The sequence below is a fragment of the Haliotis cracherodii genome, unplaced genomic scaffold (assembly GCF_022045235.1).
Source record: "Haliotis cracherodii isolate W230 unplaced genomic scaffold, xgHalCrac1.p SCAF_3, whole genome shotgun sequence".
In the NCBI taxonomy this organism is placed as follows: domain Eukaryota; kingdom Metazoa; phylum Mollusca; class Gastropoda; order Lepetellida; family Haliotidae; genus Haliotis; species Haliotis cracherodii.
Genome location: NW_027266286.1, coordinates 65,982,290 through 66,110,717, shown reverse-complemented (window position 1 = coordinate 66,110,717; position 128,428 = coordinate 65,982,290). Strand labels below are relative to the sequence as shown.

At 42.0% G+C, this 128,428-nt stretch overlaps 5 protein-coding genes across 7 annotated transcripts; 1 reads left to right on the top strand and 4 right to left on the bottom strand.

Moving 5' to 3' along the window:
• Positions 1-11,489: 11,489 nt before the first annotated feature.
• On the bottom strand, positions 11,490-18,726 carry LOC139474219 (uncharacterized). The gene is made up of 3 exons (XM_071257125.1): positions 17,252-18,726; positions 13,627-13,776; positions 11,490-12,808 (listed from the first exon to the last, which is right to left on the bottom strand). Exons 1-3 carry the CDS (start codon positions 18,651-18,653, stop codon positions 12,066-12,068), a joined length of 2,295 nt encoding a protein of 764 aa, XP_071113226.1. The 5' UTR covers positions 18,654-18,726; the 3' UTR covers positions 11,490-12,065.
• A 2,833-nt stretch (positions 18,727-21,559) lies between these two features.
• On the bottom strand, positions 21,560-25,854 carry LOC139475023 (uncharacterized). The gene is made up of 3 exons (XM_071258239.1): positions 24,474-25,854; positions 23,841-23,972; positions 21,560-22,883 (listed from the first exon to the last, which is right to left on the bottom strand). Exons 1-3 carry the CDS (start codon positions 25,852-25,854, stop codon positions 22,216-22,218), a joined length of 2,181 nt encoding a protein of 726 aa, XP_071114340.1. The 3' UTR covers positions 21,560-22,215.
• Positions 25,855-27,745: 1,891 nt separating this feature from the next.
• LOC139473567 (microtubule-associated protein futsch-like) lies at positions 27,746-47,038 on the bottom strand. Its single transcript, XM_071256225.1, has 11 exons — positions 46,951-47,038; positions 45,038-45,197; positions 43,726-43,823; positions 40,759-42,974; positions 39,519-40,066; positions 37,991-38,123; positions 36,353-36,529; positions 35,595-35,780; positions 35,036-35,113; positions 33,926-34,126; positions 27,746-32,115 (listed from the first exon to the last, which is right to left on the bottom strand). The coding sequence occupies exons 2-10, from the start codon at positions 45,187-45,189 to the stop codon at positions 33,926-33,928; spliced, it is 3,789 nt and encodes a 1,262-aa protein (XP_071112326.1). The 5' UTR covers positions 45,190-45,197; positions 46,951-47,038; the 3' UTR covers positions 27,746-32,115.
• A 4,235-nt stretch (positions 47,039-51,273) lies between these two features.
• LOC139474406 (metabotropic glutamate receptor 1-like) lies at positions 51,274-116,678 on the top strand. Of its 3 annotated transcripts, none has more exons than XM_071257416.1 (9): positions 51,274-51,514; positions 66,597-67,405; positions 67,596-67,842; positions 68,999-69,231; positions 78,038-78,284; positions 79,172-79,370; positions 81,015-81,129; positions 81,560-82,445; positions 111,567-116,678. In XM_071257416.1, exons 2-9 carry the CDS (start codon positions 66,724-66,726, stop codon positions 112,621-112,623), a joined length of 3,666 nt encoding a protein of 1,221 aa, XP_071113517.1. In that variant the 5' UTR covers positions 51,274-51,514; positions 66,597-66,723; the 3' UTR covers positions 112,624-116,678. The 3 variants fall into 3 exon arrangements, with proteins under 3 accessions (XP_071113517.1, XP_071113520.1, XP_071113519.1); XM_071257419.1 differs by lacking the exon at positions 51,274-51,514 and adding an exon at positions 58,036-58,065; XM_071257418.1 differs by lacking the exon at positions 51,274-51,514 and adding an exon at positions 58,189-58,203.
• A 6,917-nt stretch (positions 116,679-123,595) lies between these two features.
• Positions 123,596-124,264, bottom strand: LOC139473749 (uncharacterized). The gene has a single exon (XM_071256482.1). The coding sequence runs from the start codon at positions 124,262-124,264 to the stop codon at positions 123,596-123,598; it is 669 nt and encodes a 222-aa protein (XP_071112583.1).
• Between the last annotated feature and the right edge of the window lie 4,164 nt (positions 124,265-128,428).

Sequence of the window (128,428 nt, the reverse complement as noted above, 5' to 3'; positions counted from 1 at the left end):
ATCTCATCCTACCGGGTACCCATTCACTGCCAGGTGAAAAGAGGCATATTACGAACAAAGCCACTTGTTTAAGGTGACACCACATGTGCTTCGGCGTGTGTCCAGCTGACATGCACGGTTACTAATGCAACTACTCTCCGCAACCAGTGTTACTTAGCTTTACCCGACTTGTGACCTGTGTGCTGTGCACAGGACCACGCCACGATAAAAAGTCATGACAAGTCATGACAACTTGTACCCATGTAGGGAATCAAACCCAGAATGTTTGAATGACAAGTGAATGCTCAAACCACTGGACACATAGCCTGACACAAAATTTATTTGTTTGTTGTTTAACGCCCACTCAGCAATATTCCAGCTACATGACCACGGTCTGTAAATGAACGAGTCTTGACCAGACAATCCAGTGATCGACATCATGAGCATACGGCAAGCATGGGTTGCTGAAGACCTATTCTATCCCGGCTCTTCACGGTTCCTGACACAAAGGTGAAAGAAACACTAAACAATGAACCCATTACTACCAAAACCAACAATTCTTTATTTTTTGTGCTGAACAATAAACATCTTGGGTATATGGCAAGATATCTATTACCCTCTCCCAGTAATTTAATCTGCTGTGTTTATAAAAAAAAGATGTTTTTTTTAGTTCAATATATGTCCATAACCGGTAGCTGTGATATACAAAATGTACATATACAATAACAACAACACTTTATAAACAAGTCATGTACCTTGTCAGAACAAATAAGTTCACAGATCTACTGATGACAAAACATAACATTTTTTTAAAGACACATATGCAAAGCTATCTTTGTGACCATTAGGAGGAATTATCACACTGTTCACAACACCAAGTGTTTGAAGAAAAAACATGGAAAAGAGATTTCAGACAAAACATAGCAACACTTTTGGTGAACTTAGATATTCTTAAAAATCATTGTACAGTTGACGATATATCAAAGAAGCAGTACATCACTATCATCAGTGAGATACTGTTTAGCTTCTCACAACCATACTAAGGACTGAGAATAAATATGACACTATCAATGTCAAGTTTGAAATAACATCCGGGCACACTACACGTGTGCTTCGCAAATTGTACTCAGTATGTACAGAAACCACCGCCTCTTATCGTATAAGCAATATCTCACTGACGATTCAGATCAACTGCTTATTGTTATCAACTACATAACAGCCACCAATAATAATAATAATAATAATAACAATAATATCTAATATCAGTTTTAGCATCGTATGTCACTGGTGACTTGCTGTAAGTCAGATATGTATCATATAGCATAAACAAAATTATCTGCTAACAAGCCAAGTACCAAATTAAGCAAAGCAAATATGACAGCCGCATAAACAACACATTTTTCATTGTTAACCAAAATACTTGAAAAGCAGTCAATATCATTTTGAAGACCTTTATCAAACCGAAATAAACAACCTAAAAACTTTCAACTTTAACAAATGAGATCCTATTAAACAACACTACTGAAAAAAAGAAAGTTAAGGACCACTCGATTCTTTCATATTACTATACATGATGTAGTTACCGGTAATTTGTCATGCCATTAACTACAGTATTAGGAAGAAATTGGTGGTCCTTAACATTGTTTTAGTAGTATCAATGGCAGACTTTCTGCTCTGGATGGAATATCAATCCCTCCTTACATCCCTCAATACATCCATGATCATTCAATCCTCGCCGTAGATAAACATCCTGGACCCACTGGCTACAAAGTTGTTTTGAACTGAATTTAAAAGATGCTGCTAAAAATAGCCGACCAGCCGATATACTCATGAAAAATGAGGTGAGGTGTCGCATCCAAGATTATTGCACTTATATAGCGACGTAGATGCACGTGTGTGTGTGTGTGTGTGTGTGTGTGTGTGTGTGTGTGTGTGTGTGTGGCTGCTTGTACTAGTCCGGACTGATGCCAATTTAAAGTGCTAGCCCACAGAGGTAGCATACCACAGTTTAACATTGATACCCCGATTTAGACACCGCATACTGACTCTGAGCCAACCAGTCCTTGTTTCAGTCCCTTAATGCCAAGTGCCAGACAGGGTAACAACAAGTACCATATTTTAACGTCTTTTGGTATGACGCAGCCGGGGTTCGAACCCCGGACCTTCCGCTCTCCGGGCGGACGCTCTACCACTAGACCACAGAGGCAGTCGTAAGGTGATAAGTGAGATGGCAATGTGTCATTTCCAAAACAAAGCTTTGTGGTAAATGGGTCCAGGGGTTTTAGCACAACAGAATGGAGATTTAATAACATGGATTAGGGAGGATCCCCTCGATGGTAACATGTTGCCCGTCTGGTTTAGTTCTTGATGCAGAATTGTCCTCTCAAGTAGGTAGTTTGAACAGTGTCTTTGGCTTTATTAAGTAACTTGCGCCCTCCATAATGTAATCATATTCTAACAGACCGTCATGGAAGCTATACTATAAAACTATTTAACGAACACAGGTATATATGTGAACTAATGGATACTACAACCTTTAGTCATGACAGACAAAAGAATATAGCATCACTGTTATTAAGTAAATTGATACAACAGATCACTGATGTAATAGAATATTTTCTGTGTTTCTTTAGATCTTGTTATAAACTTTAGTACCTATGATAATGGCTCAAAGAAAACTAGAATGAGTAATTAAGTTGATGTTTAAATGCTGCTTTGAAGAATATATTAGTCAGTTTGACGTGGAAGGAAAGCCCAAAGTGGTGCAGGTCTCAGACATATTCCACCTCAGTCCAACCTACCACCACTGGCATGGTGCTGAGAAACCAAGAAACATGATAAGGATGAATCTAGGGATTTGAACCCATGATTCCTGGGCCTCAAGGGACACAACTCTGCACAGTAAATTGCTGTGCCTGAGATGACGGGGCTAAAGGAAACTAGAGTTTCCAATCAAACCTCTAAGTAGTAGGTGCCTTAACATTTTTACAAATTTGTAATTAAGAAAATGTTAATGCCACAAGAAAAATCAGAACCCTATTGTGGTGCTTCACATTTCAGCAGTCTGCTATTTGGTCTCTGATAAGAAACATTTTTTCACAATTAAAATAAATTTTCTACTTAAAAACACAAACCATATACTTTTCATCTCAGCAACATCAACGAATCTAGATCCATTCATAATTTTTATGGTGCTTAACACCCTGCAACTGTTGGGAGTTTCATCCCTGTTGCAAAATGTGACTAAATGGAGGCCAGGGGACCAGAGAGGGTGGACAGAGGGAAATGCCACAAGCACACTTGGACCTTTAGGTCATGGCATGCTAAATGTTATTTAGAACATGATTTCTTTCACATAACAGTGATTGAGGAATTGTTCCACATGACAAAGCTGAAAGATTTCTGAAAATAACAATACAGACAATTAATTAGCTGGAAAGTAAACATCCATTCAATTACAGTCAAATCCTGTTAATCCCACATAGTTGGTTGCATATGATTATGTTGGATTAACGAGTATGTCAGATAAATGAAATTAAGTAGTATCAATGTTCGTTAAAAGCATGGTCTGGAATGGAAGTTTGAAGTTTGAAACTGGTACCGCAAAGCTTAAGACATGTCTCGCATCAAAACACGGGCTGTGTACTCGCGGGCAGATGACGTACGCTGATCACTGTGTCGGATTAACGAGACTGATTAATGAGTGATTTCGGTAATTCGTTGCAAATTAGGTGTGTCGGAGTCAGAGTGCGAGACTGTCGGATTAACAGGTCTAAATAGCACTGATTTAATTGGTTCCAATCATTAGTGTCGGCTAAAGCTGATTGTCAAATTAACGAGATTTGACTGTATTTGTGACATTCAGTAAAGATAACGTCACAACAACATAATTTTCTGACTGAGACTTCTCAACAGGCCATTGCAGGCGTGGCCAACTTGCACATATTGATCTTAACGTTACAAGAATCTTACTTCTTTACACAGACCTACAGAAGCCGCTGTGTGCAAGCTGCCCTGTGTCAGGGACCGGTCATTTATTATACTGGGGGTTAGTCACAATGAGAGGGTTATGAAAAATATTACACATATGTGGGAGGATCATGAAAGAAATGTACAAGGACATGGGGAGGGTCATCCAAAAATATGACAAGCATCAGGGGAAGGTCATTATTTTCAGTACATTAGTACATAAAAAAAACCCTGCAATAAATGAACTGTCCCTTATTACTCTAAAGTAACATAGCACTAGACTACTTAGTATCATAAAGCACTGGTACCAGGGTCAAACAGTTCATGTTACTATGAGGTATTAAACAGTAATCAAATAGGTTTCAAGTAAGCACCAAAAACTGACTAGAATGTAAAACATGGCAACAAGGCTTGAATGTAAGTTGGAGAGAATCACCCAAATGACATTAAGTAGGTGAGGCGATGAACCTATACAGGGACATATTTCAAAAGAAATGTTTGCATAACATACAAAAACTGAAGCAGCCCCACAACCTGCTTATATTTTGAATGGCCTAAATTTCAGTTGTTCACCATACATACTGTATCAAATTTCAAAGCAATTGTTGAAATAACCTTGAATGACCTTGACCTTTTAAAGGTCAAGGTCACATTCAAGGTTATGTCAATACATGATATGATACATCGAGTAAATTCTTTTCAGAAAAGGGTCGAAACAAATATTTGGTATGTAATTAAACTTTGAAATCCATTGCAAACTAAGGGCATAGCGGCAAAATAATTTGTATGACAAGTTTGGTCAAATGAATATAATCACATAACCATTAAATACAAGAGACCACCTAAACTACACAGCAAAAGTCAGAGCCACTTAATTTGACTTACTGATGACCCTGACCTTAAACCTTAGTTTGAGACGGTGCCCCACGGAAGACAAAGTTGCATTCATCTTCAGTGAATACATCGTGAATTATTGTGTAAAGTGTTTGGAGTACCAGGAGAGTATATCAGTTCTTTGATGTCAGAAATGAGTATGCACACAATTATCAACAGCTTTTTAGGACATTCAGCAAATACAACATCACTGAGGTGTTCAGCGTTATAATCAATATGGCACATGCCAATTAAAATAGGTCACGGTGACCTAAAGCACTGTCGGCAATGCTAAAAAAATGCTTTTCTGGCTTCATTGAATTCATACAAATCACAGGGCTATGAAAATAGCATATATCAAATAACACAAACCTACCTAATCTAGCCTATTCTAACTGACACTGATTAGCCTAAATGGTACTTTTTCAGGTAAAATGATTATAAACTTATTTTTGTGTTGTCATGCATGTATGAAACAGCCTATAGTCAGAGGTAATTACCTAACACCTGTCCAGAGGTGACGACCTCACACCGGCATGTGCATTCACAAAGACAACATTATCATGCACATATTTCTACAGTTCGCTTCAGACTTGCTATTTTCGTTCAAATTCTTCTGTAAAATTGTTGATAGGACTTTTTGTGGCTGACATACTTCAAACCTCAGGTAGGGAGATCAGTAGTTACTCGAAATTTTAATAGCAACAGTCTGTGAAACATTCTATCTTGTTTAAATAGGCAAAAAGCATTTTTCTAGCATTTCTGACACTACTAGAAAACTTGAATTATGTATATCTAACAAAATATCTTCAGACTAAAGTCAAGTAATAAAACAAGCACACCTCCTTTACAAATGACCTTCAAAGGAAACTTTGATAAGTATGTCAATTGTATTCCAAAGGTTGGTGGGAGATACACAGATACTGATATCCTTTACGGGGCCTCATTTTATCCCTGTTAGGGCCTCTGCTCCTGAAATAATTCAGCGATGAAATTTGGATTAAAAAAATCCTTAAATCTTAGGCAGCCCTGTAGGGATGGGGTTTCCTGCAACAGGTAACCAGTGCAAAAATGGAGGTTGTCAGAATGTTACATTTCGTTAGTCCCTACCACAACAATAACAGACATGAAATCAACCTCTTAACGATGGTTGAATTCACTGCTGTATCCCTTCATCACAATAATGCATGACATGGTTGGCTATATATTTCGAAACAAACATTAGGAACTCAACCATCTTGTCTGCATTAACATCAACCCATGGAGGTGAAAATCCCCAGTTACAAAAAAAATACAATGATTCTTCTTTGAAGAACATAATATGAACAAAAAATGGAATTCTGTGAAATACCAGAAAAACTTGTGTCTGAATTGGGAAGTTGATACTATAAAAGGAATCACTGTACTCCTGACAGGATTTCCACCTGAGCTAAAATGGAAAGAATTATCATAAATGGCCTGAAAATTATCAGGCAAAGTGTGGCCCACAAACTTGACAATGCCCTTATGTTGCCTAATGATGGCCATTATCAATAACACTGTCGGAATGACCTTCACAGCTTATCTGCATACTAACGTAAACAAATATGGTGTCGGTATCGGAACAGTTCTGTGCCTCACGTGACTGACTGAGCGCCTCACAGGTCAACTAATCATATATGGGTCAATGAGGTCCCATGCAAATATTTTGGAGGAAACAGTAGCAACCTTGATGGGTAAACACTAGCCAGAATGCCAGTGGAGGGTAAAGCGAACACTTCTGTGAAGTACCGCGTTCACTCATTATTCTGATACTCTAAACTTCCTTGCAGATGACAGTATCAATCATTGCACTGTCAATCATTCCCACATTAATTCCAAACTCCATCAAACACTGAAAATTTATTTTCGATTAGCTTACCAAACTGTTCACTGATGTAGGTGGAATCGAAGGCCAAAGTCGAATGACGTCATGTGACTTACTTATAAAAATAGAGATGTAATGCAGTGTTGAGGCATGATGTTGGTTTGGGATTATCAACATGGGGACAAATTCTTTCCATTTTAGCTATAATATCAGTAACACTAATGTCTAGGGCCTTGTCATTAGCATGACTGTTAACAACCCCCTTGTGGCAACCCGTTATCAAGCTCTCTTTCAAAACATCACTGTATCAGGTGACACAACATGATCTAGGGGAGATAATTCAGCATAGCTTATGAACAAAATATGACCTGTTAATTCAAGACCATGCTATCTACAGTAGCAGATAGAGTTTCTAGACTAATAATTAGTCCCAGAAATAAAGTTATCTTAATTAAAAAAATATATCTACAAAATAAAAAAATACAATCGAAATGGAGCCCAGAAAAAAGCTTAATTTCTGAGGCAATCTAGACTTGCCAAATATTCTAGACTTGGGTTGGATTCATTTTCTAATTTATTCTCTAGGCGACAGACTAACAGATTCCATGATAAAGGACAACAGTGCTTGCTTGAATAACAAGAATCTATGAAATCAAGAATATATTTTAGACTATTTTTTTTACAAAAATATATACTTTTAAGGCATCTGCCCATTAATATTCATTTCAAAGCTGACAAACTGTTAGACACATATATAAGCTACAGTAGTCTTAGTTCTCAGGTTAGTCTGCATCAAGCAAACATCATTCTATGAGGACTCTGATACTTATGGCATATTTGGTGTCACAACAATAACAGAAAAATGCCTGTGTCAACTTACTTAGGGGTATGTGTATCAATTTGGAATCCTTTTCAGTTTTTTTAGAAGATACTGTATACAGTAAACTACGGCTATAACGAACTCGCTTATAACGAACTGACCGATATAATGAACTTACTCGTTAGCCCCGGCCATGTGATGCATATATGCTGTATATATGCTTATAACGAACTACGGTTATTATCAACTAAAATGGGTGGTCCATTTGAGTTCGTTATAACCGTAGTTTACTGTAGTATCACCCAATGGCAAATTGAAATACACAGATGAAAACATAACCTGGCCATTAGTTTTGATAACCATTATGACGTGGTGATCTGTATGAAAAACAGATTTGCGGGATCCTTGCAAAATTTCACAGTCAAACTCCTGATGTAATTTCTTCAACATAGTGTGTGGGTGGTTGAGAGTCCATTTAATCAAATCTTACTTCAAATTTAAATTTGGCAGGAATTGGAAAATTATGTTCAGTTTTTATTGACTCTTCCACAGCATTCCTAGTGCAGCCATCATTTATAGTGATTAACATGACAATCATCAGCTCTAACGTCCTTCTGTATATACTAGTCAAAAGAAGTTAAAGAACACCATTTTTTAATATGACCGTAGTTAATCTTTCATGGCTAGTGAAAGGCCAGCTCACTAGTCACTGCATTAATCTAGGTGGGTGGTCAGATCATGACAATGTTTCAGTAGTTGACAGTGAACGTTTCAGGCTCTAAAGGCGTTAACACTGAAACAATAAGTACAGTTGTACAACTGTTTGTATCAATAAAATATATAGCAATAAACCAGATCTCAGTCAAACTTTGTTAATCATGTGACATTAAGCTACCCAGACACCAGACGTGATGGGAAAAAATTGTGAAATTTGTGAAGCAATGAAGAGACAATTCACAGGACGAGATATAGTTTAGTAAACAAAATATAATAAAAGTAGCTTAGTTGATGACAACTGATAAAGATGCCATTTGTCTGCCATCATTACAGAGTGATGAAACACTGCTTCACAGACTTGTCAGTCATAAATACAGATGCAAGAATACAGGTTTGTCCACAACAAGTGTGTACCATAAATTATATTTGAGTAGCAACAGACAATGTGTTTAGCAACCAAAATGCTGATTTGAAAACACAAAAGTACAAACATGTCATATATCTAAATAAATACAATTTGGGAAATATTCTGATTAAATTTGTAGAAAAATATTCTTAGGAGTACACACATATCCATGATATGAATCTTTATGTTTTTTCTTCTGATATAGGAATTTATGAAACGTTTTGCCATATTTTCAAATTCTTTCATGTAATACCATAAAGCCTTGTCAAATAGGCTTTTCAAAATGGTATTTTCTTGTGTCTTGTACTGATACAAAAATGTCATCACATGATTTTCAAATTATAAACATGTATCACAACATCATAAGGAAAGACTTTACAAGAATTGCCTTAAGGGTTCCACCTATGTTTTGAATACTGTATTCAACGTAATAAGCGTCCCGCTCTAATAAGCGTCCACGGCGATATTTGCTAATATATTCACTAGTGAACAATCCCAATTAGCACCCCTTCCAATTGATCAATGTACACAAGACTTATTTATTCACACTATAATACACACTTGTGTGTTATATGCACCCTTAATTATGGGGAATTTAATTCCAGAAAAATATATCTGTCGTACATAAACATTTCAGCAATAAACCACAAAATTTATCTTTCAACTCTATTTTTTTCACCAAAATAATATTCTAATAAGAGCCCCCTATTCCTAATTGCGCCCTGGGCGCTTATTACGTCAAATACATATAATTGGGTCATGGCACTGTAGCTCGCCTGGTCAAGTTTCATTGTCAACAAAGACAGCCACTTATTAGTAGTCAGCACTGATATTCATATAAACACCGAAAAAAAACCCCTAAAATCTAATGATTTGAACAAATTCTGAGTCACACATCTTCCCGAGGCAAGGGAGGTAACTGACTGTTAAAGTCATGTTTCCACCCTTGCTGAACAAGGCTGCAATTATGGAGTTATATTTTGGCTGGATTAATGATTCTATGTATAGTCCAATCAAAATCGTGTTACGAACTCAACATCTGGTTTCATAAACATGGATTTCAACATGCAGATTTTGGTCGACTGCAGGATTTGCAAAAGATATATACTGTCACCGGGCGTCAATGGATATTTTCCAAATCTTTTCATGGTTTTTTAATTAAGGTCCTCAAGTGATTTGATGCTCTTTGCGAGGTAGGACCTGTTCTATTACAATATATATCTTGATCATCGGTCATAACGTCTTAACTGGGCGCCGCCATTTTGTTTGAAGCAAATGCAAGTGATATGAGATAAGGAATCTGATTGGCCAAAAGGAGGGGCACAGAAGGAACATATCTCATCATATCCACTGGTGGCACTCAATCGAGCCCAGGAATTCCAGTCTTGTTCTGGTGAAAACTGGTCTTTTAGAGTCAGTTAACTCCCTTTGCCTCGGGAAGATGGAGTAAGGCAGTGAGTAAGTATGGTTTAACGCCGCTTTTAGCAATATTCCAGCAATATCACGGCGCGGGACACCACAAATGGGCTTCACACATTGTACCCATGTCGGGAATCAAACCCGGGTCTTAGGCGAGTGAACGCTTTAACCACTAGGCTACCCGACCGCCCCTCGGGAAGATGGAAGTCACAGGGGCAGCTCTGTCAGTCTGGCAATTTCAGAGATGTGTAAAAAGCCAAATATGCATTTTGAGAGAATATAGGAGTGCAAAGGTCAAATAAAGCTCAAAATTCATAATCATAAAGAATATATATTTGAGCCCCACCAAGATAGGCGGAGTAATAGACATGAGATTTTTCAACTTTCAGTATGGTCAAAGTGCAAAGATCAAATTAAGGTAAAAAATTAAATACTGAAAAAAGCAGAACATATATTTGAGCCCCACTACTATTTCTACCTACACATGTAGCAAATTTCGACACATTATGATCAAAATGGCTGAGTAATGGCCTAAAATACTTTTTTATATATGGCCGTCCCATTGAAAATCAGATTCGAACCTCTTGCATAAATTGGTGCGTCATCATTGGTGGGAACAAGTGCGTGCAGCTTAAGCTATGGCCTAGTGGTTGAGGGGATGTTCACGATGCACGATGGACAAACAGGCCACTATCTAGGCTCACTTGACTTTCAGCCAGGTGAGCTAAAAATATACTGAAATATTTTCCTTAGTTCTTTTTTCCCCCACAGTACCAACCCAGATTTTTTACAAACACAGCAGTGTAGAAGTGGTATCTAACTGGCAAGTAGCTATTATCATAATAGGTTTCGTTTCATCAATGTTTGAGAACTGCTTGATGTCTGACAGCAAATTTTACTCAGTGTTCCCGTTGGCTTTTGAAACTGCCAGTCCTTGTGGACTGTCAACTCTAAAAATTACCAGTCCCCCCTAATTTTTACCAGTCCCAACTTTCAACAAATAAAGTAACGTAGGAAAATTATTTGTTTTTAATTCTCTCAACATCATGTTCAGTGCAAAGATGTCATCTCTGAAGTAACTTAGATCTGTACGTCATTCACACAAACTTCAGTCACTATTTTCTCTTCTTTTTTTTTAATATTTCGAGACGAAGTCGCTACAAATGGATATTTAACCTAGAAATAGACAAGGGGGAACCCTGATGGTAACAAACAGAATGTACTTGTATGAATATCACCGTTGTTTTGTTCAACAACAAAGATTTATATGGTATTTTATTTACTGGCCCACAGGGACTGGCAGTCCCATGAATTACCAGTCCAAGCCTAATTTTAAAGGGTTTTAAACTGGTAATTACCGGTATACGGGAACGCTGTTACTTGATAAGCACCCCTGTTTAGTCAGTCTTTGTAAGTGCCAAGAGCACTTATTTTGGTAGTTGTACAAAGTGACCTATCAGCATACATTTGGTTTAGATATAGCTTCATCTACTGTGCACCTTAAGTGGAATGACATGTGAGCAATCAAATACATTTACAAATCATTTGACCCCAAGCAGTAACTCAACAAATGTTCTTCAATCTGCGTGATGTACTCAACTAACATGATTCTTATCACAGAACAGATAAACGTTTAATATTGTAAGATTCATAAGCCGCATGAAATGAACAACACCCATCTCCATCCTCATCATCATAAACAAACTAACTGCAGATCTAAGTATGTGTCCGTATAGTCCCTGTATACAGAATAAATGCATTATGGACAAGATCACTTCCACCAACGCTAATATTTACCCATCCAGCAAGATCCACCCACCCTACAAGATCCACCCACCCTACAAGATCCACCACAGCTACTGCCCTACATCATGTGTACATGTATATCACTGGGTCAACAATAATATCTTTATATAAATATGAAAAAATCGTTGGGTGTTAACTCTTCAAATGGTTCTTTTGGTTACAGATGAGCAAATGACGAATATTTATGAGTAGGTGGCATTAGGACTAGACATGATAGTTGTGACTTTCGTTCAAACAGGTTCGGGCTTGGGGAAGACTGGTCCCGAACCTGCTTCTGGTATAATAGCTGAATGCCCATTGGTGAGGCTACTGCTGGTAGGATGGTGATACATGGATCTAGACAAGTAATGAGAGAAATCTGCCTTGGCTGCGGGGCGAAGGGTTTGCTGCAGCACTGTCTTGACTATGGAAGGTTCAGATCTGTGCGAGAGTGTGGAGTGGTGGGTGGAGGTGGCTGGGCGGCCAGAGTTACTGGACACAGCGGTCCCGTGTCCAGAAGTCAACTGTCTCAGGTAACTCGATCCTCCCCGTGCTGCGATGCTGCTGTAAGAATATAGTCCTTCTCTTTTGGTCACACCTGGTGAAAGACGTGAATATTTCGTTGTACTGCTTTCAGATGTGGCGTTGGGGATGATGTGAATAGGATACACTGACTTGGCTATCCCAGATGGAGTGCTGGATTTTGTGGGTGGCATTTTGTCTTGATTCTTGTTCTGGGTTGGGCCATCGTCAGGGATGTCTGTGACCGGTGGCGCCCTGGAAGTGTGGGCGGTGACTGTGACTGGTCCCCCACCCAGGAGAGCCTGTGGGGTGAGGGAGATGTTGAGGGTGATATTGGTTGACTCTTGCAGACTTTCTAACTTGGTCTTGTCTGGGCTGAGGTCAAGGACATCAGAATCATGACTTCTCTTGCGGGACAGCAGTTGACTGACACTCTGCATCCCTCGTCCATCCTCTCGGCAGACTATCTCACCTGTAAATACAAGATTAGCTGTTGATTAGGGCTGTGTATTGGCAAAGCAATTGTATTGCAATATACTGTGATCGATCTGACACCGATCGTACACGCAGATCCTATTTTGTACCTTCTAAAATTAATATTACAATGTCAAAAGTCAGCATGGTCAGGCGCAACCATTTTGTAGTCATAGATACAGGGGAGATAAGAATGTGAGGGAAAATCACTCCCGCGTTTCCTCCGTTTTGTCACTTCATGTCAAAGGGAAACATAATTTGAGAATGAACTTCTGTTTAGAATTTAGGTTAAACGATACAAATAATACAGGAGTTGTAATAATTTTTTTACCCAATATACCGGAACACAGAAAAAATAATGCAATATGTATTGTTTGAACGTGTTGAAAAGCTTTTTTGAAAAGGGGGATTGCACAATTAAGATCTATTTATTGTCTTTGGTGGTAAGATTTTTTCGAAATAAAAAGAGGGGGTGTGCACCCCCGCTGCATCCGTCCATGACTACTGATGGTAGATATTAGCCATGAAAACTTCACAAGGTATGTGTATTACACACAGCTATAAAAACTAACATATTTAGTCCACTAGTCCTTATAATAATGTATAGCAAAACCCTTAAAAATGGCAAATTTCTACTTGTCCTTATGATAACGTAACTATTGGGTAGTTTGACAGGAACTATAGGACTAGTGCCAATTTCTATCGCTGACATATAATCAGAATGCAGGGTTGTGAGAATAATATGCACATGAACTTGCCTTGAGTCAAGCAGCCTGTGAAGATATACTAGATTGATGACATAAAACCAAACAGTACCTGTTGCAGTGTCACGACCAATCTTCATTTTCTTTAACCACTGGTCAAACGCTACCAGATCCAAAATATCCATCCTTTGCAAAATCCCAGAGAGCTGGTGTTTAGCTGTAGCTAAATCAATATCATCAGTGTGCTCTGAATGGTGAGGTTCTGAAAGAAAAGAAAACATATCCAGTGTTAAAAAGTATGGTAAGAATAAACATCAAGGTGTCCTTTCCATTACAATAACCATCCTACGATGATTACAGGGTACTGTAATGTCAAAAATAAAGTCTCAGATGGTCCTTAGATTCTTCAATGGTCTAACAACAAACCCAGGGAAGGATCCCTATATAAATTCTAACACTGCCAATTATAACATCACATCATTATCATGATTATTTTAAACAGAGCAAACAATCAGATGACCTGTACAAAGTCGCTATTTTGACCATTTTTATGACAGACTTGAACCTTACAACTTACAACAATGTACAAGAACAACCTTAGAATCTGCATGTTTTATTTTATGTCCTCACTGACGAATATCTATAGGATAGCACTGGCTCTATACACTGCTATAGCTCATATAATTGTATATTGTTAGTATTTTTAGGCAAGAAAAACAAAACTGGTATACAGATTCCATGGATACAAAAATAGTTAAAAGCAGAAAATAATTCTGAAAAAGCAAATTTATGTGTTTATCGCAAACAAACTGTGAGTGAGTGAGTGAGTGAGTGAGTGAGTGAGTGAGTGAGTGAGTGAGTATTGTTTTACGCCACTTTTAGTAATATTCCGGAAATATCACGGTTTCACACATTGTACCCACGTCGGGCAAACAAACTGTGCATATCACAGATCAGACTGCAAGACTTATATGGCTAGCAGAAACTAACGCTGTTCACATGGCAACACACATGAAATGTCCAGAATTCTTTTATGTCCTTTTAGATTCCTTTCATCTCTACCTACCAACCATGATTGATAAAAATAAAGACTCAAAAAGGATTAAAATAAAAGCTGGCACTAATCATCCATTCGTTTCAAATTTTCAACATTTTCTGAAATATGTATATTTGTTTATTTTACAGGCATGATGATCTGTATCCCCATGTTCAAACACCCAATCTTTCATAAACAAAACCAAAACACTAGGATTCAAAGGTAAAGCATGCAGCACATTTGCATCTATGACATCGTATTTCAAAGAAAAAGATCAATAGGATTGGTAATTATATGTTGTATTTCAAAGAAAACAAGACAAAAAGTGATTAGGGCTCACTAATCATGCTAATACCCCTGACTTCCAAGTCCAACATATTTCTAGGTTCAAAACATAAAAAAGGCAAAAAAGATTTCTCAGAAAATCAACTTATTGAAATCAAACTTTGCACTGGCCTTCTCCTTCGGTATAGAAATTGTATCCCAAATTGGGAAAGAATCCATGAAGTTGTTTTCAAGTAAGAGGCCACACAAATGTTTACGTAAAATAATATACTATGTTCAAATCATGAAAAAATCATACTTTTTCAGCAAATACACATATCAAAATTAAACTATGCACTGCACCTCTTATATCGGTATAGACACATTCTATTTTTAGTAGTGAACTTCAAATGCTAATTACAACACATTTTGCAATATCTGACTGACAAAAATGTTTCATCACATGAAAACTCATGATGCACCAGTGGACCGACGTATCGTTTCACCCCTACTATATAACCCCACCCTTTTAGGTTGGGGGTATAAAAATCAATGCATCTGTGTCAGAACAGATGTATAAAAGTTTATTGATGATTTGTGTTACTTTCAATTAAAACAGAGAGAAACCAAGGTAACATACAGCTTTGAACCATTTGAACCTCATCAACTAGATGACCCATACCCCAAAAAGTGAATCCGTACTCAATGAAAAAATATATGATTTAAAACATGAAACATTAATCATTTTTTCAGCTACTAAGACATTGATTGTTTGGGTTTCATAACAAGAACACATGAGGACTCCAATCAGCAGCTGTATAAACTTCTTGTTACAGCGGCCGCCTTCCAAGACCTTGATAGTTTAAATACCAAATCAACAACATGCCACCACAGCCAACTGAGTTAACTCAAATCTATTTAATCCTAATGTTACTAGTACATGTATATTAAAGAGGTAAAATGATTGTTTACAAATGGTTTAGAAGTCATTCATTGTCAATTTGCATTGAATTAATTGACTGATCGTTCATTCACCAACTAATGAATGAAAAACTAATGAATGAACATGATGAATGTTTGAAATGTATAATGAATAAATGTTGGAATGGAAATGTGAAATCAATGAATATTTGAAATGTAAAAAGATTGAATTTTGGAAATGTTATAGAGCTATGAATAAATTGCTATGAACATGATGAACGTGCAGATCAGAATATATGAGAATTTACTGCAGAAAAAACAATTACAAACATATTTTTTTGTCGTTTTTTAGAGTCTATTTTTTTATAGTTAACAATGGTTAAGGCAATCCCGTTTTGGAAACATTGGTTCAAAAGGTAAATGGGTATGAGTCATCCAAAATTTGGTAAGGGTCTACCAAATTTGGGTATGAGTCAGCCAAATAAACATGATAAAGTACAAATGCTCCAATACATGTACAAATCTGACGAAAATATTAGGTAGGGGTTAGCCATTTCGAATTATTTTTGCTTGGTACGATTCTCCATGGGTACGGAAAGTTGGGTATCCATGCAGACAAACAAGTTATGCTAGCTGCATAAGATCACACAGATTACAACCACTAGTCCAAAAGTCAGAGACTTGTAACAATCTATACGGACTGGTTGTCTTATCCAAAAGGAAATTTATTTTTCTGTACATATTGCATGTACTGTATTCGACGTAATAAGTGCCCCGCTCTAATAAGCACCCATGGTGATATTTGCTAATATATTGGCTATCAATCCCAATTAGCACCCCTTCCGATAGATCTATGTACACAAGACTTATTTATTTGCGTATAATATGCACTCATGTGTTATATGCACCTTTAATTATGGGCAATTTAATTCTGGAATAATATATCTGTCGTATATAATTTAAACATTTCAGGCTGTCAGCATAAACCATGAAATTTATGATCTTTCAACTCTGTTTTTTTCACCAAAATAATATTCTAATAAGAGCCCACTATATCTAATTTTGAGCGCGCCCTGGGCGCTTATTACGTCGAATACGGAAACTACTATTCTGAGCTGTGACCTAATGGGATACCCCTGGATCACTTGAGATTATCGTCCATGTTTATGCGGCAATAATTCAACTTGGAACAGTCTGAACTGTGTTCATCAATGTAGGCTACTAACATGTTTAGATAATTTCTTAAAACGCTCACCATTATCATGTTTATGTGTTCCCAATATTTACCTAATTCTGAAAAATATTTTGAAAGTATGCAAACCCTCTTAGCATTGGTTACCATGGTTTGCATGCAAACAGTAACCTAATGTACTTACCATAATAACATAGCCTAAAGTTGAAAGTAATTACTAGTGTTAATGTATTTGTGCCTGATACTATCTAAAACAATGCAAAATATTACAACAAACATGAGTGGTTACATCACATGTACATGGAAGAAGAGAAAATAAATTACCGTTAGCAATGTTATCATCAGTGGAGTATCCTGACACAGTTCCATGGCAGTTGTCCTGTTGGTCAGCAACATCATCTACTATTTCTTCATTAAATGAGAGGGACTGATGGGATAGGCTATCACTAGAGTCCAGTTCAGAATCTGGTTGTGCAATCACATGGTATGCCAGAACATCAGACACTTTACTGTCTGGTCGACTGTAGCTGTCATTCTGGCTTGTGTTCAATTCTCCCTCGTCATTATCAACTGATGAGGCATTTGTAGAGTCACAGTTTGAGTCTCCATCACCTGTTACAACAGCAGTACCCTCTGACGGGGCAACTTGGGCAGCCATTCCTGTTAGGTCACGAATCTGTCTCACCATCTCATTAAGCTTGTTCATACCTAGAGCACAAGGGCGATACCATGACTGAGCAGGGGCAGGTTGATTCACATTTACACCCAGGTAAAATGGAGAGTATCTGTGATTGGCAGCAATAGGTCTTTTTTCTGCATATAATTTGTACAAAGCTACAGGATCCTGTTCTGGTATCTCCGGCTTGCTCCATATCATCTGCCGGGCTTGACGCAAGTGACTGTTTGCTGTTCTGTGCAGCATTTGTGGAGAAAATGCAAGATATTCCCTCCCAGACTCCTCTTCTACTCCTAACATTATGTCTCCCCACAACAATTTCTTGTGTTCTGTTGCTTTTCTCATTTTTAAATTCACAACAAAAACAAAGCACAGAGAAAATAGCACTGACACAGGGGTGTAAGGTCCAAATTCTTGAGATTTGCATAACTGTGACAACCTCTGTTCCATGACATGTGATGTTGATGATATCTGTGACTTCACACCTTTACCCATTTGTTTCAACATTTGTTGCTTGAGCTTCAAGGCAGCTCTTGTCTTTGCAAAGTGAATATCTCTGGTCAAAGATGTTGGGTAACATTTTAGTTTCAGGTACCGCTCAATGCTAGCCAGCATTGCCCTTAAGCTGCAGGGCTCATACTCCGCTCCATCAAACTTTCTTACAACCATGAAGAAGGAGGACAGGTATTTATCAAGTTCTATAGGTGGGATGCATTCTGGTGGGCGCTTTTCATTCAAAGATTTTAAGTAGCTAACAAGAATTTTCATATCTGCACCAGTTTTCCTGTTTGTATTTTTATTTTCCATGAGAAAATTAGATTCTTCGGGTGTTGGTATGCGTAACATGCTTGAATGCATGGTTTCGGACCCTCCGTTTCCCGAACTCGAGCCCGGTACCATGTAAATATCATCACGATCTTCGTTATCAATATCAGCGTCTTCCACGTTCTCTTCGCCGATTCCTGCCTCATGGTGCACATCTGAACCCGCGACCGCTGACTTCTTCTCATCATTAGTTGATTCTTCACTTTCCTTGCTGGTGGGGTCCATTTCTTAAACATGAAAACACAACATCACTACTAAAGTCATAATCAACACAATCTTATTCAATGATTGACAGCCATGATACCGGAAGCCACCTGGTGTCGGTAAACATGGGAAGAAAGACAACTCTACAACGCAAGAGTTTGCTCACCGAGAAAAAAGAATTTGTTTCTTTAGCTCCAGAATCTATTGTTTTAACAAAAAGGACATCGCTTGAATCCAATAAAGAGTTAGGGAACGATGGATATTCCTGCGCCTGTTATGATAAACTGGTCTCGTGTCGACTACTTCAGAGAATTTATCAGTCGAATACTGCCTTATCGGAATGTTCCACGATATATGAGAACAAGAGGTTTGATATACAGCTGTTACTAAAGTTAACCAACAGCCGCAAAGGGAATTATCAGGAGTGTGATACGACTAGTTATCTACCGAATTCAGTTATTTTGGGAAACGACCGTGAGAGTGAAATATCCGTTTCCTTATGCTCTCGGTCTTGTCACATCTGGGTTACCTCTCGCCAATTCTACTGCGTACTTTGAAATGAAGCTAGTTATTAATCAGTAACAAATAACCAACATCTTTGTCCTATGTGTCTAGGAAGTCAATCAGAAGGTATCTCACACATTTATCCGAAAGGTACAAAAGAAATCCAGTACGTGAAAAAAACATTATTTAATAAAGAAATCTATATGTATTTACGTTTTATCAAATTGCGTGATAACCTATAAAAAGTTAAGGTTTTACTAACTATTTTTACCTTTGAAAAGTAAGAATTTAAAAACTGTTTTTGTTTATTAGCTGGCGTATCGGAAAACGAAAATACATTGGATGTCATTTTGGGATAAGATTGTCCTACGTTCATCCTTTAGCCTATAACATCTTGCCTACGTGCACATATTATCTAACTGTAACACGCTTTTCACTGTTTTCGTTTCTTGACATTGACCAGTTCTAGATATTACATACATCTGTTGAGTTCTCGTCCTTTACTCCACACACGGGGCTGAATGGTCATCTATATCACGTCTACATCACTAGAGGTTAAAGTGGTAGTCTTATTTTGAGACAAAGGGAAACATGTCAAACATTATGCGCTAGTGAAGGATATACTGACCACTGCATAGGTTTAAGGGCACAACAGACGTTGTGCTATCTTTGGGACCGGACATTTTGGATGGAGTGAGGAACGCAAGATCACCAGTAATGAAACACCCATATTAATTAAGGGGAGGATCTTAGAAAATTAGGAAATAATTTCGTTGATATATTTAAAGCAAAGAAACAAAAGGTTTGCATTGTTAGACGGGAGATGCTGGCACTGCTAGAGGGGGTGGGGTTGGGCGGTGTTAAGCTGCGGGGTTATGAATTCAGATTCCTAAATTAACACCTTCCAACAATAAATAATCGATCCCATTTTACCTTTACATCCGGAGTACAAAGCTGCAGACTGCCAAGCATATGCTCCTGGTTCGATAGACTGTAGTACAAATAACATTCACCCACATGATAATGGCGCAAGCAGTATACAAGCAATATATATAATCAGTTATTTTTACAAACAGTCTTTCAAATATATTGACAAAATAACAGCAGTGTTAACTAACCGCCCCTAGTGTGTGATAGTGATTGCGCAATAGCACCGTTTAGCCTTGTGTCATGTGGCTTGGTCAGTAAAAGGTATATCAAACGCTATCTGTCATTACAGGTGTGCCTGTGTACAATTGTCAACATTGTGATTATGTTGTGTTGAGTAAAATAAACAACGCTAACAGACCACGATGATGCACAGGATGGCGTCACATAGACAAAATACGTGCACAACTCAAGAGATAAGCAGATCCACACTATAGCACGTTTATAGCACACATACGTAAACTGAATGATCAACGCTTACATTTGTTTGTTTGTTTGTTTGTTGTTTAACGCCGCACTCAGCAATATTCCAGCTATATGAAGGCGGTCTGTAAATAATCGAGTCTGATCCAGACATTCCAGTGACTGACATCATGAGCATCGATCCACGCAATTGGGATCGATGACATGCATTAACCAAGCAAGCGAACCTGACCACCCGATCCCGTTAGTCACGGTGACCAAACGTGGTCCGATCTGGATACAAAGGGAATGCGTTCTTTATGGTCTCTTCATCTATATTTGTTTGCATATCCCGAAATTCCACTTACACGTTGTTTAAATTAGTAAACAACCACTAAATACCCCCATTGTTGTCTTGTTTTCATTGGTGATGGGTGGCCCAAATCCAATTTTGCAGATAAAATTCCTACGATTTCAACCGTGGGATTTATCAAAAAAAAGGGATGTCAGAACACAGTATGTTCTTGGATACGTTATAAAAACATGTCTTTTTTAGCGTCTTTAATTTTTTTTACAAGAAATTGCTGGCGCGTTCTCTTTTCTTTTCCCCATATGTGTAACACCAACAGGAATTCATTTCAGTAGAGACATCCCCGATGTTTGTTTTTGTTATTGTTTTATATAATGCACCACACTCAATAATATTTTATCTTTATGGCGGCGGTCAGTATAATAATCGATTCTGGACCTGACATTCCAGTGATTGACATCATGAGCATCGGTTCACGCAATTGAGATACGATGACAGGTTATCAACCAAGTCACCGAGCCAGACCACCTGATACACTTACGAACAGCTTGCGTGCTGGGGACCAATATTCTTACCCAGAATCCCCATGTGTTAGTCAATTGCCTTTTCTAATAACCAAAGTGTATAACACCACAATGACAATAATAATTCTATAATGCATTAATGACACGTAGTGCAAATACAGTAATTGATTTTATTTCAAAATGCAATAAAACAACTTTGCAGTACTACCAAAAAGGAAGCGACGGGAGCAACTGCAATAAACAAACAAGCAAACCCGAAAAGGGACACAACCGCAGGTGAAAATGAAAAACCAACCACGTATCTACACACTCCGATGGGATCGGATTACACTGATACTTAACCCTTCGGATAGTTTATTATATATTTTGTTCAAGAAAATGCTAATGATACGTTCAAGTCAGACTGTTAAAAAACAGGCGGACTAAAGACTAGACTACATAACAGTTAATCATTTGTCACCATCGGCTATAGTTACTGTCGCTATATGGCTGGAACAATGCCGATGCGATGTTTAATTTTAACTCACTCACTCACATCTACTGTTGTAGAACGTAGATTATGTAGAACTAGTTTCGTGAGTCAATCTATTAATATAAATCATATTCTAGAGTATTTTGTGCTGCCTTCGTGCGTCTGTAATTCAACTGTATTAATTTGACATGATTTTAATTTGGACACCGTTCATAGAAAGTTGGAATTCTCAGTTCAATACTTGAAATGCACATGATCTCAATTGGAATGAGTCAGTAAGGTAAATATTGAAACAACGTCAATGAATCCTCAAGTATAAAGTCAATATGTTTGACCAAAAAGCCGACTATATGCCATGATGCATATTTCTGGATAAAGTCTGAATATGGCAGTCTTTTCTTCGCTGTGGACTACATTTCTTCAAGTTGAACTCGGATGAAAGTTTTACAAAATCTTCCAAACTTTACTTTCACCTGTGACATTGGAAATTTTAAGTTTCTTCTGAGGCGATGATACCGCTGTGGTGTAGTCACTAGAATCCACGTTGCTCTGCAGTTGACGACCCAATAGAACGCAGTTTCTTGCTTGGGCTACAAGACTGTAGGGTGTGGCAGAAGAGCTGTCGTCTGCTGTCGCGGGCTGTGCACCCTGGGTAAAAGAGTGACTGGGTGTGGCTGCCGGGATGGCACGTCTTGGAGCAATGGCGAGCTGCTTGTCATTCGTGGCACTTTTGAACGCATTCGCAGACGACCCTGTTTGATACTGAAAGTGTTCCTCGCACGTGGGTCTGGGTGTAATAGGGGCATTCACCAATGGTGTAGCATGTCTTGGCAGAGAGGACTCGTGTGATGCCAGGCTTATGGTAGTCTGGTTCTGAGACGCGAGAGGGAATTGAGGAAAGAAGATGGCTGCAGGTCGAGATGCGCCAGTAGTGGCCGTGTTGATAGCGTTGTTCATGTAGTACTGTGACAGTGAGAGAGGAGATGGCAGGATGTAGGGGTTGAGGGCCGACTGCGATGGCTGGGTGGAATGTACTTGTTGTGGGGTGAACTTGCGGGCTCTCGGTGGCTGTTCCATTATCCTTAGACAGTTTTCACGACAAAAGACTATCCCTGCAATGACAAATGATATTGAAGAATATTATACCGGCATTCATCATAGTCAAGTGGGTGTTCAGTGACCCAAAGATCACACTAATCAATGACCGCTTCATACATGGTACTGTTACCTCAAAACAGGACGACCCAGATGAACCCAGTGGTTGACATCATGAGCATCGATCCACGCACCTTTCACGTTACAAGCCACAACACACCCAATTTCACCCCACCTACTAATAAAGACCTTAAAATACGTACTTTTAATTAAGTGTTTATTTTCTTACACTGGTTTTCCCCATTGTGTTGCACGGGTGGCCCAGTCGTCTAAGGTGCCGCGATTCGCTGGCAGAGTTGCGTCCCTTTGGCACGCCAGAAACCTATGATTGTGGGTTCGAATCCTGGTTCGCCCCGATTATGTTTCTAGGTTTGTCAGCACTATACCCGTGCGCGTGGGTTTCCCCGAGGTGGTAAACGTCTGAGACCTGCATCACTTCGGGCTTTCCTCCTACATGAAGCTGACACGCCGCGATACAACTAATACTGTTAAAAGCGGCGTTAAACCGAACTCACTCATGCACTCATCGTATTGTACACCATACTGGCTACATAATGATATAAGAAAGATCTATTACTGTATATCATGGTACTTGCACTTTAGCTTTTACTGAGCGGCATTCATAACATATCCGGCGGTGGGTAGCCTGGTGGTTTAAGCTTCGCTCGTCACGTGGAAGACCCTGGTTCGATTCCCGACATGGGTACAAAGTGTGAAACCCATTTCTGGTGTCCCCCGCCGTGATATTGCTGGAATATTGCTTAAATCGGCGTAAAACCATACTCACTCACTCATAACATTCTAAAAGTCAGCATAAACTCTTTTGGTTGATAATACACACAAACGTAATAAATTCATCTTACAAATTCCTCTATTTAATGACATGGCAGTGCCTGAAGTTCGTGCTGGCTTACCTGAAGTATCTTTGAGAACATCAATTCTCTTGAGCCAGTCAACCACAGTGACAAGGTCCGAGTACACAAGGCGCTGGAACACTCGCTTTATCTTGGCTTTAGCTGTGTTCACATCTAAGGGGTCAGGGCCTCCTGAAAATTTGATATTGTGCCAGTAAGTGAATACACCTATCTGAAAAATATGTAAGTGGCAACTAGCATAATGTGGTACCAGGATTTTAGCAGGGACGACAATTAACTAGCCTCCTCTCTCTCCCCCCACTACCCACACACACACACACGCGCATTTTTAAAAAATAATAAATAAATAAATAATAATAAAAAAAAAAAAAAAAAAATAAAAAAATATAAGAAATCTCTACGCAGTTTCGTCCACTGAACACCCAGAAACCTATGACCATGGGTTCGAATCCCGGTTCGCCCTGACTATGATTCTAGGTTTGACAGCACACCATACCCATGGGTTTCACCAAAGTTGAAAACGTCTTGACCTGCATCTCTTTGGGCTTTCCTCCCACACCAAGCTGACACGCCGTGATAGAACTGGAATACTGTTCAAGGCAGCATTAAACCAAACCCATTCACTCTCTGTGATAGTATTACCTGATATATATAATATGGAGTGGTATTTACCCATAATATGCTGACCTTTCCTGTCTGATTTCGTCTGTGATTTCCGTCTAACGTATGGACGGAATGCTCCCCTCTCTTCCTCTGTGTTGCATCCAACTGACTTGGCTGGGGGTAGGGATCTATCAGCTGGGAGTACGGCTGAGGGTAGGGATCTATCAGCTGGGAGTATGGCTGGGGGTAGGGATCTATCAGCTGGAACAAAGCTTGATCCACCTGTAGATGACGTGTCGTAAGAAACTACAGCTTGAACTTGTGCGTTTTGTACAGATCTGACTTGATACCTATGTTGAAAAACAAGTTCCTCTAACGACCAGGGTGCTAGTTTCTTCATTGAAACATTTGTGTACTTCGTATCAAGCTCGGCTAGTTTGGTTATCTTCCCCATCATCTGAGAAGTGAAGTTTCTGCCGATCCGCTCGGGGTGATACCATGCACCTTTTCTGTCGGGAATGGACAGTCGAGGACGCTGAAATAGAAACTGACAGTTGGGGTCGATTCTCGTCAGAAGCCTCTCCAGGGATAAAACGGGGCACATCTCATCACCTTTCTTCTCATACATCCGACATCGGTCACGTTCCTCGTCTCTAAGTGCCCCGGTTGCATAACGACGTCCGTCGCTGTCAACGTCAAAGATGAAGTCTGACGTTTTGGTCTCCCGTTGCACTTTGGATCTTTTCCTAGAAAAGTACACGCTGATTTCAAACCACACTTTGAGCAGAAGGGTCAGTGGGGTATTGGGGCTTATTGCATCACTATTGTAAATTTTCCTCAGGTCTTCAGTCGTCATTCGGGGGCTTGTTCTGTCTGGGTTTTCTCTTGCGGCACTTTTAACAACACGTTTGAACACTGCATTGGAATACCTGAATGTTTTTTCTTCAATAATGTCCATCTTTCTTGGAGGTACCATGTTTGCGAAATACCGATTTAGACCATATCTTATTGCAACGATAGTATTTCTCGAGTAGCGTTGACCGACCTTACTCCGAACTTCAACATAAAATCGACACAGAATTTGATCCAGAGCGGCAGGTTTTATAGTTTTTAGATCGACGTTAACGTTGTTTTTCTGACACCAGTCAAGTAGGAGTTTGACGGTAAACTTCAATGGGCGATCAGGAGTTGTGAATTCGGTTGTGTCCATGGGGTTCGGTTCGGGCTCGGATTCCGACTCCGATTCCCCAGCCTCCTCCGCGTCATCATAATACATTTCTGGTTCATACACTTCTCCTATAACAGATTCGGAGGAAATGCTGTCCATATGTCTTCCATTGTCACTGTCACCAGCAACTGACTCAACTTCTAAAATGAGTTCAGGACTAGATCTATATTCTGTTACTTGAGAGAACGGCTTAGGTTGAACAGGTTTCAACTGTTTCGCCATTTTGTCGTCAGTGATGTTGTTACGTTCATCTCCGACAAACACACATATTCCGTCAAACCATTTCACGTTACCTCTTCAGTACTTTCAACGTACTCACGATATGCAGCTTTTCAAGCAGGGATGTTTTCAGAAGTTGTTCGTGAACAATGTGCATAAAACTAAAAACACGCCCGCCTAAGTACATTTCTCTGACCTTGACCTTCTGTAGGGAGACGTTATTGCATCAAATGGCACGTTGTTGCTTAGACTGGTCCCCTCCCTCTGTTGCGCGCGATACTCTGCCAGCTAGCTGAGGAAAAGCATGAGGGCATGAGGTTGCGGGTTGGCTATCTGCTTCCGACATTTAGTACCGCAGCCAGCTTTGTCCAGCCAGGATCCCAGTCGAGGAATAGACACTTTGTATCCCGTCGACATTATGCAGGGATGTATGGGCCTATTTCGTTCCCCAAACCAGGGACGATTATCTCTTGAAACATGTTTAGTAGTGTAGCCTGCATTAGTGATGCCTTTAGCCATAATATGATCAGTCATATTTTTTTTATTTTGTGCATTGTGTAAAGGTTATACTTTCTGTACATAGTTAAGTTCCTCCGTGGAAACTCTTCAAAATATCTGGTAACATGTATAGCAAGCATACCGTATTTCCTCTATTAGACGCCCTGGCTTCTATTTATTTCGGACAAGCCTTTGACCCGGCGTCTATTGGAGGTCCGGCTTCTATCAATACCCCCATTTCACTATGACCACTAATGTCCCGAATCGTCACGAAATGGAAATATTTATTTATAAGAGGCCCGGCTTCTATTTTTTTCACTGAAAAATTGACCCGGCTTCTATTAGAGGCACGCGCCCCGGCGTCTACTAGAGGAAATACGGTATTCCCATCTTCCCGAGGCAAGAGCGTCCACTAGCCTGGGCCTTGATATAGGCTGGTGGACGCCTGCTTCAGGAAGATGGCACATGCCTTGTGATAGCTCTCTTGGATTTGGAATATTCCATTTTCGAATAACTTTTCATAATACATCATAGGAACTTATTGTGTTGATCAAAAGGTATGCAATTTATCATGTATTCAGTGGTTTTGGCGTTGCATGGCCCTTTAACATACTTGAGACATTTAAGTCACGAGTTCCATCATGAATCAGGTTGGAAATTCAGTAACTGGTGGTGTTTTACGAAGAGCTATTGCCACTAATAGGCTCATTATAAGTGAGTGAGTGAGTTGTGTTTAACGCCGCTTTTAACAGTATTCCAGTCATATCACGGCGTGTCAGCTTAATGTGGGAGGAAGGCCCCACGAGATGCAGGTCTTAGACGTTTACCACTTCGGTGATGGGGTATGGTGCTGACAAACCTAGAAACATAATCGGGGCGAACTGGGATTCGAACCCACAATCATAGGTTTCTGGCGTGCCGAAGGGACGCAACCCTGCACAGCGAATTGCGGCGCCTTAGACGACTGGCTCACCCGTGCCCCCGCTCATTAAAAGTTAACTTCAGTGGTGAAGGTATGATTTGGTGTAAACCATAAACAAGTAAGAGACCGTTGAAGCGTCTAACGCCTCACACGGCAGCTTGGTTTGTAATATCCCCAGGGAAGAGTAAAACCTGAAGGTACGTCCGTGTTTGGAGAAATCCATGACCATGTGTACAATAGAGGAATCTTGAATACGAAGTCACCACCACAGGATCCTGGCGCAACTGCCGAGCCAATTGTTGTCACTACGTCACTTGTCTGAATGAGTTAAATTGGGTTTAGTAAACGCCATTTTGAACAGAGAATCACAATGACAAGTGAACAGTTTCTAAAGAGTAATGCTTTATTCAGATTAAATGAGATACAGAATTCATTTCCTGAATTATACAAATCAGTTATTTACAATATTTGTTTTGTAATGAATGACGTAACATGGATTTATAAAGAACAATGGTGCGCTAAAATACATATTAAAAAAAAAATTCTTTAACCTGTGAAATACTATAAAATGTTATAACAACAATACATAAAATACCAAACCTGCAATTTGCTCACGACACGATGGCATTGTATGATTTGACATTGATGGATGAACTCTCTCTGCCCCTGGGCCATATATAACCCTCAGGGCATGTGTCCTTGTGTGGATAGCACTGCAGCCTATGTGATGGCGGTAGATGGAGACAGTGTGTGAATGAGTGAGGCTGGGTAGCCTTTGGTACAGCAGCGACAGAGGAGTAATCAGCAAGAGACGCCAATATCTTGATTGCTTGTAAAGAATGAGGCGCCAGAAGAAGGCAAGCCAGCGTTTGAAAGTGTGGGCATCAGTTTGTGTTGAGGTAATGCCTCACAAATTTGGCAAAGTTTTGGTCTTCAAATAGTTTTCAAAGGTAATAGTATTCACACTTGGTGGCCATGGGTGTCACAAATCCCTGTTTTATTAATCTCTTAAGACAATGATAGCCTGCTGAGGACATAGTCAGCCAAAGAATACCCAATGGGTAGTGGATACGCAGCTGATAGTCAACTGATTAGTAAGAGTAGGTAAAACTTTTTATATAAAAGCATAGGATGGGATAGTGAACGTGTGAATCTGCACATAACATAACAGCTTCGAGGAAATAACCTGCCTATTCCAACCTTTAACTGTACCAGACAACCAAGCAGAAACTATTAATGCAGAGTCTTTGTGATAAAGGAAGACAATTCTGCTTGGTAAGAAACGTATGTTATCGATACCAACTTCTGGTTAATTGCATTAGGGACATTTTACGATGTAGATTCTTAGTTATTAAATATCGCTATTGCATGAACCAGAAACTTATCCATACAGTTGTACATGTTTTTATTCACGCACCTACTTCTAGAATGCCAATTAAACAGTTAATTCTTCTGGGAATACACAGTGTTCAAGCCTATTTAAGGTAATAAGGTGCATTTTGCTCGGGCAAGCATTGGGCTCTAATTCAAAGTGGGCAATAGGTACTGGATACAAGCAGTTAAAAATAAGGCAATATATTATATAGTTTGTCAAGCTGTTTGCACCATATGCCTGTAGGTATAAACGGTGTTTTAAAAAAATAAGACGGGATGTTTCCCATGCCCGCACGAACAAGATACCAACAACTCGAATTATTCCAGTACAAGTTTTTCACAATTTGTTTCGCACCAATATTGGAAGTTTACATCCCTGCACTCAAATACCTACATACAAGCAATGTCTTTGTCTAGATATAACAAACCGTTTTGTGAGGAGTGCCATGGAAGCCAGATTTATTTCTAAAACAGTTTCGTCTAAAATGAAATTGATATAAACCAACATTTCTACCTTTTACAACACTTTTTAACAACTTCATAAAATAATGAGAAATGTTAAGAATAAATTGCTAATGTAGCTAAAATATTCAACGATTACAGAATGAGGGCATGTGTGATACAAAACCATGTTGGCATGTAACCTGTAATCGTATCTATCCTGACTAAGCACATGTAATAGCAAAGTGTTGAACCAGCGACTGTTGCTGAAAACCCTTTACATATTCAAATGCAGTAGGTAAAAGTCTGAACAGCACAACTACTGGTTCTCTGGCAATGGAATTGGTGCTAGTGCAGGGGCCGGTATCCACAAAGCAGTCTCAGCACTATGGTGATCGTAACTCCCATACTTTAACACAGGCTTATGACAGCAGTTGCGCTACGATCGCTCTGTGGAACAAGCCCCAGGGTTTAATGCTAAGAGTAAAAAAGAAAAACTACCTGGGAATTAAGTGTGACGTTTGAGCGTCTAAAAGAATGTTGCTGATGCAGACTCAAGCAGCCAACACTCTTTCCAGCCAAGTAACACCAGTAATTCCACTGGGAACACTTGCATTGTGTCTTTGCTGTGTGATTGAATACAAGATGACATCTCATGGGAGAGGTGGGAGGATGCAGATTGTAACAACTTCATAATATTTCATGGTATGATATAACAAGAATATTTCCCATATATTTCTGTGTAAGACTTGACATGGAGTTTAATCATGCTGCTTGTCAATGCGGAGACGATTTTGCCCTTCAAAAATAAATTAGCTACCTATTTCCAGTTGAGATGGTTTCGAACACTGCACTGACATATCATGTGACTCTACTGTGGCCAGCCATATCAAGTGGTTGTGTTTCACAGCTGGACTTCAATTTTCACCCCAACACATGCTTATTCTGTATCAAATGGGACAAGTTATACTGCAGTCCACAAGATGAGGTGGTGTATTGATAAAGCCTCCTTAGGAGCCATATAGTGTCAGCATGCAAAAGTTTGTAGGGAAATGTGTCACTTACTGCTCCTGTGTTTTTGTGATGTCTCGGTGAAACCAGGTGACTTCAAAATGGCAACGCACACACTATTCCATAGTATTTACAATACTAATTTCATAATAAAGAAATGAACAAACAAACAGTAATCTGGTAACAAAAATAGGTTGTCATACGAGTCATTGTTTGGCTTCAGGGAAGATAACCGGGTGTACAAGATGTTGATGCTAAATTTTAATTCAGTCAGTAGATGTACAGAACTATAGTTCGTACTGAGAGCACTCCTGGGCATACAGACTATAGTTTGTACTGAGAGTACTGCTGGGCATACAGACTATAGTTTGTACTGAGAGCACCGCTGGGCATACAGACTATAGTTTGTACTGAGAGTACTGCTGGGCGTACAGACTATAGTTTGTACTGAGAGTACTGCTGGGCATACAAACTATAGTTTGTACTGAGAGCACCGCTTGGCATACAGATTATAGTTTGTACTGAGAGTACTGCTGGGTATACAGACTATAGTTTGTACTGAGAGTAATGCTGGGCGTACAGACTTTAGTTTGTACTGAGAGCACTGCTGGGCATACAGACTATAGTTTATACTGAGAGCACCGCTGGCCATACAGACTATAGTTTGTACTGAGAGTACTGCTGGGCGTACAGAGTATCGTTCGTACTCAGAGCACTGCTGGGCATACAGTTTATAGCTTGTGTGAGAGTATCTGCTGGACATAAATACTACAGTCAGTAATGCGAACATCTTAACATACAGAATACAGTTTGTAGTCATAGTATGTCCCAGCATCTACAGGTGTAACAACTTAGGGGACGTGCCATGCAATACACGACCATATTGAAACATAACAGGCTTATAAGATGCATTCCTGACAGTAAACAATTCCTAACAAGCAAAACTTGGGTGTGTAAACTACACACAGTGTAATGCAATATCCAAGTTCAATTTATAATGCAACATGTAAGAGTAGGACAATGAAGGTATTGATATATGAGTATCTTCAACTGCTTCTGTAACCTAACACGTCCTGATATCAGTCTCGTGCAAAATGGAGTCGAAATGTAACATGCCTTCATTTTGCTAAGCACTAATAATTTGCAATATTTACAAAGCAGCACATGTTCTAATTCAAATTTAACCAACACCTGCAAGTTACTACCGTTCTTTACATTCCAGTAAAGATAGAGAGCAGTTTGATAAAAGTTAGTGTAATATCTATATATCTGTATTAGATACTGCATTTTGGTCTATGCATTAATTCCTTTCACATTCACATCACGACTGCAACATGTAAAAAAATACTGCAATATTCATGAAACGTGAAAACACCCCATAGTTGTTACACCTGATCAGTGTGTGATGTCTCAAGATTGTGTTGATCGTCACCTTCAAACAAATGCTAAATAAAATTAACAAACTAACAAGTCCAGGAATACCGCTAAATACTTTTCAGGTAGTTCATTTAACAACTAACGATAATGACAAACTGTGAACATTCAACCTGAAACAGTGAACTTGCTACAGAGAGCAGGTCCAATCTAAGGACTTCTATATTTCACGTCATACTTCGCTTTATTTTAGACTAGATCATTTTCCCATTCAACTAGCTGCTAGATCGATCTGTAGGTTCTGCCCTAACTGCATACTGTGTTCGAACCCGAGAAGAAATATGGAATACCCAACGAGACAGCTGCAAATGGCTGCTCATATAAAGAATCATTGACACTTGCTCAGCACTCGTCCAGCTCCTGGGAAGCCTAACTATAATATAGTTACACACAAAGCTGACATGTTAATTCAGCCAATTCATTTTACCATGATCTGGATATTTCCTTGACAAATACTTCAATATTTCAGAAAATATAAATAATCTGTTCCCTGTCTTTGTAGAAGCAATGTAGTCCTTTCTTTGAGAGGAAGCCAGGGTGATGCTAATTCTGTGATGTAGCTGGACTGTCAGTATTGCCTGTACCTGCAACAGAGACAAGTCATGGTTACTAGCTGGTCATAGATAATGCCAGTCAGACTGGGATCCTTCTGCTCACTAACAATGATGGTCTCACCAAAAGTTAATTATCTGCAACTTGGTGGAAGATTTAGCAAGTATGAAATATGAGTTTCGTGATGGTTAGGTGAAATGGGGATTAATGTCACATTCAAGATTATCGCACTTATATATGTGTGAGCGTGTGTATGCACTTGAACAAGTCCCAAATAATGCCGAGTTTATAGTGCTAGCCCACTGAGATACCGTGTTGCAGTTTAACAAGAATACCCCCCTCAGACACAGTGTACTGACTCTGAGCCAACCAGTCCTTGTTTTGTCTCCTTATTGTCAAGCGCCAGGCAGTTTAACAACAAATACCATCTTTTAACATCTTTTGGTATGACGCGGTCGAGGATCGAAACCAGGGCGGACGCTCTACCACAAGACAACGTAGGCAGTCTCACTGGAAAAGAAATCTGTAGAAGGCAGATAATACCAAGGTTACTGCGGGACATCCATGTCCGAGAGACTGCCTCCGTGGTCTAATGGTAGAGCGTCCGCCCGGAGAGCGGAAGGTCCGGGGTTCGATCCCCGGCTGCGTCATACCAAAAGACGTTAAAAGATGGTACTTGTTGTTACCCTATCTGGTGCTCGGCATTAAGGGGCTAAAACAAGGACTGGTTGGCTCGGAGTCAGTATACTGTGTCTGAGTGGGGTATTCATGTTAAACTGCGGCATGGTATCTGAGTGTGCTAGCACTATAAATCGGCATCAGTACGGACTAGTACAAGCAGCCACTTACACGTTGCTATATAAGTGCAATTATCTTGAACGTTAAACCCAATTTCACCTCACCTCACCATGTCCGAGATACCCTTACAGCGGTAGTGTCACCTATTTAAAGTAGAGGGTTGACTTGAGTGAGAGATGGTCTGATGGGACGTTACCTATTTAAAGTAGAGGGTTGACTTGAGTGAGAGATGGTCTGATGGGATGTTACCTATTTAAAGTAGAGGGTTGGCTTGAGTGAGAGATGGTCTGATGGGAAGTTACCTATTTAAAGTAGAGGGTTGACTTGAGTGAGAGATGGTCTGATGGGATGTTACCTATTTAAAGTAGAGGGTTGGCTTGAGTGAGAGATGGTCTGATGGGATGTTACCTATTTAAAGTAGAGGGTTGACTTGAGTGAGAGATGGTCTGATGGGACGTTACCTATTTAAAGTAGAAGGTTGACTTGAGTGAGAGATGGTCTGATGGGATGTTACCTATTTAAAGTAGAAGGTTGACTTGAGTGAGAGATGGTCTGATGGGACATTACCTATTTAAAGTAGAAGGTTGACTTGAGTGAGAGATGGTCTGATGGGATGTTACCTATTTAAAGTAGAGGGTTGACTTGAGTGAGAGATGGTCTGATGGGATGTTACCTATTTAAAGTAGAGGGTTGACTTGAGTGAGAGATGGTCTGATGGGAAGTTACCTATAAAAAGTAGAGGGTTGGCTTGAGTGAGAGAAGGTCTGATGGGAAGTTACCTATTTAAAGTAGAGGGTTGACTTGAGTGAGAGAAGGTCTGATGGGAAGTTACCTATAAAAAGTAGAGGGTTGGCTTGAGTGAGAGAAGGTCTGATGGGAAGTTACCTATTTAAAGTAGAGGGTTGACTTGAGTGAGAGATGGTCTGATGGGAAGTTACCTATTTAAAGTAGAGGGTTGACTTGAGTGAGAGAAGGTCTGATGGGAAGTTACCTATTTAAAGTAGAGGGTTGACTTGAGTGAGAGATGGTCTGATGGGAAGTTACCTATTTAAAGTAGAGGGTTGACTTGAGTGAGAGATGGTCTGATGGGAAGTCCTGGTTGGGTATCCCACCCGTTTCCTCCAAAACTGCGCTGTCCACGACCCTGAGGATGTCGGCCGCACCCAGTCCATCGCTGCCATAGAAAATATAATCCACTCCCTCCAACATGTTACTTGTGTAGGTTGTAAATTCTGGCTCCCCGTCCTGAAACATAGCAGACTTCACGTTAAACATGGACACGTGATAAGTGTAAATAGCATTTGAATATACAGTTCCAACATTCCAGTAACACTCTTGTTAAATGTTCCCATAACACTAAAATACAAATTGGCCATGCAGCATTAAGCCATGTTGGTTAATGAGGCACAACACAGAGCCTGACAACCCGATCCATTTGGTTGCCTCTCGTGACCTGCATAGGTTTCTGGGGAGTACAGGAAAGTATATGTCAAGTATGGGAGTTATGATCGTGGAACAAGGCCCTGACCCATATGCTGTTCCCAGTAGCTGCTGTCTAACTCAACCTCTCCATCTCTACATAGATTCCCTTCTGTTATACACTAAAGTGAAGACTTGTCACAACCAATATCAGAAAACTTCCATAAGTTTCCACTACATTGAAACAACAAGTTCATATTGAATGTTTATTAATAGAAATAACCGACTTCATAAAGATTGTATGTGCAGCAGTCCAAACATCACTTCTTGCGCACCATTGTATTGTGTGTATTGTTTCAGTCACTTGAACAGCATTGGCATCATTTGAATCATATTGTGATGAACAGTTGGAATGACATCACACTAAAAATGACATCATAGCTGAAAATTATTGACGTAATTCGACAAATTGTGGTTTTCTAGGACAGAGGTGGTGATCTGTGCATTTTTCTAAAGGGGAGCTCAAAAGGATTAAGAAATAATGGGTATAAGAGAAAGCATCACACTCACATGTGTGTCATACGGATTTTACAAAATTCATGGGAAATACAAGAACTCTGACACTCATTTCCTAAAATCAGTATGACACACAAGTGAGTAAAATCGTCTCTATTTCTGACCTTAGCTAACATTATACATCAAAGTTTCCAATGTATATCTGGAACTACAGTTTACCTGACATGTGTTGTATGCACTGTTCAGATTGGAGGAGGTGTGCTGGAAGGCCCCCCACAAGTGATTGATCAAAGCCTTCTGAAAAAACAAAAGACAACCATCAAAGCCAGTCCTTATAAACATGGCAAACAATTGCAAAAACTGAAAGCGTCTATCCAATGTTCATACCACACAAAGCAAAACGCTCTACCTACTGACTGAATGCATGTATGTGAACACTACTGCAGCTATAATGCATAAAAATGGCTCTCCATCTTGCATGTTGTTAAATTAGACTTGTATATCGCTGTTGTGAGTTTATGTGACATGTTACATATTGGTGAAAGAATACAAACAAATACAAAATAGAAGTCACATGAAAGCACATTTTAACCAGAATTATTTCAAAAAACGTTGGAATAAAAATACCCAATAGACTGGAACCAAGGGAGTAAAAAATTTCAAAATATCCAAAGAAAACAATTAAAGTGATTGATAACTTGAGAGTAAATGCTTAATGGCTCAAAACAATCTGCGGGCCTACTCTAAGCCAGAATCACAACAGGGGTTGTATACTCACAGATCCAGACTCCAACTTCAGATTCTCCACAGCCTGCAAGGAGGCGATGTTTGAGTCGGAGAGGTATCCGTCCCGGGCCAACTGGTAGCCAACGCTTGTGGCTGTGGAGTTGAAGTCCCCACACAGGAAGTGGGGGCTGCTGTCACTGCCCGCCTGACTCACCAGCTCCTTCACAGCCGACGCTATCTGTAACACAAGCACATGGTTCTACATCACGGTGAAGCAAGCAGATATCGAACATAACCTGCATCATGTGTGAGTGAATGGTGAGTTGTTTTTTTAAGACAGAGGGGAAGAGGGAGAGGGAAGAGGGAGAGGGAAGAGGGAGAGGGAAGAGGGAAGAGGGTGAGGGAGAGGGAAGAGGGAAGGGGAGGGAGAGGGAGGGGTAGGGGGAGAGGGAGAGGGAGGGAGGGAGAGGGAGAGGAAGGGGAGGGGGAGAGGGAGAAGGAGAGGGAGGGGGAGAGGGAGGGAGGGAGAGGGAGAGGGAAGGGGAGGGGGAGAGGGAGAAGGAGAGAGAGGGAGAGGGAAGAGGGAGAGGGAAGAGGAAGAGGGAGAGGGAAGAGGGAGAGGGAAGAGGAAGAGGGAGAGGAAGAGGGAGAGGGAGAGAAGTCTGATCCTCAAATCTGAAAACACACAGTGTCCAAAGTCAAACCTCGGACTTTAGCATGGGACGCATGTACCACTCACTGTCATGTCAAACCTCTTACAAATCACAGGCAACTGAGTATTTATTACAACCATCATCCAACAACACATACCTGAATACTCTGGACATCTGGACTGCTGAAGTTATCCCAAACAACATGAATATTTCCAACAGTGACGACTTTGTTTGTTTGTTTACATCGAAGTCGACTAACGTTGACGACATCAGCTCGATCCAAATACTCCTCCACAGCTTGCTGTACCTCCTTGTTCAGACTCTCGTTGATGTTCTGTAACACGAACACACCTCAATGTGACACCACATGTGATTGCTTGTTTGCTTGTTTGTTTGTTGTTTAACGCTGCACTCAGCAATATTCCATCCATATGATGGTGGTCTGTAAATAACTTCTTTCAGTGGCATTTAGAAGTTGGAGTGATGAAGTGAGACGAGTTCTATGGATGAACAACTTCTTTATTACAATTAGAGCGACGTTTCGGTGTAGATCCTAACACCTTTATCAAGCAATAGATGGATAGGGCTAAACAGCATAGGTATATATACACTTTTTGACATCTAAGTTGTTACAGTGACTAGTTGATGGACAAAGAGAGGTGATTAAGCTAATTGGAAGCCAGTGGATGACTAATGAGCACAGAGTAAACAAATCCTAATGGGTAAAAGAACACAAGACCTCAGTACAAAAAAATGACTCAAAATCAGCCATCTCCGACCACACCCAAACCCACCCCGATCACAACATCCAGTGGAACAACATCAAGATCCTGGCCAACAACCAATCAGACTACAAAATCAGGAAACTCCTAGAAGCCATCTACATCAAAAGGATCCAGCCAGCAATGAACAGAGACCAAGGCTATTACATCCCGTCTGCTTACCATCACCTAATTGCTAAATCCTTTTGTCCATCCAATTAATACAGTGGCTTCCATCATCTCCATCTATTGCTTGATAAAGGTGTTAGGATCTACACCGAAACGTCGCTCTAATTGTAATAAAGAAGTTGTTCATCCATAGAACTCGTCTTACTTGGTCTGTAAATAATCGAGTCTGGACCAGACAATCCAGTGACTGACATCATGAGCATCGAGATACGATGACATGCATCAACCAAGTCAGAGAGCCTGACCACCCTGATCCTGTAAGTCGCCTTTTACGACAAGCATAGTCGCCTTTTACGGCAAGCATGGGTAGCTGAAGACCTATTCTACACCAGATCATCACAGGTCGACACCAGATGTGACAGCCATGATGAAAAATATATGCAAAAACACATCAAGGCAACCAGTAAGATTAGCAATGCCATTACTTCACAGTAGAAACAATTTAACAGTGCCATCACATGCATCTAATGTATAACAGCTGTATGCTTTAGAAATCACTGCCACTTTAAAACAATATACAACCGTGGTGTCATCATGATAAGTCGCCAATTCAGTGTAATTATCAATGGGCTTTTGTTTGTTTTTGTATTTGCTTGACGTTTGACACTGCAAAATTCCAGCTGTATGATGGTGGCCTGTAAATAATTGATTCTGAACCAGACAATCCAGTCCTTGATATTATGGGCAACAATTAATTCCATTAGGATATGATGACACGCAATCGACAAATCACCGAGACTGATCACCGAATCCATTAAGTCACCTCTTACATCAAGCATAGGTTATTGGGGTCCAAGTCTAACCGGAGTCCCCACATAGGGTTATTAATTACTATGACCTATTACCTTTTTGGACAGATCTGCCAGGGAGACTCCTTTACTTGACTCTATACTGAAGCGGCTTGTCTTGACAAAAGTTGCCTCCCCTTCATCGAACGCCTCCTTTGTTCGCTTCATAAGATTGCCCTCATATCCACTCCTGGAATATACACAACACTGCCGATTAACAATGGGATGTGATAGAGATCCAGCAGTCAGTTTATTGGGACTTTCATTGGTACTTGACACACAAGAGTCTTACCACATTTCTTGATTCAAAGACCACATAACGGAGTAGTCCTTAAACCTTTAGTTTGTTTGTTTGTTGTTTAATGCTGCACTTAGCAATATTCCAGCTATATGATGGCGGTCTGTAAATAATCGAGTCTGGACCAGACAATCCAGTGATTGACAGCATGAGCATCATTCTATGCAATTGTGATACGATGGCATGCATCTACTAAGTCAGTGAGCCTGACCACCCGATCCCATTGGTACAAGCATGGGTTGCTGAAGACAAATTCTACTCCGGATCTTCACGAGTTCCTTCCACCGACACATGTCACTTACAACATGCATAGGCTACAGTGATGGTCATATTAGTCTTTGGGGTCATGAGATACATATAAGTGGAGTATACTGGATTTTCACCCAAAAATAAACCTTGTAATTTGTGAACTTGTACTGATGATATTTGTTGCATGTGTTACAAGCAGGGTGTACAGGATCCTGTGAGCTGAACTCATTGAGCACAAGCCCACTCTTAAAGTGCTGTGGGGCGGTTGGGTAGTCTAGTGGTTAAAGCGTTCGCTCGTCACTCCAAAGACCCGGGTTCGAATCCCGACATGGGTACAATGTGTGAAGCCCATTTCTGGTGTCCCCCGCCGTGATATTGCTAAAAGCTGCGTAAAACCAAACCCACTCACTCACTTAGAGTGCTGTACACCAAGCTACTAACACATGCAACACATACTGTGTCAACCAATGAAAAAGAAACCAATTATCTTTACAAGTTCACAAGTTACAAGCAATGATTCTGTTACAATAAGCATGATTAGATCTGTCTTGTACCAGATTTGGTCTGCCTTGTTTATAGCTTGAAGCCGCACTCAGCAATATTCCACCTACATGACGATGACCTGAAAACAATCAACTCTGGACACGAAAATCCAGTGATTGATATTGTGAGCAACTATCCATGCCGTTGGGGGATGATGACATGCAATCAGTCAGTGAGTCTGACCACCTGATCCATTAGGTCGCCCCTTACGACCAGCATAGGCTGCTGGGGACCACAATGACTAACCTGAGATACCACAATGTTGTTGAAGAGGACTCACGACTTCAAGTGCAAACAGTCAATTGTGATGTGACAAGTGACAACATGAAACATCACGCCATAATATCCATACAGGCCATCCAGACAGCTTGCATGGCTTTTTACAAGAAAGGGACAGACCAAAAGCTGTATTTAGTGACAAGTAACAATGAACATTCTCAAAAGCTATTTTCTGTACATCTCCTGAGTTCTAATTCATCAATAACCATGACTTACTTTTGAAGAGCAGGTTGTAAAAGTGTGGCATAGTACTTCGGGTTGACTTCCTGTAAACACAAAATGTCAGCATCCAAATACTCCAGTTCTCGAAGCAGCAGCTGATGGCGGAACTCCTGCTCGAGATACTTGTCATCAGTGTAGCTATAGTCGCCCTTGAGCCGATGGCACTCGGCCAGAATGTTGTAGCTTGCAACACTGAACTTGTTGGAACTGGTGATGGAACTTAAGTCAATGTTTGGATTACGTACACAAGTACGGTGAAAAATGTCTGGACTAGGATCAAAGGTACGAAGAGGCTTCGGAATAACTGGTTCTGATTTGGTCAACTCCTTAGCATTATCAATGGGCTGAGATGTGACTGGTGTAGAATCTGCTGATGGGTGACAATCAGACTTGGAACTTTGTTGAGATGTGCCATTTGCAATATCGGACGTGACTGCTGGAGCTGCTGGAGCTGCAGGAGCAGGAACCTTAGATTGTTCAGGGACAGCTGGAACCCCATCCACCTCCATACTCTCCTCTTCAGACCTACTGTCCGGGACTTTCTGCAAGACACAAGAAATGATTTCATGAACAGCCATGCAGAATTCACGGGACAATGTGCTCCTATTTCCCCTGTCATACTTCCAGAACTAGTCAATTTTTCTTATTTCATCTTCATGATATGTTTATAATTACAAACAGTGAAATCTATTTACCCTAAAATGATATAGATTTGCCTCTTAATGTAACTGTGTAAACATATTACAGTCAATCACGACTCGATTTAGCTATATAAAACATGCACCAGTACAACCTAATATTGAAAATGCAACCTAATATTAATTACCAAGTGCATGTCAAAACACTTAAATTGGCGTCTAACCTTCCACAACATGGATCATTGAACACTGTCAGTACGGCAAAACCTTATTTACCCACATTAATAATCCCTGTTATGTGTATTTTGTCATGCTTTGGGGGGCTTGACATCATTAAACTTCAGGAACTTCAAGATTATTTGATAAATTTCTGGGACCAGCGGGCAACCTGGTTTTGTCTGGTGCAAAAAGGTTTTAATGACAACATGCACTTGGTGCTAGTTACATCAAGTTCCTTAAACCGAGGCCTGGTTGGATAGGGAGTAAAATGTAGGTATGGTTAGGTAACTGGAACCAAGCATATTTTTTAGATACACCAATATCATATTTATAGAATTACTCAAAAGAGAGAATTCCGAAAAAGTCATCCTACTTACTACTTCAGTTTGGTTTGTGTGATTAGGAAGTGCCTCCTTCACCATTGCACTATCAGTGGGGGGTACATCGTCCATGCTGATGATAACATAGCCAGATGTCAAGTCCTCATCTGCTGACTTAGGCTGCTCTTCCTTTGTCACCCCTTCAGTAGCCTTATGACTTGTCTCCCCTGAAACAGCCTCTTTACTCTCGACAGCAGGCTCTTTGTTAATCTCAACAGAAGGTTCTTTGCTTATCTCAACAGAAGGCTCTTTGCTTATCTCAACAGAAGGCTCTTTGCTTTTCTCAACTGAAGGTTCTTTGCTTATCTCAATAGGAGATTCTTTGCACTCTGCAACAGGTGGCGCTTTGCTCTCAACGGGAGGCTCTAGGCTCTTTTCTGCCAGAACAGGCTCCTGGATGGAAACCCGTGGAGCAGGTGTAGATTCTTCCTCTGCACTGGACACATCAGATATTGGCTCAATGATTGGCTGCTGTGATGTACGGGACTCAACTTCCTCAATTGCTTTATCATCTGGTTGTGAGACCTCCATGTCACCAGCTTCAGTGTCTTGTTTAACTGGGCTCTCAACACACACACGTTTGCTCTCATTTTCTTCAAAGGACTCATCATGTTCTAATTTTCTTTTCTGACCGTGAGATGCAGTAACTGTAATATTTTGTTTTTCCGGACTTTGTTCGGGGTCTGCCGGGACTTCTGGGATTGGCATAGTGCCGTTGCATGGTGCTGACTCTTTCTTTGCTGGACTCTCTTCGACTTCATCGGTTTCCATTGCCTCAACAATGCTTTCTTCTTTCTTCTCATCTTTTTCTTCAACGATATCTTCTGATATTTTAGATTTGTCGGTCTCAATTGGTTCTGGTTCAGTCTCTGGCAGTGTTGTTTTCTGGCTAGGCAGCTCAGCTGCTGCTAAATCACCATCTACTTTATCAATCTCCTTGTCTTCAGGGACAGGTAGCTTTTCTTTAGTTACTACAGCCTCCTTAATGTCAGCTGTTACTTTTTCTTTGGGTTCAACAGGTTTTTCCTCAATTTTTTCAGGTTTAGATACTTCTGTTTCATCCTTTGTTTCTGCCTTATCCTTCTCCTCTCCCATTGGCTCATCTGGTACTTTATCCTCTGATGTACTTTCTTCCTCTGGGACGCTTTCGATTTCCTCTTTCTCTTCCGATACGGCTTCCTCCTTGGTATCTCGAACGACTTTCCCACTGACAGCTTCTTTGTCCACAGGTTCCTCATCCATGGCCTCTTCATCAGCAGCTTTGACTGGTGATTTATTTTCCGCTTCAACTTCATCATCTCTCAGTTTTGTCAACTGAACAACAGCTTGTTTGTCAGTTTGATCCATGGGCGCCTCGCTGTCATTATCTGGAGTGCTGCTCTTCCTTCCACTCTGTCGCTTCTTCGTAGTAACAGTCTGATCAACTTCAGTTTTGACTTGTTTTCTTCCACTGCGTCTACCAGGAGGAGTCATCTCTGTGTCTTCAGTTGGCACAGCATCTTCAACCTTACCTGAAGATCTTCTCCTGCTGCCCCTTGTGCTCCCATTAGCCTGAGATTTGCCCCTGCCCTTGTCTTCCACAACTGCTGGTTCAACAACATCCTCTGCAGCAGGCTTGGGAGTTCGACTCCTACTGGACGATCTACTTGATCCTACAGACTCACTGACGGAACTCTCAACAGGCTTGCCCCTGCTCCTTCTGCCTGTGTCAGCCTCCACTTCTGGAGATTTACTTTCAGCAGCTTTACCTCTGCTTCTGCTTCTGCTCTTGGGTTGGCTTGTCTCGGCAGCTTCCTCAGGGGTGTTGTCAACTTGTTTAGCACCTTTTCTGCTTCTACTATTGGTTGGAGTAGACTCTTCCGCCTTTTCATTATTGCTGGACCTGCTTCTACTGCCCCGCCCTGTTTCTGCTGGTTTTTCTTCCGGTGTCTTTGCAGGTCCTTTCACTCTACTTCTGCCGGCCCTTCCTGATTCTGCAACAGCTTTATCTTTATTGCTTTCTTCAGCCTTTGCTTTACCACGACTTCGACTGCTAGTATTATTAGCTGCCTCTTTTTGTGTGTCAGTGTCAGCTTCAACAGGCTTGCCTCGACTCCGACTCCGCCCACTGGCCCGTGCAGGTTCAGCTGCTACCTCTTCCGTTTCTTCTTCAACTTTAGCTTTTGCTCGGCTACGACTGCGACCCTTCTCTACGACATTATCATCTCCTTCACCTGCATGAGTTAAATTGAAGATGACATATAATTGATCAACTTTCAAATTAAGAATTCTGCACAGTAGATTCTAACAAGCTTGTACCATTTAAACATTTAAGAAAGATCTCTGATACATATTTTAGTGAAAAACAATAACATACAAAAGAGGCTATATTCAAACCAGATGAACCAGTCAGTATTTTCAATAGAGACAAAAACGCCAATAACAGCGTTAGAAATTGGCACTAGTCCCGTCGTCCTTGCCAAACTGGATAATAGTTAAGGTATCACAAGGACTAGTAGAAATTTGCAAATTTTAAGGGTTTTGCTATATGTTATCATTATAAGGAGTAGTGGACTAAAACTTTTAGTTTCTACCGCTGCAATAATCACGCAAAAGTGTTGAGAGTTCCTCTGAAATGTTACCAAACATGGAATGCAAGGGAGACTGTAGAAAACTGTAAAACAAAGTTACCATTCTCTGCTCTTCTAGGATCAGGGATTTATCTAGGAATCCAAACTGAGTGCCCTTGGCATGCTTGGCGGGTAAATTAGGAAATAATTATGATATTGTTTAAAATTTGATTTTTTAAACATCTTATTTGTGTTCATTCTGAGAAATTGGGAAGTTGTACCGTCATTTGCTGCAGACCTCTGAGCAGGTCTGGATAATCCCTTGAACATTTAATTTCTCATCTAATTTTCGTTTTTAAGTTTGAGTCTCCTTCATGATATTTACAAGCCCAATAGATGACAGTCATGTTCTCACCTTGTTTCTGTTGCCGTCCTCTTGTTGGCTTTGTCACTACATCTACTACTTCAGGCTCTGACCGGATCTCAGCACCTCTACTTCTGGATGATCGAGATCTGAAATATTTTCACATTATGTAAAATCTGGCTCGCTGATCTAACTGTGTCTGTGCATTTCACTGTTTTCAAAAGTACTGCTATTTGTAGGTACCAGCAGCCAAAATTTTAACTTTAAAATTAGTAATTGTCGTGTTTGTTGTTTAACATGTTTAATGCAAACATTCTCACTAATAATCAAGTCTGGAACAGACAAAACTGTCACCAATCCACACTATTGGGGTACAATGGCATGAATAATCAGGTCACTGATTCTGACCACCCCATCCATGATGCAAGAAAAGAATGCTGGGGGACTGTTCTTAACAGGAATTCCAAAAGAGACATAATAAGGACGTGGCAGAAACTTAAACATGAAAGTTAATTATGCCATTCAAATACCTCTTCCCGAGGCAAGGGAGTTAACTGACAAAGAAAGACCAGTTTCAACCCTTGCCGTAACTTTTGGGTTCGGTTATAGCGCCACCAGTGGCTATTATGAGTTATGTCCCTTCTATGTCCCTCCTACTGACCAGTCAGATTCCACCTCTCTTATCACTTGCATTTGTTTCAAACAAAATGGCGTCGCCCAGAGAAGGCGATCCGATCGATAATCAATACACATATTGTAATGAAACGGGCCTTAACGGTAATCTATGAATAGGCATTTTAGGAATCTTGGTCCAATACTTGATAATTCTAATATGTTGAAATATGTAAAGTGGTACAAGTCCACATTCAGCATATACCATAACACTCGATGTACAGTTTGACAGCAATTGACATGTATAACAGATAAATAAATAGAATTAGGTTGTCAGACATGGTGATATGTGTCATTGTACCCCAATGACATTAGACATGCTCATAATATGGAACAGGTTTGTCTGGCCCACACTCAGTTATTCACAGGTCACTATGACATTTCGGACTAAGGAGTAAGACATTAAAAAAAGCAACCTAAGTGATTTAAGTTTCATCCAGAAACAAGCATAAACACCAACTGCAAAATTACTCATGATCCATCTAACATCACTACATGTCAACAGTATTTTTCAATAATATATGTAGATATGAAATACAAATCACAACACTGACTTGCCAATCAAAATATCTAAGAGGTATTCCACAAATTATGTCCCTTTTTCAGAAAATGTAATTAAAATATTTTTAAACATGTTGATGTCTAGTCCCAAATGAAAACAGGACACAAACCGGTTTAGAGTGCAACTCACCTGGAAGTAGATGTGCCTGGTGAGGGAGAAGGGGAATCTGCGGTGGATCGAGAAGCCCGGGAACTTGTAGTTGATGCTTTTGTGGTAGCCCGTGGACTCATCCGAGATGGGGTTGGACTGTCAGTCAGTGTTTTCCGTGTCACCCTTGGCATTGTGAAGCCTATCAAATAGATGAATGACAATTTCAATTAGTGGCATACTACAAATAGAGTAGTTTAACTCTTGCAGGGTACAATAAGTAATATAACTGAAGCAGATTATAGGTGAACAGTGTGGGAAATAAGCACCTGCTGCTACATTCTTTGATGAACATTGCTATGTATGTTGTCTTCTTTCTGTACTTACAAAACACACCACAGATATGGTCCTACCAAACATTCATGCTTCATCATGTTGTTTGTAGTTGAACGCCACACTCAACAATATTTCAGCTATATGATGACGGTCTGTAAATAATCTAGTCTGGATCAGACAATCCAGTGGTTGACATCATGAGCATTGATCAACGCAATTGGCATACGACGACATGCATCAACCAAGTCAGCAAGTCTGACCACCCGATCCTGTTAGTCGCCTGTTATGACAAGCATAGTCGCTTTTTACGGCAAGCATGGGTTGCTGAAGACCTATTCTACCCCGGATCTTCACGGGTTCAACAGTTAATGTATACAGGTGCCTTGAACAATTACACTGTGTTGGGCACACTTTTTAGGAACACATTTAGTACCGTGTTGGTAGATATTATAATAGGATATAATAAGATAGGATAATTTATTGACATCACTAATAGAATGCCATGACCACTTTTTCTTGCAAACCTCAAAACCTGAGCTAACCATAACTCACAACTACTGTATAAGATTGGAAAAGGGTGCGTAACCCTAAAGATTCTATAGGGCTATGGCTTGCAAAGGGGTGCTGAATTGGAAAGGGCATTTAAGGGTTAAAGACCTTGTTGGGGCTAACCAGACTAATATCTAGTCTCTGAAATGAACATGTTTTACGGATAAAAACAGTTGTAAATTACAGGTATAAAACATAACAAAAATGAGCACTGCAGTATCTAGGCTTGCCATATATTACAGTCTTGTATGGGCTGTTTTGGATATATTTGCTTCAGGGTCTGTATGACTTACCATTACACTAACACAACTAACCCTGGATTACAAAGGAACAATGTGTGACTTGTAAGTATAATTTTTACATACGGCACCCCCACCCCCCCAATATAAGGTTAAATTGAACCTTTCTCCTTATCCGATGCAAATCCTTTTTTAAGAGTTAGTTAAATAAATTAAAGTCTAGAATTCCATGTCAAGTGGGTATGTATAAGTAGATTCTGGGGTATGAACAAAATGTAGTTTGATACTGACTGAATGAACATGATCCAAAATTTTGCACAAATTGGTCAACACATTCAACGACTTTCACTTCATTGAAAAGCGTGCAGTTCGTAATATTTATACATACGTACCTGAAAATCATCAAGTAGAAAATTCGAACGTATAAATGTTTACTCTAACGTAGTCTTTCGAGCCTCCTCTTCAGTTATTGTTTAAGGCATGAGTAAAAGAAGCCATAACCATAACACCCCAGCCTTCTTTTGTCGTGAAAACAGGCAACTCTGCTTGTATACAAACGATAATGTACGTTATTTTAGGGAAATTGCTTTACTCGAAGAAGAACACATATTGAACTGATTCTATGCGAAATCTGGAATATTGTCGCACGTAAATGCGGAACCAGTAATTCTATCATACCACTCGGTCACTGTTATCAGTTTTCGCGGTTTAAATCTCCTATCATGTGGACATCTTACTTGTCTAAATAGCTAGTTGCAGATCATAAAACACAAATAAATATTACATGCATTGACTAACACATAAAATGAAAAGCTAATTTGGTTACATTACCTGCAAGTTACACGTTTTTAGCTTGTTTATTTTACTTAAATAACAGTGTCGTATGCAAACTTTGCAACAAGGATGCCGCCATTAAGTCTGCACTGCAGCAAATATATTCGCTGCGTTGCATTGGTCTAATTTATACATAAATAAAACGAGTGATTACAACTATCAAATTTACCATTGTGTGTTTTTGTTATGGTTCCTTTAATACAAATATGTTTATCAAATAAAAGTTACGGCTAAAAAACATCCGTGATATTATACTCCAACTAGCTTTATTGGTCAGGGACGCGTGCGCTAATAAGAACGCACACAGTCGTATGCATTCCAAACGCTCTTTGTCCGTATAACCATAAACGCGAAAGCAAATATTCAGATCCTAATACAAACAGAAGTGTTTACTAGTGTGACGATTCTCGGTAGTTGGGCCTACTTTTTTTAAGCAGTTATGAAGCATTTGAGTACAAAATACTGCAGTGAGACGCCGACAACTAAACATAAGGAGCCTTTCCGTGAGTGGTTCAGTAAGGGTGATGCATTTGAGTGTTTTCTTTGTAATTATACAAGCCCCTCCGGGGTTGGTTCTTTTTAATGGTAGAAAAGGTTATTTTGTTTTACATTAGGCAGGACAATAAGAAAAATATCATTATTTAACTGTTGATAATAATCGTTTATTATTATGCGTGTCTTAAGAGGAGGCTTTCGCATTTATAGGGTTAGCCCACTGAGATACCATGCTGAAGATGTACATGGATACACCACTTGGACATAGTATACTGACTCCGAGCAGACCAGCCCTTGTTTCATCCCTTTCATGCGAGTTCCTGATAACAACAAACATCTTTTGTTGTTCCAACTTTATGACGGCGGTCTGTAAATAATCGAGCCTGGAGCAGACAACCCAGTGATTGATGTCATGAGAATCGAGTCACGCATTTGGGACATTCATCAGCCAAGTCAACGGGCTTGACCAGCTGATCCCGTTAGTCGCCTCTTACGACAAGCATAGTCGCCTCTTACGGCAAGCATAGACAGACACCTCTTACGGAAAGCATCGGTTGCTGAAGACCTATTCTACCCCGGATCATCTACTTCTTGCACAAAGCGATCTTAGCGCTAAGATGATCTTAACTCCCATACTTTAACATAGGCTTACAATAGTCTTAGCGCTAAGATGATCTTAACTCCCATACTATAACATAGGCTTACAATAGTCTTAGCGCTAAGGTCGCTTTGTGCAAGTGGGCGCAGGGTGCCGTTGTACAAAACAACCTTAGCGCTACGACTGTCGTAAGTCTATGTTAAGGTACGGGAGTTACGATCACCTTAGCACTAAGATCTCTTTTGGTATGACGCAGCCAGGGATCAGAGAACCGACTACCCACTCTCCAGACTAACGCTCTATCCACTAGGCCACGGAGGCGGTCGACTTTTCGCGGATATTTCGGATGATAATGGGAATGAAAAGTCATCAGTAAAGTAATTCCGTTTAGCGTTTGACAAAAAATAATTTGACAGTTGTGACATTTACATGCTTCTTTAATTGTTTGTTTGTTTGTTTAACGTCACAATCAGCAATATTCCCGCTATATGACGGCAGTCTGTAATTAACCTAGTCTGCACCAGAAACTTCAGTGATTGTTACCATGAGCATCGATCTATGGTATGACATGCATCAACCAAGTCAACGAGCCTGATCACCAGATCCCGTTAGCCACCTCTTACGATTAGAATGGGTTGCTGTAACCCGGTTCTTCACGGGGAAAAACACGTGGGTTGCTGAAGACCAATTGCAACCCAGATCTTCACTGGGCATAAAGCTTATATGTGTTCCAAACTATACACTCTCACGTTAATTTAATAATAATGATAATAATAACAACAGCAATAATAATAATAACAAAAAAAACACAAACAAACATCAGTGAAAGGAGTACTTGTGTACTCACCCATGTTACTTCTGATTAAAACATTAATTCAGCGACGAGAAGGGAATATCTTGAATATTTTGAAGTATCTGTCAAAATGGCTCCCAGCAAATTTGATTCGACCAGGGCGCCTAGAAAAGACATGTAAAACATTTTTAGAAAAGTGTTTTAATCCCCAAAGTAATGAAAGTTTATGTGTTTAGGTCTAAAAATGACCAGTATCGCCCGACTAAACACAGACTCCCAATAATCTAAACATGTTCAGATTCCAAACACAATGCTAAACATCTTTACAATTTCAACATGTTTTCACCTCTAATCGCGTTATGGAACGTGCTAATAGGTTTCTATTAAGATTCTAAACACATTATTAACAGTACAGGTGTTTCAAATATCTCTTTGTCTGTCAATTCCATTTTCACATATAACACAGTAAATTATTGCAGACATTACACACCAACAATGTGGTGTCAGTGGTGACCCATTCGCCTAAAGCGCGGCAATTCGATGTGCAGAGTTGCGTCCCTTGGGCGTGCCGGACACATATGATCTAGGGTTAGAATCCTGGTTCGCACCGATTAGGTTTCTAGGTTTGTCAGGTTTGTTTGTGTGTTTCACCAAATCGGTAACCGTCTTAGACCTGCATCACTTCCGGCTTTCCTCCCTCATTCAGTTGGCAGGCCGTGAATTACTGGAATACTGTTCAAATCCAACTCACTCGCAAACAATGTTTCACTGTCACATCTCCCTTGATTAATACCTCAGCGGCATGTCTAACCAGTAATTATAATCGGGTCGCCATGGTATTATTATTTATAACTGAACCACTCCTTGTAAAATTGCGCTTAGAATGTAAACACAAAGTTGGTTGGTTTGTTGTTTACGCCGCACCCAGCAATATTCCAGCTATCTGACGGCGGTCTGTAAATATTCGAGTCTGGACCAGACAATCCAGTGATCGAATAACGCAAGTTGGATACGTTGACATGCTTCAACCAAGTCAGCGAGCCTGACCACCCGATCCCGTAAGTCGCCTCTTACGACAAGCATAGTTGCCTTTTATGACAAGCATGAGTGGCTGAAGACATATTCTAACCCGGATCTTCACGGGTCACAAAGACATCTAAAAGGAATATACACATTTAGTGTTTTTTTCAATGTAAACACGTTTATAGGGTCTAGCTAATGTAATGGGCTATATAGTCTCACAGCATACACACTCCTTAAACACATAATCCAAGTGTTTAGAATTTAAACATGTTTTGTGTTGAAACAAGAATTTTAACACGTTTAAACATGTTAACGACAAAATGCACATCATTGTGTATTACCCTCATTATCTAAGCGTGTTTAGAATTTTAACATGTTTAAGTAATTTGCATATCATTGGGCATTAAGTCAAGTATCGATAAGATGTACATGTATCAGATAGTGAAATTAGATGTGCTAATCAGATTCACAGACACTTGCATAGCACATGTACCACCAGGGCTTACTACGAACTTGGTACAATATTAACTTAGAAAAATATACAGATAAACTAAGGTAATGGTGACTAGGAAAATTGATTTGTGTGATAACAGTTTCGATCCGTAGCGCAGGTGGTAGCGTGGAGGACCACAAATCAGGAGGTTGCAGGTTCGTACCGAGTTTTAAAAGGTCGTGTGTTCATTAAAGTGCCGTACGACTAATAGTGCTTCTCCCATACAGGAAACGGAAGCTGACAGTGAAAATACAACTGATTACTACGATAGAACCCCCCCCCCCCCCCCCCGCCCCACCCACCCACACCCACACCAACACCCACACCCACTTCTGTAATCTAATTAAATGCTAACAAAAATCCAGAAACCGCCCAGTTTAAATTACCACAATGAATTTTAAGGGGGTATACGGGCCTTTCAGCTTTTAGAACCTAAACACGTTTAGCCGTGACACTTGTCTGTCTTACAGCCCATGATACAAATATATATCAAATACAGCCCATGCGAGTCTATAATTTTTGGCAAGTCTAGATTACTTCAGTATCAAGAGAGTCTCTGGGCTCCCTTTTATTATATTTTTATTAAGATAATTGAACAACTGTTATTTTTCTTTACGATATGTTCATTTCAGAGACTAGATGTTAGTCTACCGTGACACACAATCCCGATCATACCAAAACACGGGGCAATAATCGTTTGTATAGGTTCGTGTTTACGATCTATTTGTTACAGTGTGGTAACTTCATCGATTATGAAAATGTGACCTTATAATATTCACGTTCAGGGGACAACATATAACCACACACCGCACCTACAATTCCCACACACATACCAACCCGTACTCTTATTTAGTTCAGGATTCAGACAGGTCCTGGTCCGTGAACATCCTGCTGTAACTGCATTGACGCTATGATTAACCCACTTCACGAGACACAGCTATTATTGTTTCACATCAGAAACTTGTTAGAAACCTTTGATATTCTCACGCGGATGCAAATATTCAACATTGTCATTCATAGCTGCTACAATTTAAGTTGTGTATATCGCGGAAATCGCTACTTGCGTAATGGAAGGTAATGCTTTATGACATCCATTGCATGTGCGCATTGTCCAGCCCAGAGCGCTCTCCGTCACATGTGATCACTCTTCTCCTATAAGGTAAGAAAAGTTTACTGCTGGCGTTCTTGTGTTTACTTATTCTCTGGTGTAGAGTAAGTCGTTGTCGAGATCGTTTAAGCATTTCTTATTAGGCCAGTAGATGTAATATTGACTTTTGAATTTCAGTGATTTCTCCCCTAATTATGTTTAGCTCCTAAGCGCGTTCTTTGTCCCCTAATTTTGACCCGTTTAGAGTCTAAACATGTTTGAGATTGTGTTTTTCACGTGCGTGCGTGCGTGCGTGCGTGCGTGCGTGTGTGCGTTCGTGTGTGTGTGTGTGTGTGTGTGTGTTAGTTAAGGGTTTATCGTAGTAACCAGAAATGTCACAAACACATTTAGGAACACAAAACTTTAATAACCCCGGTGGGATACGAACCTGCAATCTTGATTTTGAAGTCCTTTTCGCAACCTCCCGTGCTATGGAAGTTGTTGATGTCACAATTGTCGTTTTTTCGGTCACCATTATCTCAGCTTGGTTTATTTGTACATTAAATTGTTAATATTGTACCAAGATCGTTTTATGTACTGGTGGTATATGTGTTAATATTGTACCAAGATCGTTTTATTTACTGGTGGTATATGTGTTAATATTGTACCAAGATCGTTGTATGTACTGGTGGTATATGTGTTAATATTGTGCCAAGATCGTTGTATGTACTGGTGGTATATGAGTTAATATTGTACCAAGATCGTTGTATGTACTGGTGGTATATGAGTTAATATTGTACCAAGATCGTTGTATGTACTGGTGGTATATGTGTTATGCATGCGCCTGTGAATCTGACTGTACATTTAATTTCAACATATATTATACATCTTATCCGTATTTGACTTAATACTCAATGATATACACTTTATTAAAACTTGTTTAGATTATTACAATAATACGTAATGGTATACACTTTGTCGTAAACGTGTTTAAATTCTAAACATCTTCTAAACATGTTTAGATTATGGGGTGTGTTTGGGTGGTGTTTAGGCTGTAAGAAGATATCTTTCATGTGTTTAGAAACTAAACGTGTTTTGATAGAAGAAGGGAGTCATACATGTGTATTTTGTTTCGAATTTAGACATTTTCCTCAACAAGTTTAGATCTGAACTTAACGCCGGCATTAAAGGGACATAATCTGTAATAGACACTGGTGGCGCAACGATCGAGAACAGAAATTCCAGTCTAGTTTAAAAAAAAAAAATTGTCCCCGAAAGTTCTTGAATTTTTTTGTAGAAACTACATTTTCAGTTATTCCTTCCTGAAGGGACATAACTCGTAATAGACACTGGTGGCGCTACGATCGAACCTAGAAATTCCAACCTAGTTGAAAAAAATAAATTGTTCCCGATAGTTCTTGAAAAAATAATGTAGAAACTACGTTTTCACTTATTACTTCCTTAATTATGCTCCAGACTGTTGGAGAGAAACATTGTTGTAAGGTTTTCTTAAAAATAAAAATAAGGCTCATATAAAAACAATTTGTCTGGTTTTGTAGCTGTAGCTGATAAAATATCTAATCTCTATACAAAATCATAGGCCCACTTTGTGGTGCAGACAAACGGCTCCCTCTTTTAGCATATTCTACCTGATATAGTTTGCTTTTGGGGGTTTATATAATTGTCATTATGTAATGCTAGCTACAACCATCTGACTCACAGTGCAAAGTACTATGGCAAAGGGCCAAACAGCCAATCATCAAAGAATCAAAGTTTGTTCCTGGTGCGTTTCCTTCCATTGTGCATTTGATTTGCACGCCACCCTAAACCCCGTCATCCGAACACACAGACATCAGAGGTATTGATAAACATCACAGTTGCCATGTGTTTTTTGTGCTTAATGTTTGCTAGCACTAATTACATCTTTATTAAAGTCATAAACTGAGCATCCTGTGCAGTGGCAAATCCGGGTCCTTATCCCCACACACTTCCCTGGATCTGTCAGTGATGCGAATGACGACACATACAGATGTAGGTTATATCCGTGAAACTATATATTAAAAAGGAAGTAAGCACTTCGCGAATTTTCGCAAGACCGTATTTAATCTGTATGGGCAGTCAACACAATATGCAGCTGTTTTACAACTGAAGGGAACGACTATCAGTGACCCTTAGACTCGATTATTTACAGACCGACGTCATATAACTGGAATATTGCTGAGTGCGGCGTTAACCCCCCCAAAAACAACAACAACAAACAACAAAAACAAAAACAATCAAAAACAAAACAACAACAACAACAACAACAACAACAACAACAACAACAAACCAACAAAAAACCAAAATTAAAAAACAAAACAAACAAAAACACAACAAAACACTGGATACGTTTAAACAAGAAATCGATACAGTATGAGAACACCAACAGCATGTGACCAGACAGTGACATCAAGGTATATTATATTGCAAGGCAGTACCAGTACTGCCTACCCTGTCGACTAAACAGTAAACTTGAATTTGCCCGACAGTACTATAGACTATATTTACTGCTTTAAACTGTATTTGCCCGACAGTGCCAGTACTATGGACTATATTTAACGCTTTATACTATATTTACCCGACAGTGCCATTACTATGGACTATATTTACCGCTTTAAACTGTATTTACCGAACAGTGCTAGTACTATAGACTATATTTACCTCTTTAAACTGTATTTGCCCGACAGTGCCATTAATATGGACTATATTTACCGCTTTAATCTGTATTTGCCAAGCACTGCGAGTACTATAGATCATTTTTATCGTTTTAAACTGTATTTGCCCAAGAGTGCCAGTACTATAGCCAATATTTACTGCTTTAACTGTATTTGCCCGACAGGATCAGTACTATGGACTATATTTACCGTTTTCAACTGTATTTGCCCGAGAAAGCCAGAACTAAAGACTATATTTACCGCTTTAATCTTATTTGCCCGAGAGTGCCAGTACTATAGACTATATTTACCGCTTTAAACTGTATTTACCGAACAGTGCTAGTACTATAGACTATATTTACCGCTTTCCACTGTATTTGCCGGACAGTGCCAATACTATGGACTATATTTAACGCTATATATTATATATGCCCGACAGTGCCAGTACTATGGACTATATTTACCTCTTTAATCTGTATTTGCCAAGCACTGCGAGTACTACAGATTATATTTACAGCTTTAAACTGTATTTGCCCGACAGTGCCAGTACTATAGACTATATTTACCGCTTTCAACTGTATTTGCCCAAGAGGGCCAGTACTATAGGTGATATTTACTGCGTTAACTGTATTTGCCCGACAGTGCCAGTACTATGGACTATATTTACCGCTTTAAACTGTATTTGCCCGACAGGGCCAGTTCTATGGTTTATTTAAACTGTATTTACCGAACAGTGCCAGTACTATGGACAATATTTACCGTTTAAACTGTATTTGCCCGACAGTGCCAGTACTATGGACTATATTTCCCGCGTTAAATTGTATTTGCAAGACAGTGCGAGTACTATAGACTATATTTACCGCATTAAACTGTATTTGCCCGAGATTGCCAGCACTATGGACTATATTTACCGCTTTAAACTGTATTTGCCCGACAGGGCCAGTTCTATGGTTTATTTAAACTGTATTTACCGAACAGTGCCAGTACTATGGACAATATTTACCGTTTAAACTGTATTTGCCCGACAGTGCCAGTACTATGGACTATATTTCCCGCGTTAAATTGTATTTGCAAGACAGTGCGAGTACTATAGACTATATTTACCGCTTTAAACTGTATTTACCGAACAGTGCTAGTACTATAGACTATATTTACCGCTTTCCACTGTATTTGCCGGACAGTGCCAATACTATGGACTATATTTAACGCTATATATTATATATGCCCGACAGTGCCAGTACTATGGACTATATTTACCTCTTTAATCTGTATTTGCCAAGCACTGCGAGTACTACAGATTATATTTACAGCTTTAAACTGTATTTGCCCGACAGTGCCAGTACTATAGACTATATTTACCGCTTTCAACTGTATTTGCCCAAGAGGGCCAGTACTATAGGTGATATTTACTGCGTTAACTGTATTTGCCCGACAGTGCCAGTACTATGGACTATATTTACCGCTTTAAACTGTATTTGCCCGACAGGGCCAGTTCTATGGTTTATTTAAACTGTATTTACCGAACAGTGCCAGTACTATGGACAATATTTACCGTTTAAACTGTATTTGCCCGACAGTGCCAGTACTATGGACTATATTTCCCGCGTTAAATTGTATTTGCAAGACAGTGCGAGTACTATAGACTATATTTACCGCATTAAACTGTATTTGCCCGAGATTGCCAGCACTATAGACTTTATTTACCGCCTTAAACTGTATTTGCCGGACAGTGCCAGTGTTATGGACTATATTTACCGCCTTAAACTGTATTTGCCCGACAGTGCCAGTATCATAGACTATATTTACAGCCTTAAACTGTATTTGCCCGACAGTGCCAGTATTATGTACTATATTTACCACGTAAAACTGTATTTTCCCGAGATTGACAGTAATATAAACTTTATTTACCGCTTTAAACTGTATTTGCCCGACAGTGCCAGTATCATAGACTATATTTACCGATTTAAACTGTATTGTCCCGACAGTGTCAGTATTATTGACTATATTTTCCGTGTTAAACTGTATTTGCAAGACAGTGCCAGTGCTATAAATTATATTTACCGCTTTAAACTGTATTTGCCCAAGATTGACAGTACTATAGACTTTATTTACCGCTTTAAACTGTATTTGCCCGACAGTGCCAGTATTATAGACTATATTTACCGCTCTAAACTGTATTTGCCGGACAGTGTCAGTATTATTGACTATATCTACCGCGTTAAACTGTATTTGCCGGACAGTGCCAGTATTATTGACTATATTTACCGCGTTAAACTGTATTTGCCGGACAGTGGTGCCAGTATTATTGACTATATTTTCCGTGTTAAACTGTATTTGCAAGACAGTGCCAGTGCTATAAATTATATTTACCGCTTTAAACTGTATTTGCTCGACAGTGCCAATGCTATAGACTATATTTACCGCGTTAAACAGTATTTGCCCGACAGTGTCAGTATTATAGACTATATTTACCGCGTTAAACTGTATTTGCCGGACAGTGTCAGTATTATAGACTATATTTACCGCGTTAAACTGTATTTGCCGGACAGTGTCAGTATTATAGACTATATTTACCGCGTTAAACAGTATTTGCCGGACAGTGCCAGTATTATAGACTATATTTACCGCTTTAAACTGTATTTGCCGGACACTGCCAGTATCATAGACTATATTTACAGAGGTAAACTGTATTTGCTAGACAGTGCCAGTGCTATAGACTATATTTACCGCGTTAAACTGTATTTGCCGGACAGTGCTAGTATTATTGACTATATTTACAGCGGTAAACTGTATTTGCTAGACACTGCCAGTGCTGTAGACTATATTTACCTCTTTAAACAGCATTTGCTAGACAGTGCCAGTGCTATAGACTATATTTACCGCTTTAAACTGTATTTGCCGGACACTGCCAGTATCATAGACTATATTTACAGCGGTAAACTGTATTTGCTAGACAGTGCCAGTGCTATAGACTATATTTACCGCTTTAAACTGTATTTGCCGGACATTGCTAGTATTATTGACTATATTTTCCGTGTTAAACTGTATTTGCCGGAAAGTGCCAGTGCTATAGACTATATTTACCGCTTTAAACTGTAGTTGCCCGACAGTACCAACACTCACGCTCACAGGCAGTGCAGGCTCTGGTAAGCTGTGGGTCAGTTGTACGGAGTTTGACCAGCTTTCGGTAATCCCAGCCTGAGCCCTACTGATTACGGATGGCTTCAGTGCCGCTCTCCGCATCACAATGAAGACGAAGTCATACTATTAGCCATTGATAGGAGGTTCGCTTCATAATTTATGACATCCCTGTCATTTTACTTAGTTTCCTCACACACGCACGGCTGTTCTGTGTTCCTCCCCCTGCTAGATCGTCGCAGCTGATAGCAGTAGGCAGACAATCATCGCACAGTGACCGCTCGTCCCTGGGGTCTCATGTATTCAGCTGTACACAACGCCGGCTTTACTCCTCGTCTTTCATTGACTGACTTCACTTCTCACTCGTCATCTACCCGGAAATGCTTGTACCCGAGTCTCATGTGCAGGTTGACCAACTAGTGACTCTCGACAGAGAGCTATTGTAAAGGGCAGTGTTTCATTTGATAGCGATTGTGCGTCTGTGTTCGAATCCGTGTCACTGGATGGCCGCTACTCAGTGACGATAACATATCGTTTTAAAACAGGGCGCCTCTTCCTCGCTGTTACGTGAGGCCCCATACATATTTGATCAGCATTCTATCTAGCTGGTAGGTGAGCATCGGAACCACTCGTCAAACGCCGGCGCCCACCTGGCTCAGGTAGAAGCAGACGACATTCAGCGCAGACGACACAATGCTTGGTTTGACACTTGTGGCCTCCACGCCGAAGAAAGCCTGTGACACGGGTAGCTGGCTCCAACCCCACTTGGAGTAGATAAAGGATGGGTTGACGGTAAGATCAAAGCTTGTACTCGAGAAAACTCTTTTCCGTCAGTTAAACAAGCAGTGATGTTGAAGTATTATTGATCCGGATTTGTGGAAAATTCAATATACTGGAAAGTTCGCCTATGGTGACATTTAACCGTATTTGGTAAGTATGTGTGTGTACATATCAGTACTGCAAATGGTCGTGCGTCTTCAATGGTTCGATCCCTGGATCTTACATGTGATGGAAACCAGGATGTTTTCACTCCGGCGAGGTGATCTCGCGACCCCCCTTTTCAGGTATTTGTGTATATTGTGTTGTATTAAAGACGTATGAAAAATGGCAGATTATCGCCATCGACTCACATAACCACAATCAGACTATGGATTACATTGTTGCGAAAACTGTCGCCCATGATATTTTTAGGACCAGAATTTATTTATAAACGTGTCTATAACAATGATTTGTCTGAAGCGCATTTCTGTTGGTGAATGTTTAATTGAGTCAATACACTGTATCCGTGTCATGATTATTATACCTGTTTCAATGACAAAGCGGTCAGCGTGTAATTTATACAAATCTTCCACTGTCGTCACTCGCAGATATATACAGTGCACGATGTTGTGCCAGCAGACCTACTGCTGTATATGGATGGCGACGTCACGGAAGCCGTTGACAGTTGCGTCACTTAAAATAATTAATTATTTATACCAAGCATATAGTATACCATGATCACTACTTTCCCCTAAGGTATTTCGCATGAAATTACAAAGCTCATATGAGGTCAGATTGCAAGTAAAATATTGATACTGCAAGCTTTCCATAAGCACAGCATTAGCTGACACTAAAACTTCGCCATTTTAGGTTTCAAAACGTTAAACGTAAACGATTCCCGGGTATGTCTTTAACCGATACATACCCTATTTATTGAGTTTTTATTTCATAAACTGTGTTGAAATACAACTGTTTTTGTGAAGCCTACTTATTTATTGACACCAGAACGTGACCATGTGACTACAGGTGACCCTGTTGCCGTTATTATATGCACCCGTATATTTACACTGCTGAACTAGAAATGATTACACAGCAACCCAACTATGTTATGAAACTTGCTGAGTCACAAATATTAAAAAAAACAAAAAACAAATCTTGTCAGAAATGCATTTGTTATGATCAGTAAATATGTTCTCTTGGCAAACATTCTACCATTGATATCAGATCAAGCATGACTTTGAACCGCGGAGTATAAATTGCCCCCTTATATACCCGATGAACCCCCGCCTATGCGGCCTCACAGACTTGCCCCCAAAGACGCCCACGTTGACCCCGTAACCCGGTATGCGTGAGAGAATACCCTGACATAACCAAACAGACCCCTCTCTATCCTTACCCTTAACTGCAACGCGTCTTGGTAAGTCTAGCCCCTTGAACACATGTTTAGGTAAAAAGGGGGAAGCTTTGTATCGCCTGAAGAACGTCTTAGCTCTGGTATAGTCTCTCGATGGAAGCTCCGGGAGCACCTGTTCACTGTTATTAGACGCAACATTGTAAATCAATGTTTGAGTAACTCTGTGGTTTTATATTCATGATCATTTTAAAAGTGGTTTTGACATTATATTGCCAACAGGGTCTTAATGACACAGTGTGGGGTGGCCCAGTGGTACAAAGTGTGCTGGTTACATCAAAGACCCGGGTTCGATTGCCCACATGGGTACAGTGTGTGAAACCTATTGTTGAGTGTCCTCGCCGTGATATGTCTACAATCGGTCTAAACCATTACTCTCTCATTTATTAACGTTATAGAACACGTGAAAGCAGGTACTCCACTGGTGATCCCAGAAGGCATCCCTCGTCAAACATGCACGCGTCTGTCTGTCCATAGCGATGTGTTGTTTACTGACTGACTCACTCACCAACACTCTCACTCACTCACACTGCTACCCTCACTCACTCACCCATCCACCCGTCACTCATTCTCCTACCCACTCAACCACTGAACCAAATACCCCCCATTCACTCACCTACCAACTCACCCACTCACTCTCCCAACCTCACTCACTCATCCACCAACCCACTCACTCAACCACTCAACTAAATACCTCCAACCCCCCACCAACTCACTCACCCACCCATCCATCCATCACTCATTCTCCTACCCACTCAACCACAGAACCAAATGCCACCCACTCACTCTCCCACCCTCACTCACTCACCCACCAACTCACCCACTCACTCACCCACCAACTCACCCACTCACTCGCTACCTGTTCCACAGACCGAGAAAGCTCCACAGACACATGAGAAAATAACCTCCCAATAACGTTACATGTAATTCAATCCTGAGTTCAAATCCCACTATTGACCGGAGATTTTTCCGTGCAAGGAAACCGACCAGGACATTATTGGCCATTGTTGTCTGAAATTGGACACAAATGAACTCCTGCGCTTGACGTATGAGTTATTTGTGGCTCTGGTTAAGACACAACAATCCCTGTGTATCTCACAAGAAACGTCTTACATAGGACGAACAGATCATTCCCGAGCATGCGCACTCGTATCACGTTAACCTAAATAATCCAGTTTTGTTGCGCAATCTCAACTATTTTCAATACTTTCACCAAAAGACAAATCTGAAGCGTCTCCAAGGACCCATGTGCTTATACCCTTAGACATAAAAAGCTAATCGCCATTGCCTCGAGTAGCCCTATGGTTGTTCTGCGGATGTAAATCCGGCACTATAAAATTGTACTAAACTAGGCGAGATTCCTGTTTGTTATCGACAGTCACGACTTGGCTTTTGTTACTGGGATGAAGGAAAGCATGCTTTAGGAGCATGTTGAGGATTCGATCATGTGAAGTAAATAGTTTGTAGAATTATTTATTTGGAAGCGCATGATACCATTCCTTTTAACGTTATCTTTTTCAACTACATTTCCGTCTTATGTCGAGTGTGACCCACTAGCATTTCATTTTCGAGGATGCTAAGTGCACTCTCTTGTTTCCAGCACATCTTGATGCAAAGTAGAGCTCGACTAGCCTAGGCGTTACCAAATGTACCATTTATCATACATGTACAAAGGGGCGGTGGGGTAGCATAGTGGTTAAATCGTTCGCTCGTCACGCCGAAGACCCGGGTTCGATTCCCGACATGGGTACAATGTGTGAAGCCCATTTCTGGTGTCCCCCGCCGTGATATTGCTGGAATATTGCTAAATACATCCAATACATATACAGCCTTCTGATGTCGTCTAAGGCGCTACAATATTCGCTGTGCTGAGTTGCGTCCCTTGGACACGCCGGAAACCTATTATTTTGGTTCGAATCCCGGCTCGCCCCAATAATGTTTCTAGGTTTGCCAGCACCATACCAGAGCTCGTGGGTTTCATTGAAGTGGTAAAAGGCTGAGACCTGCATCACTAGGGGCTTTCCTCGCACGGCGTGATATAACTGGAATATTGTTGAAAGCGGCGTTAAACCAAACTCACTCGCTCTGATGTGTCCCCCTGAACGCTTTCCTTTATAGCATACACGTGTGTAGATACAGTCATTTGCATGACACATTGCCTTGATTGATAAAGAGCTAAATTGTCATCGTTGATGTTTGAAGACTTCACGATGTTATTGTTTTCGCGGTGTCATCACTGATTTTATTAATCCACTCGAATAATCATTCCCGCGATTTGCCTTGTACGCCCCGTGGAATCTGTTTCGTTGGATAATCGAGACTAGTTACTCTCTGTAACATAATTTATATTCTGATAACATTTTCCTTGTAATGTACAAATTCTCACTTCTCTGAGTAAGTCACCTAATCGCCATTACATAAAATTAGCGATCTATCCCCAAATTACTGTTGCTATTGTTTACATTGTCATCATTGGCCCCGATGCTGTGGATTGATTTGATTTAACATTGTCACCGCTGACGCCCATGGCTATTGATTACATTGTCACCACTGACCCCAATGCTATTGATAATATTGTCATCACTGACCCCGTTGCTTTTGTTTTCATTGTCATCACTGACCCCGTTGCTATTGATTACATTGTCACCACTGACCCCAATGCTATTGATAATATTGTCATCACTGACTCCGTTACTGTTGTTTGCATTGTCATCACTAACCCCGAGGCTATTTTTTGCATTGTCACCACTGACCCCCATTGCTATTGTTTGCATTGTAATCACTAACCCCGTTGCTATTGTTTACATTGTCATTACAGACCCCAATGCTTTTGATAATGTTGTCATAACTGACCCCGTTGCTATTGTCTACATTATCATCACTGACCCCCATTGCTATTGTTTGCATTGTCATCAATGACCCCGTTTCTGTTGTTTGCATTGTCATCACTGACCCCAATGCTATTGTTTACATTGTTATCACAGACCCCAATACTATTGATAATGTTGTCATAACTGACCCCGTTGCTATTGTCTACATTATCACCACTGACCCCATTGCTATTGTTTGCATTGTCATCACTGACCCCCATTGCTATTGTTTGCATTGTCATCACTGACCCCGTTGCTGTTGTTGTTGTGTCATCACTGACCCCGAGGCTATTGTTGTTGTGTCATCACTGACCCCGTTGCTGTTGTTGTTGTGTCATCACTGACCCCGAGGCTATTGTTGCTTTGTCATCACTGACCCCGTTGCTGTTGTTCGTATTGTCATCACTGACGCCATTGCTATTGTTTACATTGTCATCACTGACCCCGTTGCTGTTGTTCGTATTGTCATCACTGACGCCATTGCTATTGTTTACATTGTCATCACTGACCCCGTTGCTGTTGTTCGTATTGTCATCACTGACGCCATTGCTATTGTTTACATTGTCATCACTGACCCCGTTGCTAGTGACTTGTACCAAATGTTCCCGTGTCTGTTTTCGGTGAACAATTTACTTGCCTTTTCATGTGTTTGTGACGGTTGCCACCGATGGGGCAGGATACGCTCACCTTTTCGCAAACACCTATTATCATCACTATTTGATAGTGATTCGTAAACACATGCTCATGATATAGTCGGATTCGTACCATCAACTCTGCTTTTTTGATTGACTACATTATCACCACAAACCTGGTTGCTATTGACTAGATTATCACCACTGAGCCCGTTCCTATTGTTTAAATTGTCATCACTGACTCCCACCATTGCCATTGACTGTTTTCATTGACCCTGCTGCTATTGGTTGTTTTCATTTTCCATTTCATTGTCTCACCATTTTGTCACTGTTTGATATTTTTGACATCCTTAGTGTTCATTTTCACGTTTTGAAACCAATTCAATTAGCCCTGTATTTTCATTGTCTTCTCTTGGACAAGATGCCGTGCATTACCATTGTCGTCACAGGTCTTCATTCTTCCTGATGCCTTGTATTATCATTGTCTTCACTGTCTCTGATGCCTTGTATTACCATTGTCTTCACTGTCTCTGATGCCTTGTATTACCATTGTCTTCACTGTCTCTGATGCCTTGTATTACCATTGTCTTCACTGTCTCTGATGCCTTGTATTACCATTGTCTTCACTGTCCCTGATACCTTGTATTACCATTTTCTTCACTGTCTCTGATTCTGTGTTTTCACATTGTCTTCACTGTCCCTGATTCTGTGTTTTCACATTGTCTTCACTGTCTCTGATGCCTTGTATTACCATTGTCTTCACTGTCTCTGATGCCTTGTATTACCATTGTCTTCACTGTCTCTGATGCCTTGTATTACCATTGTCTTCACTGTCCCTGATGCCGTGTATTATCATTGTCTTCACTGTCTCTGATGCCTTGTATTACCATTGTCTTCACTCTCTCTGATACCTTGTATTACCATTTTCTTCACTGTCTCTGATTCTGTGTTTTCACATTGTCTTCACTGTCCCTGATTCTGTGTTTTCACATTGTCTTCACTGTCTCTGATGCCTTGTATTATCAGTCTTCACTGTCTCTGATGACTTGTATTACCATTGTCTTCACTGTCTCTGATGCCTTGTATTACCATTGTCTTCACTCTCTCTGATACCTTGTATTACCATTTTCTTCACTGTCTCTGATTCTGTGTTTTCACATTGTCTTCACTGTCCCTGATTCTGTGTTTTCACATTGTCTTCACTGTCTCTGATGCCTTGTATTATCAGTCTTCACTGTCTCTGATGCCCTGTATTACCATTGTCTTCACTGTCTCTGATGCCTTGTATTACCATTGTCTTCACTGTCCCTGATTCTGTGTTTTCACATTGTCTTCACTGTCCCTGTTGCCTTGTATTACCATTGTCTTCACTGTACCTGATGCCTTGTATTACCATTGTCTTCACTGTCTCTGATGCCGTGTATTATCATTGTCTTCACTGTCTCTGATGCCGTGTATTATCATTGTCTTCACTGTACCTGATGCCTTGTATTACCATTGTCTTCACTGTCTCTGATGCCGTGTATTATCATTGTCTTCACTGTCTCTTATGCCTTGTATTATCATTGTCTTCACTCTCTCTGATGCCGTGTATTACCATTGTCTTCACTGTCTCTGATGCCTTGTATTACCATTGTCTTCACTGTCTCTGATGCCTTGTATTACCATTGTCTTCACTGTCTCTGATGCCGTGTATTACCATTGTCTTCACTGTCTCTGATGCCGTGTATTATCATTGTCTTCACTGTCTCTGATGCCTTGTATTACCATTGTCTTCACTGTCTCTGATGCCCTGTATTACCACTGTCTTCACTGTCTCTGATGCCTTGTATTACCACTGTCTTCACTGTCCCTGATTCTGTGTTTTCACATTGTCTTCACTGTCTCTGATGTCTTGTATTACCATTGTCTTCACTGTCCCTGATGCCTTGTATTACCATTGTCTTCACTGTCTCTGATGCCGTGTATTACCATTGTCTTCACTGTCTCTGATGCCTTGTATTACCATTGTCTTCACTGTCCCTGATTCTGTGTTTTCACATTGTCTTCACTGTCCCTGATGCCTTGTATTACCATTTTCTTCACTGTACCTGATGCCTTGTATTACCATTGTCTTCACTGTCTCTGATGCCTTGTATTACCATTGTCTTCACTCTCTCTGATGCCTTGTATTACCATTGTCTTCACTGCCCCGATGCCTTGTATTACCATTGTCTTCACTGCCCCCGATGCCTTGTATTACCATTGTCTTCACTGTCTCTGATGCCTTGTATTACCATTGGCTGCATCGCCCTACTTCCTCCTCAGCAGTTTCATTATTGCTTCAACGACTTAGCAATTTGTTACTCGAGGAGTCGTACATTTATGGTCGTACAGTACCACTGTGCACAGCATTCGAGTATTGAAGCCTATGCTCAACGGTTTAGAGTCTAGACACCGTGATGGGTGGCATGTGTGAGACATTGTTTCTGTGCAATCATTAACTGTTAGATTAGAGCTAGCAGATGTGAGTGTGGTCCTTCATTTACTGCTGCTTGGATGACCTACTAGTAAGGTCAGCCTTTCACATCATGTTCACAAACTACCACGTGTTCTCTCAGTCACTGGCATCCAATCAACTCTGAATGTCGATACGCGAAACTTCTCTTGTTTAACCCCTCGGTTTGTCAGAATGCACTGTGTTTGCATAGGAAGAGAATACCAACCAGCCGCCGGTTTGGTGTCTCTTTGGATACCTGCGATCTGATTGGCTGCTAAGAATGCAATCACGAACGTTTGTGTATTAAAGTGGTAGTGAAACCATTTTGAAGGAGCGAAATAGCCCCCATTAACGATGGAAATAATTGTAATTGCCGTGTTCATGTTTTTGTGCACCGGCAATTGAAGCTAACTCACATCGTTTTTAGCATATGTATCACCCCTATCTTCATCTGTCACGCTCGGGGGAAAGGCTTAAAGTGAAAAGGATAATGACCTAAGGAAAAAAACGCATTAAATATCTCATATCCCTTTGTTGATATGGTGTGCCCCCCACCCCCCCCCTTCCACCCACCCCACCCACCTCCCATATTAGGCTCTTTACTCCTGGGTAACATAACTGCCATATATCGAGAACTATATCTATTTTCCAATTGTCTTAACTTTCGTGTTGCGCCCCATTGCCTTAACTATCTTTTGTATTGTCCCATTGTCTTAACTTTCGGGTTGCAATGTCCCATTGTCTTAACGTTCGGGTGGATTGTCCCACTGTCTTAACGTACGTGTTGTATTGTCACTTTGTCTTAACTTTCCGGTTGTATTGTCCCAATGTCTTAACGTTCGGGTTGTATTATCACCTTGTCTTAACTTTCCGGTTGTATTGTCCCAGTGACTTAGCTGTCGTGTTGTATTGTCCAATTGCTTTTACTGTCCGGTTGGTTTGTCCTGATGTTTTAACATTGGGACTGTCCATTGCCATGATCGCCTGGTTTGTTCCCGTCGAGTCACCACAAGTGTCAACCTGTGCATAATTCCTTTTGAACGATCCAGAATTTATTATATCGACATTTTTAGTCAATACCCAAGGAAGAAGAGTCCATCACGTCTTCAGAAAATTATCCCTTTTGGTTACGTGAGTGCCGTGTAATTATATTTCATTGATTTTCTTTTCAGAGCTCGTCACGATCTGATGATTACAGACACGAAAAGAGTAAAATACATTTGGATCATTATGTGAATGGACGGCATATAACATGGTGGTCCTATGAATAGTTGCTCCACTGACCACTAAGACCGGCGGATGATGACAGATGGACACACCAAGACTTGGGTAGGTTTGGGGTTGTACGTCATCCTGACCTATCTCTGTCTGGATTCGGTGACGTGCGTCACGCAACAACACAGCGCCCGTATTGAGGGCGACGTCATCCTTGGTGCGTTGTTCTCCATCCACCACAAGCCCCCATCAGCTACGGCCTACTCTCGAACCTGTGGTGGGATACGGGAACACTATGGCATTCAGAGGGTTGAGACCGTCCTAATGACTCTGGATGAGATCAACGACAATGACAACATTCTACCGGGCGTCATACTGGGCTGTGATATCAGGGACTCCTGCTGGTATTCAGCCATTGCTCTGGAACAGAGCATCGACTTCATCAAGGACGCCATTGCTAGCAAGACGGAGCAGAATGAGAAATCTAGCGGTGGAAATCAGTCCAGCCAGTGTAAAGATGAGAATCTGCAACCTATTGCTGGCCTCATAGGGCCTGGGTCAAGCGAAGCGAGCATACAAGTCCAGAATCTACTTCAGATCTTCAACATTCCCCAGATAGGCTACTCCGCTACAAGTGAGGATCTAAGTAACAAGCGGCATAAATATTTTCTCCGAGTTGTCCCCCCTGATAACTATCAGGCTCAGGCAATGGTGGATATTGTACGTCACTTTAACTGGACTTATATCTCAACTATAAATTCGGATGGTGAGTTAACTGTGTGTAGTGCCCCTGGTAAATTTGATATGTTTTATTGTATTAGGATATTTGCTCTTCAACTTCTGGAACATTTTCCCTCTGCTATTGACATTAATGAAGCTTTGAAGAATATGAATGAGAGTGTCTTCGCATTATCAAATTAAGATGGTCTACGTTCATTTCTATTGCTCTGTTTTAGGGAACTACGGCGTGCGTGGCATGCGGGCATTCAAAGATAAGGCTACAGAAGTGGGTATCTGTATCGCCACCACCAACAGTGTGTCCAGCTCTGGGACTGACGAGGAGTTCGACAAGGTGATTCAAAACCTCAAGAGCAGGCCCAACGCTTCCGTAGTGGTCTGCTTCTGTGAGGGGTTGACGATCAAGGCACTGCTCAGGGCGATGGAAAGGAATGATGCTGAGGGAAAGTTCCTCTTAATAGGCAGGTTGGTCGCGTTCTGATATTATTTCAGTGCAACGCGTTGAAAAAAGTCCATTTCTTGTTTTGTAAGAGTGTCAGCAGGTCAGTTACGTGTGATCAGCAGGCATCCAGGGTTGCTCACCTATTGTGCTTGTCAAAAGGCAGAATCATAAAACCATAAACGGATAGATCAGGGTGCCGTTGTACGAAATGATCTTAGTGCTAAGGTGATCGTAACTCCCATACCTTGATATAGACTTACGACAGTCGTAGCGCTAAGCTGCTTCATACAGCAGCACCCAGGCGTGTCGCCACTAGAAGAGGAACTAAGTTTGCACCACAAACATATTTAATTCCTTTGATAAATCTACAATCTGGTTACAGGTGGCCTGTTGTCTACTGTACTGTGACAGGTACTGGCTGGAAACAGGCTGCAACTAGGGGAGGGGTATAAGAGTATTTGAATGTCACATACTAATTGGAGTAAAAAGGGGACATGGTGGGGTAAGACGAGGTGGTGATGGGGTAGGTTGAGTTTGGGTGAGGTAGGAGTGGGGTAGGAATAGAGTAGAGTGAGGTAGGGAAGGGGTGAGGTTGGAGTAGGATGAGGTAGGGATGGATAGGCTGGAGAAGGGTGAGGTAGGTATGGGATAGGGTAAGGTAGGGATGGAGTAGGGTGAGGTAGGGATGGGGTAGGTTGGAGAAGGGTGAGGTAGGTATGGGATAGGGTGAGGTTGTGATAGAGTGAGGTAGGGATGGGGTAGGTTGGAGAAGGGTGAGGTAGGTATGGGATAGGGTGAGGTTGGGATAGAGTGAGGTAGGGATGGGGTAGGTTGGAGAAGGGTGAGGTATTTTATGGGATAGGGTGAGGTAGGGATGGAGAAGGGTGAGGTAGGGATGGGATAGGGTGAGGTTGGGATAGAGTGAGGTAGGGATGGGGTAGGTTGGAGAAGGGTGAGGTATTTTATGGGATAGGGTGAGGTAGGGATGGAGAAGGGTGAGGTAGGGATGGGGTAGAATGTAGTAGGATGAGGTACGCTAAATTAAAAAAAATAATTGAAAATAAAGGAATGTTCTTTGGTACTTCACCGACAATCAAGAGTGGATAGGCCTAATGGTTTGGTGGCGGTGTAGTGGTGGTGATGTGATTTACCGATACGTCCCTACTGTGTGTTTGATAGTGACGGCTGGGGTAGTCGTGGCGATGTCGTGGAGGGCTTGGAGAAGCTGGCGGCGGGAGGAATTTCCATGAGACTGTACTCGCCTCCTATCCCACGCTTTGACGACCACTACGGCAAACTGAAGCACGACAACAACACCCGTAACCCGTGGTTCGAGGAATTCTGGCAGGAGCGGTTCAACTGCTACCTTCCAGGCGATGACAGTGACTCACGGAACAGTACACCCTGCACAGGTAGGTTGAAACTAACACAGTAAAGATGCCATATTTAAAGACATGTATAAAATAAAAATTAAAATCCAAATGGAACCCAAAATATTGCTTAATGTCTAGAGTTGAGGCCATCTCCACTAGGCCATCAAGTCTAGACTTAAACTGGATTATTTTTTAAATGTATTCCCAAGGTTCTGGGAGATTGACTAAAGTGGGTTATTTAGAGGACCTAGGGCATACATTACATGCCACAGTCAGTGTTCAGGACAACACCGACAGGACAACACCGACATGGGATCAGATAAAAGTTCGGACTTTATATTATGAGACGTATCCATAAGTGTCAGGTTATGGAATGTTTTAAGTAAATAGAAATTACTTTTCATGTCTTGTGGGCCGAAGCCCTTCCATCACTCACTGTAATTCAGATACACTTGTACACGCACATCCGCTACACATAGACGTACATTGACGCCCACTCTACAGCATACAATGGCGTAGGTAGCGAAGTCCCTTTATTATATTTACAAATAGGTATTCACTACAGTGATATTACCCACAGTAACTAACGGGTTCCCCACGGGGAGCGTTTCATACTTTTACGTCAGACTTACATGTGTCGCCCATATGCATTGTGCGGAGTTGCGCCCCCTTGCTGTGCCAGAATCCTATGTGGGGGGTTGGTTATTCGCTCCGATTAGATTTCTTTGGTTATCCTCACCATGCGTGTGTTTGGGTTTCACCAAAGACGTAAAACGACCAGCATCACTTCGGGCTTTCCACCTACACCAGCTGCCATACCTGGAAACAACTGAAACATTTGTTGAAAGCGTCGTTTAAACCCAACTCACTCACACTCGCACGGGCACATTTGAAGCATGTAGTATCCAAGGCACATTGTTAACGTGCATATCGATAACAGAAGATATCGATTGTTGTAATTAAATTTTGAAGCTTGTGTTTTCTGAACCACACGGATCAATTTTAGGATCGTCGCCGTTTCTTTATACTGTTACTATGGTTTAGGATTGAGCATAAACATCCGATATCATGTTGGCCACACGTCAGTATGCACCCCTGTGAAGTGTATACCTATTGACAAAGAAAGAAACACACCTTGTTGGCGCAGTTTAATTTTGAAAAACAAAACCCCGACATTGTATTGTCAAGGCGCAGAAACGACCGCTTGTAAACGGACAGGAAGAATATCATCGGGTCCTTTTAGAAGCAGGCAAGTTATGTACTGTGTAGTGATGGTTCATCGCTCTTACATCCATGCTGTGGCGACAGTAAGTTTCTTTTGTGCTGCATTGCTTTGTAAAACTCATAAATCATGTACATGCCATTAATGCTGCCATTTGATCACTGAAGTCATGGTTCAGATCATTGCAGGAAGATAAAGAAAAAACACCCTTGAAAACCTGGTTGTATGGAAATCATTGTGTGTCCCTTAGCGGTGTAAACCATGACCACGTGACGGAAGAAATAGTCAGGAACTAAAGGCAATTAACTCTGTCAATCAATCAATATGTATTCATGGTACTGAGGAACCCATAGCCCAGTATTATTTAATATGAAGTTACATGTGCCGGGTTAGGATATGTCTTAGGCAGCCCATGTTACTCGTAAGAGGCGATTATGCGTGTCGTAAGAACGGTGCGCATGACGTCAATCACTGGATTGTCTGGTTCGATTTTTTATAAACCGCAGTCGTATAGCTGGAATATTGCTGAGTGTGGCGTTAAACAACAAACCAACAAACCAACAAACCTAAGGTAGTTTACTCGTAGTAGAGGGTATTTTTGCGACAGAATTTTTTTATGAAGACTTCATCGATATCCTAGAATTCATGGCATGCAATCTGTACACTGAAGTATTTGAGTACAATTACACTGCGGTATGTTGTCGTTAATAAGTAATATTTATGAAAATGTTAAAGTTTCAATTGTTTTCTGGTATCAACATTCGTACAAATCTTTATGACTCGGTGTCACAGCAGTCTCGCGAGAACGTGAACGTGCGGCTATAACCCGTACAACGTGACACTGAGCTGTTTCCATTATTAAAGTGTGAATAGGGAGCGAGTGGATAATCAGTGGTTTAACCGTTGGTTAACCGAGTTCGATTCTCCATACGATTACCATGCAAGATACTAAATCTTTGTGTCACCCACCGTCATACGTCTGGAATGATTCTTATCAAGGTCAAGGCCTCGTAAATATAAAACGTCAACCCCTCACCTCCCCCCCCCCAAAAAAAAAACAACAACAACAAAAAACAACAAACAAAACAAAAAACCAAAAGAAATAAATTCCTGTCCCGATTATCTGCCAAAACGATGTCCGTTGAACGTGAAAGGCAAAACAGGAGTGAAAATTATTTGAACGGATCACTGAAAATCAGTGATGACACCAGGTGTTTGCGAAAAGGGTGAGCATGTCCTTCTCTACCGATAGCACCCGCCACTCACACAATTTAAGTGTGCAGTTGTTGCCCAACACAACTCAGTACAGCTGTATTCACCCACTGTACAATGGCTTACAGTGATTTAACTGCTAACTGAATGTACGTATTGAACTTTGTAAAATTTCATCGGTCACAGATATAACATCATTCATCACACATATAGGTATAACATTGTATAGAGGATACATATTAACATAATTAATCACGAATGGGGTATAACACATATTTTAGATACATATATAACATTATTCATCACACATATATCGGTATACCACTGTACGGAGTACGCAGAAATAACATGATCAACCGATATATAACACAATTTATCTCACACGGGGGTATATACACTGGCATATAGACTAACGCATAGTCTCTGAAAATATGTAACTTTGATAGAAACAAATAACACATTTAAATTGAAACGGAGTCCCAGTGAGATTGGAGATTCAAAAAATCTAGACTGGCTTCATTTCGAGCTATAGCATTACAGTAAGGGCTGGGCAGAAGTGTCTATTTTTATTATACGGTCCAGGGACTGTCAACGTGAGACAAGCAAACCGTGCTATAACTCAGACAAATATTTAACATGACCCGTCACATGGAGGTGATGTCCCAGTGTCAGACATGTGGGAAGTCAGGATTAGATCTCATGTTATTTAGACCTGCAATCTCGGACGCTTCCTCTCTGAATGGGTCAGTGACCCCCAACACAACTACCCCGCTCCGACACAATTATCGCCACTCTTGTTTGCATTATGTTGGCCTGACCACATTTCATTATTGATAGGTTCTATTGTGTGTTTGTGTGTAAATCAGAGTCGGACCACGAACGCTAATTCATTCACTTTATTTGATGTTATCAGAGATCATACAGATACGTTCCCAATGTGACGTCACGCGAAGTCATTGCCGCCATGATGACATCGTCCTTGACAGATGCGCATCAATGCCATATCATAGACGGACATCCTTATAATTCTTATCAATGCGATTAGAACGCCATGATACGAGATTACGTTGAAGATATGAACACTTTATTTGAAAAGGTGGCGCTATACGCCTATTACCCGTTAAGTAGGTTTCGCTGATCACACGAGGTGCGATGAGCTTCTAGTAATCACTACGCCAACACAGGCCCGCACGTGAGCTGTTGTCCACTAATATCATATAGTGACCCTACTTCAGTCGAGATCAATGCACGACGGCAAATATCTCGGCAATCGCCGCCAAACCCAATTAAACTTTAGTGTATGTCGCCGCCCTGTGGCTTGTGAGGCTACACTGTAAAGAAGCTTCCGACATATTAGCAGTAATTTGTTTATGTAAATACTAAACTAATCAATGACGGGTCACAGCGTAATTCAATGAGAGATGGCAGCTCAAGGAGCTATCGCACGGGAGTGACACAGAGGGATTAGCATCTGTAAACACTACGGAAGAGATTGGAAATACAAATGTACTGCTATTTATATCATACCATAAACTGCCTTAATGCATATTCCTATTGGTATAGCAGCGTTACTCGTTCGCTTCCCTTGACCGGAGCTGTATGGCGTCCTTTACGCTTTAAACACTTCACCAAGGTGGAGTGAATTTGTGGCCAACCCGTACGGTGGAATTGAAGGCTTACTTTCGAGAGAGAAGCGTAAAAATCCATATCGTAATCCCCACTACATCATATAAAGAAGATTTTCGGTATCACAGTTAATTAGAAAGCTCTCTTAACTATCAGAGCATCAAGATGAACCTAGAAGGATGGGACCTGCCTCATGATGCAAGAGTCCTCTGGAGAGTACGACAAGCGCCGCTGCAAGGCCACCCACTGTCTGCAATGGAACCTGTTGTTAAGAGACAGGAGATCACATTTCAGAACATACCATCTTGAGACACGTGATTTCATTTCGCTCATTATCTTTCATCGTTATGGGCCCATTGTGCGTATCATCGTCTAGAATCTTGTGTTAAGATGTTGCCATGTATAACTGACTCGATATTATACGATATAACAACAGTTTGGCTTATGATTATAATCTATTTCTAGAGCGTTGAGTAGCCAAGAAATCGGCCATGAAGCACGGCCTGCTCGGAAGCGTTATATTTCAGCGATTCATCGTATAATACAACCTAAGTTTAGGAAATCATTAGCATTCTGCCACCATACACTCTGAAAGCAAATCCTTCGAAATTACATTTTGATGTAAAAACTAATAATGTTTTCACTGCCCCTAGGATGTTCGATTGAAATATATGAATTTTGATGAGTTGGTGGGAGCAGACGGGACTCTCAACGCGAAAGTTCGACCCAACAGACAACGGGAAACATTCGTCACGGAGTACCAGAAGAAGTGGACACATGTCTGGCAGAGGGCTTCTCCAAATATTCACCGGATCACCCACTCTTGTTCCGTTTGTACAAACAGGAATACAATATTTTATAATCTCAGCGTATAGTCACTGCCTTCAATGCAATAACATCAATGACATTTCTGTACAAAAACAACCACCCTGATGTGAACAGCCACCAACACAATGGACTTGCTTGACACTATTCTGTAGGTCTTTTAGTGAGTAAGTGAGTGTGTTGGGTTAAGCGCCACTTTTAATAGTATTCCAGTTATGTCACGGCTTGTCAGCTTAATGTGGGAGGAAAGCCCGAAGTGATGCAGGTCTCGGACGTTTAACATTTAGTGAAACCCCCGAGCACGGGTATGGTGCTGACAAACCTAGAAACATAATAGGGGCGAACTGGTATTTAAGACACCAATCATAGGTAGGATGGTTGCTAATTCAGGAGTTGTGCTACATAAGTAGGGTGGTTGCCATGCAGGAGTTGTGCTACAGAAGTAGGATGGTTGCCTTGCAGGAGTTGTGCTACATAAGTAGGATGGTTGCCTTGCAGGTGTTGTGCTACATAAGTAGAGTGGTTGCCTTGCAGAAGTTGTGCTACAGAAGTAGAGTGGTTGCCATGCAGGAGTTGTGCTACATAAGTTGGGTGGTTGCCTTGCAGGAGTTGTGCTACATAAGTAGGTTGGTTGCCTTGCAGGAGTTGTGCTACAGAAGTAGGGTGGTTGCCTTGCAGTAGTTGTGCTACATAAATAGGATGGTTGCCATGGAGGAGTTGTGCTACAGAAGTAGGATGGTTGCCTTGCAGGAGATGTGCTACATAAGTAGGATGGTTGCCTTGCAGGAGTTGTGCTACATAAGTAGAGTGGTTGCCTTGCAGAAGTTGTGCTACAGAAGTAGAGTGGTTGCCTTGCAGGAGTTGTGCTACATAAGTAGAGTGGTTGCCTTGCAGAAGTTGTGCTACATAAGTAGAGTGGTTGCCTTGCAGGAGTTGTGCTACATAAGTTGGGTGGTTGCCTTGCAGGAGTTGTGCTACATAAGTAGGTTGGTTGCCTTGCAGGAGTTGTGCTACAGAAGTAGGGTGGTTGCCTTGCAGGAGTTGTGCTACATAAATAGGATGGTTGCCTTGCAGGAGTTGTGCTACAGAAGTAGGATGGTTGCCTTGCAGGAGTTGTGCTACATAAGTAGGATGGTTGCCTTGCAGGAGTTGTGCTACAGAAGTAGGATGGTTGCCTTGCAGGAGTTGAGCTACATAAGTAGGGTGGTTGCCATGCAGGAGTTGTGCTACATGAGTAGGGTGGTTGCCATGCAGGAGTTGTGCTACATGAGTAGGGTGGTTGCCACGCAGGAGTTGTGCTACATATGTAGGATGGTTGCCTTGCAGGAGTTGTGCTACATAAGTAGGGTGGTTGCCTTGCAGGAGTTGTGCTACATAAGTAGGGTGGTTGCCTTGCAGGAGTTGTGCTACAGAAGTAGGGTGGTTGCCGTGCAGGAGTAGTGCTACAGAAGTAGGGTGCTTGCCTTGCAGGAGTTGTGTTACAGAAGTAGAGTGGTTGCCATGCAGGAGTTGTGCTACAGAAGTAGAGTGCTTGCCTTGCAGTTGTTCTGCTACGTGAGTAGAGTGGTTGCCTTGCAGGAGTTGTGCTACATAAGTCGGGTGGTTGCCTTGCAGGAGTTGTGCTACATAAGTCGGGTGGTTGCCTTGCAGGAGTTGTTCTACATATGTTGGGTGGTTGCCATGCAGGAGTTGTGCTACACAAGTAGGGTGGTTGCCATGCAGGAGTTGTGCTACAGAAGTAGGGTGGTTGCCATGCAGGAGTTGTGCTACATAAGTAGAGGGCTTGCCTTGCAGGTGTTGTGCTACAGAAGTAGAGTGGTTGCCTTGCAGGAGTTGTGCTACAGAAGTAGAGTGGTTGCCTTGAAGGAGTTGTGCTACATAGGTAGGGTGGTTGCCTTGCAGGAGTTGTGCTACATAGGTAGAGTGGTTGCCTTGCAGAAGTTGTGTTACAGAAGTAGGGTGGTTGCCTTGCAGGAGTTGTGCTTACATGTGTAGGGTGGTTGCCATGCAGGAGTTGTGTTACAAAAGTAGAGTGGTTGCCTTGCAGGAGTTCTGCTACATAGGTAGGGTGGTTGCCTTGCAGGAGTTGTGTTACAGAAGTAGAGTGGTTGCCTTGCAGGAGTTGTGCTACATAGGTAGGGTGGTTGCCATGCAGGAGTTGTGTTACAGAAATAGGGTGGTTGCCTTGCAGGAGTTGTGCTACATAGGTAGAGTGGTTGCCTTGCAGAAGTTGTGTTACAGAAGTAGGGTGGTTGCCTTGCAGGAGTTGTGCTTACATGTGTAGGGTGGTTGCCATGCAGGAGTTGTGTTACAAAAGTAGAGTGGTTGCCTTGCAGGAGTTCTGCTACATAGGTAGGGTGGTTGCCTTGCAGGAGTTGTGTTACAGAAGTAGAGTGGTTGCCTTGCAGGAGTTGTGCTACATGAGTAGGGTGGTTGCCATGCAGGAGTTGTGTTACAGAAATAGGGTGGTTGCCTTGCAGGAGTTGTGCTACATAGGTATGGTGGTTGCCATGCAGGAGTTGTGCTACAGAAGTAGAGTGGTTGCCATGCAGGAGTTGTGCTACAGAAGTAGAGTGGTTGCCTTGCAGGAGCTGTGCTACAGAAGTAGAGTGGTTGCCATGCAGGAGTTGTGCTACAGAAGTAGAGTGGTTGCCTTGCAGGAGTTGTGCTACATGAGTAGGGTGCTTGCCACGCAGGAGTTCTGCAGCAGTTTAAAGCAGTAGGTTGTCACCAAGGAGGAACACGCCACAGACGTTTTGATGTTTACACTGCATGTTTTGTTGCCTCGTGTACAGCAGACATGTCGACGAGCGCAGATGCCTGCCCCAGACCAGCCCCCGGTATCGCAGCCCCTGGCTGTAAGCGACCGGCCATTAAAGGCCATAAATGTGCTTAGTTGACTGTCACTCTTAGCGCTTGGGTAATTGGAACACTATAACCAAACTAGAAGTCGATTTCTGTGGAAAGCCCACGCGAAATAGTTTGATGAGATCAATCAAATTTAGTTTGGTAGAGATTGGCTTGATTGTACCTTCGCATACTTAGAAGCAATCACGAACACTGCAGCTTATAAAACAACATGTTATAGCGGCTCCAACACATTTACATTTTTACTTGTAACATTTCAATATGCACTGCGTACATCTTTCCTAGGCGATATAATTCTTACAATATGTCTTCCCATTTGATGTGATTTTCATAATGACACATTGCAGAAAGACAATTATGTTGTATTATTCTGAGATACTCATCAATCAGACCGTTGCCATGGCAACAGTATCTATCATGTAACAGAATAATTCAAATTATGATGAAAATAACTGTTATATTCTTTGACCTATTGTTTTGGTACTAGCTGGATTTCTCACTTTCAGCATATACCGGGGCCATGGGATATATGCACGTTTGTTAGCATGTTCAACCTACAGCTGTGTGTTGAAGGATGTTTTGACACGCTGTCTCCCGAAATAACAGCGAATCGGTGTTTCTTTTGTACTTAGCCACCTGCCTGTGTACATATGTGCTGTATAAGATACCTAAGGTCATACATAGCTTTCAGGAGCGTTTGGGGTAGCTAAGTGGTAAAAGCGGTCACTCGTCACTCAGGAGATTTGTTTGTCTTTTGTTTAACGCCGCACTCAGCAACATTCAAGCTGTATGATGGCGACCCCATGCTTGTCGTAAGAGGCGACTAACGGGATCGGGTGGTCAGACTCTCTGACTTGGTTGATGCATGTCATCGTATACAAGCTGTGTAGATGTACGCTCATGATATCAATCACTTGATTGCCTGATCCAGACTCGATCAATTACAGACCCCCGTCATGTAACTGGAATATTGCTGATTGTGGCGTTCAACAAACAAACAAACAAACAAACAAACATACAAACAAAATTGCTATTAGGGGGTAAACCCAACTCATTCACTTACTCTACCTGTATCCTTGACTGTACTTTCAGGAAGCGAGACACTCGAGGGTTCGGAACAAGACTCCAAGCTGGGGTTCGTAGTGACGGCGGTGTACACTTTGGCACACGCACTGGACCGGATGCACACCGCTATATGTGGCAGAGAGGCCCGGGGACTTTGTCCGGAGATGAAACCCATCAACGGCACAATCCTCCTCCAACACATCCTCAACGTCACCTTCCCCACGTACAGCAACGAAACCTTCTTCTTCAACAACAAAGGTGACCCTCCTGGCAGGTGCGTGCTTTGTAATCGGATATTCTGTGTAGACACTTTTCGTCTTACTCCCTGCTTTTCCGAATACCTTAATTTTCGGCAGATTCTCTGAATTCTCGGCACCCCCCCCCCCCCAAAAAAAAAAGAAGAAAAGAAATTATTATTATTATTATTATTATTATTATTATTCCTTTTCAACAGTGTAATCAGAACATTGTGTATCATTCCAAGTTATTGAAGGTATTCCTGGACGTGTGTTGTTACAAAACGACGTTTGCAGGACGTTTATGGGTTCCCAGTCGTGCCTTAAGGGGACTGTGTTCTACTGTTTCAGCACATTTTCAGTCTAGATTCTGACGTTTCTCTTTAATTGGTAATCATTAATGTCACAGTGTTTCACGCCACATAACGGAAGGCAGCACACAAAACATGGCGTCTTAGCGATCTGAGTGAAACTTGATGAGAACTCGGAATTAGTCAGAGATAAGTCAACCATTAAACATACACTGCCGGGCAAAAGAAAGTATACATTTGAAAACTGTATTTGACCAAAACTTTACAAAAGTTATAAAAACCCAACTAGACTCAAAACAGTCCCCAAAATACAACCCTTATCAAAAACATCACTACCGAATAACCATTTCTTGTTTGTTTCATTTCTGGCCTCCATCAAACGTGGGTGTATACTTTCTTTTGCGCGGTAGTTTACGTATGTTTGGATAAAAAGTTGGCAACAGTTTGACTTCTTTCGGGAATTTACTGTTAAAACACGTGCAGTTACATAATTCAGTTAGTTTAGGCTGTTTTGGGGGATGAAAGGTTTGCACCTGGCGGTAATTTACCTTAACAAAAACGGAAAAGGTTAAAAGTGTATAATTGTAACTCAACCCACTACACATTCTTTCTAGATACGACATCATGAACTACCAGCGAAACTATAGCAGCGGGGACAATGCCACGTACAACTACGTCACCATCGGCTCATGGATATCCGGGTCACTGGACATGCGGGAGAAGGTGTACTGGCCGGGGAAAGACCCCGAGAAACCAGTGACCTCTGTTTGCAGTCTGCCCTGTCAGCAGGGTCACGTGATGGTGAAGCAGACGGTGAGGGGTTTACTTGGAACTTGCTTAACGTGTAATAGAGCCCATAACAGTTATTGTAGTGGTTGAAAGTATGTTCGTGTCGTCGGAAGGTGAGGTGAATTAGGGTTTAACGTCGCGTCCAAGATTATTGCACTTATATAGCGACGTGCATGTGTGTTTGTCTGGGTGCTTGTACTAGTCCGGACTGATGCCGATTTATAGTGCTAGCTCACTGAGATACCATGCCGCAGTTTAACATGAATACCCCACTCAGACACAGTATACTGACTCCGAGCCGACCAGTCCTTGTTTTAGCCCCTTAATGCCGAGCGCCAGACAGGGTAACAACAAGTACCATCTTTTAACGTCTTTTGGTATGACGCGGCCGGGAATCGAACCCCGGACCTTCCGCTTTCCGGGCGGACGCTCTACCTCTAGACCACGGAGGCGGTCCGTGTCGTCGGAAAGTCAAGAGCTACAGAAACGTGTGATCTGTCTGAAAGATGAACTACATATACTGTTAGTAGTATGTCCGGTTTTAATATAATGTTCCTCTATGGATGAAGGTGTTTTCTGGTCTTCAAGACTCCAATGTCAGAACTAGGCTGACCAGAGCCTCGCGTTAGGTGATGTACTGAGCAGAAAGTTTGTATTTATCTTTCGCGCAATACATTGAAGAGTCATAGATAACTTTATTCGCGATTCACTGACAGACATTTAATTTCAAAACGTTTTTTTTGTTTTGTCTTTTAACGCCGCACTCCTCAATATTCCAGCGTCATGACGGCGGTCTGAAAATAATCGAAAATAATCCAGTGATTAAAATCGTCGTACGCCCATGGGTGTGCTGACAAGGGCGGATCCAGCAGGGAGGGGTCCAAAAAATCAAGATCCACCCTTAGATAATTTTACTGCCTACAACATACTACATTTGTCTATGGTGCTGAGACAGTATTGTGGATGCCCTACAATGTCCTGTGTATTTCAGCAAGGGCTGCAAGATGTATTCGTTATAGTCTATAATGTACTGTGTATTTCAGCAAGGGCTGTAAGATGTATTCGTTATAGTCTATAATGTACTGTGTATTTCAGCAAGGGCTGTAAGATGTATTCGTTATAGTCTATAACGGCATGTGTATTTCAGCAAGGGCTGTAAGATGTATTCGTTATAGTCTATAACGGCATGTGTATTTCAGCAAGGGCTGCAAGATGTATTCGTTATAGTCTATAATGTACTGTGTAATTCAGCAAGGGCTGTAAGATGTATTCGTTATAGTCTATAATGTACTGTGTATTTCAGCAAGGGCTGTAAGATGTATTCGTTATAGTCTATAACGGCATGTGTATTTCAGCAAGGGATGTAAGATGTATTGGTTACAGTCTATAACGGCATGTGTATTTCAGCAAGGGCTGCAAGATGTATTCGTTATAGTCTATAATGTACTGTGTATTTCAGCAAGGGCTGTTAGATGTATTCGTTATAGTCTATAATGTCCCGTGTATTTCAGCGTGGGCCGTAAGATGTATTCGTTGTAGCCTAAAGCATCCTCTGTATTTCGTAAAAGGATGAAATGCATATTCAGTATAGCCCATGACAGACCGGTAATTCAGCAAACGATGAACTCTATCAGTTGTTCAAGTGTATGACGTCATTGTCTATTTCAGCAAGGCAAAGACTGTTGCTGGGTGTGTACGCCATGTATGGGCAACAAGATTGTACGAGACAACGTCACTTGCATGGCATGTGAAATTGGCTGGAGACCTAATGTCGACCTCTCAGGTGCAGTGTTCACGTCCGTTCAATGCCATTTGTCATCTGTGTGTTATTTGGCAAATAATGGGATCTTACACCAGTTTTACAAAACTATACACATGAAACTCCTCACTAAAACCAGTAACTATATAACGTCATCGCCAGACAATAACCAGTTTCGATTATCCACCGAAACAGATTCATTGGGCATTAAAGGCAAGAGAGTGACACAAAGTCCATGAATGGATAAGTATTAGTATGCATTAAACATATAAAACGTCAACGCCAGAGAATAACCAGTTTCGATAATCCGCCGAAATAGATTCCATTTGGCGTAAAAGTCAAAATAGTGGTGAATGGCGGAGATTCTGTGTATTTCTATCTGTTTGAAAAGAGAAACACTTTTGACAAGTTCTGATGTTAGTATATAACTTATCTCTCTTGACATGTGTTTCAGAATGTGAAGAGATTCCTATAGAATTCATAAGTTGGTCCGATACAGAAGCTATTGTTTCCATGGTGATGGCGTGTGTATGTATCGTCGTAACGCTGTGGGTCTTTTACGTGTTTGTGCGGCACAACGACACACCAGTGGTGAAAGCGTCGACACGGGAGCTGAGCTACATCATCCTACTGGGAACCGTCCTCGCCTACTGCTGCAACTTCGTCTTGGTAGCCAAGCCTTCAATGGCGTCGTGCAACCTCTCCCGCATCCTACCAGGACTGGCGTTCTCACTCATCTACGGAGCGCTCGTCACTAAAACAAACAGGATCGCCCGCATTTTGGAAGGAAGTAAACGCATCATGACCAAGAAGCCGCGCTTCATGAGTGCATCGGCACAGGTTGTGATTACAGGTATTGTGATAGGTGTAGAGTGCGCTGTGATCACCGTCATGCTGATTGTTGAGCCCGCGGACGCTCACTTGGAGTACCCCAACGAGAGGGTCCGGCTGGTATGTAACACCTCAACCCTGGGGGTCATTGTGCCTCTTGGATTTGACGTCTTCCTCATCTTCATGTGTACCCTGTATGCCATCAAGACTAGGAACCTTCCTGAGAACTTTAACGAGGCCAAGTTCATCGGCTTCACTATGTACACCACCTGTGTCATCTGGCTTGGCTTCTTCCCCATCTACTTCGGCGGCGACAGCAAAGTCGTGACCACGTGCATCTCCATCACTCTGTCAGCCTCGGTGTCGCTTGTTCTCCTCTTCTTCCCAAAGGTCTATGTCATCGTTTGGTCGCCGGAACGGAACACACGTGGCGCGTTCACAACGTCACGTGACGTGCGGTGTCACATAGGATCCAAATCGCTGCAATCCTGTGACAGCGTCGACAAAAAGTAAGTTGTGTTCATCATCATTTAGTTTCATTATGTAGTTCTGAGGCGTGCGCTGAATCTATGTGTGCGATTCGGAAAATTCTTCCCAGACAAAAGATGAAAAATATTACCCAATATATTACTCCAATGAAACATTGAGTATAGCGTTGGCAAAAATTGACCCAAATGAAATATAGAGTGTAACATTGCGAATAGTCGCCCACTCTAACACAGAGTATGGTATGGTATGGTATGGTATGGTATGGTATGGTATGTATTAAATAATTAGAGTTCCCCGATAAAACACAGGATATAGTTTCAGGAACACGCCCCTCAACGAAACAGTGTGTACAGTATGGCGAATAGTCCCCAGTGAAACTAACGCATCGTAAGAAGATTTTCGCCATTGAAACATAGAACACAGTATAGACCATTCTCTTATCCAGTGAAACATAGCATAGGACAGAGCATACCTCCTACGATACAGCATATTTTACCGGAACCGGATGAAGAATATAAAGATTATTTTTCTGCACGATTCAGGCGCAATTAGCTCATCAAGTGGGTCGTGCGTTTTCTTCAATCGAGTCCGCTCGGGCTCACTCGTATATCATCGCTACTGAAATATCTGTGGGGTTTTGGGGGTGTTTGTTTGAATACTGCGTTCCCCATGCCACAATTCCTCGACGGGATTCAAAGCAACGACTTCTGTTACGTGATGTTCTTTATGACTGCAACATTAGTTTTATAAAACAAAACTTTCGAACAAGTTCTTTCCTTATGCGGCGAAACACTGCCACGCAATCCGAGTTCGACTGCATACCTTATGGTTCTCAAGAAACCTAACCGGTCATACATTAAGACATTCCTGCTACGCAATACGACTTCGACTGCGTACCTTGTGGTTCTCAAGAAACCTAACCGGTCATACATAATGTCTTTTATTTCTGGTGCGTGAAAAACCCCAGAAACCATTGACGTGATGCTTTGACATGATTTCTCAAACCTCTCCTGATTGGATCACTCTATTTAAAGGGAATTTAGTGCTCTGTCAAGTACACACGGTGCTGCATCAGTGCTTCCGAAATGAACTGCGTAGCGGCACGATAACATCATCTCCAAATTTCTCCTAATACTAGTCCCATTTGGAGTACATCCGACCGACCCCACGATCGCGCTCGCCCAATGCTAATCAAATGACGAAGGTCATCTCCCATTCGGTGAGGCGGGCATCACAGCAAACGGCCATCTGCATAGATTGGTGCTAAGTGGTGCGTTCCCCGTTAGCTCAGTTCTAGATGGGGTTATAGCTCATACTAACTAATATTCTATCTGGCATATATGACGTGTTTAACCCCGAGGGGCATTCTGCTTGAACGTGTGCTTGTTGCAATACTTCTGAAAATGCCCATAACGAGATTCGTGTAACGTTGAAAGATTATTATTGGAAGAGTGTACTTTTGATTTGAAGATATGTAGATTTTTACCCTGGTTATGACTGAATATTGTATTGATGACAATGGCGGTGATGACGTTGTGGTTGATAATGATCACATCACAGTGACGTCGAGGGTGACGACAATAACGAGTAGCGTGACGAGACACTTGAGTTCGGCTTACACTGTTTACGTACGAGGTTTTCCACGATTGTCGTGAGCGTTTACCGTGATGACGAATCGTGTTTTATGTTTGTTTGTTGTTTAACGCCGCACTCAGCAACATTACAGCTATATGACGGCGGTCTGTAAATAATCGAGTCTGATTGACATCATGAGCTTCGATTGGATACGGTGACATCCATCAACCAAGTCAGCGAGCCTGACCACCCTATCCCGTTAGTCACATCTTACGACAAGCATAGTCGCCTTTTACGGCAAGCATGGGTGAGGAAAAGGTCGGGGTAGAGTAAGGAATAGGGTAGGGGTAGGGTGAGGAAAGGTCGGGGTAGAGTTAGGAATAGGGTAGGGGTAGGGTGAGGAAAAGGTCGGGGTAGAGTAAGGAATAGGGTAGTGGTAGGGTGAGGAAAAGGTCGGGGTAGAGTAAGGAATAGGGTAGGGGTAGGATGAGGAAAAGGTCGGGGTAGAGTAAGGAATAGGGTAGGGGTAGGGTGAGGAAAAGGTCGGGGTAGAGTAAGGAATAGGGTAGTGGTAGGGTGAGGAAAAGGTCGGGGTAGAGTAAGGAATAGGGTAGGGTGAGGAAAAGGTCGGGGTACAGTAAGGAATAGAGTAGGGGTAGGGTGAGGAAAGGTCGGGGTACAGTAAGGAATAGGGTAGGGTGAGGAAAAGGTCGGGGTACAGTAAGGAATAGAGTAGGGGTAGGGTGAGGAAAGGTCGGGGTACAGTAAGGAATAGGGTAGGGGTAGGGTGAGGAAAAAGTCGGGGTAGAGTAAGGAATAGGATAGGGGTAGGGTGAGGAAAAGGTCGGGGTAGAGTAAGGAATAGGATAGGGGTAGGGTGAGGAAAAGGTCGGGGTACAGTAAGGAATAGGGTAGGGGTAGGGTGAGGAAAAGGTCGGGGTACAGTAAGGAATAGGGTAGGGGTAGGGTGAGGAAAAGATCGGGGTAGATTTAGGAATTGGGTAGGGGTAGGGTGAGGAAAAGGTCGGGGTACAGTAAGGAATAGGGTAGGGGTAGGGTGAGGAAAAGATCGGGGTAGATTTAGGAATTGGGTAGGGGTAGGGTAAGGAATAGGGTAGGGGTAGGGTGAGACAAAGGTCGGGGTAGAGTAAGGAATTGGGTAGGGGAAGGGTGAGGGGAAATGGAAAGGGGAAGGGTGAGGAATAGGTTGGGGTTAGGGTGAGCGATGTTGAGAGGGCATAAGGGGTTGACAGGTTGGTGGTATGGTATTGGAGAGAGAAGGGTGAGCTCACTATTTCTGTTTTCTCTCCGTCCATAATAAGCACACACTCTTCTGGTCCACACAGAAAGACATTCACACACAGGCACAGGACAGGGACACACAGACAAACACATATACATTTATAATATACATATACATATACATATACATATACATATACACACACAGACATAAACACAGACACATACATACAACAGACACATACACATGGACACACACAGACTCATACACAGCCAGACACACACACACACACACACACACACACACACACACACACACACACACACACACACACACACACACACACACACACACACACACACACACACACACACACACACACACACACTAACAGACACATACACACAGGTAGACACACATTCACAGACTAACACACATACACACAGACTCATTCACACACAGACAGACACAGGTACAGGTACACACACAGACCCACACGGACTCTCACGCACACAGAGACGATGGTTCATTCATTGAGAATGTTTTAAGTTTTTGCTTGGTCGTAGTGTATTGTTTAGTAGACCACTGTTTGACGATGCATGTGAAGTGAGGATTGGAGCAGAGTAACAGATAAGAAAATCTCACACTAGCAGCAGCAAGAGTTGTAACTGGTTTCTCAAAATATACTTCTGTTAACATTTTATATTTGGAAACTTCAAGGGAGCCCCTTTCAGAGCGCAGGGGGAACGTAAATTGTTTATAATTTATTAAATATATCCCAGTATGACAGTCATATCTTAAAGACCTTGTACCTCACTCTGTCGGGACATACAGAACTTATAAAGCTCTGATGACGTCACACTACCTACAGTAGCAGAAGGTTTTCAAAATGATGGTAAACATCCAAGGCAGCAAAAATCAACAACACCCGGGACATTCCGCTGGAATGCCCGGGACCTGATGAATCTATTTCAATTCTAATACCTTGGTTTTACAATAAACGTTTTATAAACGTGCCTCCTGATGTGACCACAATTGTGTTTGAAAATTGGTTAAAAGTAATTCATTTTTCAACATGAAAATACCATGACTTGAATCGAACCTGCAGCTCACATATCGTGTTAAGTTTTGTAACCCACTGTTTTCCCACTGAGCTACTGGGACAGGTGATGGGAAGTTGTTCCGTTTATCATGCCACGACTCCAGCGTATTACGTACAAAGATTTCTGAATCCTCGGTTATACCATCCTCTATTGAATTGTGGAATACATTACCCATTGAACAAAGGACTATTGAAACCTTTTCTCGATTTAAATCCACTTTAAGAGCAGATAAATTTATACACCATATTTCTTATAGGTCGGAAAAACATAATAGATATGGTGATAGTGACTGAAAATTGATTTATTTAGAAAGAAGGGTAAACGAGGATCCAAAATACCCATGTGGCATGTAAAAATTCATATACACTAAACTACGGTTATAACGAACTCAAAGGGACTACTAATTTTAATTCGTTTTAACAGTAGTTCGTTATATGCAAATGTACGGAATATATACAGCAAATAGACAGGACCAAAAACATAGTTCGTTATATCCGTCAGTTCGTTATAAGCGTGTTCGTTATAACCGTAGATTACTGTACTTTCTTCATTGTCCATATTCTAAATTAGCCAGAAACGAATTGATGCATTCACTATCGTAAGTTGTGTTGTAAAGTTTGACCTGATGCTTGTTGGCAATGCAGTTTTACCTAACCATTGGAACGAAAACGTTTTTACGATTGTACATACATATATAAAGAAAAAAGGGTTTGAGTGAGAAATGTTAATGTACATACGTTTTCTATTTCTCTTCTTTCCTTTCGGTCATATAATGTATTCTAAATATGCATCTATGTAAATCCATGGGATTCTAAGTTGTGATAACGTGTGCCCAATTTGTGTGTGAGACACACAGGCACACAAACACATACACAGAGAAACACATACACACAGAGAAATACATACAGACACACACATACACAGAGACACAGATAGAGAAACACATACACACATACACAGACAGACAGATACACGCACAGACACAGACACTGACACACATACACAGAGACATAGACAGACAGACAGAGAGAGAAACACACACAGACACTGACACACACAGAGACACAGAAACAGACACAGACAGACAGATACACGCACAGACAGACAGAGAAACACACACAGACACTGACACACACAGACACAGACAGACAGATACACGCACAGACAGACAGAGAAACACACACAGACACTGACACACACAGAGACACAGAAACAGACACAGACAGACAGATACACGCACAGACAGACAGAGAAACACACACAGACACTGACACACACAGAGACACAGACAGACAGATACACGCACAGACACAGACACTGACACACATACACAGAGACATAGACAGACAGACAGAGAGAGAAACACACACAGACACTGACACACACAGAGACACAGACAGACAGATACACACACAGACACAGACACTGACACACATACACAGAGACACAGAAACAGACAGACAGAGAAACACACACAGACACTGATACACACAAAGACACAGACAGACACTGACACACATGCACAGAGACACAGACAGACAGAGAAACACACACATACACTGACACACACAGAGGCACAGAAACAGACACAGACAGACAGACACGTAGACACAGACACACACTTACAGACACACGCATCTATAAATAACATCTTAGCGTTAAACTTGTCTGTTTATTGCTATAGTCCATGGATGTATTGATGTATAGATTGTCGTTACTGCTGCCGGCACGACGTACAGCTCTCATCCCTGATTAGGCAGTAATTCCACTGACAAGAATATCTCACAAACAAAGCGAGCTAATGATCAATTTTGAAAGCTGACAGAGAATGTACATTTTTTTCACATCAAAGCAAATTGAGCATTGGGTGTTTACCTCCATCTTTAATGACGGCCGCACAGCGGCAGTTTTCCATATTGACCGCATCGATACAAGGACATATTTCACAAAACTTTCAAGCTGTGTTAAAGATGGCCTTTTAATAAGAATGCTTACCTGTACACGACAGGCTTTAAACTATCACTCGTATATTTATATCCGACCAGCATGGCGTACTTTTAAAATAAAACTAGCGTTGGATAAAGACGTACTCCTGTAATCAATGTTTGACGTAATTGTATTTTTGGTTGGTGTGAGATGTACAATGTGGATTATGGGATGTTGGAGGGTATAGGATATGGGGTATGGGGTATGCGGTATAGGAAATATGGTATGGGGTATATGGTATGCGGTATGCGGTATGGGGTATGGGGTCATAGGCTTCTTTCTAACATAAGTATGAGCACGATCTGGGATTTTATGGATAAAAATAAATTGTTCCTGAAAATTCTTGAAAAAAATAATTTTTGCTTTGACAGACTGTTTAAAAAAATCGCCTGTCACAAAATGTACATTGTTGCAATGTGTTTACCTTAAATTAAACTACAGGCTCATAGTTTTAACTAAACACTACATCTGGTTTTGCGGCTGAAGCTGGAAATAAAATATCTAAGCTCGATACAGAATCTCCCCCTCCCCCCTCCCCGTATATCAAATGGTCGGTCTCTTACGGTCCTTGACGAGTCACTTTGTCATGCAGGAGGGCAGTTCCGCGACGTCTGACTGTGTTTCGACAGAACAAGGATACACAACATGGCACTAAGTGACAGTTTCAATCAATTTTCAGTACTTGAAGATACAGAGAGTTGACATCAAAAAAAAAAAAAATCATGTACACTGAAGCAAACAAAGTCCTGTGTATGAATTATTTCGGCGTTTTATGTGTTTGGTCCTTCTTAAGCACTTAAGGAATATTGGACTGTTCAATACCATTGGGTGAGTGTCAGTTCCAATGGATCTCTGATCCCGTCCGCCCACATAATGGATCGTGACAATGTCGAAAACCATAATTACTATTATGCGCTGGTATAAATGAAATTGTCCCCCCCCCCCACCACACACAAGCAGAGATAAATAGTATCTCCCCCCCCCCCCCCCTTCTCCTGCACACACACACACCCCACCCCACTCTGGTCATCAAGGACTACTTTATCCGCCATCTTGGCCAACTAGAGACTCGCTACCCGGCCTGGCGAAGACGTCGTCAGTGATGGCATGCCAGAGGATTCATTAGCTTATATTACCAGCTGACTACCCTCCCCCCTTCTCCACCAGCGTCTGTTGGTAGATCTTGCAACGCTTGCCATGACTGCGTTCCCCGTCTTCGTCGCTGATGGTGACGCGCATGGAGCAGCTCAATCGGTAACATGATCTGGTGAAATCCTACTCTTCCTTGGTTCTGACAGTCGCTCGCTATTCTCAAGCTGACATTTACCGCTCTCGCTACACAAAATTATCCATTTATAATGATCCTCAAAGTAGTGGGAATTTAATGAATCTCCCCGAGACAAGATGTAAGTTCAATTTTAGCAGCACAATGTAACAGGTGGTAAATGGGTTCATTGTCCTTCCGACATAGCTGTGCGAACGATGCTCTATTGATATTTACGTTTCGCAACTTCATGTGCTTGCACCTGGAGTATTTATGTTTTCGTCTCAGTCACAAGAAATGGAAACACAATCGAAGCAATAAATGCGATGACGTACTTTCAAGAATCACTTACAAGACAGAAAGTTCTCCAAAAAACGCTGACCAGTCATATGCTACAAATAGCTCCCGTCACAATGGTCTTTAAATAAAAAAACCAAAACCCTTCACAAAAAAAGTCGATTGTACGATTCCGACTATATCATGAGCATGTGTTTATGAATCACTATCGTATAGAAATGAAATACATGCGATGACGTACTTTCAAGAATCACTTACAAGACAGAATATTCTATAAAAAAACGCTGACCATTCTTATGCTACCAATTGTTCCCGTCACAATGATCTTTAAATAAAAGCAACAAAACCCTTCACATTTTCATAAAAAAGTCGATTGTACGATTCCGACTATATCATGAGCATGTGTTTATGAATCACTATCAAATAGTGATTATACCAATTGTTTGCGAAAAGGTGAGCGTATCCTGCCTCGGGAAGATCACTATGATAATTAATGATTATTATCCAGACAGGTACTAATGGTTTAAATGACAGTGTGAAGAACGAAATAACATACCAAACAATTCGCAACATTTAACAAGGGTATTCTACCTATCCGGGTGACAGTTGTAGTGGTAACAGTGGTTTATATGACAGTGTTGAGACCGAAATAGCTTTACAAAAGAAAATTCCCACCACTTGATACGGGTATTCTATCTGTCCGGGTTTCAGTTTTATTGACGTATTTCCTGCCTGTTGAAGGCTTATAACAACAAACAAGTCTTTAACGCATCCGAGAAATTTTGATTGCCTATACCATTGGGCGGACAAGCCGTGAAATAAGTTAATGGAAGGTATTTGATTATTTTTTCTACGTAATCCTCAGCTAGTTTTGTAAGCCTTGTAGGGACACGTGTTTGGCAGTTGCGTGGGCGCACCTTGTGTATACTGTGATCTTTAAGATGTCAGTCAAGAACCGCCCATTCACAGCACCTTCTGAAACTGAGGTAACATGTTGAAAATTGTTTCCAGAGATATTGGTTTCGGAAGTAAGTGAATGTCAGTGGATGGCTCCCGAGAGTTGACTAATGATGTTAATCTGGTGTTATACTGTTTAAGTAGCGCATAATGTAATATATCCTGCATCACTAATGACGGAGAAGACTCGGAGTGTATGTGACCTGCACGTCACAACCAATCAATAATCTACACGAACGCTTTTCCCCGTGTGCTATATTTGTATTGTTCCAGCTCTGACGTGGTGTTGTGCCAGATTCAATAGAACACGGCAATTTGCAGGCCAGGTTTGATTCCCAAACGTAAGAACACACCCCCCCCCCCTAAACCCCCCTCCCCCCCCCCCCCCCCCCCCCCCACACACACACACAAACACACACCACCACCACCACCATAGGTGCTATATTAATCGACCATGCTTTTACATGTGGCTGTTAATGTGCCCCATATCCTTATTAGGTTCATAAAATCAACTTAAGGATACCAACTTGTTTACGGGTATCATGATAAGGTTTTGTCAATAGAGGGGGGTGTTAAGGGAAGTGTATGGTTGTCAAGGAAGGTCTATGAAAGATCTGTATATTGTTGGTAGCAATAGTTAGGGCGTCCAGAAAGGTTGTTGCTTGTGGACGGTTGTCAAGGAAGGTCTATGAAAGATCTGTATATTGTTGATAGCAATAGTTAGGGCGTCCAGAAAGGTTGTTGCTTGTGGCTGGTTGTCAAGGAAGGTCTATGAAAGATCTGTATATTGTTGGTAGCAATAGTTAGGGCGTCCAGAAAGGTTGTTGCTTATGGACGGTTGTCAAGGAAGGTCTATGAAAGATCTGTATATTGTTGTAGCAATAGTTAGGGCGTCCAGAAAGGTTGTTGCTTGTGGCTGGTTGTCAAGGAAGGTCTATGAAAGATCTGTATATTGTTGGTAGCAATAGTTAGGGCGTCCAGAAAGGTTGTTGCTTGTGGCTGGTTGTCAAGGAAGGTCTATGAAAGATCTGTATATTGTTGGTAGCAATAGTTAGGGCGTCCAGAAAGGTTGTTGCTTGTGGCTGGTTGTCAAGGAAGGTCTATGAAAGATCTGTATATTGTTGGTAGCAATAGTTAGGGCGTCCAGAAAGGTTGTTGCTTGTGGCTGGTTGTCAAGGAAGGTCTATGAAAGATCTGTATATTGTTGATAGCAATAGTTAGGGCGTCCAGAAAGGTTGTTGCTTGTGGCTGGTTGTCAAGGAAGGTCTATGAAAGATCTGTATATTGTTGATAGCAATAGTTAGGGCGTCCAGAAAGGTTGTTGCTTGTGGGTGGTTGTCAAGGAAAGTCTATGGAAGATCTGTGTGTTTTTGGAGCAAAAGTTAGGGCGTCTATATATAGGAAGATGTATATACTGTTGCTGGCAGTCATTGTTTTTTCAAAGGGTAGGGGCAAGTAGGGGACTAGGGAATCTAGATGTAGGTTGCTGCAAGTTCACAAGGGTGTAAGACTAGAGATTGCAGATCAATAGATAGTCACCGCATGTATAGACTTGTGACAGAGACTTCACCCGAAGAAGGACAAGAGCATGTGTCCACACGTCGTCAGATATAAACCTGTTGTCATAAAAAGCGTAGTAATATTGATGTTGTGACAGTTTAGATCAAGCATATACGGTACGTTAATCAAACTCAATATCAGATCGGTAACTATAGGTAGCAATTGATTAAGGTAGTAGCTGATTTAACAGCAAATTGATTTGACATGTGAGAATATATCGGGTTATGAAGATTCGACTGTGTGAACTGTCCAGCGCGTTTTAACACCACACGTACAAGACCCGAGTGGCAACATCCTTTATTCCTTTATGTCAAAGCATTAAAGCACACACATAAAATCGATCGTCACTTACCAGATTTCAATGTCCATGATTAACGATTTTAGATAACGTTTAAATTGTGTATCTAATATTGAATACTGAGTAAACTGCTCTGTCAAGGCAATGCACGAATGATACAAAGTCGTATCACCTGGGATATATTGTAGATCGAGTTACCAGTGTGTCTATTCTTTGTTCTACTGGTACATTATGGCAACGTCTGTGTTAGATGTTATCGAAAGGAACCCATTCTATCAATTTATCCGCACTTTTACAGCTGAAATATACATGTTAGGCTGTAGTGTTCGTTGCTTTCAATGATTTTCAATGATCCGTTTATATAATTTTCACATCTTTTTTGCCTTTCACGCCCAATGGAAAATACGAGTTTGCGTCCAATAGTACAGATTATGGTTGTTATTATCCAGGGTTGCCTCCCTGGAATTCCAACCATGATAATAGGTGCAAATGCAGGATAATATTTGTCATCCGGCTCTTTAGCCCATCCGGCTTGAGGTTATCGGGGGAGGGGAAGGTGGGGGGGCATAGCCACCAAGAGCTCGGACATTAGGCAGCTGTCTAGCTGATATATTTCCATACATCTTTGGCGCGGTGGTGTAGCCGGGTGGCCGGGTTCGATTCCTCACATGGGTATAATCTGTTAAAATCATTCTCGTCTAGAAGTGCTAGAAGCGGCGTAAAACCACACTCACCCACTCAATCAGTCAATCATCCATACATCGTTATGATAATATGTTTTACTCTTTTAAGCTGTACTATAATCGACATTGGAGTGAAGCTGTATTTATTTTCTATGAGATGAACCCTATCCGTTTAGGAAGCCCTTTTTCACCAGCATCTGTCACTCTGCCCAAGAAACCACAGTGGTGAGATAATAAGAGATGAAAGATACTGTGATGCTCCGTGACTCACTGGACCAATGTTGTTATAACAGATACACCTTCAACAGTATGCCAGTGTATCAGCATGTCATTGGTTGAAACAGGAAACAGTATTCGCAGTATTAGGTTCAATTACCTGGGGAGTATATTCTTTATTTGTTTGTTTCTTGGGTTTTCATAATATTTACATGTTTAGTTTGATTCAGTATGATAGCAAGCATAAACAGACATACTAAAAACAATACAAATCTACATATTTATTAGAATGTGTTTTTTATGTTAGAGGAAAAAATGTCTTTGGATAATGGAAAGAAACATTTTGGATTTTCTGGGTATTGCGTTTTTTCGTCTAAGGTACCTCAAGGCGACCGACCTTGCAAATGCCTGTGCTCGGTAAACATGTGGAGGATAATTCCAAATTTGACGCATCAGTGACCGATGCCATCATTATTTTGACTTGTACCATATGTTCCCGTGTTTTTTTCAGGTGAACATTTGACTTGACTTTGCATGTGTTTGTGACGGGTGACACCGGTGGGGCAGGATACGCTCACATTTTTGCGAACACCTTGTATCATTGCTATTTGATAGTGATTCATAAACACATGCTCATGATATAGTTGGAATCGTACAATCGACTCGGCTTTAAGCAGAGATTTCTATTGGATATGGAAAGGGTCTTGTCACTTTATAATGATAATTATTATTATTGTATCACCATAGCAACACATATGCCTGTTCCACTATTTGTTGCAGCTCATATCACACACTGGGCACTGGTTATTAGAAGTCGCCATAACCATGGTACATTACTAACTTGAAACACTATTGAAATGTACCTTACTTGAACTAAACTTCCGGACAAAAGAAGGTATACACCCTTGTTTGATGGTGGCGAATAATGAAACAAACAACAAATGGTTATTCGATGGTGATGTATTTGATACGGGCATCACAGTTGTGTTTAGGAATTTACGTTTGCAGTAGTTCGGCGACTGTTTTGAGGGGCGGTCGGGTAGCCTAGTGGTCACGCCGAAAATCCGGGTTCGATTCCCGACATGGGTACAATGTGTGAGCCCATTCCTTGTGTCCGTGATATTGCTGGAATATTGCAAAAAGCAGCGTAAAACCATACTCACTCACTCACTCACTCACTGTAACGTTTCGATATCGTTTGTAATTTTCGGGTCAAATACAATTGTGATTTGTATACTTTTTTATGCTCAGCAATTTAGTAACGTTCTTGAAAGCAAATTAAAATACCATGTACTTCATTACTGAAGTATTAGTCACATATCATTCATCTGCTGGTAATAGTATTCAGGTATTACATACTGACCGTAGCTCCAGAAAAGTTTTTAAGCCGTTGAGTATTTACTCACATGTTATCATTCACATACGGGGTAGAATAGGTCTTCAGCAACCCATGCTTGTCGTTAATGGCGACTATGCTTGTCATAAGAGGCGACTAACGGGATCGCGTGGTCAGGCACGCTGACTTGGTTGATGCAAGTCAATCACATGCTGTCAATCACTGGATTGTCTGGTCCAGACTCGATTATTTACAGACCGCCGTCATATTGGTGGAATATTGCTGAGTGCGGCGTTGAACAACAAACAAACATAAAACACCATTCGTCATCACTTGATAGTTTTGTTAGGGTGTTCTATCTATGTTACTCTTTGGATCCAGTTTATTGGGTACTTTTTAATTGACATTTTAAAAATAAGTCTGCTTAAAGTATTGTATCAGGAGACTTAAGTTTTTCTTCTGTTCATTGGCTGCCCCATTTGTGTCACCTGTCGCATAAGTTCACACGTGAGTGTGTTAAAATTTAACGTCGCACGTGCATCATTTCAGCCATATCACACGTGCGATACAAGTGTCAGTTGCAATAAAGTAGGCGTATTACGTTGGGTGTTTTATTCACTGCTGTAAAATTTATGAATAAGTGATGCCTGCATTCTGTGAGTAAATAAAGATGAGGAACGATATTCGGGGAGGCAAGCTGAAAAGACTACATTGGGTAATTACCCACAGGGTTCTTACACTGTATCTGTACCCAAGCAACTTAAATTTAATCGGCTTATTGTGATTAAATTTTTTTATTTTATGCAAATACGAAGCTAATCTGGAGCTCTGCATCATATCTTTTGATTAAATTAATAATTTCATACATTATCTAAATCCTTGACTTAAAAAACATCTTGCCATTAATTTCGTGGGATATTCTATTACTCCTTTCCAACGTTGTTGCCATTGTAGTTACCGGAAACTTTGTTGACATATTAACGACTGTCAAATATGAGGTTGTGGTTATTTATCCCATTCTGTCTGGTTCCATGGTCTGGTTCGCTGGTCTGGTTCTGGTCTGGTTCTATGGTCTGGTTCCATGGTCTGGTTCCAATGGCTGGTTCCATGGTCTGGTTCCACGGTCTGGTTACATGGTCTGGTTCCAATGTCTGGTTCCATGGTCTGGTTCCATGGTCAGGTTCCATGGTCTGGTTCCATGGTCAGGTTCCATGGTCTGGTTCGCTGGTCTGGTTCCATGGTCTGGTTCCATGGTCAGGTTCCATGGTCTGGTTCCATGGTCTGGTTCCATGGTCAGGTTCCATGGTCTGGTTCCATGGTCAGGTTCCATGGTCTGGTTCCATGGTCTGGTTCCATGGTCTGGTTCCATGGTCTGGTTCCACGGTCTGGTTCCATGGTCTGGTTCCAATGTCTGGTTCCATGGTCTGGTTCCATGGTCAGGTTCCATGGTCAGGTTCCATGGTCTGGTTCCATGGTCAGGTTCCATGGTCTGGTTCCATGGTCAGGTTCCATGGTCTGGTTCCATGGTCTGGTTCCATGGTCTGGTTCCATGGTCAGGTCAGGTTCCATGGTCTGGTTCCATGGTCAGGTTCCATGGTCAGGTTCCATGGTCAGGTTCCATGGTCTGGTTCCATGGTCAGGTTCCATGGTCTGGTTCCATGGTCAGGTTCCATGGTCTGGTTCCATGGTCAGGTTCCATGGTCAGGTTCCAAGGTCTGATTCCATGGTCTGGTTCCATGGTCAGGTTCCATGGTCTGGTTCCATGGTCTGGTATTTATCATTTGTAAAGCGAAAACGTGGAACATATGCCAGCTTGAAAGTAAAATAATTATATTTATTTAAGTGCATGATTGAATAATTGTGTTTGGTTAAACCACGTTGTGATAATTATTTCGGTTATATCACGGCATGTAAGTTGTGGTTTACAGTGGTAAAATAGCATGACGTGATTCCCACTACTACTACTACTACTACTACTACTACTACTACTACTACTCCTACACTTACTACTACTACTACTACGACGACGACGATGACTACTACTACTACCGTGAAGATCCAGGTGGAAAATAGGTCTTCAGCAACCCATGATTACCTTCAGAGGCAACAAACCCATCATCAATAGTTCTTCTGTGAAACAGTTTATGCCGTTGTGGTTACAAAGTTAGATTTTCCATGAAGTTTGACAGTGATTATTCATGTGTGCCTCCTTATGTTTCCTAGTAAACCAAATCAGTCCACAGAGGGACAAATGCTGTATAAAAGTATTGTGTCTGCATATTGATAACATATCAGGGACAACGAGGATCGAGCCTACAACAAGGACAACGATGTAGTCTTTGATAGGCATTTTGAATTTGGGAGAACATGAATACATGACACTTTTTATGGATAGCAACTTCTTTCATTCTTTGTACGACGTTTCAGAGCAACTTCCTGCTTCTTCACCAACACTCCCGTAAAAAAAACCTTCGTCCTTCATGGAGCCATACCCGTGAAGATCTGGGGTAGTATAGGTCTTCAGCAACCCATGCTTGCCGTAAAAGGCGACTGTGCTTGTCGTAAGAGGCGACTAACGGGATCGGGTGGTCAGGCTTGCTGACTTGGTTGATGCATGTCATCGTATCCCAATTGCGCAGGTCGATGACATCAATCACTGGATTGTCTGGTCCAAACTCGATTATTTACAAACCGCCGTCATATAGCTGGAAAATTGCTGAGTGCGGCGTTAAACAAAAAAACCAAAGAAACAAACAAACAAACTTATCATAGTCATGGCAGATGGTATCTACATGTCCTCCCTACCTTATAGTCTGTCTCACAGTCCCTGAACCATATTATTTTTCCTTCTGCCCAGCGCTTTCTGTAAGGGCTCAGTCACACATTCAGGATTTCTACTGCCGTCCTTGATAGGACCATTCCCGATTAAAATTTGTCAAAAGTCTGATCAAGATCCTGTGATTTGTGGCGGGAAATTCACAAGCCATCAGATATTGTTCAGGAAGCGTCCCGATTCAGCCGTTTCCAGCCAAATTCGCCCGATTCTCCCGTTCTCAATCCGAATCTGATCCGATTTGTATCTTCCGCATGGTAAAAAACGGCCGAATCTGACCCGACAGCGTCCCGATTCTCCCAAATGCTATCCGACAGAGATCAGACAGTGACCGGACACTGAACCGACAATGACGGTTCGCATTCGGCAAGATCTGGACGCAATCTGGACTCAATCGACAAGAAATGGCAATGAACAATTTATCCCCGTTTATCACGACAGCATCCCGATCCACAGGACACCGTCCAGACAACACAGGACATTGTTACGATTTTGATCCGATACAGCAGAATCTGTCGCGACATAGTCACAATGAGTTTCCCGAATGTTCCGTGACGCACCATACTGTCAGGAGTGCTTGGGTGACCTCTCTAGACCTTTCCTGATCTGTAGGACAATGATAGGACATTCCAGATCATTGAGGATAGTAATCAGACTTTTTCACTTTTCGTGTCGTACCGCTGTCTGTTCTCAAATGGGACCCATAATCGGCACTGTGTGAACCGGGCCTAATGCAAAAGCCTTTAAATGAAGCAAGTCTAGTCATCATGTTCTGAATCACCAATCTCACTGGGGCTCCTTTTCAATTTAAATGGATTTATTTGTTTATGCAGACGAAGCGTCAGTTATCCGCCTAACAACAGGATTGGACTACATCTACACTACTTTTAAGAGAGAAGTTAGTGAGTGAGTTGGGTTTAACGCCGCTTTTAACAGTGTACCAGTTATATCACGGCGTGTCAGCTTAATGTGGGAGGAAAGCCCGAAGTGATGCAGGTCTCAGACGTTTAACACTTCGGTGAAACCCACAAGCACGGGTATGGTGCTGACAAACCTAGAAATATAATCGGGGTGAACCGGGATTCGAACTCACAATCATAGGTTTCTGGCGTGCCCAAGGGATGCAACTCTGCACAGCGAATCGCGGCGCCTTAGACGACTGGGCCACCCGTGCCCTCAAGAGAGAAGTTAAGGACCACCTAATTTTTTGATATTACTATAGATAATCTCTCATGCCAAGACAGATTGATTGTCGTCAAATAACATATACGGTTGTTCCTTAACGTCTTTTGAGTAGTGTATATGTCCGTCTGGGAATCATTGTCCTAGTCGCAGTATACAAGGAATCAGTGTCCTGGACATTGTAAGTTAGGAATCAATGTCCTCGGACATTTCTTACCAGGAATACCTGTCCCTACACAATGATTCCTACCGGACTATTGGTACTTTTACACCGGGTCTGCTACATCTCTTAATTTCTTCTCATTACATATGGATACTGTACCGTTAACTTAACTGAGAAGTCTGATCTCGTGACAGATACGAAAGGAATACGTCCCGGGTCTATAATTAATACCATAATGTAACGGCCTCATAATAGGGCAAATATTTGGCGTTTCGCGTTTGGCGCCACGTAAAACCGTACTCTATATAGAGCGCCATCTACATATACTCCCAATATTATATCCTCAAAGCGATCTCTGGCATAGGAGGCGTGGGAGGTAGAGATTACCATCAATATAGCGGTGACTGCTCTCATCCATTGATTTCACAGACATGCTCCTCTACCTCCTACTTGGGATGTAGCGGTCAGATGCCAGTCAGGTCGGGCCGGACATCGGCGTGGGGGTGAATATCACAGACATCCTATTATTGACGCATCTCTCGTGTACATGTAGTGAGTGAGTGTGTGAGAGAGTTGGGTATAACGCCGCTTTAAACAGTTTTCGTGCTATCTATATCACGGCGTGTCAGCTTATTCATTATGTGAGAAAATGCCGAAGTGATGCAGTTTACCGCATTGGTGAACCCATGAGCTCAGGTATGGCGTTGACAAATTAACATAGAAACATAACAGGGGCGGACCTGGATTCGAAACCCACGATCATAGGTTTCCGGCGTGCCCAATGGACGCAATTCTGCACAGCGAATTAGTAAAACACAGTAAACCTATATATTGTCACTGTTAAGGAGTTGTCATGATGTTATAACAAATAACAAATATACGACAAAGTCGTCAAGTTGTTCCTGCTGATGTAGTACATAACTTGCCACAACAGGAGTCGGCCTGGAAACGGTGTCTCTTCCCAGATACAGTGTCCAGCTAGTCTACAACTCCCCCGCGATGATGCCCCAGATGAGCGAAGGGATTCCAGGGATTTAACAATCCCGTATACAACCATTAACCGATTAATGAGAGACAGTAAAGACGACATATTATCAGCTTGGTGAAGATTTCAACATTATTTCCTACCGTATCATCAGCTGAAAGGGTACCAGGCTTGACTCCATTGCCAGTCCTTCACATCATTTCCAAACATAATTTCGTTTATCTGCAAATTCAAATTTATTATATTTATATCAATTTAGAAAGTATTTTGTCTAATTATACAGATACTATATGTCATGATGGACCACTAATTGGACCTCTAGATAGAAATCTAGTTGGACCTCTAGATGGAAATCTAGTTGGACCTCTTGATGGAAATCTCGTTGGACCTCTAGATGGAAATCTAGTTGTACCTCTCGATGGAAATCTAGTTGGACCTCTAGACTGAAATCTAGTTGGACCTCTAGATAGAAATCTAGTTGGACCTCTAGATAGAAATCTCGTTGGACCTCCAGATAGAAATCTAGTTGGACCTCTAGATAGAAATCTAGTTGGACCTCCAGATAGAAATCTATTTGGACCTATAGATAAAACATGTAGTTGGACCTGCATCTAGTTTTGTAGTTGGTACTTGCCCTGTATTTGAACCTCTCGTTATCCTGTCACTATACCGGCCAGGGTTGGTCAGAGCCCTCATCGTGCGTAAAGCTTCCGTTTCGTATCGGAAAAATAATTATTAGTGCTCCTAAAACCACCGGATCACCATATATTTAATTCATTGCTCTAGTTCTAGAAAGGAAGACTTAATCTGGGGCCAGTGAACCAGCGTGTCAAAAGACGATAAGCGACAAACTTCTAGAAAGTGCACCATATTTTCTATTCCAAAATTGTTAGACGTTAGTCCGGCTACGTTTCACAAACATGTTGGGAGAAAACTCACGTGATCTTCTTAGCCATTTATGCTATTAAATGTAGGTCATAATTCTTTGTGTGGCTAAAGAAGGAGTTTGCTTGTATGTAGGACATGTAATTCTTTAAGGTGACTGATCCGATAAACGTGGAATTGTCGGGTTGTCCGTGCGTTAAATATACTCATTTTGCCAGTCTTTGTAGTATTTATTTCACTAACGACGTCTATTGCTTAACTCATTCCATCAATGGCCCAACATTGCTTGTGTAAATCTGGACTCGCCATCAGCATATTGATTGGCTTACACTGTCACGTGACCTGCGTGGTAATTGTACATTTCCCAGGGCCGCGTCGATCAGCTTGCTAAAGGGATCGGACCGTCTATTCGACATTCGATCGGGAGGAATTAAAAAAAATGCCTCAGGTTTTACATAATAATTTGTTGTCTAGATGTAAATGTCGAAAGAGCCAGTGAAAGGTATTTTATAAAAAATGCAAGCCCCCACCAGAGGACAATGTGTCATGTTAAGTTAAACCGGAAGTGTGTAGTCCTCTACATACGCATGCAACGTGGCTAGTGAGTGAGTGCTGTTTAAAACCATGCTCAACAATAGACATGTCTGGTCCGTACAAACCAGTGGTAGATTGCATGAGGTATGATGACATACACTGATCAAGGTCACACATTGTCGAGCTTTATTTTATTGTGCCCCGGAATTCCTACGAAGAGACCAGCACTGGAGTACCGGGGAGCTATTCTGTCCCGGAATTCCTACGAGGAGACACGCACTGGTGTACCGGGGAGGTATACTGCCCCGGAATTCCTATACGAGGAGACAAGCACTGGTGAACCGGGGAGGTATACTGCCCCGGAATTCCTACTGGGAGACACGCATGGTGTACCGGGGAGGTATACTGCCTCGGAATTCCTATACGAGGAGACACGCACTGGTGTACCGGGGAGGTATACTGCCCCGGAATTCCTACTGGGAGACACGCACTGGTGAACCGGGGAGGTATACTGCCCCGGAATTCCTATACGAAGAGACACGCACTGGTGTACCGGGGAGGTATACTGCCCCGGAATTCCTACGAGGAGACACGCACTGGTGTACCGGGGAGGTATACTGCCCCGGAATTCCTATACGAGGAGACAAGCATGGTGTACCGGGGAGGTATCCTGCCTCGGAATTCCTACGAGGAGACACGCATGGTGTACCGGGGAGGTATACTGCCTCGGAATTCCTATACGAGGAGACACGCACTGGTGTACCGGGGAGGTATACTGCCCCGGAATTCCTATACGAGGAGACACGCACTGGTGTACCGGGGAGGTATACTGCCCCGGAATTCCTATACGAAGAGACACGCACTGGTGTACCGGGGAGGTATACTGCCCCGGAATTCCTATACGAGGAGACAAGCATGGTGTACCGGGGAGGTATCCTGCCCCGGAATTCCTACGAGGAGACACGCACTGGTGTACCGGTGAGATATCCTGCCCCGGAATTCCTATACGAGGAGACACGCACTGGTGTACCGGTGAGGTATACTGCCCCGGAATTCCTATACGAGGAGACAAGCATGGTGTACCGGGGAGGTATACTGCCCCGGAATTCCTACTGGGAGACACGCACTGGTGTACCGGGGAGGTATCCTGCCCCGGAATTCCTATACGAAGAGACACGCACTGGTGTACCGGGGAGATATACTGCCCCGGAATTCCTATACGAAGAGACACGCACTGGTGTACCTGGGAGGTATACTGCCCCGGAATTCCTATACGAGGAGACAAGCACTGGTGAACCGGGGAGGTATACTGCCCCGGAATTCCTACTGGGAGACACGCACTGGTGTACCGGGGAGGTATCCTGCCCCGGAATTCCTATACGAGGAGACACGCACTGGTGTACCGGGGAGGTATACTGCCCCGGAATTCCTATACGAAGAGACACGCACTGGTGTACCGGGGAGGTATACTGCCCCGGAATTCCTATACGAGGAGACAAGCATGGTGTACAGGGGAGGTATCCTGACCCGGTATTCCTATACGAGGAGACACGCACTGGTGTACCGGGGAGGTATACTGCCCCGGAATTCCTATACGAGGAGACAAGCATGGTGTACCGGGGAAGTATACTGCCCCGGAATTCCTACGAGGAGACACGCACTGGCGTACCGGGGAGGTATACTGCCCCGGAATTCCTACGAGGAGGCACGCATGCAACCTATTCTGTCCCGGAAGTCGTTTTGAGAGACTACCTAGATGTCACAGCTGCCAAACTAACTTCAACGGAATCAGAGTCGCCATTTTGCCCCTTAGATCATTAGACCCCGAGATAACAACGGCAGAAAATCCCGTGGACCACTTCAATCACTCCTTCGACCATTCACTGAAAATTTGTGGTCGATGACATCCGGAGTTGTATGCTTCATAAATAGCTTTGATTCATCTATAATGCATTCGCGATTGTTCTCTGCAATTCAGAACCTGTCAGTTGTATAATAGAGATGCCACCGAGGACGTAATTGGTTCACCTAACTTTCAGTGGGCTACAGTAACCTCGGACATGCGATAGTTTACTCACGCTGTTTGATAATTATATTAGGCATCTTCAAAAGCAGTGTCTGAATTAACAGGTAAAATATCTGTGTCTGGACGTACCCGTGTTCAGTCTGTCTGGAGGTACCCGTGTTCAGTCTCTGTCTGGACGTACCCGTGTTCAGTCTGTCTGGACGTACCCGTGTCTAGTCTCTGTCTGGACGTACCCGTGTCTTGTCTGTGTCTGGAGGTACCCGTGTCTAGTCTGTGTCTGGAGGTATCCGTGTCTAATCTGTGTCTGGACGTACCCGTGTCTAGTCTGTGTCTGGAGGTACCCGTGTCTAGTCTGTGTCTGGACGTACCCGTGTCTAGTCTGTGTCTTGAGGTACCCGTGTCTTGTCTGTGTCTGGAGGTATCCGTGTCTAGTCTGTGTCTGGACGTACCTGTGTCTAGTCTGTGTCTGGAGGTACCCGTGTCTAGTCTGTGTCTGGACGTACCTGTGTCTAGTCTGTGTCTGGACGTACCCGTGTTTAGTCTGTGTCTGGAAGTACCCGTATCTAGTCTGTGTCTTGAGGTACCCGTGTCTCGTCTGACTCTGGAGGTACCCATGTTCTTGTCTGTGTCTGCAGCTACCCGTGTTTAGTCTGTGTCTGCAGCTACCCGTGTCTAGTCTGTGTCTGCAGCTACCTTTGTCCAGGAGGACCTGCCTCCAGCCTGTATTTGCGAGCACCTGAAACTGAAATTGAGGCTAATACATAGAATAACCTCCTCGTGTCTTGGAACTACGGGTTGCCCTATCACGAATACGCGTTGTTATGCTCTCACTGGGACTCGGGAGAGGTACTCGTAACTTAGAAGTTATTCACTAAATAATTACAATAAATTACATATCTGAAGACAAATATGTGCAACAAACTCGGAAGGTCACTTTAATGTTAATGTGCAATTAAGATATCCTTGATCCAATCTAACATTAGATTTGCCTTATCGTAGGATCTTGCTGTATGTCTATTTGTGGCGATACGTTTGTTTCAAAGCTGCAGTATTGACATTTAGAAACAGCAGTTGAATTGCCCCAGACCGGATGTGTCCGAAATGGATAGTGGGTTTTATTTTATTATGTGTGCAACAATCTAAAGCTTGAGTGAGAAGTAGTAACAGCAGCAACCATGTAAGCCAGTATGTTGTATCAACGAACTTCCTCAGCCTCTTTTATAGAGATAGATGGGATGAACTCAAATGAATGTTTCATGGCTGGCTCTTGTATAAATGGTTGGCATGCGTGCCAAGAATACGTTTCTTTACAACTTGTAAGTCCCATCTACGGATGTAATCAACATGCTTGTAACACTTCCTCAGTAAAAACACCATCACAATTACCTGAATACCAGGATTCGGCATAAGAAATAAATTTCTAATGGAATCAAATCAATTCTGTCAGTGAAGGATATCATATCCAGTGTCAGAGATATGGAGATTACACGAGTCTAGGAACTGGAACTGAACAAGATGTCTTCTTTAATTTGGAGAGCTGTCATTTTTACTTGGACGCCTGATTAGAATCTGTCCCCATACAACCAGCTTGGACTAAGGGCAGCGCAGAGTTGTGTCCCTTAGTTGATCCGGGGTTCAAATCCCATATTTGCCTGATTACAACACTTGCAGTTCAGAGTCATTGTTTTGGGATTAAATTATTTAACGACGTCAACCTGCGCGATTGTCCTCAAATAATAACTAAAATGCTGTTCACAACGGCGTTAAAACCAACTCACCACTCACTAAGGCATCTAATCGCCTCGACCACCGCAGAGATGTTCTATAGGAAGTCGTTGCGCGATGATCCTTTTGTCGACAGATGCGCTGCACTGCATGTTGGGTGGTATCAGTAGACTGGGGCAGTTCACGGGTGTCCCCACTGTGTGGTAGAAGGGGATGCCTTTTAGCAATATTACAGCTGCACCGCGATGATGCATCGTTAATTATTGACACGGGCAATGATTGACACCATAGGGTCACAATGACACAGTCTAGGCACACCATTTATCAGGTTATATGTGAATATAAACCGTCAACGCCAGAAAAAAACCAGTCTCGATTATCCGTCTAAATGACAATATATAGATTACAAATTCACAGATTCAATGAACAAATTCTATGAACAGCCAGTTCAGTGTACATCACTGATAATGATTCCGATTTTCAAAGCAACACTAAATAAGACGATGCGCCTTAGCTGATTATATTTAACAGCTGACATTTAGCGAGAAACTGCTCTACTAATTTATTTATTTGATATTTACCGGGAATATGGGCTATTCTGAGGTTCTCTTTTTGAGGCTTAAATAAGCACGAAGTGACACGCGAGTCTTCAGTTTGATTTGGTCACAGACACTGAGATTTTAAATTGTAAGCGTCTCATCTATATTTGATTAAATAAACATAACTGAGGATGTGTGCTTCCATGGAATCCTGGCTTTTAGTGTTTGTTTGTTTGATTGTTGTTTAACGCCGAACTCAGCAATATTCCAGCTATATGACGGTGGTCTGTAAACAATGGAGTCTGGACCAAACAATCCAATGATTGACATTATGAACATCGATCCACGCAATTGAGATACGAAGACATATATCAAGCAAGTCAGCGAGTCTGACCATCCAATCCCGTTCGTCGCCTCCTAGCATAGTCGCCTTTTACAAAAAAACATGGGTTTTTGAAGACCTATTCTACCTCAGATCTCACGGGTCGGATTTTTGTGAGGTGCAGATAGTCACACTGACCGGTGTATTGACATAGTACTGTACATGGAGGGAGACTAGAGTGGTCGGTGTGTGGACATAGTACTGTACATGGAGGGAGACTAGAGTGGTCGGTGTGTAGACATAGTACTGTACATGGAGGGAGACTAGAGTGGTGGGCGTGTGGACATAGTACTGTACATGGAGGGAGACTAGGGTGGTCGAGGTGTGGACATAGTACTGTACATGGAGGGAGACTAGGGTGGTCGAGGTGTGGACATAGTACTGTACATGGAGGGAGACTAGAGTGGTCGGTGTGTGGACATAGTACTGTACATGGAGGGAGACTAGAGTGGTCGGTGTATGGACATAGTACTGTACATGGAGGGAGACTAGAGTGGTCGAGGTGTGGACATAGTACTGTACATGGAGGGAGACTAGAGTGGTCGGTGTGTAGACATAGTACTGTACATGGAGGGAGACTAGAGTGGTCGGTGTGTGGACATAGTACTGTACATGGAGGGAGACTAGAGTGGTCGGTGTATGGACATAGTACTGTACATGGAGGGAGACTAGAGTGGTCGAGGTGTGGACATAGTACTGTACATGGAGGGAGACTAGAGTGGTCGGTGTGTAGACATAGTACTGTACATGGAGTGAGACTAGGGTGGTCGGTGTGTGGACATAGTACTGTACATGGAGGGAGACTAGGGTGGTCGGTGTGTGGACATAGTACTGTACATGGAGGGAGACTAGGGTGGTCGAGGTGTGGACATAGTACTGTACATGGAGGGAGACTAGGGTGGTCGGTGTGTGGACAAAGTACTGTACATGGAGGGAGACTAGGGTGGTCGGTGTGTTGACATAGTACTGTACATGGAGGGAGACTAGGGTGGTCGGTGTGTGGACATAGTACTGTACATGGAGGGAGACTAGGGTGGTCGGTGTGTTGACATAGTACTGTACATGGAGGGAGACTAGGGTGGTCGGTGCGTAGACATAGTACTGTACATGGAGGGAGACTAGGGTGGTCGAGGTGTGGACATAGTACTGTACATGGAGGGAGACTAGAGTGGTCGGTGTGTGGACATAGTACTGTACATGGAGGGAGACTAGAGTGGTCGGTGTGTGGACATAGTACTGTACATGGAGGGAGACTAGAGTGGTCGGTGTATGGACATAGTACTGTACATGGAGGGAGACTAGGGTGGTCGGTGTGTGGACATAGTACTGTACATGGAGGGAGACTAGGGTGGTCGAGGTGTGGACATAGTACTGTACATGGAGGGAGACTAGAGTGGTCGGTGTATGGACATAGTACTGTACATGGAGGGAGACTAGAGTGGTCGGTGTGTGGACATAGTACTGTACATGGAGGGAGACTAGAGTGGTCGGTGTGTGGACATAGTACTGTACATGGAGGGAGACTAGAGTGGTCGGTGTGTGGACATAGTACTGTACATGGAGGGAGACTAGAGTGGTCGGTGTGTGGACATAGTACTGTACATGGAGGGAGACTAGAGTGGTCGGTGTGTGGACATAGTACTGTACATGGAGGGAGACTAGAGTGGTCGGTGTATCGACATAGTACTGTACATGGAGGGAGACTAGAGTGGTCGGTGTGTGGACATAGTACTGTACATGGAGGGAGACTAGAGTGGTCGGTGTGTGGACATAGTACTGTACATGGAGGGAGACTAGAGTGGTCGGTGTGTGGACATAGTACTGTACATGGAGGGAGACTAGAGTGGTCGGTGTGTTGACATAGTACTGTACATGGAGGGAGACTAGAGTGGTCGGTGTGTTGACATAGTACTGTACATGGAGGGAGACTAGAGTGGTCGGTGTGTGGACATAGTACTGTACATGGAGGGAGACTAGAGTGGTAGGTGTGTGGACATAGTACTGTACATGGAGGGAGACTAGAGTGGTCGGTGTGTTGACATAGTACTGTACATGGAGGGAGACTAGAGTGGTCGGTGTGTTGACATAGTACTGTACATGGAGGGAGACTAGAGTGGTCGGTGTGTTGACATAGTACTGTACATGGAGGGACACTAGAGTGGTCGGTGTGTAGACATAGTACTGTACATGGGGGAGACTAGAGTGGTCGGTGTGTGGACATAGTACTGTACATGGAGGGAGACTAGAGTGGTAGGTGTGTGGACATAGTACTGTACATGGAGGGAGACTAGAGTGGTCGGTGTATCGACATAGTACTGTACATGGGGGAGACTAGGGTGGTCGGTGTGTGGACATAGTACTGTACATGGAGGGAGACTAGAGTGGTCGGTGTATCGACATAGTACTGTACATGGGGGAGACTAGGGTGGTCGGTGTATTGACATAGTACTGTACATGGAGGGAGACTAGAGTGGTCGGTGTGTGGACATAGTACTGTACATGGAGGGAGACTAGAGTGGTCGGTGTGTGGACAAAGTACTGTACATGGAGGGAGACTAGAGTGGTCGGTGTGTTGACATAGTACTGTACATGGAGGGAGACTAGAGTGGTCGGTGTGTGGACATAGTACTGAACATTGAGGGAGACTAGAGTGATCGGTGTGTGGACATAGTACTGTACATTGAGGGAGACTAGGGTGGTCGAGGTGTGGACATAGTACTGTACATGGAGGGAGACTAGGGTGGTCGGTGTATTGACATAGTACTGTACATGGAGGGAGACTAGAGTGGTCGGTGTGTGGACATAGTACTGTACATGGAGGGAGACTAGAGTGGTCGGTGTGTGGACATAGTACTGAACATGGAGGGAGACTAGAGTGGTCGGTGTGTGGACATAGTACTGTACATGGAGGGAGACTAGAGTGGTCGGTGTGTGGACATAGTACTGTACATGGAGGGAGACTAGGGTGGTCGGTGTGTGGACAAAGTACTGTACATGGAGGGAGACTAGAGTGGTCGGTGTGTTGACATAGTACTGTACATGGAGGGAGACTAGAGTGGTCGGTGTGTGGACATAGTACTGAACATTGAGGGAGACTAGAGTGATCGGTGTGTGGACATAGTACTGTACATTGAGGGAGACTAGGGTGGTCGAGGTGTGGACATAGTACTGTACATGGAGGGAGACTAGGGTGGTCGGTGTATTGACATAGTACTGTACATGGAGGGAGACTAGAGTGGTCGGTGTGTGGACATAGTACTGTACATGGAGGGAGACTAGAGTGGTCGGTGTGTGGACATAGTACTGAACATGGAGGGAGACTAGAGTGGTCGGTGTGTGGACATAGTACTGTACATGGAGGGAGACTAGAGTGGTCGGTGTGTGGACATAGTACTGTACATGGAGGGAGACTAGGGTGGTCGGTGTATTGACATAGTACTGTACATGGAGGGAGACTAGAGTGGTCGGTGTGTGGACATAGTACTGAACATGGAGGGAGACTAGAGTGGTCGGTGTGTGGACATAGTACTGTACATTGAGGGAGACTAGGGTGGTCGAGGTGTGGACATAGTACTGTACATGGAGGGAGACTAGGGTGGTCGGTGTATTGACATAGTACTGTACATGGAGGGAGACTAGAGTGGTCGGTGTGTGGACATAGTACTGTACATGGAGGGAGACTAGAGTGGTCGGTGTGTGGACATAGTACTGAACATGGAGGGAGACTAGAGTGGTCGGTGTGTGGACATAGTACTGTACATGGAGGGAGACTAGAGTGGTCGGTGTGTGGACATAGTACTGTACATGGAGGGAGACTAGGGTGGTCGGTGTGTGGACATAGTACTGTACATGGAGTGAGACTAGGGTGGTCGGTGTGTGGACATAGTACTGTACATGGAGTGAGACTAGGGTGGTCGGTGTGTGGACATAGTACTGTACATGGAGGGAGACTAGAGTGGTCGGTGTGTGGACATAGTACTGTACATGGAGGGAGACTAGAGTGGTCGGTGTGTTGACATAGTACTGTACATGGAGGGAGACTAGAGTGGTCGGTGTATGGACATAGTACTGTACATGGAGGGAGACTAGGGTGGTCGGTGTGTGGACATAGTACTGTACATGGCGGGAGACTAGAGTGGTCGGTGTGTGGACATAGTACTGTACATGGAGGGAGACTAGAGTGGTCGGTGTGTGGACATAGTACTGTACATGGAGGGAGACTAGAGTGGTCGGTGTGTGGACATAGTACTGTACATGGAGGGAGACTAGAGTGGTCGGTGTGTGGACATAGTACTGTACATGGAGGGAGACTAGAGTGGTCGGTGTGTTGACATAGTACTGTACATGGAGGGAGACTAGAGTGGTCGGTGTGTGGACATAGTACTGTACATGGGGGAGACTAGAGTGGTCGGCGTGTGGACATAGTACTGTACATGGAGGGAGACTAGAGTGGTCGGTGTATGGACATAGTACTGTACATGGAGGGAGACTAGAGTGGTCGGTGTGTTGACATAGTACTGTACATGGAGGGAGACTAGAGTGGTCGGTGTGTTGACATAGTACTGTACATGGAGGGAGACTAGGGTGGTCGGTGTGTTGACATAGTACTGTACATGGAGGGAGACTAGAGTGGTCGGTGTGTGGACATAGTACTGTACATGGAGGGAGACTAGGGTGGTCGGTGTGTGTAGCTAAAATCATGTTCCGCATTTTAGGGGCATTTGTAAAATATCTAGTCTAATTATAATCAGATGTTAGTGCTGGTTACTGCGAATATAAAATCTGAGGACATTCCATTACAGGTCACTGCAAAACGACCTTTCGCTAACTTTGATCGACTAATGTAATGACTTTCACTAAGTTAGCTAATCAGAAAGCAGCTTTCTCGAGCATTACGGCACTAGTTTCAAACTGACGACTTTTATTCCAGACAACACATTTAGAAATATTGATTCCAACTGAAAACTGAACAAAAGATTATTCTGGAATGTCTAATAGATGGCCGCGATTATATGGCAGTACTTCCCACAGGCAATGGAAAGTATCGTCCGTTTCATATGTTTATCCTATTGGAGTTAGAGAATGAGTCGCACCGCTCCTAACTGTCGTTCGGAATGCCTCGAGTTATCCTGTACGAGGTTGCATCATTTAAAAAGCACATTCCAACTGTCACGTTCCTGATCTGGTAAGTGACGCCCTGATTGGTCGGATGAAAGGTCGTTCCCGCTTGATCCGTAATGGGATGTCTTCAGATATTTGTGTAGCGGTGGCCAGAACAAGCCAGCTGACCTGATTTTAATGAGTTTGGCAAAATATCGTATTTGTACATGTAAGGGTGACACACATTACTGATTGATGGTCTGTTTCAGAGAGAAGAAATATGAAGGATTGTTCAAGTCAGACATCGGTCGTCCCCCTGGGGCCCAGCAAAACGACAAGTCAGGGGTGCTGAAAAGGTCAAGCCTTCCCCAGTCCCAGGCCTCGCCCCAACACAGGTGGTTCTGTACCCAACGACCTAGTCACATTGCTGAAATGCAACAGTCACGCCGCAGGTGCAACCCAGGTCCTTCAAACTTCCGGAAACAGATGTCAGAAGATCTAGACATGCTGTATTTACCTGCCCTTGATTCCTTCCAGGAGGAGCCATGTTCACCAGCAGCAGATGTCACTATGAAGAAAGACGTTGAGTGTCAAACAGAGCCTGACAGCGGGTGTGGGTTACGACACCGGGCTGCGGGTGATAGTTCTGATAACGCCAGTCATAAAAAGGTCCTGGCGTGTTCCCCTCGTTGTTACTCCCCCGTGGTGCATCACTTCCAGAACAACCCCCAGGCTCATGAACGCTGGCCCTTGTTGGGGATCTACTCTGACGAAGAGGGGGACGCTGAAGGGGGAGGGGACAAAGAGGAAGCGGAGATGGAGAAAGACAGCGACTCCGACCTCAGTTACCTTGAAGACATGCAGGGTCTTGAAGCTGCAGTGCATGGTGTAGACTACAAACACAAGAAAGACTCTCCTGTCAAAAGTTTGATGTCAACAACCCCATCAGAAATCCATTCCCTGTCCCCCTTGTGCATCCCTCGTGATAGGATCCCTCCTTCCTGCATCTCCCCCGGGTCCCCCCTCCAACCTGCTCCACTCTCCGCCAACGGTCTCCCCAGCCTCTCTGCCCCCTGTGCCTCCAACGTACCTCGACCTGGCTTCAGCGCCTTCAGCAGTCAGGATTCCATCTCCGGCGATGGGACATTCCACAGCCTCCTCAGCCTCACCGGCAGCATAGCGTCCGCCCGCACCCCCGAGGAGGTGTCTGTGTTCTCGCTGTCCCCACTGGACACAGAAGAGAAACGCATGCTAGACTTCCAGCAGTATCTCCAGACAAGGGGCCTCAAATTAGACATGTCGTCAGTGCAGACTAGCGACTTATGACATCACATGAAATAGGTCTTGTCTGTCAACACATAAACTTCATCCTCGTTATGACACCACATGAACTAGGTCTTGTCAATCAGCACATAAACTTCATCCTCGTTATTACACCACATGAACTAGTTCTTGTCTGTCAACACACACACACACACACACTTCATCCTCGTTATGACACCACGTGAACTAGGCCTTGTCTGTCAACACACACACTTCATCCTCGTCATGACACCATATGAACTAGGTCTTGTCTGTCAACACATAAACTTCATCCTCGTTATGACACCATATGAACTAGGTCTTGTCTGTCAACACACACACTTCGTCCTCATCATGACACCATATGAACTAGGTCTTGTCTGTCAACACATAAACTTCATCCTCGTTATGACACCACGTGAACCAGGTCTTGTCTGTCAACACACACACTTCATCCTCGTTATGATGCTACATGAGCTAGGTCTTGTCTGCACACACACACACACACACACACACACACACACACACACACACACACACACACACACACACACACACACACACACACACACACACACACACTTCTTCCTCGTTATAACACCACATGAACTAGGTCTTGTCTGTCAACACATAAACTTCATCCTCGTTATAACACCACATGAACTAGGTCTTGTCTGTCAGTTCACGAACTTCATCCTCGTTATGAATTCACATGAACTAGGTCTTGTTTGTCAACACATAAACTTCATCCTCGTTATGACACGACGTGAACTAGGTCTTGTCTGTCAACACATAAACTTCATCCTCGTTATGAATTCACATGAACTAGGTCTTGTCTGTCAACACACACACTTTATCCTCGTTATGAATTCACATGAACTAGGTCTTGTCTGTCAACACACACACTTTATCCTCGTTATGACACCACATGAACTAGGTCTTGTCTGTCAACACACACACACACTTCATCCTCGTTATGACACCACATGAACTAGGTCTTGTCTGTCAACACATAAACTTCATCCTCGTTATGACACGACGTGAACTAGGTCTTGTCTGTCAGCACATAAACTATCGGTTATTTTGATATGTCACTCATTTAACGTCAACACCACACACACAAAATACAATACACGTACACCATCACACATCAACACACGCACCAACACACAACAACAACAACAACAACAACAACAACACAACAACAACAACAACAACAACACGCACACATACAAACACACACATAGCTCACCCTTTCCTCACATGTCCGACACTCAAGCAGGTCGATGCAACATTTATCAATATGCTCTCAATATTGTCTTGACAACGCGTTTATGGCTACGTCATCACAACGCCCGTGTGACCGTCTCGGTGGTGTGTGCTAAACAGTGTTCATGTAAGGACGACGGTTTAACTGACGCCGAAACGTGCAACGTGTACGTGTGATCTATATATGCCGTAAACCCTCAAGTGACATTTTACTAATTCATGAGTCGTCGGATGTTGTGTCGTATATCCCAGGGGTGTCTTCCATTCTTTGCAGTGTTCCACTGAATAGAATGGTAGCGATAGTTATGTTTAACACTGGCATTGGGTGTGTTTTCAGGAGACAAAGAGGCGTCTTCTAGAGGAACATTGTCTCATATCTGTTAATTGACAATACGCTAGTTGCAGTTATCGGAAAACTAGTTTTTAGATGAAGACATCGTCGTAGATGTAGACCACGACAGTAGATGCTGTCGGGGTCGTTGCTGATGTTGTAGAATATACATGGGGCAGCAGCAGCAGGTGCAGCAGCTGCAGCATTGAAGCATAGATATATCATCAGTCTCAACTGACAAAGTATTAAGTTAGAAGGTCCCGAGTGGAGACTATGGTTTGTTGTGACCTTGAGTGTTATGTAAATCTACATTCATCCTGTACATAACATGTCCAATCCGCAGATGACGTCATATGACACGTGCAGTCCACGTATGACGTCACATGTTCCGTGCAGTCCATATCTGACGTTATCGGATCATTATTGTCCACAAATGACATCTTGCCAATCATTATTCCTGTCACTTTCGTCATGCTAGTATCACACAGACATCACCATGACAACGCCATAACGCTGTCGTATGTGTTCATGTGACCTCACTCAGACACTGTCAAAGTCTACTGTGTATCAATTTGTTCGTCTTCGTGTGTTCTGTGTCAATTGAAACGTATTAAAGATAGGTATTTTACTTCAAATTATATTTACATTGTGATGTTTTCTCAGACTGGTAATCATACGGGCAGATTACTTGCCATGGCAGCTATTTTAGTTACTCTCAGATTTCGACCAAAGTGTATCATTGAACATATCGGACAACATCGATTTTTGTGACATTTGATTCTCTTAAACGTCCACCAAAAAATCATTCAAATAACGCTCCCATCTTTCGTTATAGATATTCAATCTGCCTAGATAGAAATACATGAACTCGACAATATTAAGCTGTATCATGGCTTTAATAGTATAATAAGGATGAGGTAGCCTAGTGGTTAAAGCGTTCGCTCGTCACTCTGGGTACCCGGGTCCGATATCTCACATAAGCACAGTATGTAAAGAACATTTATGGTGTTCCCCTCCATGATATTGCTTGATACAGCCTTTGGTGTTTACATTTCACAACTTTTGAGATACAATCGAGCATGCTCTTTCTAACAAGATTTCAAAGAGCATCATACGACTCTTGCAGAGAAGTTGTTTGATCAAGTTAACAACATTCAAGGCCTGAGGAAAGCTTTCAAAACATTTAATGGTAGACATTGGAGGACGTTTCCAAATTTGATGTCCGATGCAATTCCCTATTCTGACTTGTACCATATGTTGCCGTGTTTTTTTAGGTGAACAATTGACTTGCCTGTGCACGTGTTTTTGACGGGTGACACCGGGGACCAGGATTTGCTCACCTTTTCGCGAACACCTGGTATAATCAATATTTGATAGTGATTCATAAATACATGCTTATGATAAAGTCAGAATCGTACACGCGACTGTGTTTATGCAGAGATTTCAGTTGGATAAGGAAAGGGTTTTGTCGCTTTATCTATTGAACAGTATTAAGTATTAAGGCGTAAAATCATCCCAAATCAAGTATAAATATTGTACTGAAACTTAAAACTGTTTAACCTACACACACTGCTTGTTGCATTCTGAAATGTACCATGTAGACTTATACGTTCTATTCACATTTCGCCAGGAGCAAGTTTATATCGCAGAAATTAAAATTGGTGAACTCCGTTAAAACTGACAGGGCTCGGTCGGGCACATTAGACGCCCTAACAAGTGGATTCAATTCCCACAACCTACTCTTTGAGTGAGTGAGTGAGCATGGTTTTACGCCGCTTTTAGCAATATTCCAGCAATATCAGGGTGGGGGACCCCAGAAATGTATTCCACACATTGTACCCATGTTGGGATCTAACCCCTGCCTTCAGCGTGACGAGCGAACGCTTTAACCACTTGGCTACCCTCTTTGACTGTTAACGGAACTTTTAGGATAAAGGGAACCGGACAAGAGACAGTATATACTCATGATGAAATGAAACAAACAAGATATGGTAATTCGATGGAGAAGTATTTGATACGGGTATCATATTTGTGTTTTAGACGTCGAATTTGCAGTGTTGCGGCGACTGTTTTCAGCCGAGTAACGTTTTTTAACGTTTGTATTTTTTTCAAATCCAATTTTCAAGTGTATACTGTCTTTTGCCTAGCAGTTTCTAATGAAAGGCCCAAGAACTGCAAAACCACCAGATGTATTGGTCGCTACACGATGTATCGTGTTTTTTAAGGTTAGCTTCAGAAATGTCTACACTCTTTTGTTGAATGTGTATGTCTTGTTTGTATTGTTTAAATGGCAACTACCATGACAAAGGCGTATTTCATATGCAGAAATAATATTTGACCTGTGCTGCACCTCCAGTGGCTGTGAACGCGTCTTTTGTACACGTTAATCTATCACGATATCCGCGGCCATGTTTCGTATACGATCATTGTTATTGGACGTGCCACTGTTTTTCATGTATATTAAAACTTGATAATGAAAATGTGGACACACTTTATTTATTTCCAATCAAGTGTGACCCGTCTAGGTCATATAATGAGTTTAAGTCAAATAAAGAAACTTTAATATTGTTCACAGGGTGTTGATGGACTATGTACTACTTATCGGAACACGAATTTATTAGGAACACATATCTCATCCTCCAGGCTATGGCTACCACCACGAGCTCAGCTGCTATTTTTATTTTAGTTGAGCATGCATGTAACGACATGGTCATTTATGATATTTAACAGCACTTTTTCGGTCCTTTTATCTGTATGTTTCATGTCAAAATTGGTCAGACGAATTTGTACCGATTAGGATAACTCACCAACTACCTGTGTGCACGCTTCGGACGTAGAGTAGGTTTACTTTCAGTACGTTTTACAACATGTTTATGTGTAACTTATAGGAGATTTGTGTTTACAACAATCAATATATCAGAGCGTCATACATCTCAAAAGTCAAACTTTTTTCCATCAAGGTTACAACATTCAAGGTCTCAGTGAAACTTTCAAAACGTTTAATGGTGAATTGCATTTTGACACATCAGTGACAAAAATGAAGTCCGATGAAATTCCCTAATTTCACTTGTAGATCATGTACCCGTGTTTTTCAGGTGAACAATTGACTTGCCTTTGCATGTGTTTGTGACTGGTGCCACCGGTAGGGCAGGATGCGCTCACCTATACGCGAACGCCTGATATCAACACTATTTGATGGTGATTCATCAACACATGCTCATGATTTAGTCGGAATCGTACAATGGACTCTGCTTTTGGCAGATATGTCTTGGGTTTGTTTCTATTTATCGCCGCACTCAGCAATATTCCAGCTTTATGACGGCGGTCTGTAAATAATCGAGTCTGGGCCAGGAAATCCAAAGATTGACATCATGAGCATCGATCTACGCAGTTGGGATACGATGACATGCATCAACCAAATCAGCAAGCATGACCACCCGATCCTGTTAGTCGCCTCTACGACAGGCATAGTAGTCTTTTACGACAAAGATATATGAAAAGGGTTTTGTCACTTTTATTAATACAACAATGGGTGATAAACCGGAGGCATGATCTATCACATACACAGACATACACGCACGCACGCACGCATGCACACACATATATATTATTGCTCACGGAGCTGTTGTAAGATATTTGTAATGTCGGTTACAAGACTGCAGTGATATATGTATAATATTGCTGACAAGGCTGCAGTGATATATGTGTAATATTGCTGACAAGGCTGCAGTGATATATGTGTAATATTGCTGACAAGGCTGCAGTGATATATGTGTAATATTGCTGACAAGGTTGCAGTGATATATATGTAATATTGCTGACAAGGCTGCAGTGATATATGTGTAATATTGCTGACAAGGCTGCAGTGATATATGTGTAATATTGCTGACAAGGCTGCAGTGATATATGTGTAATATTGCTGACAAGACTGCAGTGATATATGTGTAATATTGCTGACAAGGCTGCAGTGATATATGTGTAATATTGCTGACAAGGCTGCAGTGATATATGTGTAATATTGCTGACAAGACTGCAGTGATATATGTGTAATATTGCTGACAAGGCTGCAGTGATATATGTGTAATATTGCTGACAAGGTTGCAGTGATATATATGTAATATTGCTGACAAGGCTGCAGTGATATATGTGTAATATTGCTGACAAGGCTGCAGTGATATATGTGTAATATTGCTGACAAGGCTGCAGTGATATATGTGTAATATTGCTGACAAGACTGCAGTGATATATGTGTAATATTGCTGACAAGGCTGCAGTGATATATGTGTAATATTGCTGACAAGGCTGCAGTGATATATGTGTAATATTGCTGACAAGACTGCAGTGATATATGTGTAATATTGCTGACAAGGCTGCAGTGATATATGTGTAATATTGCTGACAAGACTGCAGTGATATATGTGTAATATTGCTGACAAGGCTGCAGTGATATATGTGTAATATTGCTGACAAGGCTGCAGTGATATATGTGTAATATTGCTGACAAGACTACAGTGATATATGTGTAATATTGCTGACAAGGCTGCAGTGATATATGTGTAATATTGCTGACAAGGCTGCAGTGATATATGTGTAATATTGCTGACAAGGCTAAGTTCGAAGCCTAAGACATGACCTTAGGACATTACAATGATCCACATTGATACAACTTTGTCAATAATGTTGGAGGGATTTTATCCCAGTTTCGTAAAAGTCCTTCACCACAGCTGCTATGACGTCATCGTCCGAGTCGAAATAGCCATATCTTTTTGAGCTGATGGGACAGTAATTGCCTTCTTTGTTGGTGGTGAACACAGATTTCATCCATAGTCACAAATCGTTGCAAGAACCTCTATAGATCAGCTTCAAGGAGAGCTAGATTATCAGCAGACATGTTATGACTGGTACGGTTTTTTTTATCAGAAGCTTTGGGCTCCAACAACTTCTACTTTCTTGCCAAAGTTTCTTGATATTGGAATGTACTCGTTTCTGGGCGCTGCCCGCTGAACTAACAATAGGACGATCATTCATTAGCCGGTCGGTAATCACCATATCGTTTGTTTTCTGGACCATTTGTAACAATATTTATTTCCCCCAAAGAAGGAATGGGATTGGTGAACAGGCAAAGCCTATTTAAACACCCCTCCCTACAAAGGGCATTTTACAATTAAAATAAGAGTAAACTGTACATAAAATAATAAATTTAGATCAATTGTACCTACTGTTGCAAATATTATGATGCGAATATACAAGTCACACACAAATATGGACCATTTGACGGGTTCGACTTCCACCCTTTATAATGAAAAAGTAAAGGACATACCTCCCTGGTGTTGTATCATCGTGGACAGCTGTTGGTGTAAAGCCTTTTTTCTGCAAGAACCTGATGACCCCACGTTCCTAAAGTTTGTCCATTTTCAAAAGGTCACAGACACCTGCTTTTTTACTGAATTGGCACAGCGAAGTAATGTACTGAACTGACTCAATTGTTGTGGATATATTTCTATGATATCATGTAATTTTAACAACAACAAAAATTACACTGTTAGGCAATTCCATCTATGTGAGGTTCAGAACTTATCAATCAACCCTTGTATCTGTGATATTGCTGCCAAAGCTACAATGTGTAAAGTTACAAGATTGGGATGCATACCTGTTATGTTATGGATACCAACTTTTTTTTATACGTACATACCGTTTCAGGACTACTTCTTACCCCTAAGTCGGTGATGATATTTATATCCAACTTTAAAAGCCTATAAAGACTCACAGACGCTACAGTAATATAGTGTTAACATGGTTTATACGACATCCGTGATATAACTAATAAATTTACGGGGCTGTAGTTATAACTATAAGGTTGCCAAATAGGCTAGGGTTATAGCGATGATATTGCTGAAGAAGTTGCGGTGATTTTACCGTAATATTGCTGACACAGTTGTTCAGTTGGTGATTATGGCGTGAAACCGACATCGTCTCCCGAAAGTTCATATGAGTCTTTTGAACATCTCAGACCACACCATAGAGACGCTGTGGTACCGATGTCCGGAGGAGTTGGTCTTTGAGCGATATTCCTGTGAGTGCTAACAACACAACGTCATCTAGCGTTTAAGTCAATTACAGTAACGCTAACATTGCCTGGGGAGTATGCGAGAGAAAATCGTCGCCATTACCAAATCTAAAATACTATTACAGAACGGTTTATATTAACAGATAAAAGTGCACAGTGCTACAAGAGACATTATTTGATTATAACTGAGTGAGTGAGGGACATTAGATGCCATAACAGATGAATGGGTGGGATAAAGGTAAAATCTTTTCAGAATTAAACACGATCTTTGAACAAATGCTTGCCTTATTTCCTGTACGTTCTATGTTATGAACAAATGTGACAAGAAGTAATACAGATTCGTGAATGTGTTATGTATGAATGAGATGTTTTCTCCTGTACATGAGAGTTCTCGTTACCCTCTTAGATCAATGTCGTCGATGAATTCAAACACACTTCTTACAACTTTCGATTCTTCTAGATATTGGAGTTAAATTAAATTAAGTATTTCATTTTGCATGGCCGAGTCTGCTCATAGCCATTGTCAATGTGTGATACATGTTCACGCATCAGTGAAGTCAGTGTGATGAATTCCTTTATATCATTGGATGTGCTGATTCCTCAGCATGTACCCCCACCTTTGAGTCATGTGAGAGTCAGGGCTGTAGGTGCCGTGGGGCCAATCAGTAGTTCCATTGAACAATATCGATCGGTTGTGATGCTAAATTAGCCGTTAAAATAACCACAGTTAAATCCCCCACACCTCCCGGCCCCCCTTCACTGGAGCCACATTAATCGTCAGCTTCACTGATGCTGTCAAATGTTCCTCTATGGCGTATCTAAGACTGTCACATTCTTCATGATTGGTGTGATTCCACGTGGTGGATTATGCTTACATCCTCAGGGCAATTACTTTACACTGTGCTACAGTGCACACAGAGGTCACAATACACGCAGAAGTCGTGTTTGCACTGTCACCATACACACACAGGTCGTGTTTGGCACGTTACACACTGAGGTCGTGTTTTGCACTGTGTCACAATACACACACAGGGGTCGTGTTTGCACTGTGTCACAACACACACACATACACTTCGTGTTTGCACTGCGTCAGTCGTGTTTTGCACTGTGTCCCAATACACACAGAGGTCGTGTTTGCACTGCCACCATACACACACAGGTCGTGTTTGCAATGTCACCATACACACACAGGTCCTGTTTGCACTGTGTCACTATACGCACACAGGTCGTGTTTGCAATGTCACAATACGCACACAGGTCGTGTTTTCACGGTTTCACAATACACACACATGTCGTGTTTGCACTGTGTCGCAATACACACACAGGTCGTGTTTGCACTGTGTCACAATACACACACAGATCGTGTTTTCACGGTTTCACAATACACTCAGAGGTCGTGTTTGCACCGTGTCATAATACACACACAGGTCGTGTTTGCACTGTGTCACAATACACACAGGTGTCGTGTTTGCACTGTGTCACAATACACACACATACACTTCGTGTTTGCACTGCGTCAGTCGTGTTTTGCACTGTGTCCCAATACACACAGAGGTCGTGTTTGCACTGCCACCATACACACACAGGTCGTGTTTGCAATGTCACCATACACACACAGGTCCTGTTTGCACTGTGTCACTATACGCACACAGGTCGTGTTTGCACTGCCACCATACACACACAGGTCGTGTTTGCACTGCCACCATACACACACATGTCGTGTTTGCACTGCCACCATACACACACAGGTCGTGTTTGCACTGCTACCATACACACACAATACACAATGTCGCAATACACACACACAGGTCGTGTTTGCACTGTGTCACAATACACACACAGATCGTGTTTTCACGGTTTTCACGAAGTTATGTTTAACACTGTTTCATGTTACACACAAAGGTTATGTTACACACTGTTTCATGTTACACACGAAGGTTATGTTACACACTGTTTCACGTCACACACGAAGGTTATGTTTGACACTGTTTCACGTTACACACAAAGGTTATGTTACACACTGTTTCATGTTACACACGAAGGTTATGTTACACACTGTTTCACGTCACACACGAAGGTTATGTTACACACTGTTTCACGTTACTCACAAAGGTTATGTTATACACTGTTTCACGTTACACACGAAGGTTATGGCTTACATTGTGCTACACTGCATACACACCTTTTGATGTCTGCCAAATTAGAAAAAAAGATTTAAGGTTTCACACTTTGCAAATTTCGATACACATGTCCTGTTTATTCTGTATAATATTACACATAAAGGAAATGTCCTTTATACAGAGGTCAAGTGTTACATTGGGTCACATGACATAAATGTTTTACAGGTCATGGTTTACACTGTGTCACATTTAACACATTGACACATTTTTACACAATTTCACATCACACCAAGAGGTTTTTCTTTAAAGAAAAATTGAAATGCATGTCATATGGCATATGTTGGCCTTTGGTTTGATAAATAAAGAACGTTAACATATGTAACAATTTGCATTATATAACCACTCCCGACTCTCGATGGGGCAAACTTTGCTCCAAATTTAGTTGTATCTGTGTCTATAAATTTTACTTTGGGATGTGGGATAGATATGGGATTGTTTGTGCCTGTGCGTGTGTGTGCCTGTGCGCGCGCGTGTGTATGCCAATGCGAGTGTGTATGTGTGCGTGCGTGCGTTCGTATGCCTATGCGAGTGTGTATGTATGTGTGCGTGCGTGCGTGTGTATGCCTATGCGTTTGTGTACATGCGTGTGTGTATGTGTGCGTGCGTGCGTGCGTGCGTGTGTGTGTATGCCCATGCGTGTGTTTACATGCGTGTGTGTATGTGTGCGTGCGTGTGTATGCCTATGCGTTTGTGTACATGCGTGTGTGTATGTGTGTGTGTGCGTGCGTGCGTGCATGCGTGTACATCTGTGTGCGCGCTCACTCTCGGTATCCCCCTGTCTGTCTTATCTGTCTCTCATCCGTTATGCAGTAATCCTTAATAATCCATCCATCTAACACTCACAGAGTCAAGGTACAGCTGCAGACGCTGCTATCACAGTGTGGGGCACCAAGTACGTCATTAGCAAGGTGGCGCCGCATGAAGAGTTGACGTAAGACCGTCACAGGTACCGAGGTATTAGGCTTAAGGCTCAATATCTCTGTGTGACGATGCTGTTACTCTGTCCAAGGTGTATTACAAGGTTAATTCACATCAACCCGTTATATCACTTAAAGGGCATTATGCTCCACAGCCGAGGTAAAGGCATTGTGATCATCACAATTGTGAAACCGCAATTGTATCTTTGAACAGGGTAATGCTACACAGTATCTAACGTATACCCGTATGGCATGGGGTCTCCATGATGGGAGGGAGGAGGTGGGGGGTGACGCTTCTCCTCCCTTGTAATGTGGAGTCTACCGACAGGCTGTTCTGTCGACTAATTGGGGAGGGTGAATGGGAACTCTCAAGGTCGTCATCCGTTCCGTCATCTTCTTCATCGTCATCTGCATCTTCAGACTTATGGCGATTCTTCCTCCGAACAATACGCATAAGGTATTGATTAAGATCGCTGGCTCCTTTCTGAAAGCTTGCCCTCTGTCTGTTCAGGTCGCTGTACGTCACAGACTCCATGGCGGCCTGCTTTTCAGGGCAAGTCTCTACATTAATAGGGGGTAGTTGAATGTTCATGCGTTCAACACGGTCTCCAGAGAAATCAAATTTGCGAGCCCGGCGCCGACTTGTTCTCTGTTCTATCATCTTGTGCTGGCACACCCTTGTGTATTTCCGGAGCTCCTGTCCGCTAAGGTCGTCGCTGGTGTAGTCGGCGGCACGACGTAGTTTCTTGTATCTGTTGAGGTCGTAGATGACACCGAGGCGCTGGCGCGTGATATCCTTCAGCTCAATATGCCAGCGCCGCTCTATGTCAATCAGCTCCAGCTCCAGCTGCCTCTGTCGCTGGATGTTCTTCACTGACGCAGTCATCCAACTCGACTCCATCTCCAACTGTTGGTCGAACTCTGTGAGATGTTCTGCTGGATGTTCTGTGGGCTGGTCTGTTGGATGCCCTGTGGGTTGTCCTGTTTGACGGTCTGTGTTTCAGCTACAGCTATGGACTTCTGGTCATCAGATGTTAAGATACCGAGATGATCTGTTGAAAAGGTTTCGTGAACGCCAATATACTTCTGTAGTATATGACGTTAAGATGTGTGTGGTGGCCTGTGAGTTCTGTTGACAATTTTGGGCAGATTTGAGCGTTTTAATGAAATGGGATGTAGATATATGTAGCTTCCTCAACCATTTAGGTGCCAGTGTGGTTCCTGTATTTGTCTTGGGTTGTGGAACAATCACTGTGATGCTGTAAGTCAAGGCATCCACGGAACAGAAGCTCTCGGTTCTGAAGATGATGACACAAGTGATGATGACACACGATGACAAAATCTGTCATCCACCTATGACTCACACTACCATAAACCACGGAAGGACACTGTCTTCACCCCAGCAACGCATCTGTCATAATCATGGGTATCCTCGACCACCGCGGACGTCAGTCAAGATGTATTTGCTGCGGCGCAGTAGCAACAGGTTCGGCCTTCTACTGTTCTTATTGACACGGCACGGCTACCCGGAGTCGCATCTATGGGTCTGAAACAGAACAGTAGAGTGACTTGAATAGAAAGAAATACTGATATGATAGATGTGTGGTTTGTTATGGAGTGTGGAAAAGAGATGACAAGGCTTCTTTGTAATAATTTGACGCATCACCAGCCCCTGATCACGCACACGTGAGCGTTGTATCATCATCCCTGATTCAGTGAACTGTTTGACATAACATCAAACTGTATTGAACGACATAGAATCTCACGATCTTCTTGCCTCACTTCTCTTAACTTACGGGGCGGTTGGGTAGCCTAGTGGTTAAAGCGTTCGCTCGTCACGCTGAAGACCCGGGTTCGATTCCCGACATGGGTACAATGTGTGAAGCCCATTTCTGGTGTCCCCAGTCGTGATATTGCTGGAATATTGCTAAAATCGGCGTAAAACCAAACTCACTCACTCACTCATTTAACTTACTGTCAAGCTTGTCTCTAGAAAATAGGTAATAATGTCATTCATAATCGTGTGGCGATCAGGGCTTATCATTGCGTAAAATGTTGCATGTCCATGCGTACTATTAAGACGTGTACTTTTATCGGTATCGTGCAAGACTAGTATTGTTTCAGCATGTCTGTGTGTTACAGTCGCAATTCAGAAACACAAACGTAATCATCCTAGTAGTTATAGTGTTACTCGGGGGCAAGGGTGGCCCAGTTGTCTAAGGCGCCGCGATTCGCTGTGCAGAGTTGCGTCCCTTAGGCACGCCAGAAACCTATGATTGTGGGTTCGAATCCCGGTTCGCCCCGATTATGTTTCTCGGTTTGTCAGCACCATACCCAAGCTCGTGGGTTTCACCGAAGTGGTTAACGTCTGAGACCTGCATCACTTCGGGCTTTCCTCCCACACTAAGCTGACACGCCGTGATATGACTGGAATAATGTTATAAGCGGCGTTAAACCCAACTCACTCACTATAGTGTTACTCCAGCTTGCTGGAGGCATGGCGTCGTATCCAGACCCTTCTCAGAACGATTGTCACGAGAAATCACTAATTTGTTTTCACCTGAATACGAGAAGCATAAGAAATAAGCTAGAATATCTTAGTGAATACCTATCAGAAAATCAGGGTGTTTGTTTCACTGAAACCCATCTTGACAAATCGTTTAATAACGCTTCTTCAAAAAGGGCAAATTTTAATTTTAAACGAATGCAGGATCTCGAGAATATCTATGACGAAACAATTTGGATTCAGATACACCTTCCTATAAAACCTCATATATATGTTATCCCAAGCGTACAGACCCGCGTATAACAACGTGGAATTTTGGAATAGACTTAATACTGGGAAAATACTCTGGATACTACAAACAAAATTACTATTGTTGGAGATTTAAATGCAAACCTGTTATCAAGTGCGAGTACAAGTAATCATCTAAAGGATGCACTGCTAAGTAAGATTGTAAGAAATATGATAAGTAAACTAACAAGGGTAACACAATATTCCAGTACGCTGCTAGACCCCATACTAATCAGCAAGGATGTGGTGTATCAGAATTTGAGAGCAAAATAAACGATCACAAGGGTACTTACGAGACTATAAATTCGTCTTTAAATACAAAAAAATGAACTCACCAGAGACATTTTGCAATAATGAGGGCGACTACCAATCTTTGAATGCGCGTATTAATTAAACAAAATGGGCCGAACCATTCAATAATTGTCAAGATGTCAATCAAGCTTGTACAACTATTTATGAACAACAACATAAACTCTGTATCCCATCTGAGAAAGTCACTATTAGACCTAATGATAAATGATTGATTCAAATTTATGGAAAGAATACAAGAAAAGAGACAGATTACGTAAAAAGGCAAACAGGACTAACACGTATCCGATATTACAACGTTTAAGAAACAACGGAATAAGGTTAATGATATGAAGTATTATGCAAAAGAACTTTTATGCCAATCTTGATAATTTGTTATCAGATTTACATGTTGAAAACAAGAAATAAATTAAGTGAATGGGGTAAACAGTGGTGGGTTAAGTACAATCCAGACAACACCGAAGCTGTTCTATTCTCGTTTAGAAATCATTCTTTATTGTACTAGTCTTCCCACGCCCTCGTTTGCAATTTGTACATAATTCATTTAAATACCAAGGAGAGGCTGTCCTCAGTTGGATAACTTATTCCTTATTGTTTTCCATTTGTGAATAGAATATGCTTAACCTAAACTAAATGTTTGACGACGTGCTTGGTGTAGCAGTGAACTGTTTGAAGTGTTGTTGAGTATATGTAGTGCATATTAATACTATCAGAAACAGAAAAAGAGAATGCAGTCAGAAGAAAATTATATTTTGAAATATCAATACCGGTCGGAGTACAGTAGCCGCCAGGCATTACATTGGATGTAATGAGAAAACTTAATTACTTTCAGCGTCGTTATTGCTTATACTTAATTTAATCGTCCTTTCGGTTTCAAACGCTTCAGATTTCTTAGAGTTTCATGAACCCGAAATGTGCGCACCGTAACAAAAAGGATATTGATGTGATACCAAATCGTTTATTGTGAAGTAGTGTTAAATCTCCGAGACATACATGCAGAAACAGCACCGATGCAATCATGTGATGCGCCGTTTCAACTGACGGTATGAAGTAAAATCAACAGACAACATTTTGTCGTTCATAAAACCCTACTTATTTTAGAAAGAAAGAAAAAACATGTCGCCCAATGTCTGAAAGCTCTACAGTTGAAGGCCTCATGGAGCGGTAACCCATATAGCAGCCTCACACGTCGGGGGTAGATGTTTGAAACTGGAGTAACCCCTTAGGTATTCTGGGTATGGATAGGCCCCCGACTTTCTCTACTGACGAAGTGGCGATCAAAACGGATCACAAACATTCACACACCTTGCTTCAAAGAATAGATAGTTTCCTTTTCATCATGACGATACTGTTGAATTTAAAATCAAGATTATCTGAAACGTGTGCATGAATCTAGGAGGAATTGTCTTGAAGAGATGACTTGTTCCCTCTCATCATCGGTCATTGTATCATGTTTGATCTTACTGTGGATTTAGAGGGTATATACCCTGCGGAATATACTGCTGAAGACGGTTTCTTTGAACAGGTATAGATTTGTTTTCTGGGAAAACACTCCTTATCTTAACGACGTCCCAAATGATCAATTATTGAATCCACGTTCAAAGACACAGTACTCGGCAAGTTTCAAGTTGAAAGGAACATTGTGTTTTTACCCTCTTTTAAATGTATTCTGATACATTTGATAAAAATCAGATCTATCCGCTTGATTTTAATCTGCAAAAGCCAGTCTCGATTATCCGACGAAACAGATAGCCAAATAGCGCTGAAAAGTTTATGAATGGATTACTGAACGTCAGTGATGACACCAGGTTATCACCACGTTCTTCAATACAATTCGACATGACAATATATATATATATACACACATATATATATATATATATACATATATAGGCGAAACCGCATTATCGGTGGTTCGAGAAGGGAGCTAACTCCGTTTGCCTAATCGAAAGTTCGAGGTGG

Excerpts from the sequence above, each read along its gene's own strand:
- LOC139474219 (XM_071257125.1), bottom strand. The coding sequence starts at position 18,653 with ATGGACCCCACCAGCAAGGAAAGTGAAGAATCAACTAATGATGAGAAG. Across the intron at positions 13,777-17,251 it reads TGATGATAACATTGCTAACG|AACCTCACCATTCAGAGCAC; the intron begins GTAATTTATTTT and ends CTTTTCTTTCAG. Across the intron at positions 12,809-13,626 it reads TGGTCGTGACACTGCAACAG|GTGAGATAGTCTGCCGAGAG; the intron begins GTACTGTTTGGT and ends TTGTATTTACAG.
- LOC139475023 (XM_071258239.1), bottom strand. The coding sequence starts at position 25,854 with ATGGCGAAACAGTTGAAACCTGTTCAACCTAAGCCGTTCTCTCAAGTA. Across the intron at positions 23,973-24,473 it reads GAAAGGTCAGCATATTATGG|GAGGCCCTGACCCCTTAGAT; the intron begins GTAAATACCACT and ends TCAAATTTTCAG. Across the intron at positions 22,884-23,840 it reads TGTTCTCAAAGATACTTCAG|GGATAGTCTTTTGTCGTGAA; the intron begins GTAAGCCAGCAC and ends TTGTCATTGCAG.
- LOC139473567 (XM_071256225.1), bottom strand. The coding sequence starts at position 45,189 with ATGCCAAGGGTGACACGGAAAACACTGACTGACAGTCCAACCCCATCT. Across the intron at positions 35,781-36,352 it reads CAGATGTCCAGAGTATTCAG|ATAGCGTCGGCTGTGAAGGA; the intron begins GTATGTGTTGTT and ends CTTGTGTTACAG. Across the intron at positions 35,114-35,594 it reads TGAAGTTGGAGTCTGGATCT|AAGGCTTTGATCAATCACTT; the intron begins GTGAGTATACAA and ends TTGTTTTTTCAG.
- LOC139474406 (XM_071257416.1), top strand. The coding sequence starts at position 66,724 with ATGATGACAGATGGACACACCAAGACTTGGGTAGGTTTGGGGTTGTAC. Across the intron at positions 67,406-67,595 it reads CTCAACTATAAATTCGGATG|GGAACTACGGCGTGCGTGGC; the intron begins GTGAGTTAACTG and ends GCTCTGTTTTAG. Across the intron at positions 82,446-111,566 it reads TGTGACAGCGTCGACAAAAA|AGAGAAGAAATATGAAGGAT; the intron begins GTAAGTTGTGTT and ends GGTCTGTTTCAG.
- LOC139473749 (XM_071256482.1), bottom strand. The coding sequence starts at position 124,264 with ATGGAGTCGAGTTGGATGACTGCGTCAGTGAAGAACATCCAGCGACAG.